This window comes from Sylvia atricapilla, chromosome Z (genome assembly GCF_009819655.1).
Source record: "Sylvia atricapilla isolate bSylAtr1 chromosome Z, bSylAtr1.pri, whole genome shotgun sequence".
NCBI classification, from domain to species: Eukaryota; Metazoa; Chordata; class Aves; order Passeriformes; family Sylviidae; genus Sylvia; species Sylvia atricapilla.
Genome location: NC_089174.1, coordinates 31,086,250 through 31,208,145, shown reverse-complemented (window position 1 = coordinate 31,208,145; position 121,896 = coordinate 31,086,250). Strand labels below are relative to the sequence as shown.

At 37.8% G+C, this 121,896-nt stretch overlaps 1 protein-coding gene across 1 annotated transcript; it reads right to left on the bottom strand.

Moving 5' to 3' along the window:
- Positions 1-18,404: 18,404 nt before the first annotated feature.
- Positions 18,405-61,053, bottom strand: RORB (RAR related orphan receptor B). The gene is made up of 10 exons (XM_066338498.1): positions 61,014-61,053; positions 51,460-51,545; positions 47,059-47,200; positions 43,650-44,051; positions 28,898-29,019; positions 27,498-27,630; positions 25,647-25,754; positions 24,433-24,543; positions 20,267-20,379; positions 18,405-19,775 (listed from the first exon to the last, which is right to left on the bottom strand). The coding sequence occupies exons 1-10, from the start codon at positions 61,051-61,053 to the stop codon at positions 19,620-19,622; spliced, it is 1,413 nt and encodes a 470-aa protein (XP_066194595.1). The 3' UTR covers positions 18,405-19,619.
- Positions 61,054-121,896: the final 60,843 nt, after the last annotated feature.

Genomic DNA, 121,896 nt, shown 5'->3' with positions numbered 1-121,896 from the left:
GGAGATAAAGTCCCAGTGGCCCATGTTAGAGGTTTGTTGGGAAAGACAGTATGGATCAACCCTGACTTGAGTACAGGCAAAACCATCCGTGGAGTTGTCTCTGCTCAAGGACCGGGTTGTACATGGTGGATAATGCAGAAAGATGGAACAATATGATGTGTACCTCAGGGAGATCTGAATGTGGGGTAGGATTGATATGTGCTGAATGTTACTACCATTGTCTGCGCGTTAGATCAGTTAGACATGAAACAGAAGGAAACGTATAAGTGTTGAAGGTCTGAGCAAGTAAGACGGATGGAAATGTGTAAGTGTCAAAGGTTTGAGTAAGTGAGATGAAAGTTTTTATTGTGTGTCCACGATATGGGATAAGGGGTGGAATGTTCTGGGTTGACGCTGTCCCCTATCCCATATCTTGGACTACATTGTTGTGTCTGGCAGCTGCCCCCCTCCCTCTTTGGTGGGGCCTCCTCTTTTGCTGCTTGCTCTCTGTCTCGGCTGCTCGCTTGGCGTGCTGCTGCTACTGCTGCTGCTGCTGCTGCTGCTGCTTCTCTCTCTCTCTGCTGCCTGCTCCTGCCTGCTGGTTTTTGCCACTTCTGTTTGTTTTTTCTTTCCTTCATTTTCTTTTCCCTTCCCCCTCACCGCTGCACACCTCCCCACCCCCCCCCACCCCCCCCTGGAGATTTTGGACTGGCTCTGGAATCTCCAGGGCCTGCGGAAGAAGCTCTGCGCCCTCCCCCACAGTAACTTGCCGTTTTCCTCGGTGTTGGGGAGTGTTTTTTTTCATTTGTCAATAAACCGGGTTTTCCACTTTTACTCCAAGGCATTTTCCTTCCCGAACCCAGGGCTGGGGGGTGGTGCAGGTTCGTTTTTAGGGGACTCCTTTTAGAGGTTCTTCCCTAATTTATTCCAAACCAGGACAATGAGGAAGAAGAAACAATAGACTGAGCTGATGCCAGCTTTCCAATTAAGAGATTGTAAAATCAGCTACTTTCAACAACCATATGTGTTAATAAAAAAAGGAAAACCATACACCCTCCTCTCCCTCCCTCAAAATAGCACCTGTATCCAAAACTCAAAACCAGGACAACCATAAAAGTACTTATAGATACTTAGATGTTTACTACCCAATTGAGGAAAAGAAGCAGAAGAAGAAGAAGAAGAAGAAGAAGCAGAAGAAGAAGAAGAAGAAGAAGAAGAAGAAGAAGAAGCAGAAGAAGAAGAAGAAGAAGAAGAAGAAGAAGAAGAAGAAGAAGAAGAAGAAGAAGAAGAAGCAGAAGAAGAAGAAGAAGAAGAAGAAGAAGAAGAAGAAGAAGAAGAAGAAGGCGGCAGCAAAGTGACCCTACCTGAACCCAAACCCTTCTTATCCTGTAAGTCTTCTGTTTCATACAGGGACCTGCTAAAGTAAGTCTTATGATGTGGTGACAAAATTTCTTTCAAAATTCTTTCTGTAATGCTTTAAGGAATCAAGTATTCGTATTTCCAGATTACTGCAGCAGTCTTCAAATGGGGCCAGAGAGATGTGGTTTTTTTGGAGCAGCTAAAGTTTATTGCTTGGCTAGTGAGCTCTGAAATATGATGTATAATACACAAAATAAATCCCCTTTAAAGAGTTTAAAGACCAGCTGGTAGGTGTGAAAAGTCGATTTTGTTTTCTTTTTCATAACTACATCTGTTACTAAAAGCATGCCTGAAGCTGAGGATTCAGACACAATAGTAAAGGCATGTTTAGATGCCCTGTGAAGACATGCCTGCAGTTTGAATCCAGCCTGAGGTCCCAGAAGAACTGAGAGATTTTGACAGCCTTCTTGATTTTGGTAGTACCCTCCAGAGCCTCTGACTGTCACAGCTTAGCATTTGCCTCTCAGTAGTTCTTGATGTTTGGAATTATTGCACCCCTTTCCTCTCCTTCTGTAGGGATCAGAAGTTCCCTACAGACTGCAAAGTGGCTTATGGAACTGCACGATGCCTGTTCTGAATATTATCAGTCTCTTCAATTTTCCAAGCTCAAGCTTATTTAAAAATGTTTCCTGTGAATGATGCTCTTCAAATCCATGTAATGATGAGAGAACTCTAGATGATCACTTCTTATGCATCATTTATTAGATACTGTATTCCACTTATTTGTCTATCTTGAATTTGCATTTCCATGCACTCTACTTCATTACCTCATGTGAAGTCCAAAAACACAGACATTAACTAGTTATTTCCAGCACTTTGCCCTCTTTTAAAATTATTAGGCAAAAGGAAAAATATGCTTCCATCTCTTGCTGTTCTAGGCCATGCTGAATTGGAACATCTCACGAAAGAGACTCTTTTTTGTTTATCTCAGTCCTGAATTCCAGTCCCCACCTATATGCTGAATCCAGGCGTCCTGGTTTAGGGCAATTTTGGGAGGAAACCTCCCAATGGGGTTCCTCTGGAGAGCAAAACCCAAACGGCCGCTTCCTCCAGCCGGTCTGGGGAAAAGAATTTCCTTAGAGAAAAGTGGAAAAAACTATTTATTTACAAACAAAATGCCCACAAGCATGAGAAAAAAAAAAAAAAAAAAAAAAGAAATGATAAAACCTCTCGCTGCTCCAAAGAGAGATGGCAAAACTGAGGAAGTCCTTGGCAGGAGTTAGCTCAGCTCTCTCAGTTCCTTATCAGTCCCAGTCCCTTTGGGGATGCCGAGGTCCAGGCCCCGGTGGGCCACGGGTACCAGATCCTGGTCCTCCTCTGGGTTTTCAGTCCAGAGCAGATTTAAACAATCCCGAGAAAAGATAAAAAAACAGTCCAGGAAGTTTTTTGCCTCAGCCAGCTAAACTAACTAAAAGAAAAAAAAAAACAACCACTCCCTGGCCACTGTCCGTGTATCAATGTATCGATGTATCGAACACACCATCCCAAGGAAGAAAGAGAGAAAATTGTGGAGGAGTGAACACTTTTCAAAACAAACTACACATGTGTTCTTTCCCTGCTCACCCTCAGAACCACTGTTAAAGGTACAGAACACAACATAGAGCACACACAGAACAGACAACTGGGGACACAGAGGCATCATAATGACCCCAGGAGACACCAGGTTAGTAAAAGTATTATGGCACTGAGCTCCCATGCTGACTCTATGATAGCATTTCTTTGAATTTCTCCATTATTTGAACAGCTCTGTTTACCAAACCTATTATCCTTCCCCCTTAGTTTTCAAGCTGAGAAAGCAAAAGCAACTTCTTTAATGGCTCACAGATTGATAATTAACAATTTACATGTCCCTTGTAAGGCTGGTAAGCAAAAGAACTGCTTTTGGACAGTGAAAATACTGGAGAGAAAAAAGTGGGAGTCAAGTTATGTGGTAAAGTTGTACTGCTTCATTAATCACAATCTATCTTTTATTGCATTGCTCAAAGCCATATCCATTCTGTTTCTTGGGAATGAGTTAGATTAAAATCAAGTGCTCTTAATGCATCTTTGACATCTGGCCTAGCAGCTGGCTACCACTAATATTGCTCTTCAGAAATGTCAGGAGCCACATTTACTGTGACCATTCTAGCCCTTCTGATTTAAGCTACTGTAGAGGGCAATGAATTACCTTAAAGGAGCTCCTCTGGAAAGTCCTAAGTTTTATGCTGGATCCCCTGCCAGCCTCACCACTTCATGAGTAGGAACAATCATACAATTGAACTGATTTGACTTCACTGCTCCTGGAGTTTCATTGCCTTTAACCTTGGGATGTAATGATGGTAATGTCATGCTAAGTGCCTCTCCTACCTGGGGCTGTCTGCTCAAGTAGGGCACCCATTCTTGAAAACTGCACTGATTTGCAGGGAGAGGGGAAATAGATTCATCATGATTAATACCACTGTGAATGCAACCTATTTTCTTGCTAGGCTTTTGAAGGTGGTAATCATCTAGACATATTTATTTCTTTATTAATTGTAAGCTTATGCCTAAAAAAGGCTAGGATTTCACACCTCCCCCCTAATAACATCAGCCTAAAGTCCCTACTCCCTCTTTTCTCCAGGCAGACTTGAATATGGAGTGCATTAAATTTGGAAGCAATTTTTCCCCTCTAATGAAGGTGCAGTGGGAGGACTTTTCTGTTCCTAGTAGTGAAAGGAAAAGAAATGAGAGCTGGTCAGTGGAACTGTTCATCACACAGCTGGGAGGACCAATTAGAGTTCCCAGCTTTCCAGATGCTATGTTGCCTACTTTATTTCCTAGCTGTTTTCCAGAGCCCTCTCATGTTATCGGCTTCTGACTCCCTGACTTGGAAAGAATCTAGGAAATATGATGAATTCAAAGCAGAATAGCAGTTGTAGAGTCTTTATAAGGACTTTATTATTCTCAGACTGAAGGCTTCTACCAGAGGTATCACCTTCCTCCACAGATGTGGTCTGAAGAGGCCAATTGTTTGGACCCACAGGAATCAGTTATTATGCCCTGGTTTTCAGCAGAACTATTGCTCATTGGCTCACTGGGGGACCTGCAAGGACATTACACACTCTAGGATGGGCCTCTCTCGACACAGAGCAACCTGGAAGCACTTCTTTCCCAGAAAATCTCAGTGTGACAGACAACGAGGGCCTTGTTTCATTTGTCAGCCCGTGAACCATAGGTTAAGATCCAGGTATTAAAATTACTAGAGAGATGTCTCTGCCTGAATGAAAGTGCAAATGAGACCATATGCCAAAGTCAACAGGATTTATATTTAGCAATAATTGAGTGGTAAGGGAAGGAGACATAGAAAGAAAAAGAGAGGGCAAGGGGGAGAGAAGCAGTGACAAAGTAAGTCACCACTCCGTGGATCCTGATGGTGTCAGTCTTGACCCTTTAGGGTTGGGGGAAGCCCAAGAAACACAGAGCCCACAAGGATTACTGTTTGTTCACAGTCAGGTGAAAAAGTCCAGGTACCTCCTGTGGGGCAGGGAGTTTTACATTAGATGATGTTAATACTTTGGATCATGGGACACTTCAAGAACGTTTGATGGTTTATGACATCTTCAAAGATGTGACAACTTCCTCTTGCATCAGCAAAGCTGAGTCAATTATGGCTCATTAGCAGGGACGAATACCTTCAGGCTACGTGTGAATACTGGAAAACCACAATTGGTCATAGAATAGAATGGATCAGTTCAATGTGGAGCACTCCTACCTCCACTGCTTTGCTGAATGCAGGATGAAACACACATTTTTACTATGAGGATAATGTGTCAGCAACCCGTTATGTTGCAATGTTGCTCTGTATCGAAAGGAACAGCAGCTCGGAGATCCCAGTTCAATATAGTACCGGAAACAAGAATCTCTTGGGAAACAGCCTTAAAAGATACTGGCAAAAGCTTTTAATGCCCCAAACTCAGCTAACAGAAACCAGTTCAAGTGGTTCAACTACATAAATTGTAAACAGAATCAGAGTTACTGTCTGTGCTTTGGAGGAGGCACTTGACAGGCACGTTTTGGTTCACATTGAGTAGTAAATAATGAATTGTATACAGTCATCAAATGACTGAAGGAGTTTAAACAGAACTTCTTTTATTTGTTTTCTGTGATATGTGCCAATTCCTTTCATAAAACCGTGACCATAGAATTTTGAATACTAGATCAAATACTAATTGCATTTTTAAAAATCTTTTGACTGTATACACTTTTACTAACTTCAGTCACAAATGCTCTCAGGAGCTTTTTGGCAGATAATGCCTTGCTTAGGGATCTTAAGGTTCAACACCTCTAAAAGTGCAAGGTACATTTCTCTTGCACTCACTGAATGTTGTCAAATTAAAAGAAAATTAACAAGTTTAGATCTCTTATTTCACACAAAGATTTCTAAATCTATTGATTTGGTTCACTAGTTGCGAAAGGCATGACACCTGTGCTTTGCCAGGGTTTGGAGAAGGTGTCAATGGTGCATGTTTTGGAACAGCTGGATATCCTTTAGCATGCAGCATTGAAGGTTAGGATTGGGGACTTTAAGTCCTGATTTGTGAACACCCACAGATTCTCAGCATACTGTTTCAGCAAAATCACAGGATTGCTGATTTTTCTCTCAATAATGTAAAGGTTGCCCAAGTCCTGTCTAAGCTGCACAGAAGTCACTCTAAGACACTGGAACAATCACTGTCCTCAGAGAGAAGAGTGGACTTCATTAATAATCCAGATGGAAGCAAGAGAAAGATGTAGTAAGTGCCAAGTCAACAGGTGTTTATGTGATAACATCTGAAAACCTTAAAATAAAGATGAAGTCAGTGTTTATTCCTCAAAGTTGACAAGAAATAGCCAAAAATATAGACAGATGTCAAATAATCTGTTTGCCTAGAAATGAGTAATTCATTATCAGAATCAGCACCCCTAAAATAGCGTTTAAACTTGGTGGTGTTGTCATTTTCTGGTAGGTCTCTCAATTATCTATAGAAAGGTATTTTGATTTAGGTTTTGGACATAAAATATAAATTTCTTAAGGCATCATTTCTCTGTACAACTTTTGCCTGCTAAAATGCTCTGTACTTGACAAAAGTGCACAGGTAGCTACATTCAGACAGCTATTTAAGCACATATCTTTGTTTTCATGGAGGAGGTAGTGATTTCTTTTTGTATGGTATGAGTTAAAAAGGCATACACATGCTAATACCACTGACTTTCCAGGATGCCATTTGATGACCTTCCATTTGATGTAGCAGTGCTCCTAAATGCATTGCTGAGAGAAAAATTGGGAGAGGTGTGGAAATTACAAGCCCAGTAAATGACTTAGTAGACTTAGTAAACTTAGTAAACTTCTAAGCCAACAGTAATTTTTTACTGGTAAGAGAGGAATACGAGCATATATTTGCTAAAACTTTATAGTGCTACATGTATGACATGCTGTCACAAAGCAGCCTGTGTCAGTTACTTAGTCATTTAGAGGAACTGCACAAAGCTGATCAACTAAAACTGCAATTTTAGTGATGCTGAATAACTGATAACTGAATGCATTTTGAATGCCAAAAACAAAACCACCAGGATAGAGGATGCAATTTTTAAAGCTCTCTGATAAGGCTCCTTATTAGTCTGAGGATTCAGCATTTGCTCAAATTCCGCTATTGATTAATTAGTGGAACTGAAAACATGTTGCATGACACTTTCACGACTGGCCTGAATCTACCGATCATGGAAGTGCTCTCTTAAGCTCCATAATGCAGTTACTGTTGAGAAGATTTTGAAGGTAAATCACAGCAATTATTTCTAAATTACTGATAGTGTAATCTGTTTACTTTTATGCACCCCAAATTCCAGGCATTCTTATGAAATATTGATGTTGCACAACTAAACTTTCTGTGGCCATCTGAACACCAGCACACAGCCACACTGGAGCTGCCATAGGTTATCCCAAATGTCCATGTACTGGGGAAAGCTATGAGAAGCAGGAAAAGGTCATGCAAGGCACCCACAAGCAGTGCAAACACGACCAATGCACCTCTCTGGCCAACCGAACTGATCCCTTACAGGCAGAATGTGCAGGTGAAGGACTTGCCAAGATCATAGCATATTTTTAATGCACATCTGTAGGGGGAGGTAATATTTTTATTAGACTGTCCACTATAATTTGAATAGAAGCCTTCTGGGATCAGTCCCTTCATTGGGACTCACTGGAGTTCTTATGCCTCCTACGCATTTCGCTTCTCTCATACAGGCAAATCATTAAAAGCACAATTAAACTCCTGCATGCATAGGAAGGTAAACAAACATTCTTCAGAAACGGAAGCATGGCGTTTAACACCAACATTACAGCTACACCTGCACCAGAACAAGTCAGAGTTTGTCCTCCCGAAGCAATCAATCCAAAGAACTTTTTCAAGATGTAGTGGGTACGAGGATGGGAAGTGAGATGAACAATAATGGAGTAAGAAGGAAGAGAGGCAGAAAAATTGTTTAGCCAAATTTTGATTTACTCAATACAAATGCTGGACTGTTTTTGGGATATTGATCACACTTCAGGAGACAATTTCTGTTACAAAGATGCTGCCTAAAGTGCATGGTAAGTTATGACTGAATACACCTGATACATCATGATCCAGAAGGCTACATTTGCATGAGTTTGTAAGTAATTGAACACCTGTAATTATGTAATTTTTCTGGGACTGACAACTATAATTATTTAATGTTGTTTTGTGTAATGCATTTCACCACTGTCTTTCTAGAAAGCCTGTATTTATCCACCTACCTCCAAGAACCTGCAATGTGAAAAATGTATGCAATAGTTCATTCTTGTAGGAGGTCTGTTGTGGGCCTGTACACATTGAAATATTTAACGGCACTTGGCCAGCACAATAATGTAGTAAGTTATGGCCTGTAAGACTTCCATGTAACTGTCTCTCAAAATAACATATGTAAATGCAGCACTGCATTTATTTCATATGGCTAGTAAACTCTTCAGCTTTAAAGTATCTGAAATACGAATGTTAATTCCCCATTACATTAGTCTGAATTTTTTTCAAATTGATTTGAAACCTCCAAATAAGCCTTAAGTATCTGGGACTTGAAAATCTAATCACGCTAAGCTGCACTTGCAGCATCTCATAACCCAAACTTGCTTACCTGTATTGTGATGCTGTCATGTGGAAAGGGGAGATTTACTCAAACCCTGTGTGTGATTATCTGTCAGTGCCCCAGGAAAGCCTCAGCCCTTGTGCCTGACCAGCCTCTCAGCATCCTGTTGTGGGCACCCTTCACTGAGCAGTTCAGAAGGTCAGAGGATGGTTCAGGGTCACTCCCCCTCCTGCATCTCCCCATCTCTGCCCACTGCTGACAAACATCTTACTCAGTGAGGGGTGGTTGTACCCTGGGAGCAGATATCTCAGGATGGCACCTGAGATAACTTCGGCATGGGGACCTGTGTCACAGATTTCACCCACAGCTGCTGATTCAAGAGCAGGACATCCCCCTCTCTTTCTCTGGGTTTTAAGCTGCTGGGAAGGTTATCAGCGGGAAAGGACACTGAGTTCCCTCTTCTCAAGGGTTTTGACAGACCCTGGCCGTGGGGTCTCCACTCCACCCTCCATTTAGACCCCATAGATTGTATTGTATTGGGTATGCTGCCCGCATTCCACCCAGAAATGGCAAGTATATTTTCCCTTGTAATTTCTGTACTGTTACCTTAATACTCAGTCATTTTCCCACAGATGTGAAAAGCATTTAAACATAGCTGGCTTTAAGTACGAGCACTGCATTAAGTCTGAGGTCAGTACTCTGATAAACATGTGCCTAATGGTTTGCAAAATGAGACCCTTTGATATTGTTGTTTTTAAATTTACTTCTGATTTAAATTTAGGGTCCTAAAAATTTCAAGTTAGTATCATTAAAAGATACTGCTTACAGCCTTGACATACAGCTAGACATACACAGACTTAAAAAATATTTGACATATTTACTATTTAAAATACAGTATCTTCTCTTAAAAAAGTGAGCTCCTGTTACACTACTGTGCAGTTTGCTACCACATAATTGTTTCTATGTTGTTTTGCTTTCCTATTAGCTGAAGCTTTCACTCAAATAAACAGAGAAATAAATTAGTAAGTATAGCAATTTCCATATTCAAAAGTCATAGCTGTAACTTAAAATGCAAAACAAAGCCAGTTATTATCAGTTGATGTTGTAACATGCTATATACCTAATAGTATTGGTTTTGAAAACCCCTGAAATTAAGTATAGGCACCTGATCATAGAATCTTAGAGTGGCTATGGCTGGAAGAGATCTGTGAGTTGGTCTAGTTAAAACTCCCCTGCTGTGGGTAGGGACACATGATGTTAAGGATTATTTTCTTTTTTGAAAATGTGCACACTGTACCTTTTCCTGACAGATACAGGTAATTTAAAGGGACAGAGAAAAAAAAAAAAAAAAAGCCCAAACCAAAACCCACAACAGAATTTATTTTCTTAGATTTTTTTTTTAATTTGCATTAAAGAAAGGAACTTCATCAACATTGATTGTCATTTACAGAAAACATTCAAAAATCATGTGTGCATTATTATGAATTACTAACAGTGTCTAACTAATAATTTAATAATTTACAGGTCGTAAAATAAGACAAAGATCTATTACATTCTAAAGTAATATAGAACCTTTTCATTTGACAAGGATGCTGGTCCTACGAGATTAATGATAAAAATCCCTCAATGGTCACTTTCTAAATGAATCAGGCTGTCTTTTTACTCACATACACATGAAAAGGTCAATTATATTAAACAAGGGAGAAAGTTCAGAAGAGAATTGCAGATGTAAAAATGCTGGATGAACTCCTGGCACTGCTGAAATCAGTGAAGGGTTTCCTGCTGGTTTCAATGGAGCCACATTTTTACCCACTATGCCATGATTCAGTTGCAGTTCTGCTTTTTGCTTCTACAAGCCAGTCAAGATACATCACAGTTATCACACAATTAAGCTTATTAAAAAGATAAAATCATTGTTGACTCTATGAGGCATTTGATTTTAGAAAAGAACTTTTATTTGTCTTTTAAAAGTGATTAATTTTGAATGTTACTCATTATTTTATTAGATTGTTTATTATCATACTTCTTGACAGGCAATGCAACTCTTGTATGTTACCAACAGTGGTAAACATGCTTACCAAATAAAAAACAACACACCCCTAAAATTCAAATTAAAATGATTTACAACAATATAACTACAGCCAAGCACCAAATAGCTCAGGGCTTGGATCCTGGGTCTTAACATCTCATTTCACTCTAACAAAATGAACTGGAAATAGGATAAAAACATTAGATATTTGAAAGTGGGAATTATATGAAAAATCATTTCTTCTCATAATCCTAAAAGCATTTTCAGGGATATTTCAAAAATATTAGAAAGCTTCATTTAAATCTAAATATCTATCTTAATTATGTTTTTATTTTTTATAAATTGGTAATCACAAAATACTAGCCATTTAAGTCACATTTGGATGCCCGAAAAGCATCTAAATACTTCGCTCATTATTTATGCTCCTGCCTGTATTACATTACAGCTGTTGATAAACTGGACATAGTTTCTTTTTTCCATTATGATCTTTAAAATGTGCATTTGGTGAAGATCAGTTATGGCTTCAGATTACTAATTAATTACTAACTAATGAGTGACCTGACCTCAAATCTGAATAAGAAATTAAAGGCATACAAAAATATTTTGCTCACTGGAAAGAGAGAAATGTTTCTATTAATATAAGTCATGTCAGAAGGATTCATAAAAGCCATATGCTATAAGGAAGCATTATTTGCTTAAACAACTTTTCTTCAGATCAGTCAAATGTAGTCTGCAGGAATTATTATAGTACTCACTGAACAGACTTGCTGGGATCATGTTCCACTGACAATCCCACATTTTTTTTCCCAATTACGAACAGAAGCATACACTAAATATCAACAGCTGGTCAAAAGGCTTTATCTATTACAATCAGTTTCCATAAAAACTGAAGAGTACATTACACTTACAGGAAGCAAGTACATAATTTGCTCTTTGATGTTTTTCCTCTTAAAAAAAAAAATTACAAAGTCTTATGTTTAAACAGAGACATAGAAAAAATCAGTGTATTCACTGTCCCAAGTTATTTACAGCAAAAATTACAGAGACAGCATACATAGTATTGGACCTTCCACAGGCATATATTAAAAGTAATTACATATGAAAAAATATTTTATTTGTCTTCTACATTTCTACAATACATACTCAGGTTTTTTTCTTCTTGTTTTGTTTGTTTAGTTTTTAAGTAACTTCTTTAGTGTTAATCAAATGAGGCAGAGAGTGCAGCGGTAAAATAAGGGATTTTGTTGCTATTATGATTCCTAAATTCTTCAAATTGTCCATTCATTACAACTGAAGTAATTAGTTTAACATGGGAATTATCTCATAGCGATTAGCATAAACCTCAAAATACCCAGTGTATTTGATTTAGCTGAGTGTTGCTAACAGCTTAGAGTTCAGTTGTGCTTTATTTGTTGCCACAAGTACAATCACAGAGCGGCTCCCCAAAGTGTACTAGAGGTCACATGGCAGTCACACAAGAGGCAAAGACTATCATGGCTAGTTCACTGGCTATGCTACTCAGTGGCTTTTTAAGTGCACGAATAAATCCCCATATACTGCATGAGAATGTGTCGTCCACACTCCGTAGGGTTAAATGATTATTAGCTTCTTTTACTAACAATGAAACACCGTTTTTGCCTGATTCTGACACTGAAGTGACACATTAAAAAACCCACAAATGTAGTGCATCTGAATCTGAATCCCCAAAGTCAACAGCCTAATGTAGTTACTTTGACTTATTAAGCTGCATGTCTAATCAAGACAAGTATAAGTGCTTTTCTTTTTTCTTTTTTTTTTTTATTATTTTTTTTTTAAATAAGCTGGTTTTATCCAAAACAGCTGTCAAGGTAGAGCATGTTTTTTCCTGTTCTTGGTGGTTAACCATCTGCTTCTGCTTGTGTTTCAATGCAGTTGCATTCCTGTTGCCCAAAGAAGGGGCCAACGTGTTCCTAATACTTAAAACTAGGAGCCATTTTTTAAATTCTCTCCAGACAGTCTTATATTGAACATACTTAACTACTGTCAATGTATAGTCATAAATAAGGACCTCAGCATTTTCTCGAAGCACAAAAAATTTCCTCAACAGCAATATCTTCATTTGTAAATTAGCAGCTATATCCAAAAAATCAAAAAAAAATGCAAAATTACTGTGATATCTACATTAGTTGAATTATTTCTTTATGTTATTGTACAGAAGACCACGTGCAAAGCGAACAATTTCTGCAAGTACAGTTACAAAGAAACACAATTACTTATTGCTGCTATATCCAATGCTGTTTTCTTTCACTTTCTCTATGTGCTGTGCTTGAATTGTGATGATGATGAAATTATGCAAATTATGTAGTACACCATGTTACTGAACTCACTGTGAGCAGTATTATCCTCGCTGCCTGCAGTAACATCCAGGAAAGACTTCTCCTTTCCCAGAGCATTTTGTTCATTGCCTTATCTCTCAACAGAAATGCAATACAAGGGTCATCTGGAAGATACAGGCTCCACTGGACATTCAGCCTGCCTTTTTAGGAGTTACTGATCTGTGAGCTACTCTGGAAGTTTCAGGCCTCCTCTGTCCACAGTGACCCTTATCTGTAGACAAGGCTTTTAGAGCTGCAAACAACTTCTGGGATGAGGTGTTGGGCTCATTGTCACACAGTCATGCAGGGACAACACGTGCAGGGACAATGCATGCAGGGAGGATACAGCTAAGTGAGAGTGAGAGAAGGAGCTTGCTTCTTGCTGCCATTTGGGTGGAGCCTCCATTGCAGGCTGCAAGTACAGATCAACTTTGAGAAAGAACGAAGATGAGTCATTTACCACTCCAAGCCTCATTCGCTAGGAACTAGGAGTAAAAGGAAAAGGAAAGAGATGCAAGGTCCTGTGACCATAAGATTAAACTTTTTAATGGGAAGCCATCAGGCTAACAAGAACTTCAGTCACTTGGACATCACTCCTAGCAACCTGAAGGATTAAAATAAAAATTACAATGGGACAATTGGCAAAGAATATGATGGTGAAAATCCCAACGCATAGGGATGCTGGTCTCTCTACCTCCTGAAATCGTCCATCAGTCTTCCAGATGGAGGGAGTGAAAAACCACACACACTCACTGTTTTAACAGGAGCAATGATCATATTCAGAGCTGAGGAAAACCTCTTGGTTGAAGACATGGAATTAACTAATGACTGGCAATATAATCCACTGCAATTTATCCTTCTGTGTGTGTTCTTGTAACGATAGAAAACCCATGGTGTAAAGCTAGAGATAAGCACATTTCAAAACTCTAGGTAAGTGGGAGTACTTTTCACTAGCACAGTATAAAATGGGGTAATGTTTTCTTCATGTGAGAAAGGGACTAATCATACCACAGAGAAGTATTGCTACAGAGTCGTGGGCTAGCTATGATTTTTTTAAGTGCATCCCTGAGAGAAAATAGTAGCTGTTAGCCACTTGCTCATGTCTACTTGTTCTTCACAGTCCTTCTCCATGTCCTATCTTGGTGCTCTTGTGATTGCTGACACACTATCACTTATTCCATGTCTTAACCTTTCCTCTTACATTGCCTGCAGCAAGTCTGAATATGAACTTACATTAATGGTGCATAAACTGACTACTTTGAAACTTTGTCAGTTGTCTAAATTCAGTAATTTATACAAAGCTTGCCTGCATTTTGTTCCCAAAAGGACCTAAACATCATGAGCGGATGGGTCAGCAGGACTCTGCTGACTGGGAAACAACAGGCAAAGTCTGACAGATCAAACTGAGGAAATGCTGACAGTGAATTCAGTTTATAGCAATGTTACTTCTAATCATTGGCTTGAAAGCCTTGTCTGGGTCATGTTCATTTGGGCACCTCAACCCATGCCCTTCAAAGCCTCTAACATTCTCTTCCATATTATCACTGTTATATTTATAGCGTTATTTTTAGTAATGAAACATCCCTGAGTGGCATAGAGTGCAACGTTTGCATCAAGCAGTGATTGTCATTTATGAAGCGTGAAGCTCAAAGAGTAAAGAGGAGGACAGGCCCTCCACTCCAGCACACTGTTCCTAATGGATGTCAGAGATAGCATTTAGTTTCTAGAGTGGAGGCAGAAGGTGCTGGGACAGGCTGGTAGGTATAAATACACTACTATTTACAGCCAGTGAAAAGCAAGCTGTTGTGTCTCAGGGTTCCATTTCATACATCCTTTGACATAATGAATTGGACAAAACCCAAAAATCTTCCATGTTTCAGTTTGCTCTTATGTGCTATATTCCTCAGATGTACAAAAGACAATGACTGAAAATAGGAACCACCTTCCAGGCTGGTTCTGCAGCTCTTCTGGAAACAGCACAATCAATGCAGAGCCTAGAGGAGGAGTGGGGGAGCCTGAAAATCTTTCCAATGATGTTTGAAGCACAGCTTCCAGAGGGGTGGAAAAGTCAACAGGGAAAGGAGCCATCAGCTGCAGATCTCTAACTAAGCTGCCTGACCAATTTGTGAGACTGCTGCAATCTTAGAGAATCTCTTTCAGCCTGATGGTGGGAGGCCAAGAGGCTAGCACACAGGAGCAGCTTTGCATCCTCTTTGTGTAGAAGTTGTTACATCAAAAATCCAGCAACGTATCCCAAGGGGAAACACAGCCCTGTGCAAGCTGCCACCATGAAACTGAACAAAGAAAATCGCATAACAAAGCCCATCTTCATGGGCAGGTCTGGCAGCTGCTCCATCTCAGAACCATAACGTGGCACAGGTATTGGAACAGAACTGGTGCCCAAGGTGCAACAGGAGAACAAAGTGACCCCTGTGAAACTGGGCTGAAATGCACAACACAGAGCATGAATTCAAAGCATTTATGAGAGTAACATCTGCCTTCTGCTCAACAAAGCTAAAGAGGGACCTTCTAATGCCAAGGGCCTCCAATCTTGCAGTCAGTTGAGTAACTTCTTTGCCGAAATGCCTCAATTTTTAGTGACTGGTTAGAGCCAAGTGTCTGACAACTTGCAGAATCAACTCCTTAATGCTGTCTATCAGAAACCAATCAAAACCCACATGTTGCTTGTGGGAACAAGTTTCCTTAACTAAGGTGCCTTCTACCACCATGTTTCTTTTCTAGTAATTTCCATTAGAAGGAAATATGAATCCATATTTAATTGGATTAATGGAATTAATCACTGAAATTAATTCTTTATAAGAAGAGCAAGCAAAAGTGGTATTTACAGCAAAGTCTTTGTGGTAGTATAATGAACGCTGTACATCTGCCTCCTCAATGCCAAGAGTAATTTAGCATAATATGGCTGAATTACTGGAGAGCAATGCTAGAAGTAGCAGATTCAACGCATGCTTTAAATATCCTTTTGTTACAGGTCCCAGGTTAATCAAACATTAAAAAATGTGTCTCATTTGAAAAGCTTGTCACTAGAAAAATCAACAAACTTGTCCAGTTACTACAGAAAGAAGATGTGACAAATTCTAGTTTTAGAGACTTACTTGAAAAGCTTCAGGTTATACCATGAACTTCTGAAAGCCAAAACAAACTAAAATGAGGAAGTAATATTGTGAATTATAAAGTTATTTATTAAAATTCATGCTATTTTATTTTTTAAAGTCCACGGATAACTTGAATATGTGAAATTCAGTATCAAGAATTTGAAATTTTGAGTGAAAATGACTATGTTGGCAAAACCAATCACAAAAACCCAGCCCATGGCATGTGATCATGTGATTATGTGTGCAATGAAGGGCAAAAGAGGTACTATACCTATATGGCCAAGCCCAAATAACAGAAAATGAAATGAAATCTAATTGCAGTTACCCCAGCACAGTCCCATAAATAAACAACGTTTGAAAATGAATCTTCATTTTTCCAAATAAACAACAATGCTATTTGCTCAAATCCTGTAATCATAGTTACAAAAATTTGCTTGGTAATATTTGAAATTCTTGGTAGAAGTTATTGCCCATCAATGACAACGAAGATCTTGTATGCCAGAGTATTAGAAGTTCTAGGACAAAAGCCTGAAGAATCCACTTTTATTTCTAAACTGTATATTTCTACCTTTGTGGTCTCTGAAAAGTCACTCAGCCTTTTTTCTTTAATTTCCACATCTTTAAAATGTGACTATAATCATTACTGATTGGAAAGGTCATGACATTGTAGTGATATAAGAATAGTGCTTTAAGGATTAAAGGCCCTGCAGATGATGATTAGTGTCTTTTTCACTGGTGACCTCCATTTAGTTATCTTGCCTGAGAAGTAATCCAAAAATCCCAAGGGGCAATTATCTTATTTGAGAAGAAAACAACATTTTCAAAATGTAACACACAATTGTGAAGGACTATTTATAAACATGACAAACCTCTTTATTAAGCAGCACTATGAACAGTAGTATTTACCACTTATTCTATATATCTATGGGTTGGCTAAATATATGCTTTTGATATACTGAAAACAAATTTATAAAATATTTCAAACAGTATGCTTGTGTTCTTGTGTTGAGAAATCAAGGAAAACATGAATCTCTTGCAATTAAAACTGAGCACTTCAGGAGTTCAATATGATTTGATTTTTTCCCCGATAAATCTACACAAATAGTACGTAGACATTAAGTTTTGATATACACATACTTGAAATCTGGGATACTTTTTGTGGATTTGCCATACAAGGGCTGCAAACAGGTAAATCACCTTATAAAGGAATGTAAGTCTTACAGTTAAGAGTGGTATAAAGAAGCATCAAGAGCATTGCTTTATTACGTTAATTGTAGACATTTTAAGGTAATCACTTAAGAGAAATGTGCTCTGAATTTGGAGTAAAAAAGGTAACTTTAGTAACTGCTGTTCTACAGGGTTAAGCAATTTTGATGAGTACGTCACATTTGCAACAAAATTGTCACAACTAAATTTGCCGGACAGATTTCTTTTTTTTTTTTTTTTTTTTTAAGTTGTAATGGACCTGCACAGAAACACTTATTAGTTGAGAGTTTTAACTACTCTTGTACCTGTTCTGGCTTTGCTAAAACAGAACAAATAAACCAATATTCTCTAGACTTGATTCTGCCACAAAATACATATGCAAACTTGCAAACTGACTGATGAAGGCAAGGGAGAGCTCCACAAAGTACTTGAAATAGCCTGTGAACTATATGCTCATGCAGAAAAGAGAAGCTTGAGAGCTGCAGAAGGCATTAAATTATCACTAAAACAGACTGATTTTCTTCTCACCCTAGGGCCCACTTGTGTCCCTGTGGGCTCCCTGTGACACTGCCCCTCCATGAGCCTGGCAAATGGGCAGGTCCTTTGTGCTTCCTCTTGCCTTGCCTCAGATTGCACTGGCTTCTGCGTGGTTTGAAATAAAGAAACACAACTGCTTGTGATCCTGCCTTCCCTTCCTTTCTTCTCTACTACCTGGTTATTCTTATTTCTGCTCTATGCCCTCTGCTGGCATCCCAGGAGGAGACTGTTCTGAAAAAGTTCACAATGGGTAAAAGTGGTGGTAAAGAGAGATGCAGCAGAAACTGAATCCCTCTTTCATAGCTAAATCATCTGAGTTTTGTACTACTGGCAGAATGCAGATACATTAATAATGACTGCTGATTAAACTTAATTAATCCACAAGATTAAGTCCATGGCAGAACTTCCACTCCCCTCTGTGTTTGCCTTTGGTTTTGCAAGCAAATGCATGTACAGTCAATCCAGAGACAGACAAAAAGAAAGATCCAATCCTTCGCTCCACTCCTGAAATGCATCTAAAATAAATCCTATATATGCATATATATATATACACACAGTTATATATATACACAGTTATATATATACAGATATATACATACATATATGCATGTATTTAAAACACATACAGATGTATGAGTGTAATGGAAACCATCATTCCCATCTAGATGATGACTGTCAGAAAGAGTGACAATTACACTGTCCTTTGTAACCATGAGCTTCATTTACTTTTGACTTTCCTCCTACTTCCTTCCTTTCCTTCCTCTTCAGAGATACAATTTAGGCTTGCTATGATTTTTTCACTGTGCTTACTACCTATTTTTCTAATGAGTTTAGCAAAAAACAAACCAAGACTTGAAGCTACTTTTCAAAGCAGTATATATGAGACAAAATCATGTGTGAAATCAGAGAAATCTACATATGGGATTGTCTACATTTTCCCCCCATGTTTCAGATACTTTACTGAGATCAGTTCCTTCTGTGTTCACTTTTATATAAGTTTTATCCCTGTAACAGTGAAAAAACAATTTTAAAAAGCCAATCCTATTTCTCTTTTCACTAAAACCATCCAGACAAGGCTTTTGCACCGTTGATACATTCCTGATGTTCGATTTACACACAGCACACATGCACTACATTACACACATCTCAGAAGTGATCCTGTCATTACACATTGGCAGCTGACAGTTTAACTCCGGCAAAGCAAATCTTGATTGCCCAAAGTAAATCTCATACATTACTTGGAGAGTAAGAGATACATGACAGCTGGGTTGAGCATCCTTTAAATGTAGGCATGTGATTTTAAGTTACAGCATGTATGCATATAATGCATACATACATATATACATACATACATATGTATATGTATATATATATGTGAGTGTGTCTTCCATATATGCACCATAATTTCCAAGACAGCTACAACTTTCCACATGCATTAAACTATCTAAAAACATAGAACTAGGCAGTCTAATAAGTGGAATTTTCTTAAATTATATTTGAACAATAAACAGCAAGAGTAATACTGCGAAGTACTGCTCTATTATCATGTATATCTACAATAAAATTCTAGGAACAGTTGCCTCCCAAAACATCCCCCAATAAAAGTAAAAAAAAAAAAAAGGTAACACCCAGTGTCCTATATTTGTATATTCATTGTCAGTTCAAAAATGAAAAAAAAAAGTAAACAAAAGAGAGAAAAGACATCCCCACTCAGAGTTGCATATTTACATTCTTCAAACTGTAGCGGTGAAAAATAATTCTATTAAGTGCAGGACATTCCTAGTGTTGCAGTAGTGACATTTTTAATAATTTCTTCATGAAAACATTTCTTTTTGTCTTACTAGTGATGCATTCCATGACTACGTGAAAATTCTATTATCCCCTTCACTTGCAGCCAGTGGTTGAGTCTGGATTGAAAAGCTCCTTGTATAATGGAGGAAACAGTGTGTTCACTATGTCTGGATGAGATTGCTTAAATACCTGTAGTTTCTCTCCGTGCAAGTTGCAAAGTGCAGTAATTGTTGGTATCTTGGCTATTAACTGTAAGACATTGAAACAAGAAAAAAAAAAAAAAAAAAAAGGAAGAAGATGGAAGCATATTTTACATAAATTACACTTTCCAAAATGAACTATATAAGCATCTTTCTGAGAAACTGAAAGCCATACTCCAAGTTCCATCAAAACCATCCAAAGGACTTGACATTGTTCTTACTATAAGAGCCTAAAAACATGTGACCCCAAAGTTTTAGTCAAAAGCCAAAAATGCATTTAACAAGGAACAGCCTCAGTGAGCACTCTTTTAAGGCAGTTGCATTCTTTATAGGGTATGAATTAAAATTATTGGTATATTGAACAAAAAAGGGAGTAAGAGGCAACAGGGACAAGAGTCAAACAAACCTGTCTTCTGTGCATGGCAATCACATGATGCATTTCTTTCAGCTTACATTAATGTGGCAATATATACAGAAATGGCTGTGGAAAGAGAGGAGTCATGCTTGTGGACTGCCTGATATTTTGTTTAAAGATCTTACCTTTGTCAGTGTCTCCTCGTCGAGGTGGTTCTTCTGAATAACATGTTGAAGTGCAAAGTAAATCTTTTCCTGAAGCTTCTGGACCTTCCTTGGCTCTATTAACCAGGCTCGATCTGGGAAAAAGGAAAACAAAAGTTAAAGAATGCACAGGTGTGGGGCATGTTCACAGTGCACACAGGGTACTGTGCTGGCAAGTATCCACAGGCACAGTGACTCTCACGAGGAAGGACTACATGGTAATTAAACACATGGTTTCAGAGGAGAAGTGTCTCAACTCATTAAAGGATCACCTGAGCACTTCAAATTAACACTTACAAAACAACCAGGAACACAGTGTTGTTTCTGCATCTCTTTGTTTTAAACAGGATGCTAGGCATAAAGATGGGAACAGAAATGAAACATGCCTCAGCATTTTATTATTCTCTGTTGGTACAGTTTTCTAATTTCATACTGGCTAGGTGATAAACATGTCATGTTATCTCAGTGTCTTAATACATAAATAATAAATTTTCTGATCAAAACAGTTCTTTGAAAATAAGAGAATATAATTATTCAAGCATTAATATATCTTATTATTTACTAGGCTAGCATTTTGAGACAAAATATATTCTAAATAAAAAACCCCTCCTTCCTTCAAAAGAATTTCTTCAATAATTTAAAGAATTTCAAAGTGCAAGTTCCTTATTATTTTAAAATGCTCTCTTTTTATGCAACACAAAATAGAAGATTATCTGGAAGAATAACAGCTACACAGTTGTTTTAAAACCTACATGGCTTTTACTGGACTCAAACCCCAGGTGCAGGAGGTTGTCCTTACAATCTATATTCTCACAACTCATAGATTCTGGAGACAAACACAGAAAGAGAAGTAACAGACCTCAAGACAATCCAAACCCACTAATGCAGAGTGCTTGCAGCACCACTGAACCTTCTGTTTTATCACACTGCAAACCGTGTTTTTCTCCCTCAATCCAGACCAATTCTTGGGTATAGATTTTAGCTTTCTATAGGAAATAGGAAAATTTCTTTTATCACAGGCATGAATCTTCATGTACAAATCGAGAAATTCAGCAAAAACTCCTTTCACTTTTCTTTCCCTCACACCCCATCACTAAAGTAAGCCACAGAAATTATTTAAGTTAACCACTTCAACGAGCATGTGTGGCACACAGGCTGGAACTGACAACATCTCATCACAGGAGTAGCACAATTCTGCCATTTGTCTGACTGTCTCTGGGGAGGGGTGTGTGAGAAGCGCTGACTTTCAAGTACTGTGAAAATAGACAAAAACCCACCTCAGCTACTTAACAGATGATCAGGAAAAGAAAACAGTATTTTTTAAATGTTAGAGAACTGTGGTCCTTGAAGGTAGGCCAATGGATCCTGTGTCATCAGTGGCCATAGAAACAGAATTAGCTGAGAACACATGCATTTTCTACACAATAAGCACACAGTAATGTTTAGACTTCACAGGTTAGGCACCAAATCTTATGCTATTGCAAAACCCGGCCTTTAAATAGTGTTAAATTAATGCCTATTGTGGCAGACTGGAGCTAGAAAGATTTATCACGGAGACCAATCCCTTAAGGTTTACCTTTCTGTCACAAGAATAAGCTTAAAAATAGACAGAGGTGGTTGAAGCACAGGTTCATCACCCACTTGTCAAGAAACATGCTGTATTTCACACCAGAGTTCTTAAATTCATGACAAGAGCTAGGTAAACCTTTTTAATGGAACCTTTTAAACCAAAGTGTTGTTTCTGGCACCTGAACATCATCTGTAAATTTGGCTGGAATTTCATAGGTAACTCTAGCTATACTAAGAAGTTAAGAAAAAGTCAATAGAACAGTGACCACCTTTAAAGGACATAAGAAGCAGTGACTCAATAGTGTACTTTTCCTCTTGGGTTTTGAACTTTTCCATCTCTGAAGAGGACACAGACCACTAGGCTAGAGAATAGTGTAGGAAAGAAGGTAAGAGAGAACTCAGAAACAAACAAGATCTGCTTTTGCTAAAAAAAAGAATATGGAAAGAAGGAACATAGCAAGTCAAAGTTTCAGGAGAGGGTCTGGCACAAGGGAGCAGCCATGTTCCTGTCTGATCACGTGCCTCTTTTGTATGTTTGCAGGCAGAGATGCTTCTGCAGCCTCTACTGGATTTGTACATTTCAGCCTTTGAAAGCACAAATCAAGCTAGAGAACCACCTTCAAGCAGTGTGGTTATGTTGATTATGTCCACCATGAAACGGAAAATCCAGCTTTGTGGTCTGAATTAGATGGAAAATGGATGCGACGCTGGCCTTTGCAACTTTTGCAAAACTACCGGTGAATGTTACTCATGAATGTTGTCAGGTCCCCTTACTCCCAGGGGACCACTCTGGTTTCTGTAAGCTGCCTAAACACTGAGATCAGGGCTGCAAGAATCACCTATCAGGTGGTGACTTCTGCAGAAAAGAAGCCTAAATATGAGTACTTCCTATACGGAACCTTTGTAAGCTTGTGTTAGTTGATGAAAGGACTGGTGTAGCAAACTCTGTGAAGCAGTGCTTTAAGTTTTTAAATTTGCTCCCATGATGAAATTTTATTGTGAAGGAACTAGAACATCAAGTGGAAGGAAGTATTTCATTCTCTATTCACTGTTACTGTTTTTTTAAGAAAATAAGTAGCATGTTTCAGTATCAGTTAATTCTAGACAGCTTTCTCTGTCTTCCTACTCTTACATGTCCAGCTGAAATAGGAGTTATTTAGACAACCCAAATTTACATTGCTTTTCAGATTGCTTTCAGGCCCATTCTGCTGCAGCCCACCACTTCCTTCTTGTTGTGTCTTAGGATTAGTTACATGTGCTCACAGACTACAGAAATAAGCAGTCTGCATGCACCAGACACCTTTGCTCCTTTTTAAATGTTTTTCCTTAGCTAAAGCAATAGGAGACACTGCATGTATCCTCCAGCTTGCAAACTGAAGGGACACATGCAGAACTGCAGAAATTAATCAAAATTTTGATTCCATCTAATTTTTCCAGCAGCTAGCACCCTCTGCCACCCACCTAGCTTTGGTCTTTTCCAAATGAGAGAGAAATGATGGGCAGAGACCCACTGGGACATTGCAACTCTGCAGTCCCAGAGAAAGTCAAGACATCTAGGTGAGATGAGGCGGCTCTCACCCCTGCACACAGCTGAGATACCTTTGAGTGTTTCAATATTTGGAGGGTTGTATGTGCAATATTTTGGCATAACCCCATGAAGAGTCACTGGCTCAACTACTTCAATTTTGAGCAGACGATGGCAAGAACTGCTCAAAGTAAAAAAACCATAAAGGAGTAGAGTCCTTTCAGTAGGTGTTAATGATGAGAATGAATGTGTTGACACCATCTGTGATAGTCTAACTCTGACTAACATAATCTTCAGCACAGATGTGCAAATGGACAAGGTGACCTAGAAGAAGTCTTCAGCAGAAGAAGTTGGAAAAATAATTCCTGGTGTGGCTTTTTTGTAAGGCGATTTAAGAGGTTACCCTGAGATGAAACTGTGTGTCTACATTCCCTAAGGTATATTTAAAAATCCCACACTAAACTGTGAGCTTGTGTACTAGATCTACCTTCTGAGACAACTTAATCACAACTCAATCCAAAGTCTCCTCTGTGGTCAGCCAGCCACCACTCTCTTAAATGCATGCTTGCCTGTGTAGAGTTATGATACATAAATACATGAAAAAGAGCATGCTGCACTTCTAACCACTACCTCTCACTTGGAACTAAGTTCAGACAAGACTGCACACCAATTTTTACTGCTTATGTTCTCATTCCCAAGAAAAAAGCCCTTCACAGTTATGGACTCTACAGCCTACTCAGGGTGGTGAGTTTTGTGGTCCCTGAAAAAGATAGGAGGAATAGGCACCTCCTGAATAACATGCTTCTCTTTAAGAGGTCTGGAGGAAGGCCAGCCTGCATTCCTTGTCACACAATCCTGCTCCCTGTCTGTTACACTTTGGATCTATTTCCAGTCTATGTAATTCCTGATGGTATATTTGGCTAATTCAGGTCATCTTCCACTGTTTAATATATTGCTTAACATTATTTGATGCAGCTTAAACAGCTATTTAAGTAGGTAGAATTAAACATGGATAAAGAGAGAAAAAACATTAGTGTTTGGAATGAAAAATTACCTGGTGATATCAGAACAGCAGATGAAAACAAGGCAATCTCCTCCTCAGTCAGTTGTAAGGAACATAAATTCTTTGCAAAGTCAAATGCTTCATTTACCAGATCATCAGAACCTGCAGACCAAAGAGGACAAAACCAATGCTAGAAATCAGCTCTTCAACCTGCAGGGATTGTTTTGGTGTCAAAAAAACTTGTTCCTGACTTTCTGTACTGCTAAAGCAAGTGCTTTCTGTTAACTATTAAAATTCCACGTAACCCAAAAATGGCACTAAAAAGTACACTGAAACGAAAAAATTACCAAGAATTAGGGTAAGTACAAAAATTGCACAGACATCTTAGAAGAGAATATTCTTTTCCCAATGTTGCAAGAATTAGTATTTCTAAACAGGTATTAAACCTAAGGCAGAAGAAGGATCAGCCCTAATAACTTACATATATGATTTTACTAATTAACAGTACAAATGTTTATGAAAATTTACAAAAGCATGATAAAGATAAAAAAAATCAACCAATACACATTTAAAAATGCTTTAAACTTATAAAGAAGTAGTATGTTTATGATACAGACTAAGAAGAAAGAAAAAAAGAAAAATATATACATTTGAAGGCAGTATCTCTCTTTGAGTTTGGTCCTGAATCAATTTCTGATAATATCAGTCTGATGGATGCACAAAACACAAATGTTTAACTATTAACATTTCAGGTAGCACTGAATACCATGTTGAGAAATGAGGTAATTTTTTCAGTACATGAGCCTGAATGAGGTTACTTAAAAATTTTAGGCAAAACAGTATTTTCAGCAAGTTGTACCTGTTCATTATTTTAGTCTCCTCATTGCTGGGGCTAAAAAAGGCCTTCTGCATGACACAGTTAGTGGGAGGGATTTGATATATCAAGGGGAATGTATAGTAAAGACAACAGTAAAGATAAACTGCTTGGCTCCTGACATAAACTCATGGTTCATCACAACTTCAGATGGCAAGAAATGTATGTGGAAAAAACCCTCTTGTTGCTTGTTGTTATTAGAGAAAAACACCTACCATTGCTAGCAGCTAATGAAGTCACCTTTTTTTTTTTCTCTTCCAAACTAGATATTTGGAGACTTGGCGATGCAGCATTTACTGGAGATTTACACTCTGGGTCACTGTTCTCATCAAGACAAATTTCTTGCTACGTGTCTCAATGTAATTAGTTGGAAAAAAGAAGAGCAACATACCCAAAGCTTTAAACATTTGCATCCCTCCATACTTTCCTTCAAACAGAACAGTATTGTTAAGTGGGTTGAAGGCACGGCACATTCTCACCAAAACCACTTCCAAGCAGCCTAGCGGACAGATAAAAAGAGCAAAGGTACCAGGTATTATTGCTTAACATCAGAGTACAGGAAATCTCAAGAAGATATTTACGAAGCCATCAGTCATTAAAAAATCAGAAGGGACAGGCATTCTTTGAAGACATGTAGATCATACATCTATGAATGAAAGAAAAAATATTTCTGTCTGCTTTGAGTAGAGAAAGGGGTCATTTCTGGTTCAGTCTAACCACCTTTTCTACAGGTTGACTTTTTCACCCTTTGCAGAAAAGTAGCAGCCTGGACAGAATCTGAACTTAGATCTTGGGCAAAAAAAATCAGTTTGAAATACTTTATTCTGAAAAATAGGCATTTATTGAAACTCTTTTTTAAGTTTTATTAAGCTTATTAAGCGCCTTGTTTTTTTTTTTTTTTTGTAACAAGCAGCTTCACTCAAGGCATATAAAAATCCCAGCTTTGCCAGTCAAATGAAGTTTTCTAGGGGTGCACTGGTATCTGCAGGATTTTCAGTATTAGCATGAGATTAAAAGAAATAGTTTTTGTGCTATAGCTCTCTTTTTCTAGGAGGTTGCCTGTGTGATACAGGGTGCATCTCTGTATCACTTTTCTTCGCAGCTGTGCCCATCATTAGAGCCCAGCCTCTCACCAAGACACAGTCATGGTGCTCCTAACACCAAGGTTGTGGGTTTGATTCCCCTATGGGCTACTCAAGAGCTGGACTCGATGATCCTTGCTGTATCCCTTCCACCTCAGAACAGTCTGTGATTCTGATTTGCCACTGAGTTTAGCTCAGCTGGTGGCAGTATGGTGCTAATAATACCAGGGTTGTGGGTTTGATCTCTGGGCCATTCACTGAAAGACTGGACTCAATGATCACTGTGGGTCCCTTCCAACTCAGAACAGCCTGTGATTTCTGTGTATGGAGTGCTAAATCACACAGGCTTTCAGCCTTAGTGAAGAGATCTCTCTTCAAATAGAAGCACTTCTTAAGTTTTAACAAGCTGCCTCACACAGCGTCCTACCTTTTACACATGGAGGGAGCAAGAAACTGATATGACAGGGTAAATGCAGTTAATTACCAGTTGAGGTTCTTGTGGTTCACTTAGGCCATTTTGTCCCCCTGGACTTGGCAGTGTTAGTGCACAGTCATGATAAATCTTGTCAGGATTCTTTTGGAGCACAGAAATTACTGAGTCCCTTGATAAGAAAGGAAAGCCTTTTCCCCCTTGCCCTTATCCACACACATGCAAACCTGGCATGCAGAGAGAGCCACAGTGGCTGGAGCACACTACCATAATCTCCTTTCATTTATTCTGAAACCAACTGGCACCAGCAGGAATTTTCCCTCCTGTGCATTCGCTGTAGAATATTTCTGTAGTCTCATTAAAAAGATTAAAGATGACCACAGAGGCAGGCCCCAGTGAGCCTGCTTTCATTTCACTAATGACAAGTGGGGATTTTACAGGGTGGCAGATGACTGATTTGACCAGCTCAATTTGCAGGCTCCTTCCACCACATGTCAGGTTGGAGACTGCAGTTTTTGCAATGGTTGTGTGTGTGTGTGTACTTAATAACCACAACTGACTGGAAAGAGAAAAGGGGACCATAAGGCAGTAACATCATTAATGTGGTGTTGTACTTAATGCAACAGACAGAAATTAGGGCTCCTCCAAAATTAAACTGATTCACAGGAAAAAGACAGGAGAGCACATTTCTAGGGTGCTGGGTGTTAAACTGGTCCCGGTGTTTACCCACCTGACTTAAGAAGGAGAATTTGGTCGTTTTGGCAGAGCTCCATGAAGCCTGTTATGCGCTTTGCAAACTCCACCACATACTGGATAGCATGGGTGATCTGAATGGCACACTGCTGCCACAGAGCTTCTCTCGTCTTTTGGGAAAACCCACATGGAAAAGCAAAGTGGAGAGCAAGCAAGGACATCAGTGCATTAAGTTCTTGCAGACAGCAGGACACCCCACACTCCATCTCCATACCCAGGCAGAGCTAGCAACATCTCTTTTTCTCTAGGTACCCAACACTTCACACAAGCCATTGCCCCACTCACCTGAACTCCGGCATTGCCTCATCAAAGGAGCAGAATGCACTGCCCAGTGTTAAAATGTGGTTCTAATGTTGGCTTTTGTGTGAGACAGACTAACAGCTGCACAAAAAATGTACACATTACACAGCACTCTTAGGCAAGAAGTGGCACAATGCTATTATTCAACAGAATATTTCTCTTAGTTTGAAATTTGAAATACATGATTGAAGTATCTGAACACAGATTAAATAGAAATTTTGACTTCCTGATAATAATTTCCCTTGCACACACATGTAAATGTAAATGGATGTTCCTGGTTTCACGGCACAGCTCTGCAAGCTGTGGTGTGTTGTAGTTCCTGCTAATAAGCAGGAAACATAGGCATAGCCCCTCGGATTTCAGAGAACAAACTGGAGTCTCTCCTGTGTCAACTAATGTGACAACTGAAGTCTGACTGAAGACTCATTGCTAATGAAGCCAGTGCAAGTGGCACAAAGGTTTCTGTTGACTGGACTACATCTGAAGGTGTAATTGAAAATAGACTGGCGCCAACTGGTGAAAATAAATAGACTGAACTTGAGAATCCCAGAAGCAGAACAAAAATGTAGTGTAATGAGATAATTTTTCCACCCAATACTGAACAGCTTCAATTTAAGGAGTATTTTCAGTTTGTTATCTACTGTCATATGTCACAGGTGCTTGTTATTCACAAGAAAGCAGACGTGTTTTCAAAATTATGAGGAAACAAGGTTATCTTGTCTTAGTTTCTTAAAATCCTTACAACAGAGGACCCAATCACACTCACATTGAAGTTAACCAAATTTGTGCATGAGGTTAAGATCTGTAATAGCAAGCACAGAAAACTGGATTCCATGACTATACCTAAGCTTTAACATTGGCAAACAGCTCAATATGCTGGAAAGCTGCTACTTCTTTTTATGAAGTCTCACTGTTTTGCTTTCAATAACCAGTTCCCCCCCTTTGCTTTCAGAAACCAGTTCAAAGATATTGAAAAGTGTATTTTGACCTATAGGAAACTCATCAGTGTATTCTTATCAAATAAATTACTCTGTAAACAATTTCAGGCAGAAGAAAATATATATTATAGGATTGTACCTTGCTCTGGTAAACCTTTATCTCTTCATATGTGTGGGTCTGCCACGCTAGCTGATGTAATTCCTCCATTGTATATTGACATGTCTCCAAATGAGATTTAATGATATTCTGTGCAATTCGATCTGTAAAAAGGAGAACAATATATAGCTTGCATGAAACAGTGAACAGTGATCTGCAACAACAAAAGTAAAAACATTAAAATAGTTGGAAAATGCACATTTAAGAAAATTAATCTTTTCAATGCTACCTTTCTCATTTGATTTGAATTCTGAAGTTGATTACTGCAAAATGTTTCAGTATTTAACCCAAACCCAAACAAACTATCTTGATAAACAGTGGATCTGCAGATGAAAATAACAATGATTTTTGTGAAACAATACAGTCTTCATTCTGAAAATGACTGAAGTGATTTCTCCAAAAGTGATTTCTCCAAATAAATTTTATTTGGTGACCCTGTTTGCCCAATTGCTTTTGTCTGCCCCAAACCTATGCAGTAACTGGTAGACTCTTCTAGCCTGGAGAAGGAACACTGCTGTTGATTATCACCCCAGCAGGGTACCTCTTCATGCTTTAGGCCACAACCTCTGCATGAAGGCAGTATCTCCCCTCCTGCTGTGTGTAGGTGTTTACTTTTACCCCTCACTGTCCATTTCTTTCTAGTTCTACCAAAAGAACTAATCTGCTGAACTCAGTGGTCAGCATGTTTCAGAGATGCCAGGTCTCTCAGAAATTGACTGACTGCTTGAGTTTGCCATGAACATTTGCATTACCTTGGCTTGATTCATAAAAGAAGAGGAAACAGGTCTCTGTTCTCAAGTTAGTTTTAAGCTGGATCATTTTCTGATTGAATTTGATGAGCAAGAACACGGAGACTGGTTTTGGCAAGGGGTGAAAGCTAAAACTAGTATCCTGGGGTTTAGAAGGAGAGACATAAATCTCACACACAGCACTAAGCTACCTTAAAGTTGTCCTGAAATTGCAGCCTTAGAAACTACTTCACAACATGGAATGCAGGATGCAAGCAGAAAAGAAAGCATTCAACGTTGCCCTGGAAACCCACTGAAACTATGTGCAAACTCTTAGACAAGTATTTTAAAGCAGACACTTGCCCTTAAAGCCACTTGAGTGGATTAAAAAAAATTCCCAAACCTTTCCAACATGAATTCATTAGCATTAGGAGTTGAAATGTTGTGACAAAACATGTTACAGAAAACTGATGATTTCCTGTTTTGCAACTTTGGGACCCGCACATCTAAGGAAGGTCATTGCTTCAGCCTGAAAACTTTGCTTAAGCCAAACAAAGGAACAAAGTTGAAGCCACAGAAGTGAACTGAACCACTTGCAGCAGAACGATCACTATGCAAAAAACACTTGTCAAAAAAGGGAAAAGGACATTGACAATGCATTAGCAAACCTGAGCACAGGAAGTAGAAAGAACTAGGCATACAATTGTCCACTTATTCAGATTATCAACATTTTGCACAGAGTGTAGAAAACTGGAATCTGGAGTTCCAGAATAAGTCTGCTTCTTTGGCCAAATACTGATTGAATATAGAAACATCAGCAAGAAGGGAAGCTGAAAAAAGAACATAGAAATATATGTTCCCTCTAAACAGTGCCAGTGGAGCGCTTTTTGAAGGACAGATGCCAGTGCTACTCTCATAGTTAAAAAAATGGGACTCAGTAGGAAGATAAAAAAGTTGCAGGTCTGTAGAGGAAAAATAAAATCTGCTTAATTGAATTTGTGCAGGTTTCCTTTTATAGGTCAACACTATCTTTAGGCTTCCTGATGGAAGAATTGACTCCGGCCTAAAGATAACTAAGAATCTATATCAATTCAGTGATCTAGCCACTGCTCTTTCATGGAAGGTTAGATGGAAGTTCTAACATTTGATGGCCAGGTGTTGCATTTTATAATAAAAATCCTGAAGATAAATGGGCTTCTCTCCTATGATTAATGTCTCAGATAATTTCATATTACTGAGTATACAGATTTCTAATCAAATAAAGTGACCTGATGTCAACAATCTGAAAACTAGACCTTTTGTTTTCACTGACTCCAAAATACGTTTCATTAGCAGTTCTACACTACTGCAAAGCTCCTCAGCTCCCCTCCTTTTCCTAGCATTTATGTATTTACATGAGGAATAAAGAGCTGAGAAACTCTCCAGGGCTTTCTAGGGATGGCATCCTGTGTTTTACCCCATGCATCTTTTCCTTATGTACTTATGCTTATGTTCAGCTGACATTAAAACCAATTTAGATCTGCAAAGGCCTGGGGCAATTGCAGCAAGTGGCAGCTCTGAATGCTGACATCCAAAGGAGAATCAGGTACAAGACAGACTTGAAACTCCTGTGCCACAGGCTAGGCAAGGCTGAGTGTGTGATGGGAAGGGTACACTGAGTCTCTGAGAAGGGAACTGCTCATTCAGCAGAGGAGACTGCTTGCTTATATTCTGTGCTGGAGCCCCTGGAAGGAGTTTTATGCAAATATAGCCTACAACTGGGTGGCAGAGCTGACAGCATGCAAAAAAGTAAAAGAAGTATACGCCTGTCCTGGCTTCTCAGATGGTCCAGCAACAGAAGATCCAACACAGGCAGAGCAAAGGACATACTCTTAAAAGGTTTCACAGACCATAGCCTTTTTTTTGTTTTCCTTGACATTTTCAGATTTTAGCACCTTTTTGCTAATGAAGTTGGAGTCAGTACACATCTTGGCAAACCCCAAGTAGAATGACAAGAAGACAACGACAAGAATGAATGACAAGAATTCCAAAGAGATGCCTAAACCACTGGCAACAATAGAAATGACATGTGATGTAAACCTGTCCTACTACAGGTACAGTCCTGTAGCCAAAGGACATGAATTTCTGTGAGACCTGGCAGCTCTGAAATACGCTGACCACCAAGTTCAACAGATTAGCTGTTTTAATAGAACTAGAAAGAAATTAATGATGGGGGAAGCAAGAGAACACCTACACACAACAGGAGGAGAGATACTGCCTTGATAAGAGGCCTAAAGCCTGTGGAGGTACCCTGTAGGGGTGATAATCTAATAGCTATATTCCTCTTCTTCTCCAGGCTAGAGAAGTCCACTACAATTACTTCACATATCAATTGATTTTGATTTTGAGCTGATTTTGCTTTCAAAAATCTTGGACCATAGATTTCAAGGATCCCCTGTCACTGAGTAACTGCACGTACACAACTAGAAATCCTGTTTGGATGGATTCCAAGGACTACAAAAGACAACTCTGCTCTTGTGACTTCAGTATGAACTTTGTCTCTACTTGAAATATTGTCAGCTCTCATTTTGCATTAAGTTACAGCAGGTTTGCTGCGCGAAAAGGAAAACAAAAGATATGATTCTGGCCATTTGGGTGTGAGAATCAAAATCCACAACATTTTATTTTCTAAGGACCAGCTGCTCCAACTATTGAGTGAAAATTAGCAATTCTAATGGAAAGTATTCCTGAGCCTGGATGACAGTACAGCACCAGCCTGCAGGAATTGTCAAGCTTATCTATCTGCCATAGTATGTAAACACAAATGTAGATTAGATTGCTTTACTCCTCCCCTTTTGCCTACGTACTGGGTTTATTACATTAGGGCTGGATCTCCTATCTTGATCACTTTATACACAAAAATCACAGCATATCCTGGCAGATTGACTCTGTCTGGGAAACATGGTCCACAGAAAATAATGTTCCCAGTATCCAAGCTCTAATGTACACTGGGATGTAGAAGCATTTGCATCAGGCAAGTTGATTCTAAATTTGGGGTTCTTTTAGTATTGGTATATTGAATTTTTTTCTTGAAAATCAGATACTTTTTCTACAAATGCTCTGCTTCACTTAAAAAAAATCTAGAAAGAAGTACTTGCTTCTAGGAAGATAAACCAGAAACAACATACTCATTCAAGGAAACTGTCAATAATTGTAACCAATGGTTTCAAAAACCAGAAATGCTCAAATAAAATACATCAAAATACACTTGCATTTCATTGCTGTCCTGCATGTCTCTGACTGGCTTTCTATAACAGCCCACTATCCTAGCTGTACAGACTCATCTATTCTTGGAGGACAAGGAAATCCAGATGATGTTTGTTGATGTGACTAGAGAGCAGAAACCTGAGAGGTCAGGCCTGTCCCCACTCTGTATGGCACAGGGTGTGCTGCCCCTCCTGTAGCAGGGCCTGCTGAGATTTTGAGAGGTGACAGACCAGTGGGTAGATAATTTAATCGGAATTTGCAATGCAGCAGTTAAAAAAATATAAAAGTTGAATGTGTAGCAGGAGATGTCCAGAAAAAGCTGAAAATTTTACATCAGGAAGCTGAAGAGGACCATGAGAAATCAATGCTGTCTTCAGGAAAAGAAAGTTTTTACATTTGTCCTACCTAAAACAGAAGATAGAACCAAGAGACTTGATTCTGTGAGGACTGCCCAGTGAAGTAAGTTATACAGCGAAGTTAGTGCAACAAACCTGGATCCCTGCAGATGCATCAAATTTCAATTGGCACACCCCCTCTGACCTTCCACCCCCAGCATCTGGGAGGGGAACGGGCATCATGTATGTACACGAGGGACCAGTGTGCTCAGTTTGACTGGTCATCAGCCACTGCCTTTGGGGGTGAACATGGGACTGGGTTGTGGCTTCTGCCTTTCCCTTAAGTTGTCTGTCTCCTTTGCCTGCTGACTAGTCACTTTTCCAAAACTTGTAGGAACTCAAGTGCTTGAGACTGCTGCTTCATTTCACTGGAGCTGGAGAGTAGCTAAAGAATCATTGCACAGCCCTGACAGAAGGACTGGAGAGAAAGACTTTAAAAGAAAGAGCCTATTTCATCAACAAAACATATCAAAGGCATATGTTGCAAGAGAAGAGCAACAGTTGCCTAAACAGCACAGTGGGACTACAGCTCACCACTTCCAGAATCACCCTTTGTGTTTCCAGTTTTGTTTGCTCTGGCAGGCACTTCTCCTCCCCATCCCCCTTCTTCTGTTTCTCCTACTGTACTTTCTTATTTTAGATTTCAAGAGTCGCCTCACAAAAGGCACTCTCCAAAGACTACAATTGCTCAAACATTTATTGCATCAGTGGAGTAGGAATTGCTTAAATACAAGTACATACAGAAAACCGAACATTGCAACTTAAGATAGAAATCAAAATTAACATACCACAGACCCACTGGGGTCTACCATCAGCTGATAAATCAGCTGATAAGTCCTGCCTTTTTCAGGCACTTCCTTGCAATATTCAGAGATCTCACTACAATAGTGAGGAAAAACTCCAACTTGAGGTCAAGTACAATGCTGGTGGGGATGGATGTAATTCACAGAGTGCACACAAAATTCACCAGCTGTGAATTTGGCCTGCTGAGTGGGAATTATCCACAGCAGCATTTGTTTCCTACAGGCTCCTTAGTTCTTTCATTTGTCTCTTTTTTCTCAAGAGAGACTCTGGTTTTTCTCAGCATTCCCCTCTTTTGCACAGGGAACTGAAAAACTTTGAAGTGTGCCTCCTAAAACACTGATAATCTTCTTCAATTAAAATGAATAATGAATCTTTAATTTGCCACTTACCCTTAGGATCCAGTTGGGTAGCTAAGAGCTTATCTCAGCTTACATCCTAAGTTGAGCTCTTGCAGGGATCCACTTTGAATTAATGCTGCAGTAACATCACAGCTTTGGCTGGCTGCTGTAAGCATACATAACAAAACTCCAGCCAGACATTCTAAATAAAATCTCTGTTCTAGGACCTAAAAGCTTGGCAAGACAGTATTGGATCAACACTTTTTTGTATGATAATTCAAGGGTATTATGACTACAAATTGAAAACTTTTGAAAACCAATTCATTGAGTTCATTTAATTGAGATTATTCTTAAATTCTTTAACAATGGTAGAGACAGTGACACAGCTAATAAACTAAAAACACCTCTGGTTGCCATACAACATGAATAGTAGGTGTAATTTTTTTTTTTTCCATGAACTGGATGAAAAGTCTGTTTGGTTGTTGTTTTGGGTTTTTTTGTTTGTTTGTTTGTGTTGTTGTTGTTTTGTTTTGTTTTTCTTTTTGTTTCAGAAGAACAGGAACATTTTTTCCTGAAAGTGGTTGCAAAATGCTCAATCCACTTTTTATCTGTCCTGTAGCATTCTCAATGCCATAAAGCAAAAAGTATTTCCCTCTAAAACACAAGGTAGTTTCATAACCTCTATTTCTTCAATATAGTAACACTACAATACTAATATACCAAAATACTAATGTACTTTGTACAACTACTAATGTGTGGCCTAGAAAGATAGTATGAAACATAAAAATACTCATATGAGACTAGAGGTGCTAGAATTTAGTTCAGGTAACTGTGTACTTAACATCACTAACAGAGTGCACAAAGAGTAAATGTTACATGTGTGAATCCTCTATTTCCTCTCTCTCCTTCAAAATAAATCAGTGCTTCATTTGCCTTTCTAAAAAATGCTAATGAATTAATAGAAATGACAATACAACGGAATGAAGTCCTTATCTTAAGACACCTAGAGAATGGACCCAGAATTGTTAGATCCTAGAGGATTTTTGCAACAGCTTAATGGTCTCTATTTAGTAATACTTCTCCTGGGACTCAGCCAATTTAGCAAAAATTAGAAAACATTTAACTAGCAGCAAAAGCACTAACCAAGGAAATAGCTGGAGTTCAAATGGACTCTAAAGACACCATATAACTACCACAAATTTATTGAGATGAGCTGTTTCTCAGCTTCTTCCAGCATAGGTTGCATAAATAAACCTTTATATTAAAATCAGACTGTTCTGAAACAAGAAAGTGGTATAATTTTTTACAATTAAGCATACATTGTTCTCTATGAAACCAAGAAATATATATGAAATAATAAGAATATTACTGGTTTAAAACCATGTTTGTGAGGGTTTGCCCTGTCATAGCCTGCAAAAAGCTGGTAGAGATTAACACATCTTTTAGCATTTGTGTCACTGCCACAGTGTTCAAATTAGCTTTCTATAAAGATTTTAAACAATCTATTGGCAGAAACATGCCAAAAAGTAATGACAAAACATTTCACAGTGGTTCTATTTTCCTGTAGTGTGGCAAATGAGTTGAATGAAAGCGGTGTTAGTTTTTAGTGTCAGAAAGTAGAATAACTTTGTTATCATAATCAATGACAGAATCTTCACTGATCAAAAGAAAAGCCATCCATGCAGTTAAAAAGGAACACAAAATAGGGCTCCATGCCTTAAATCTTGTATAAACTATTCCCATTTACATGTGACTTTCATTCCAAGATTACTGCACTATAAAATCTGTGTTCTGGTAATTAGTTTCAGCATCTGTCTGTGAGCCCTATGTCTTGTCACACTGAATTTTTCCACTATGCACATCTATGTTCCTCTCTCATGCATTTCACTTGAATTCTTTCTCATATATTTCACTCTTGCATAAAGGAATTGTTGCTGTTCTGTGAAATAAAATAGGAAAAGCTGAATGGACTGATGAAAAACATCATTACCTACAAAGCTGGAAACAGCATCACAAAATGCAAAAGAAGCAGAATTACCTTATTCTCAGGAATAAAGTGGAGTGTAGTGAAATGCATGAAGTGAGTGAAAAAAGCACACAGTGTGAAAAACTGGACTGTAGCCTTGGAAAGGCAAACTTAGGATGCTGCACGTGTACTGGGAAAGGAAAAAAATTCTAACCCCAAACTTCTGATGCCTTCCTTGTGCCTTAGGATTAAAGGAATGATCAACCAGTGCCATCCGGGATGACAAAGAAATATAGAAGGGACTCCAGGTTAAGCTCTCACAAAGTACAATTACCTTGTAATTTTTGGGGCTGACAGCCCAGAAACACCAGACAAAAACACTGATGGGAAGGTTGACACTAAGTCCATAAAGGGGTTACATAGATGAGGATGAAAGCAACTAATTACTAATTCAAACCATAACAATTTTGGCAGATAGCATGCCACTCCCATATACTACAGTGACTCCTAAAGCATCACTGCATTGACCTCTCCATTCTTATCTGCAGTTTGCCACTTCGTGGACTGTGTGTGAGTCACAACCCTGGAAGACAAAGTACTTTCTTCATACATCCCAGGCCCTCTGTGCTCTGGCAGCTGCTCCAGTCTTCTATTTTTTGGGGCATTACCTGTAGAAAGCAAAATTTCTTCTGCTATTGACACAGCTGCTCCAAAGCATGTGACAGCCAAAAGTCTATTCTTACAACTGGCAGCAACATCATGCCTCAGTACTTACCAAACCATTGGATTTACCCTGATTTTTATGTGTGATCTATAACCTGACAATATTCACAACAACACAATGTTATTCCAGAAAAGACTGCCATAATATATGGTAATATATGGGATATATGATATGGTACTTTACATATTTTGACTGCTACAAATGGTTGATTTCTAACTGCTTTCTTTGGGCTCTTGGTTGAATGAACATGTTTTGAAAAGTTTGGTCATGGAAGAAAACATTCTATCTTCAGAGAAAAGGAGTAATTTTATATATGTCAAAGGATAAAAAATTTTATCTCTTCAAAGAACTGTATTATGAAGCCTAAAAATGTAGCCTATAGATAAGTTTGTTTTTAATACCATTCTATGCGTATTTTTAGCTCATTTGTAAAACAAGCTGAAGTTCTAAGTGTTGCCACATGAACTGAAATGAGAACAGAATTGAAATACAAACTTATTCTCTCTGTCACCTTCAAACAGGTAACGATAGTAAGACACAGTGCCCTAATGGTGCATGTGTAAAATGCACGTTGCATATTTTAAATGCTCACTAGATGGCAACGTTGGTTCTCTTAAATACAGGGTGTAGACAGCAACCCTGTATAATTTTGACTGTCATGTTGCCAGAAGGAATATTAAACCACGGCCTAGAAAAAGAAGCAGAAAAACAACACATAGGACTACAAAAACATAATTTCTGTTTCACTGCGGGGTGGGTGGTGGCTTTGTAAAGGAAACGTTATTGTATATGCTATTGTCACCTTAGGTATGGGCTTTAATTAGCAAGCTCACTTAATTTTGAATCTGGTTTGGAGTGTCCCTTTAAATAGCATCTAATTGACCACCACATGTTCAGTAAGCTGTCTGTTAACACTTGATCTGGCACAGGGAACAAACCCTGGAGATAAAGAGAAAGGTGTTAAGGAATGAGAAATACTTATCACATTGGAGAAGTGCTTTTGCAAAGAGAAGTGCTTATCACATGGAGAAGCGCTTTCAAAAGCAGAGTAGAGTAGACTTCTTAAGTTATCAGTCTGATGCTGATATATATTTATATATTGCATATCCAGTATTAAGTCTTGTGGGCAACCATGAAGAGTACAGACACAGAGGAATAAACTAAATTCTGCTAAAGTTAATGAGAAAATTTCTGCTGGGAGGAGAAAGCGACTGGCTTTTAATTATATCTTCAGCAGAAGACTTCAGAATGTTTACAGGTGAAGATCTCCCTTGAAGGAGAGAGAGTGAAGTAACTCCTGCTTGTTGTACAATGTTGCAGCAATGGAAATTAAATAACTTTGCAGAATATAAAGTTGTTCACTGTGGTCTTGAGATGAATGTAGGAACCCAGCTCAATTATGACTAAATTACAAATGCACAGAATGTAATTTCTCATCACCAAGAGGACCTTTTTTTTACATACCTATCCTGGGTAAGTTTAAAAAAAAAAAAAAAAAAAAAAAAAAAAAAGGGTTACTATCATTTTCCAGTCTATGTGTCTCAGTCAAAAGAGCTGAGCCTTACAATATAAGGCAGGTGATGCCTCCTCCAATCCACATTAGGCATCTGTTCTAGGGAGTTACTGCCCATTCTAAGATATACATAGCAGGATAGGCTCAGAAAAACTGGGGAAAGGGAAGATCAAACCTAACCTCATCAACCTTGCTTTAATTTTGGTAGAAATGCAAGCTCTCCAAGCCATTGGGTACCTTAATACAGGCCTGATGTTGAAGAAATTTCATGTAAACATATGTAAACACTACTTCCATCTGTAATTATAGAGGCTGGGCCATGTGATATCCTGTACACCCTAGAGGTGTCTTACTGATTATCTACACATACACAGCTGCAGGGCACCCTTTAGTTGATGACTTGCAGTGAATGCTTAACTGATCTGTTTTCTCCACAACAGTGTTGGCTAATAATTTTACCTTGTCTTAAGAAATCATAGGCTGGCAATCTCAACTGCAGTTAAGGCAGGGAAGCCTTTCTATTAACTTTTACAGACCAAGATTGGAAGCACATAGTGAGGAAAATGCAATGTTCAGCTCAGTGGCAGACAATATTTTGCACATATATTTAAACGAGATAGTAGTTTAATTTCACCAAGTCTAAAAATAAGCTTTTAATGCCTCCTAATTTAAAACTACACTTGGGAGCAAGCACTGAGATCAGGAACTGAAGGAATTTTCACTTCCAGCTGACCTCTGTGATTTGCTGTGTGAGGAGAAAGCCATTATGCAAATGACCAAATTTTTGCTTTTGACATGGCAAGCAGACTTCACCCTATGGTTTGAGCTCCCACTTCATCATTTCTGCCTTCCCAGATGTGTAGATGGCACAGTGGAGAAACAGGATCATGCTGTAAAGTCCCTGGCAGCATGAGTCCTTGGGATATGGGTGTCTCCCATGCTGGCAGCATTACTGGCTGATGGAACACACCTGAATCATGCCACCCCTGGACACCAGGACAGCCAGTGACAGAACCGGCCTAACTCATCTGGCCACTGCACCTCACCTATTTTTTGTTCTGCCCACCCAAATCTATATCAAGTGTCCAAGAAGTTGCTTTGACTTAAGGACAAAAATACATCCCTTTAAAAAGAAGGGGTCTGGACTGGAAATGCACTTGATGCCAAGTTGAGGTTCTGTATATGTATTTACAAGCTTTGGAGTGATGTCTTTATGCTTTGAGGTTGTTTTTGTAACAGGAAGTGTAATATTGATGAGGGCAGTGCCTAACGGGGAGCCACCTGATTTTGTACAACTTCTCCCCATCATAAGCTCTGACAGTTACAGGAGAAATTTGTGACTGTATCTCAAAATTCTCTTTTGTTGTACTTAACCCTCTCTTCCATAGGAGGCATTGTCTCTCCTGCTTCTCGCAGAGATCAGATAATGTCCTGCTGTATCTTGGTCTTCTTAACTCATTTGAAGAAATATAATAATACTAAGTATGTGCAACAGAGCCCTATGTAACTTCAATATGTCAGCGTGTCTTTCTCCTACACCTATTTGCTAGGACAATATATAGACACCAGTATGCATGCAATACAAGATAAGCTATATTTTCCTTGCTGTTCCATTCTAATACTATGTGTCAAAACAGTTGCTGTGTAAAAAATTTTGCATTTCAAAACTGTTAAAAAAATTTTGCATTTCCACTACAAAGTCTTCTGTCGATGAATGTATGCTTGTGAAAAAGAACATTTTCACATTCAAATTAAAGCATAGAACTGTTAAAGATCAAAGTAGCTCTAACCATTTAGATTACTTTTTGGTGGAACTAGAAAATTAACATGTGAAGAAGAGCATGTAAATGATGTGTAAATTACATCACAGAGTATCTTGGAAAACATTATTTTTATAACTGAATCAAACTGACAGGGAAAGGAAGACTTATTACTTGAATTTTAGAGAGAACTTACACTGTTAGATCGCAAGCCAAATGTAAATACTAAAGTAATATATGCAATTGCAGCAAGTATTTTAGTCAGGTGCAGCAGGGACCATTATTAGGATTTGTTTTACAATCATTTAACATTTTCATAATAATCTGAAAGAGGTTTTCATAGCATGCTAATTAAGTTAAGAGACAATTCTAAACTGAAAGAAGTCACAAAGCATCAATGAAGACTGAGACATAATGTGACAGGATTGAAAAGATTAGAAAAATAAGGAAGAGAAAATGAGATTCAAACTTGGAAATGTACGGTCAATTGCACCTTAATAAAAAATGCTCTACTCAGGAGAGAAGTGAGTTTGAAACAAGGAAAGCGTTAACACCAAAGGAATAAGTGAATTAGATTTTGGCTGACACATAACGCAGAAACTGCATAGACCACTTTTATTCTGAGCGCTTGTGAAGAAGCCTGCTCCTTGGAGAGCTCACAGCAACTTCTAGGAACCCAAGGATGAAAGAAGTTCCCACACATTCATTCATGAGGAAAAAACATAAGATGGTTGTACTCAAGATCAGGCAAGTGGCAGTTGTGCTTATACACATCTGAAGAATATAAGGGCCAGAAAAAAGCTAAGAGTGGAAAATTCTATCTGGTAGAAAATGATCGGTGCAGAAAAGAACTGTCACATGTCTAGTGGTCCACTAGATCACTAGACATGTTGGTATAAAGAAACTGCTATCAGCCACAAAGATCAATGGAGTATAGCTTTTCTACTCCTATATATTCTGTATCATTTAATCTAACAGTTAAAAGTGGTTATGTCTATTTAGCATAAGTTGAGTTTATTCCTAAATGTCACTGGAGTGAGATGCAATTCTGCATTTCTGAAATTTAAGCACACTATAATATGAAATCAGTACATCCCAGGACTGCAAGAATCAGCTCTACAGATGTCCAACAATCCACTGCAGCATTAAGAGGCATTTTCTACTTCTTTTTGAACACTGAAAATATATTTTGCCTGTGCACTAATCCAAATATTTTATGGTGCATCTCTTCCAGTTGTGTCAGCTGATTTGTTCATACTACATTACCTCTCACTGTGACCCTTACCCCTCTGCTGTAGGTGCCACAAATGACAGATAGCAGTACTTGTGTAAAATTAAAGGAATTTAGGAGCCCTAGTTTCAATTTCAAAATGAAGAGAGGTAAATCCCAGAACCTCTGAATTTTGCTGTCAGAGACAGGCCACTTGCTATGCAGTGCTCCCTCTGCTCTGGGTTTTTTCCAGCTTTGTGTGCTTCAGAAGAGGATGAAGAACTTGGAAATGTGGGGTGAATTTAGGGCTGGATGGTTTAGAGCGAGGAGAGAAAAAAAAATGGGGGAAAAACTAAGAATGATGCATTACTCTTAAGTAAACTTGCAAGAGATAGAACTTAAATTGATTTAAGTTAAAACTTTGGTTCTCTGAAGTTAAAAGGTCCCATTGACTTCAGGATTCTATGGCCACTAAGAATGGCCATATTCTGTCTTTGCACTTGTTTCTATAACTGAGCACAAACCCAAATTCACGGACTATCAGAACTCCTGCATTTCTGGACCTCCTCTGAGTCTCTCTGGAAACAGCTCCCTTTGGAACTGGGTCTGTAGGGAAACAGCTTTTAAGGACTGTTTAAATTGTCTTTCAGCTGGTTTGCGGCAGTGTAATTCACTGTTACAGGACTGACGTATGCACAAGACACATGTGAGTAATATTCTTATGGCCATGAGAGCTGAGAGGGAAGTTGGAGCAAATGTTCATCTCTAATCCTACACTCTGGGACTACACTGTGGTGTAGTTTTACTGGATAGTGGTCTAGGCTAAATGCAATAATAAAACATGCCTTAATAAACAGAGTGACAAGAAGTTTAACTTTCCCCTGGACAATTTGCAACTAAAACAGACAATGTGTTATAGAGCCCCCTACACATGAGCATGCAAGGGCAGAAAACATGCTGTACATTTTAGCCACAACTTCATTTTTTAGCAGACAGTAACTACTATACATCCCCCTACGGCTATCTATATTGAGTGGAGGCCACATCTCCAGGGTCCTCAGTAGGTTTGAGCACGCACACACTCTTACAGATCTCAGTGCACATGCATGAGACAGCAAAGTTAGGCCAGAACTAAAGAGGTTTTTTTCATGATCTGAAATTAATTTGTTAGGAGTGCTCTTGAAGATTACTTTTTCACTTCTTCTTTCTTTTTAATTAAATTCCATTAACAAAGTGTTACTCTTTGATTGAGTTCTCAGCCACAACTGATTCAGCACATTTCACTTCTCCAGGTACCTAATTAGGATGTCAATCTTCATGTTATTTCTTTGTAACATAAGTGGTACTTCCAGTGGCTTTGGTGAAATACAACTAGAAACATTAGATGAACAGAAATCCTCCTTAGACAAAAATCATCTTTAGTCACTGCGCTTCTAACAGCCTCACCTGATAGAGGTCTCTGCCACTTGTCAAAGACAAAAGGAAGGGACAGGCTCTTCAAATCCTTCAGGCAGAGAAGCAGGATATCCACAGAAATACATTCAGAGTTTGTGCACTTCATGAATTTGGTGAGCTTGCTCTGGTATTGACATCCGTGCAGCCAAAGTATGAACTGGTACTTTTCCACAGTAAGTATTCTAGAATTAGCTGCTATGGGGATTCTGGGTGTTGACAAGAATATGGATGGTTGGCTCAAGAGATCATTTAACCCTGCCAGTAATGAGCTCATTTGAAACAAGCCCTTTCCTAATTATCACTTGGTTATGATTGATTCATCATCTGCTTTGATGCTCCTATTTAATAAACAGAAGCGAACTGCTGGGTTTAAGAACTGCATAATTTTTAGCAAAAACAGAGCTGCCTTAATATTATGTCAATTAGTTCCAGACTAATTTTCTTTCCTTTACTCTCTGTATGTGTGCACGCATGTGTGAATGTGTAACTATTGTGTACCTGTGTATGGAATGCCTGTACCATATTTTAATGAAGACAGTACTGGAGCTTAGCTTACATATACACATTGCACCAAAGAAATAAGAATTTTCCTTACCGATTTCACTCATGGATATCCCTGGAGCTAACTGCCCGTTGTTGAAAGAGCTATAGGTAAACAAGTTTGGTACAGAGGTGAGGTCATAGATAGGTTCCTGCTTTATCTGTTTGATTCCAGCCATGTCTAACCCCGACTGGTCTGGGGAGGGCTGGGCAGAATCCATGTTGTAATAGCCCTCAGACTTTGGCAGATCGATGACGTGCCCGTTTGAGTAGGTGCTGCCAGTTTCGTTGTTCAGATTGTTCAGGCCATTGCTGATGCTGCTGCTGTAAACCCTGGCGAGGGCTTCTGCCTCACCACTCTGCTGCTGCCGCTGCTCCTGCAGTCGCTGCTGGTGCTTCTGCACTTCAGCGTACAAGCTATCCCTCTGCTTCTTGGACATTCTTCCAAATTTCACAGCTGAAAAGCAAAGCACAGTGCAAACAAACACTGCCTTTAAACTTTTCTCGATTCCCCTCAACCCCACCACTCTTGATATTAACTTCCACAGGAATAATTTTTCTGTGGAAATAATCTTTTTCCATGGAAATCAGAAAGGACACAAAGCTCTACAGCACATATATTTCATAAAGAAAAAGATATTGTGTACTTGAATTTACCAGGTGACAATGACTCCTATCTGACAAGAGGGTCTCAGTCAAGCAGTTCACTTCCCACTCGGAATGTTAAAAAGACCATGCATCGTTTTATCTCTCTCTGTTAACTGAACAACATCCCTGAGCTGTATGAAATGTACAGTCTGTAAATTCATATCAATTTACTAACTTTCCACAAACCTTTACACAGTACATTAACAAGATTAGTATTCTGAGTGAAAACAAGTCCCAAAGCCTTGTTATCACATCCTTTAAATGGGGCATTAGCTACCTACTTGAAAAATAATCTCACAGGTTAGAACCTAGAAGAAAATAACAGATTTGAAGGTAAACAGCACGAATGAATGTCTTCTTTTCCACTGAGCAAAGTCTTAGGGATTTATTCAATCTCCATATTATCAATCTCCATGCACTCCTTCTGATGAAAAAGGGAGGAAAATATAAGAGGGCAAACCATTTCCCTCAGAAACAGGGTTCACTACACTGAGATTGAACTTTTCAAAAGTGACAGGCTGATTGCTGTGGAACTAGGAGCAAATTCACAGCCTGCATATACAGTGGATCACAGCTGATTATCATTCTCCACCCCTATCTCTGTATAAATTCTGGTCTTCTACTGGGCTAGATCTTGAGATCTTAGAGCAGAAGAAATTGTTGATTGTGCTCTAGAACAAATGAGAGATACATTCAGCAGAATTAATCAGAACAGGTAAGGGACATAGCTCCAGAAATACAGATTTCTATTATGAAATTATTATGAGGTGTATTTTCTATACTGTGTATTTCCAGTTCATCTGAAATTTAGATCAATTCAGAATCATATTTATTAGCATGGGACTCACCTTTAGCCCTCTAGAAGGAGTTTTAACCTATATGTGGATAAATGTGAAATTCTTCCATCAGGTAAAAGAACAGAAAAAGTAGAGCATGATATGAAAATACAGTGCTAGAACAACAAGGTGACAACTGCTTCGATTTATTTTCACTTTTTTTTTTTTTTTTTTTTTTTTTTTTTTTTTTTTTTTTTTTTTTTTTTTTTTTTTTTTTCCACCAAGAGGGTTTTTTTCTTACTGCTAACCTCAGTTTAGTTACAGCCCTGCACTCAGGCTACAAGCTACCACACACAAACTCAGCCTGCCCCTGGAATCAGTGCTGGATATGCTGGATATCCTTATATACAATGACTGTAGTTTAAATAATTTTGAATAATGCAACTGTGTATTTCTTTCAAATGTAGGGCCTCAGTAATAAAACCAAATATCCGCTATTTATCCTCATTATATATTCTTTAATTGGATTCTTCAGCTGCTGTCAATTAGCAACCTGCCTCTGCATGATAAAAATGAATTTATTACATGGCTGAGAGGTAAAAATCAAATTAAAAGTTTTCTGTCAAAAAATTCACACAGCCAATTTCAAATTTGCAAGAGCTCTTAATACTTTTAATGCTAACCAATCATAAAGACCTTTACATAAACTATGAGAGAACAAAGTGATGGTGCTGGAAGAATCACTCATTTTGTGTCTGCAGTGGTCTCTCAATAACTGGTTGGGAAGGCAGTCACATTAGAATGCCCCTGTGATGCCTTAAATCACTGGAAGATAGGACTTTCAGGAGGAAAGCATGTGCTGTAAAATTGCTTAAGCATCATGGAGAATTAGGAGCTAAGTTGTCAAGTAAACTGGATGCTAAGACTAAAAAGAATTCATGGATTAAAGGCCAGATTGCAAGTCTCCCAGACTGGTGAGACTGGTAAACAAGTAGTTTCTGTGAGACATAAGACACACTGAGGTAGAAGAAGAGCTATTATGGTCCAAATTTTAAACAAGTTTATAGTCTGTGGACTGTCTAAATAAATAGCTCTTTAAGTAACTTCTCCATTAAAAACTTAATTTCAAAATACAAGTGTTTTAAGAGAGAAAACTGCTTCCAGGAAAATGAAATTCATATGAATTGCTTTTAAAAATTAGAACATTTTCTCGGAATATTTTCTCACTATATAAAACATATTTTTGAGCTGGAAACCCCCTGCACGAAGAGTGGTGCCCATGGCATGTCAGCTGTGGACAACCTTGCCCAAACTTCCCACCCTCTGCAGTTTTGGTGTGATGCATGCTCTCAGCCTACTGATCTTGGCTGATCACACCACAGTTTGGAAGGTGGACCAGAGCTCTACAAGGATCCTGAGATGGCACAGACTGGGGAGCTTTCTTCTTCTGGCATAGGATCCATTTTCACTGCTAAATTAGGAAACGCTCTCCTATAGACTCAGAATAGGGACAAGAGGCAATGTGCAAGTAAAAAAAATGGTGTTACTACCAATGCAGAATATTTGGTCAAGTGCTCTGAATAAAACAAACAGAAACCCTTAATGCTATCAAGGTGTAAATTTGTGCAGGGTTGTGCCTCCTTACTACCAGACCTTTAGAGGTCTCAGGGAAATGGATGCTTTCACACACCATCAATGAATGTTAAGATAAATGCCGATGTTTAACGTAATGCTTAATATAAGCCCACCTTTCCAGAGGTGATCTTTTTGTGCTCTGTGCTTTTGATTAGAATAATATATTTCACTTCTGACTTTTTCTGTTCTAAACTAATACTGCTCTCCATTTTGTGATTTTCTCCACCCCTCTCCATGAAAATAGCCTTCTTTGTTAACCGGATGGCAAAGATCATTTCACAGTGCACACACCACAAAGCCTGGAGCTTCTCTATCTTCTTTCAGAAATCTGCAGGGAGTTTAAGTAAGTCAGCAGTGAAGAAAAGTTTCAAAGGTTATATGTGAAGCACAAGTTTGACTCCTTACCATCTCGAGACATTCCCAGGGCAAGACATTTCTGCAGTCGGCAGTGTTGGCAACGATTTCTGTTGGTTCTGTCAATTAAACAGTTTCTCTGTCTTGGACAGGAGTAGGATGCATTGTTCTGCTGACTCCTCCGAAAAAATCCCTTGGGGCAAGACAGCAGGAAAGTCCAAGTATTACCATGAACATATTTATGTGTGTCTGCATGAATGCAGACACATGCACACACAGAAACATGCAAACAACTACAGTAAAACCATTATTTAGTGCACTGCTACTTATGCTGTGGCTCTGCAGATATGGTAACATTGTATTAAAGAACATTTAATTATAATAAGGAGAATGTGTATTCTGCAAAGAATATAATTCTACTTTGTCAAGACCTTAATATTACAGAATGCATTTTTATTGTTCAGTAATGACCTTGTATCATCTAATACTTGCTCCTAATAGAGGAAAAATTTGTCAGCATCCGTAAAAGATGACTTCAAATTCCTCTTTTTGACATCTCTCCCTTTAATGAAGAGACTGGTAACTGTTACTGAGTACACAGAGCACAAGAAGCTGAAGTCCGCTGTTCACTTTAACTTGGCAAATGTTGATCTGATCTAGAGAGACAGATTCAGGAGTGAAGTAATTAAAATTCAGTCTTCACAAAAGCACTAGGATATAATGACTGTATCAAGTAAAGCCAACACACAAAGGAGAAAGCAACACCTTTAGATACTACCATGAGAATGTAATGGCATTTTCCACAGGCTGTTTGTCTAGAGATCTGAGGGCTAGAGGGAAAGTATATACACCTGAGTCTTATGAACTTCCAGCCACTATGAGGTGGTGCCAAGAGCGTCACCAAAAGGTACTGTCATGGTAGACACAAAGCAGCTGAGGTGGCAGGAGGAATGAAAGTAGGTAGTGAAGAGAAACAAAAAAAACCCCCTATACTATAATAAACAAACACACACAAAATAAATAAATAAAAAAATAAAATCAGGAGTATCTGCAAGTCCAGAGACAAAAAAGTGAAGTAGAGAAGTTCCCTAACCAGTCTGCCAACTTTAAATGCAAGCAGCTGCAGATTGTGATGGGAAAGCTGAAGGATAGCCTGGCCACTGCAGGAGGCTATGAGTAGTAAAGCAGCAGAAATATTATCACTGCAGTTACATCAGAAGTGACACCAAAGTGCTTATGCCTTTCTGGAGGGGCTTGCAAACACATTGGAATGAAGCCAAAAGGAACAGCTGACTTCATTTATCAGGAAAAAATAGTGTATCTCTGCATAGCTTAATGGATGTTAATACTGAGCAATGGACAAAGTTATAAAGTGACTATGCTGCAGGCCTCAATTCACTTGCTACAGCTTATGTATGAATTTCCACTCCAGGTCCTGGCGAGCTGAATGAGGGTGGTCTGGGGTGTCAGTGACAGGCATGCTATTCCACCAAGGACACTGGCAGTGCTAGTTCTTGAAGTCAAGCATAGAGCCCCACTTGAACTGGCTGGAGCTTGTTCTACCAGGGATTACAGTGTATCTAAAATATAAATTAAAATTTATGATTTATACTTTTCAGGAAATAGATGTCCTTCGGGAGAACTCTCAGAAAAATTCTGGTGGAAACTGAACTGATCTTAGTTGACTGAAACTTTCCTGATATGATAGAGGTGCCTTTAATTTAAGACTAAATGGATGGTAATTGGTTTGTGGTGAACTTTATAGCCAGTCTTAGTTTTGACTTGTGAAGCATTTTCTGATTTTAGTTTTAGATTTTAGCAGCCTCTATTTCAGAGAACAAATTAGTTCAGCAACATAAAAAACCACACACAACCATTTAGCATTGACAGCGCCTTCTCCTGCAGTATTTCATGTTCCCTTTAAGGTTGATCTCACCTCAGAGGAATTTGTTTCGTCTTTGCCCTCCTTAGGAAAAAAGGACCATATTATGTATCAGGGGTTACATATGAAAACTAATTTACAACAAGTAATTAATTATTCTGAGGAGAATTTGATGTTCTCATTCTCCCGCATAATATCTAAATGTTGTCTTATAATGTAGAGATAATACTTCCACTTTATTTTTATGGGATCTTATATAGATTTGGCTACATTATTTTACATCAGAATAATTCCATTTATTTGTGTGAAAGAAGATGCATTTCATTATTGAGGAACTAAAGAGTTAAAGAGAGATTTCCCAGTATTTCCAACATGGAACTCAAGTCTTTCTGAACCTTGAACTAATCACTTCACCCACCACCCACAGCCAGTCTGAGAAAGAAAACCACCGAATGAACTTCAGTTCAGTGGTAAGAACAGTGATAGAAAGTACTTTGCTTTGGGGTAGGCACAAGAAATGACAAAAGGCTTCTTAGTGAAGAAGGAGCCACAGAGATAGGTGTGATGCAAACTCATCTTCAGGTTTCACCCTTTCTGTAAGAATAGTGTCAGAGCTGCAAATTTACTCCAGCGGGTAAATTTGGGTCCAGCGGGTTCACTGCATATGCACATTCAGCATAAGGCAGGCATGCATACAAACCAAGAGCAATACTTCAGATGACCCTTAAGCACTTAGAATATGGATTTGCAGCAGCATAGCTAATGGAGGGACACTGAGTTAAAGGATTTTCTGTTTCTTTAACTCTGTAGCACTGCTACGGGCATTGTAATTCTTGGATGCTGTATCCTGAAATGCTGTGGCTGCCTAGTGCCTGGCTAAACATGTGTGCATGTTTGTGGAGTGATTCTACCCTCTTTCTTCCACACACGGCCTCCATTCTTAATCATTTCAGGTTTCCAACAAACTGAGGTAAAAAGAGCCAGAAATGACCAGTATGCAGGCTGAGTGAATAGCTATTTCAATGCTGGGCACTAAAATGGATAGCAGAGCTGCAACTGCCAGAAACAGTGCTTACCTTAACAGGGAGCTCTGACAGGCTGAGATGCCTCCCAGTGGAACTGATGTGAAAAACCGACACCTTTTTTTCACACAGGCTCACAAAACAGATTAGACTAATTGATCTGATACAGCAAAACTGGCGCAAGCCCAACAGGGTTAAAACTGTTTTAAGTGGAAGAGAATCTCTTTATCTCAATAAGCAGTCTACTCACAGAGCACAGTGGTATCATCTCCTCTTGAGGCACACACAAGGGCCAGCATTAACCCTAATTACTTCTATGGGAGATGATACCCCTAGACAGTCTGTGGCCTCTGAGTACTGAGAGAAGATGCTCTTTGCCTGTTTAACATAATTTTCTTCCGTAGCTTTTGTGCCAATTTTGAAGTATCACATCAATTAGTTTAATCCGTTTCATGTGATCATTGTAAGATGTTTATTTCTAGTTCAGTGCCACAGTTAGACAAAGAAACACTGCAAATTTTTCTGCTTACAATTGCTAATGCTCCTGAAAAAAACCCTGATCTTTACCAGTATATTAGTTCTCAATGTAGTGGCATTGAAATATTTCTTTTGCAAATGGATGCACCCAAATTTACAGCTGTTCTAATACTTTGTAAAGCATTAGGTACAAACCTGTGATTTCACTCTGCAAATAGGCACCTATTTTCAAATGTTCCAGTTTGTTTGTTTCCACATACAAGAAATCAGAGATGCTGCCTCTCCGTCTTTGCAATTTCTTATTTACAATTAAAACTGAAATGGCAACATGTAGTATGAAATTCTGGTTTGCCTTGAATAATGTAATTCCTTAGATAATAAAATCACAGACAATTTTCAAAATTGAAAATTGAAGCCTTTCTTCTCTTTGCTTGAGTCTGATTTGTGTTATTTAAACTAATGCTTGAGATAATATGTTGATATGTCTAAGTAGCAAGTCTATGCATCTTCCTTCTCTGCCTTTTTTTTTAACCTCCAATTCCCAGCAATTCCCCCAGCACTAAAGCCTATGAGGAAGAAGACAAAGGATCCTTTTACACTGCCCAAAATGTAAGGCATCCTTTCTTTTGGAGATTATAATTTGGTCTGCGGATTGTGCAAAAGGAGATAGAAAAGAACCAAACTCACACCTGTAAGCTCTTAAAAATGCTGATCAGAAGTAACATGCCAACTGTAATGCTACATGAGCTGTACAGGAAACAAGAAATCCAGCTCTTTCAAACCTGATTTAAGGTAGAAGAGGTGTGACTTACAGCTGCCAGGCTCTGTTGGTGTCAGCACTTACACTGCATCAGATGTAATTCATGTTTCAAACAAGAAGGTAGATTTAAAGACTATTTGATTAAATGGAAAGCAACTAGGAAAATTAGGCATGAAATGCATCTTTAGGCAGCAGTAGGCTTTACAGCCTTTGGCACCACTTGTTTGAAAGCTTGTAAGATTGTATCATTGTACACAGGTGCCTGAGGCTAATGCAAATGATGATGACTATGTTGTAGTAAATTCTCATACCTTGCAGCCTTCACATGTGATGACTCCATAGTGTATTCCAGAGGATTTATCACCACAAATTTTGCATGGTATCACTTCAATTTGTGCTGAAAAAGAAAATAAGAGAGATATTTTGGGTAGATAATTTTATTTAATTTTCTTTTTTTTCTCAAAAGGAGATCTTTAGAAATAGAGAGCAGATAACCAGTTGAACACCAGCAATAAAAAAATGCTTTGCATTGTATGTCTGTTTCTGAATGCTTTGGTTTGGCAAATATAAAATCTCCACGTTATGTAGTTTCTGCCACATCCCACAAAACTCTTCAACATCTTTAAATGTCTCACAACTAAAAGTTTTTTTCTCATATCCTTTCTTAAAGGTTTTTTTCTCTATTGGTTAATTTTATAATTATTATTGCTAATGTCAGTCATTAGCGGTCCTAAACAATAATCTGGATTGCCCTTTCCTACATACTTCAAATATTTGTGACTTTCCATTTTTCTGAGGTAGAAATACATAGTGTATTTTGATGCCCTTTTTAAAGCAGAGTAGAGACGATGAAGTTTTCACCTCCTTCAAATTACATTCAAGACATGAAGATACTGTCAAGAGATAGGCAGGTCTCTTCAAATTATTTATTTTAACAGATTTTTTTTGTTTTAACACTGGGTCATTGGCAGGCAAGGCCCACGGGTGGAGTTTAGGTAGCCAGTGGCTGTGTACAGGGAGAGTCAGGTACAGTCTGAAAAATGTGTAAATATGGATGTGATGGATGTGCTTTAGATCCTTTTATAAACATAGTGGTCATCTGATTCTGAGAAGGAAAACATACTTCATTATCTTCCTTTTTCTTTTCTTTTCTTTTTTCTTTTCTTTTCTTTTCTTTTCTTTTCTTTTCTTTTCTTTTCTTTTCTTTTCTTTTCTTTTCTTTTCTTTTCTTTTCTTTTTTATTTTATTTTTTTTCTTTTCTTTTCTTTTCTTTTCTTTTCTTTTATTTTCTTTTCTTTTCTTTTGTTTTTTTTATTTTCTTTTCTTTTCTTTTCTTTTCTTTTCTTTTCTTCTTTTTTCTTTTCTTTTTAACACAGCTGTTTGATTTTCTCAATTATTTTGAATCCTATGTGTTTCCTTTGATGATGCTGTAAGAGCATATACTTAGACACTTAAAGAAGAGCTGCGGCTTTATTTTAGTAAGATGAACAGAGAAGAAATGTTAAACTTAATTTTCTCTCCCTTTCATTTGCTCTTCTGTGTAGGATGCATGCCTCCCTACTATTCTCCTCCTACTTGGAAATAGCATCACATTTGGAAAGTACTCCTGGTGATGCCTTGGGAAGGCTGGAAGAGAGGTTAGGCAGAGCTAGGAGAATAAAGCAGATATTTATTAAAGGCCTTTAAGGGTACACCTTGGACAGTACAAGAGCCTGGCCAGGGCTACACAACCAAGGTGGACCCAAAATGGTGACAAAATTGGTCACGAGGTCTTACACTTATAAGTTCTGGTCTATTTGCATATTGGGTTTAATTGTCCAATTACAGCTTCAGATTATGAAGTCCCATGCTTCTTGTTTTTTCTCTTCAGTCCACTGTTGTTTATGCTTTTGGGCTTGAAAACTTTTAACAGTTGTCCTTGGTCTCCATCTGGGAAAGGATTTGTTTTGTCTACCTAGTTTATGAAGAGAGCTTACTGACACTTAATATAAGGCTCAGAACTACACCCCTAGGCAGCACAGAATCTGAAAAACATGAAAGCTAAAACTTAAGGCATCACTGGCAGTTGTTGTTTCTCCATGCCCAGGGCAGGAACAGCAGCAGTTCTCTGCAACTCAAGTCACCCACTAAATCCTTCAGTAGAATAGCCTTTTTAGTAGAGCTAGCCCAAGCACACGGATAGGTAACTGTCAGTACTTTAACAAGACACATTTAACTCTAAAATAGATTGCGACAGGGAAACAAGCTTATTGTCCAGATGCTAATCCTAAAAAGAGCATCCCATTTCAAACTCGTGGGCTGTTGAAAAGATTAAAAAAAAATGGAAAGGACCTATGCTTAAAACTGACTGAACATTGTAAGCTAAGCACTAAATATGCTTGCACAGTAGATACTGTGAAAATATAATCATATAGCCTGGATTATGCTCCATTTCTACTTATGATTATAATTTGTCTCTTTCAGCAGAAGCCAAGAGTTTCCTTCCTACCACTTCCTTCTTCCCACCACCTTGTAGTTAAACAACTAAAACTCTGTACTGTGTCCCAGCGAGCCACCACCACATTCCCACTGAAAGGTGCATTGCATACCCTACTTCCTTTATCCTATTTAGTGCAGACGCTTACGGGGTAAATTGCACATGGTGAACACCAGCAGGCCCTCTACTTTGAGAAGTCAATCAACTATTCCCTTGGGACATGCTGTCTCAAGGGACCCAGGCAAGAGGAACTTATATGGACAGCTGAAGAGACTTCAGCTCCCCACTGTGAGCTTGTTTTCCTAACATACTCTTTCTGATCTCGCAAAATTTTAGGCTTTGCTCAGGCAAGCAAACCAGTTTTAAAACTTCTCCTAATACATGTTGGAACCATGAGGGAACCCCTCAATAGGGAAGCACCTGCAGTTCTTTGGAAAATTTTCCAGGTTGATCCTGCTCAAGAATTCCTATGCCTTATGCCCACTGGGATAATAAAAAAACATAAGCCTCCAGGCACTGCTGTTTGTGGGGCTACTTTGAGTAACTGCTCACAGGTCTCTGCTTGAAAGTCATGTGGATGGAGAAAGTCTCTGCTCTGAGACCATGTGTTACTTTATGTTTCAAAGACATATGTCAATGTCAGAGGCAGGAACTACAATGAGAATGGAAAGAAATCTGCAGGAAAAGAAAAGACAGAGAGAAAAAAAACACAGCAAAAATACCAAGGTACTTTAAATGTGACTTGCATATACCATTTGTAACTCTGATAGGAACAGAGAGAAGAGAATTGATCCTGATTACATTTAGCACAGTGCTTTTTACTGTAAGCAAACAATAATTTCATGCATGAGCTTCAATTATAAGCTCTAAATTCATGGTATTTGTGGATCAAGTCACTAAATGCTAAGGCTTTGGGTTTCGATTAATATGTAGAAAATACTTTAGACTTGCAACTCTTCAGTTAATTCAAATCTTTATTCTAAAATAATCATTCTATAAATTAGTAAATTCAGGTTTGTCTAGGAAATTGCTACCATTTCTCATTAAGAGAACTCCAGAAAAGACATCTGTAGAACACAGAAGGCATTTCAGTAGGTTTAGACAAGTGTATCTTGCTACTGTCCTCCGGACTTTCGGACTTTTTTTTCATACAGCAGCAGAACAATTTCAGGATTCCTTATAGAAATCTTGATTGTACAGGCCAAATAAAAAAGAAACCACTGTATTCCCAGAAGGGTCTTGAGATACTGTAATGAACATACAGTGCACCATGTTTCTTTTGCAGATATAATCACAGGTCAAGAACTGCAGAATGTTCTGAGCTGAAAGAGACCCAGAAGAATCACCAAGTTCAACTCTTAAATGAGTGGCCTGCATGGGGATTGAACACAAAGCCTTGGTATTAATAGTTGACATAGGGTACTACACTTTTTGCACATTCTAGTTTCATTTGTCCACCTATTAGACCAACAAACAGTTCAGGGAGCTGTATGGCTGACTCTCCTCACAGCTATTATAAGCAACTTTTTAAAATAAACTTTCTTCTGAACTGCTTATAAATATAAAATGCATTGACCAAGTGCCACTTCCTAAATATTGAGGCAAAAATTGAAGGAATAAACAACAGTGGAGTTGCCATAATGATAACTTCCACCAGCACAGGAACAGAATTTATATTCTCTCAGTGTAGTAAATATAAGGTAGGAATTAGAGCAAAACTACTTAGCCCCACTTCAAAAGTCTTTCCACTTCTCATGCATTCTTACTCTTATACTATGACCAAGAAAAATGGCTCCTGCCTCTTTTCAAGCAAGCCTCAACCTGAGCCCACTTGTCCAAATTTGCAGTGAGCACATTGAGATATACCACTCAATAAAAGCCTGCAAAACCACTATCACCCTGACATCTAAGAAAACATTTGAAATAATTGGATATATGCTGCATAGTGATTGCCCCCTACCACCAGCTGGAGCATCTTTCCTCAGTATCATAAGGTCATGTCTCTGCAATAATAATCTCTTATTTCATACTTAAGTTGAAAGTTATTTAGGACAGGAAACTGCCTCCAATTTTATGGGACAGTCTACAAACTGTAATGCTACAATGGAAATTATTAATTCTACATAACTAGTAATTATAATCCACAGATGACAGGATAACCACCTGGAATCTAATTAATTCTCTCATGATAACAGAAAGTAATGTGGAATTTTATGAAGGAAGCAAATCCAAAATTGTCTCACATATTTGAAATGAACACTTACATATAAACAAATAGGTAATTTGAAACATGTTCAAACAAAGCATTTGCTCAAATGCACCCCAGGAAAAATTAAAAGTACACTGAGCTGCTTCTTTTTTTTTTTTTTTTCACCAATAGAACATTTACACATGGGCACAAAATTCATTTTTCTAAAGGCAGGAAAATAATCAAGTTTCAGAAGTTGTTAAATGGGTGAAATTAGGAATGAATCTGTAATGGGAGACAGTTAATTTTCTGAATTCCTTTGAAGAAAGGTAAGAGTCAACAATGCAGCTAATGTGTCTGACGTGTATTCGTGGGGACTGTCACTCACATGCATATGATGCCTAACAGAGAAAAACAAAACTCACATTTTACATAATTTTAGTTTAGTATCTGAAGAACTTCACTTGGGAAAGACAGGATTATAATCTCACAGACCTGTAGCTTTGATTTAAGAGGGAAAAGTATTTTCTCTAATTTGTAGATCCAGGAAGGGTTGCACTTGGAAGCATCAAGGCTAATCAGAGAACTGATAGTGAAAAAAACCAGTTGCTTCACCTTTCAAGAATTCCCATCACCCTTTTGTAGGAGTTCCTTGAAAATTGCTGCTAAATTGCCTTAATTCATTTTCATGTTTCTATTCCTAACTGATTTCAAATTAAGTACATTCACCATTTTTTATCTACTTGCGAACTCTGCCTTTTTTTATTCTGACCCCTGTGAGCAGCAAATGATTTTTTTCCTTGCATGTTACTGTCAGCAGAAGTTTCCATGGTAAGTTAGTCTGCCAACGAGATCTTGGCATTCCCTTTGCTATAGATGTTTGGAATAGATGTTCTCTAGCTTCTCAGCAAGACTTCAGGTACTTTGCATTTAATAATCTGAAAATATACAGCTGAGAATACTAATGTTTACAGCCTCTGTCATATCTCACTCAGTGAGACCTTCATAGTTAGTATGATCTTGGCAAGTTAATTAATTCCAGATAATGTTAATTAATGTCTGTAGATACATTAGCTGTCAATCACACACCAAATGAGCCATTAGAGTAAATCAATATGGTGCAATTCACCTAGAAAAGTAATTTTTTCATAAAATCTTAGCACTTTTTCACAGAGATACATTAAACTCTAGCCCCTGGATTTGTTACAGCAACGAAGACGCTGCGAAGCTGATGGCTCTCAAAAAGGTCAGTCTTACATCTCATGAGCAGAGATCTTAAGAGGCAGCAGTTCTTGTATATCTCAGTGTCTGACTGGGAACAGATATTATATGTCATCTGTACATGATATATAAAAACATGTAATGAGTATGAAGGCAAGCAATAGCCCTAGAATTGGGAGACTGAGAAATCTGATAGATCATTGCTCAAAATAGAAATGAGGTACATTTGTGCAAAAAAAGAAGGTTTTTCCCATAAATGCATACAATGGTCTTGTTCAATTTCTTTTACTGTCTCACACTCTTAGCTGAAGTTCTTTTAGTTTACATCCAATGTCACTTGGAAGGTTGTTTGGTAATAAGTTTTCTTTTTCCCCTTCCTCTTTCATGATTTTCCAGGGGGGGAAATGAACAAAAAAGCCTCCAAACCAACACCCAATCCAAACCAAACCAAAGCACGCTGAATTGTATACCAACTCTCCTTGTAGATCAACTCTGCCCTTTATTGCATGCCTATTCTAAGGACTATTGGAAAAGAGTATTTTAAAACCTGAAGTTTTTATGTAGTTACTCTGTGCACTCTCATTCTGCATTTAAAATCTATGTGAAAATGTCTGTGGAGTGATGAAAAGTTTTAAAATTACGTGCTAAATATTAGCCTTTTTTGCATATGAAGAAATATGCTTAAATCTGCAATGGAAATACATACTGTGGAAGATGTCTTCATAAGTTCCATGGCCATAGTAATGTTTACTGAACATTGTCAAATGGTTTGGAATAGATGAATATGAGTTCAAATGACTACAGCTCTTCCACCTGTGGCTAAAAATAATTTAAAGCTGTTCATATTATCTCATCTTTTATATGTTATTGTTCCACAATAATTCTGGAAAAAGTCTGGAAAGAATGATATGCACAAATTATTTGCCTTTATACTCACGGCATAACAACCTCAAGTGCTAATAAACACGGAAGTAAGAAAACAGTTTTGTTCAAACACTGTTTTTTTCCTAAGTGTAACTACACTGGATCTAGCACTATTGTTTAACAATTTATGAACACTAAAAAGTCGTTACACTTGTGATGGTCCACGGTTACAGATCAGATGATTTAATATCTTTTAATATCAGATGGATTTAATGTCTTTTAATAGAGCAACAGATATATTCTTCTTTAAAGAAATGCTTTAAGAGACACACAGGATACATTATTTTTAAAATAAACGCTTTTGGACCTCTAGCTTTTTATCATACCTTAGTATGATAGTAGCAAAGGACTTCAAGCCTAAAACAGGTTAAGGATAACTGCTCTAAGCTGAATTTCATTATGGTGCTCAACTAGAAAAGCTTCAAGATCTGGAAGGTTGGATGTTTCTCTGCGAAGCAAAAGTAGTTGTGGGCAAAAAAAGGGTAACAATTTTAAGAGCACTGATATAATGCTGGGAGATAACGATGTACTTTGGATCACAAGTATTATTTATTTTCTGCAAACCTGATCATTTCAATTAATTTAAATAATTTGTAGAATAACGGAAGACATGGATTTCCATTGGGTTATTACAAGAGAGCAGGGGTTATGCAATTTCCTGGACTCCAGAAAAAACACTGTACAGCTTTGTTGCAAAGAATGTCAGCCCAGCACTCTGTGAAACACTACGAGATTAGGAATCTGACAAAGGTACACAAATTGCTACCTAGAAGCTTGTTTGTTTCTTTAATTTGGACAAAACAGAGAGGCTGAAGTGCAAGACCAAGCACAAGTGTTCAGGGCTTTCCCAGATGTTTTGGAATGGTTCACAGGAAAGGAAGCCAGCAGAAGAGAAGCAGAACTGCCTGTATCCTCTGTTGGGCAGTGATGACTAACACAAAGTACAGTACACATTGTCCAGATCCCAAAAAACAGAACTTAGGTGCCTTGTCAGAAACTATGGCTCAAAATGTGATCCCTGAAAGTCTGTGCTCATAGAGGTCAGAAAGTGTCAAAGGATCAGTAAACTTTGATGGCTCATCTAGCGCTTTGTAAACGTGTACAGAAGCATTTTCATTGCCACTTGATGTGGACTTCTCTGTATTAATCTATGAACTCTTCTCCCTAGTAATTCAAATTCATGGAAATTATGTGTATAACTTCAAAGGATGGTACTACAGTAAGATAACTTATTACACAACAAAAACATGCTGCCAAACTGATGATTTGAGCTCCACATGTAAGTTAAATCAGAGTTACTTAACTAAATAATCCTGGACCCCCTAAAGAGCTCAAGAAACTTGCCCTTTTCATAGGGAAAGATTTAAGTATATAATATAGGCTGAATTATTACTGTACAGTTTCTGCTTCATAGACTCAAGCAATGTTTCTGCTGATACTGCACACTTTCCATAAAGAGATGATTATGCTAATCCCAAATATTATACTACCCAAGCTATCCTATATTTGACCTCATCAGATCCAATGTTCTGCAAATAATCTCTAGCAGCTTTAGCTAATGTTTATATAAGCTGGCCAGGATGACTGAGTAGCAGTGACCATGTTTTCCATGCAACACTCTTAAACAGTGAAAGTGCACCCAGTCAAAAAATAGCAGGCTATACAGAAAATACACTGCATATGCAAAGCTCTTTCCTATACGAATTACACTTAGTATTTACTCTGCCAAAGTGTTTGGAATAATTTTTGGATGTTTCACTTAAAATATTTTTGAATATGTCAGGCATTTAGCAGGACATGTTATTTTCCCTCCTTAGTTCTTACTCAGAAAGCTACTTAGAGTGTGCCAGGTACTTCTGACCTATTGTTTCCTGAAGACAACAATCCACAGCTGCATTCTTTTCGCTCTGAATAAATGGACTCATGAACTCCGCAAAGGAAGAGTTCAGATACCATGACAAGTATTTACAGTCCATTCTGCCTGTTGAAGCTGGCTGAAATGGTCATGCATCATGAAATGGAATGGTCAGGATCTTAAAGTTAATTATTTTTGTTAGGTATGCACAGATCTCTGCTGTACAGTTACAAAGCTGTGCAGCACAGAGAGAGATGCTGCAGGAACATGCTGTGAAGACCTGTTTACCAGGCTGTGGGATCACACACAACCTTCTTTGCTCACACCCAGCCAAGTGTTACTGCTTGCTGGAGTAGGATGGAAATGAACTTAAAACTTAATTAATCTTGTAGTAGAAGGAGGGTGTAGTGGTTATTCTCAGCTCTGTCCGCAGCAGCACCTTCGTCTCCAGCTCCCTGCTACTGGACTGCAGCTGCAGCTCACTGACAATATTTGCATCCCTCCTCTCCTCCCCCTTTTACCTGCTCAGATTCATTTGAATGTCCACAAATTCCGGTACTGTCAGGAACACACAAACCCAGAAGTTTATGCCATATAAAATCTTCAAGGGAAATAAGGACTGTTGCACTGTTAGGTTATAGCACTGCAGCAAAATGAGGGGCTACCTTTCATTTTCTAGGACCCTGTGTGGCTGCCACTTTCCTGAACCACTTCTCTTGCAACACCTTACTTTAGACACTGTGGAACACCCACAAGGCAAAATGATGAGAGACACAGGTACTAACAAACAAATAATAGTGATTTCAACCTGAAATGACTCTGGAATCATTCTGATGTTGCCTTCTTAAAACTTTCTGAATTTCATATTTCTTCATATTTTTGAATATCACTATAGATTTTCATCTTGCACATTTCTATTTAAATCTTTGTTCCATCTTTTGAAAAGCATTTAAATCAGCTGGAGATATTCTTGGATTTGCATCTGTTGGTGTTTGAAAAAATGTTGTACTTACCAGCTGTCTACTTACCAATTGATTCTGCCATCATTTAAAGACAGTAGGAAGAATTAATCTTAGTAAAACTCCAGGTACAGTTGTCTCAAGGGTAGACTTGTATACCATGTTTAATACTTCCTTCTTTATTTTTCATTGTAATGTCCCATATTGTTAAGGAAGCAAAGAATAAAAATATTTCAACTCACCAGTTGCATCAGGTCTTATTTTGGTTTGAATATCACACATTTTGTTGTAAATAAGTAAGATTTCCAAGAGTAGACAGTAGTCTTCCTACTAGCCTACTTCCTACTTCCTACTTCACAGTTACACCTGTGCTGTTGCAAAAGTGGAGCCTTAACAGACTGTATTAACAAGATTAAATGGAAGAAGTAATAAGGCACAGACTATTCCATTTCATCAAAGAAGGGAAGAAGACTGCTGGAGGCACTATGTAACAAAACAATATTTTCTTTTGATACTCTATTAATGTATGCATTTCCTATTTCAGTCCACTGATTTATTTTTTTTTCCCCTGGAAATTCTGAATAAATCTCAGCTTTCCTTTGTCATCAGTTTTTGTTTCAGATATATGTATAAGACAGGAGGATTAGAGTAGCAGATGTAGATGCCAAATTATTACAGATAAAATCTCCATGTTGTGAAAAGTCACCTACATCTTGTCCACTTTCAGCCAGAGCTAAAAAGTAAATTTTCTTCCAGTGTTTTTAGATGTCATGTGACACACCTGTCTGAATTGCCCCTGTTGAACATCCATGACAATAAAGGAATATTAACTGAATCCCAGCTGCCCTCAGGTTGTACAGAAAAGGGGAACTTAGGGGTAAGCTCTCAGTACGAATCTCTAACAGAGCTGCTCAGAGCCTGGAACTGCTATATTTTCTTCCCCTATAGGCTTCTATAATGGCTAGAATTGCATCCTGTTTCACAGGTTACATTTGGAAATGCAGTGGCTGTTGTGCACTAAATGTGGTGCAGCTGAACACAAAGAAAGATTTACACAGGCTTTCTGTCAAAAATAAAACAAAACAAAACAGCACATAAAAAGAGCACATTTCTACAAGACAGCTAATACATTACATGCATTACCTCCTACTAATTCACTTTTCCCTTCTGAGTCTTTGTGGATTTCCTGTGCTTTGAAAGAATTCCTATCACCTCCCTATAACATATTCCCAGGCTTTTTTGTGGCATTGTTACTTCACTTCCAGGTAACCTTTCCTTTTTAATCCATTTTCTCATGCCCTAACCTTTTGCATAAAGAAGTTGTTGGAATAAGGGACGATTCAGATTCTGTCTTGCTAAAACCCTGTTAACATTTCTGTCTTGCTAACCCTGCATATTAATTTCCTTGGAATCCATGCCAAAGATAAAATAGAGAGAATTTAACTTTCAAGATTGAGTTGGCCTGATACATACAGAAGACTATTATACATACTGCTGGGAAAAAAAGCAAAAATGTTCAGAATTGTCATTTCAGCCATCTTTGCTTTCAGTGCTTGCTTGGTTTAGATAGAACAGTTGAGGAATTTTCAAATAAAGAAACCAATGCAAGAGCAAATATTACAGGAGAGTTCTGAAGTTTATGAAAATAAGTAGAATTATTGGAGATTGGGGAAAGTACAGAAAACAAACAAATACATGAGCTGGGAATTGTCAGGCTGAAAAAACATTTTCCCAATAATACAGAAAACATTATTTGAAGGATAATAAGGATGAGTTAATTACTTGCAACAACTCATTTAAATTTGCATAAGCATTACACAGCTATTTTTTAAATGTCTGCTCCTAGAACCAGTCATATAGCCATATACATGTGTTGCTCTGGGTTGTAATCTTAAATACAGTCTCAAACTATTGGCCTGTGGCATTTTGATGAATAAACATTTCCTGGCATGGAAAAAAACAGTTCACTCTCTATTATTTCATTAATTGAAGCCCTTTGATGTTACGGAGCATAATTTTTCCTGACTGGGTAAATAATTGGTGTATAATTTTCCTTCTGTTGCAACAGTGTTTCATTCTGCTGAAGTACTTATTGCCTAAGAAGATCTTTAAGTCTCACTGTTTCATAAAATATTAGAGTTTCCCATTAGACACACCGCTTTCCTCTCAGATAAAAAACATGGATCAAAGAAATGGCCAAAAGAAATGAACAATATTTAAGTGGGCTTTTCCCCCTCTCTTCCCTCTATAATTTCTGTAACTGAAAATTAGTTCTGCATGAGTAAGAAAGAAATCAATAGACTGCTGCCAAATACTGCATATTCTTCTGATGCATGATTTAGTATCAAACAGGTACTGACCAATGACTCCAGACATACCAGCTTTCAAACCAAGAATGACCAGTAGCCTAATAAATCCCACTATATGTCCTGCTGGATATGCTCTGCCTCTATAGGGATTAGGTTGTAAGGACTTCAGGAGCATAATGAACTGCCTCAAACACTGTCAAAGAAAGAAGTTCTTGTCAGATAAGCCACCACAACAAGAACTTAAGCACAGATGGCAAACAGGGAGGCATTAACACCATACCTAAATGGAGGTGAAGGTTTGGAATCAGCACATTGGACAAATTTCACTGTGCAGACTGTAGGAAGGGTGCAGATGGCAACAACAGGAACATGCCAGGGCTAGTGAGGCAGATCTGGGTAACCCATCCAGACAAAAATTCCCACCATGGCAAACTGTGAGAAAGGAAACAGCTCCTTGCACACATGTCATTCCAAACTATGGGAACAGCATCTATGCCTCAAGGATAGTGGGGACCTGGACCTGGAAAACAGTGGTACCTCCAAAAGAACACCTCAGGATTCCCAGCACTGAGTGTGAGGAAAACAAGCAGGATGCCAGAAAAATCCATGTGGTTATATCTTCTGCTGAATCTCTCACTCTCTTAGTCTTATCCTCTTCCTCCTATTCCTAATTGTGTCTCTACATCACATTTGCAATTAAATAAAATCTGTAATATTGATTTTGATGCATGATCTTGTTTGCACCTTTATTCAGGCAGAGGCATCTCTTAACAACTGGATCCTAACACAGAGCAGGCAGAACTTGGATGCAGAAGTCCATGCAATACTTACCTTTTGAAAATGAGACCTGAGCTCCAGAAGAAAATGAAAGTATTTTTACTCTTACAGAAATATAATGATACAATGTAATTTTCAGTTCATATTTCTAGAAATGTACACCACTGACTCTCAGCTGAAAAAAACCCTATGTTGAAAAATAATTTCAAGAGCCAAACAAATACGAAATGAAAATCCCACTCATCTACAGAACAGGTTACAGCAAGCTCTGAAACCCATAAGCTCCCTTTTGACCACAAATCTGTCCTATGAGCCGGCCTAATAGCCTGAACGAAAAGACAATCTCAATAAAAGGCATCACCACGCACCTAGTGGTTTTTTTCACAAAGAAATTATAGAATCATAGAACAGTTTGGGTTCTTCAAAGGTTATCTAGTTCAAGCCCTCCTGCAATGAGCGTAGAAAAGTCATATTTGCACATTCATGACAAAAATATTGATTATGTTCAACAGGAAAGAGATTTCATTTTCTATATGATAAATAATTTTGAGTTAAGGGGTTATAGAGAAATGGGGTGCAGTTTAATTCTGTACCACCCACATCGTGGTGGGGGTATAGCTTCAGGAGGGAGCCAGGGCCAGCAGTGGCAGGGTTGCCATCTTTTCATGGGCTCAAGAGAGCAGGTATGCAAGTTTTGGGATCAGCTGGGCACAGCCAGACCCTCTGTGCCACTGGCAGTCATTCCTCTGAGCTGCATCTTTTCTGGTTTGGTGCTAAAAGACACAAAAGAAAGAGAGCAGCAGCAGTGTGGAGCAGCGCCCAGCTGCATAGGACCAGCAACTGCTAAGTGCTCCACTCCTGCTCCCACAGAGCCAGGTCCAGCAGAAGGGTCTCCTCACCTGCTTCAGAGCCCCCTCAGGTCCCACCAGGTTTTGTCTTATCGCTCTGCTTCCAGTGCTTTTGTGCTGGGGGAGGGAAGCTAAGCTGTGACTTTCCCTGGCAGTATACTTCCTTTGTTTTCCTGAAATCCATGTGGCCCAGAACAGGACCAGTAACCATTTTTGCCTTTGCCTGGAAAAACCATGTTGGATATTGTCTTTGGGAAGTGTTTTTGTTTGTTCAGTGATGAACATCCTTTTTTGTGCAAAACACTCCCTCTATTCTCTGCTCTCTTATTAATATTTTTGTGGTTATTGTGATTTTTCACTATAGCGTGACTCCAGTTTATAACCTTCCCTAGTGTTTCCTCTACTGTCAGAAGAGGGCGGGGGAGAGGGAGTAGCTAGAGTGGGTTTAATTTTCCTGCTGTTTTTAAACTACCACATTAAGAAAGGAAGGAATTTGACACCACTGAACACTTTGTAAAATAGCTTTATTCCTAAATGAGTTAATTCTCTCATCAGCCTAATTTGCTGAGCAGTTCATAGCATCTTATACCACCCACAGCTACAGAATGAACTACAGAAATGAGGAATGTAAACAATTTATCTCAGTAATTTAGAAAGAAAATAAAGTATAGAAATTTCTGCACCGAAATTGTATCAGAGTAAAAAAAAACTGCCACAAAACTAATAGCATTCTCCTGAAAGAAAAATATATTAAAATTCATAAACTGATTGGGTATTACTTTTTTTTTTTTTGTAAAAACTACAAATACTCAACAACATGGTCTGCTGAAGCCACCCTGTGCAATCCTATAGCCAGGGAGTCCTTCAGCCTCCTGTAGATAAAATCTGGTTTGGCTGATAGCTGAGGTAAAAATTATTTAGCTAAAGCAAAGAAAACCTGGCCATCACTTTAGAGATAATTAACGTGGAGAGCAGGATGGAAGTATAGTGGAATTCATTTACACCTAGCAACCTAACTCTTGTTAAGAGCAGACACAAGATGCACCCTGTATTGGTTCTGTCCAGATTGTTAATTTTTCCAATAGACAAGAGGGGCCATGGGTAGGACATGGAGGTTATTCTCTACCACCTCATGCTGTTGCTGGGTGAAGAAGAAAGGGAGACTTGTCTGGGAAGAAGGGGCTCCTTCTGGTTGAGTAAGTACAGCACACTGGCTCCCAGCTGGAGAATGCAAGTGGGAAACACTGTTTCCAAGCAATCACGTGTGGATCCTTTGCCTTTGTTATTAATATTGTTCTCATTGCTCTTTCCAGGAAATTGCTCTTATCCTTCTCTGCTCTGCACTGAGGCAGCCTCACCCTAAGTACTGTGTGGAGTTTTGGGCATTAAGCTGTTAGAGAGCATCTAAAAGAAGCGCCATGAGGATGGTGAAATGCCTTGAGGGGAAGCTGGATGAGGAGCAGCTGAGGTGCCTTGGTTTGTGCAGCCTGGAGGAGACTGAAGGGAGACCTCATTGCAGTCTTCAACACTCTTGTGAGAGGAAGTGGAGGTGCTGATCTCTTCACTCTTGTGGCCAATGAGAAGACTCAAGGAAACAGCACGAAGCTAAGTCAGAGGAGGTTCAGGTTAGATAAAAGGAAAAGAGTACAGTATTGAATGGGTATGTCATATTCCTTAGCATACACCAGACTCTGAGAAAGTTCAGAAAACTGCTAAAAATCATACTGAAAGCAAAGGGAGACCTTTGCACACTGGGACCTCCATTTAGCAAAGGCCACCTGGTTAGTTACCACTAGAGACTCCACCAATTGTGTTGAGCTGGCCCTGCCAATCAAAACCTTCACAGATTATAGAAGGGATAAAGTCCCCGTGTGGCCCACCTGACGAATGTGTCAGGGAAGACAGTTTGGATTACTCCTGCTTTAAACAAAGGTAAACCCATCTGTGGGACAGTTTTAGCTCAAGGACCTTGGTGCACTTGGTGTCTAATGCAGTTGGATGGGGAAACATGATGTGTACCTGAAGGGGATTTGATTTTTTGGTGAGAGTAGTCTGTAATGTTTCACTGTAGAACACTAGTAGCTGAATGACACTGGCACCGTGGGCCATTGCTGCCATGGACAGTGAGTCTGGACTGCTCCAGATACACTGGTCATGAGCTCGTGATGCAGCTTCCAACAGCCTGACAGCACACCAGCCCTCCTGCTCTGGAAGACATCTAGGACAGAGAATCCACAGTTATGGATTCAATAAACTCAAAGGATATCTTGGATGGACAGATATTGACTCTGGAAATTGTGCTTGTATATATCTCTCTATATATACGTATATAGCTGGAAAGCGTAGGATCAAGGCATGATATTGATGGTATAGGATAAGGGCTGGATAACATCTTAGTTACAGTCAGGACAGGGTTCATTACTTGCAGTAGCTAGGAGGCGCCATGGCTAGGAACCAAAAGTTATTCTTTCTATACCACCTCAAATCATTGCCAGGGCATGAGTAAGGAAGTTTCTTCTGGGGAGAATGTGCTCCTTCCAGTCAGGTAAATGGGATAGAGGGAGAGAACTCTGAGGCTGAGAGTGGTTGGGTAATGAGAAATCATGTGTCAGTTGTTTGCCCATCTTTTACATTTTATTGTTATTATTACTGCCATTACTGTTCCTTTTCTTATCACATTGCTGTTTCCAGTAAACTGTTCTTATGTCAGCCTGTGATCTCTACTTTTTGTGCCTTCAATTCTCCTCTCCATCCTGCAACAAGAGAGGGGGGGACAGTGAGTGGCACATGCAGACTCCCAGTGGGAGCACCAAATTGGAGAGTACCATTCCCAAACCATGCTGCACTCATAGACGGAACTTTTTCTTCTGCCATTCTTGGTAGTTTTACCAAAAAGTATCCACTTGTCTGGATAGCTGTCTGGGGAGTAAGAAAAGAAAAAAAGAAAAAAAGAAAAAAAAGACCAAAAACCCACCCAATAACAAAAACAAAACCAAAAAAACCACCAAAAAAAGTGTTTGTCTGTGCACAGGCAAACTACTGGTTCAGAACATCATTTGGTTATGGACTGATGCAGGGTTGCCAAAGTCAGTGAAGCTGTGCCAAATGATATCAATTATATTGACTGTGGGTCAGCTCCTCTTTTCGTTTATTCTGATGTCACAAAATAGTTGAAAAATAAAGTAGAAAGTTACAAAAAGGCTGTAAGTAATTGTATGATTCTCCTTCTGAAGGCTGCCTATGATATATCCCCTGGTCTTAACTGCCAGAACTGTAAAAATTGAGCAGCAGCTTCTCGATTGTTGTCCTGCACAGTCATGATGAAGGTGCTTCTGTTCATTTATTTTAGGAAGTAGGTATTGTCCTTGGGGAATGTGATCAGATGAACCTCGCTCTGTCTTTTGCTTCGCATATCCCTCAGCCATGCAAGCTCTGATCAACCTTGCAAGTGCCTTTTTGGATGTTGGCCTTCCTCCTTTGCAGATACAGAACAGAAAGAAAAGTCTTACTGTATCCTGAAATCCTTGTGATCTGTAAATCTAAGTTACTGCAGCCCTAGGGACACTCCAACAATGTGTTCAATCAAGTTCTATTCCACTTGCAAGCTAAAGATACAAAAATGGTGATGCTACTTTCTAGTTTAAAGAAAAATCAATAGAAACTTATTATCAAGAATGCTGGTGCCTTAATCACAGCTGCCATGTATGATAGAATAGGGATGGCATAATAAATATGTGACTCCCCCAATTGCAGCAAAAGGATCAGCACAAGAAATTGGTAAGCAGGCTTTTCTGTTAGCTCTTTTTTTATTCTATTTTATTTTTTTCTGGTGAAAAGTGGTCCCAGCAGACTGCTTGAAGGGGAGCCATGAATGAAAGAAAGCATGCTCTAGAGGTCTATTAGTCCACTGTGCAGTACATTTTAAGTTAAAAGACTTCAGAAATTATAAGAGAAGCCATACCTCTATGTACAGAATATAAGTATCTTTGGACAACCTTATAACATTGAGGTCAGGTTTCCTCTGTTGATATGAACTCTCTAGGTCTTTGAAAAACACTGAACAAGTGTTAAGAACTAGGGACCAGAGTATCATCCATGAAAAAAACTGGAAAAGAAATTACAGAGATGTACTAGTATCTTTGAACTGCCCTGGGAATGGTGAGCTAATAATAGGGTGGTCTAACAAAACTTGCAACATCTATGTGACTTGTGTTGACTGACTTTGTCTTGCACTTATTTATTGTTTTACCTCCCAAAGAGTGACTGACTGCTCTTGACTTTAAAAAGTCTCTTCCCTAAAAGGGACAACACATATCCCTGACACATGTAAAGAGAAATTCACAGCTAAATAAATTCAGGAGGAAATCAGGTATTTTAGACTCCTACAGTCCAGATGTTCACACATCAGCTAATCAGGCTACCAAACTGTTGCTGCAGGAAACTACTGACTTTCCAGAAAAACTGTTGCAGTTTTCATTATTTCAAACCTTGTGTGTCACACATTTTGTGTGTCACACATCGTGTGTGTCAGTATCTTGCTACTGGATGACAGTATTGGAGGAAATTGCTTGTAATGGGCTATTGCCTGGGAAACTATTGATTATTTCTGTAGGTCACTTTAGTTCTTCTAGTGGCCAATACGTTTTGCTCCAATCTTCACTGGTTGCCCAATTTATTGGTATTTTTACTACGATTTAAAAAGCTAATAAATTTTTAAATTGTGAGTCACCTTCTGAGAAGGAATACTTGGATACCTGCTTCCAAGTTGAAAATACTAATGTATATTACACACTTTCTGCTTGATGGTTTGAATATGAATGCCACAGTTAGGACATGCCGAAATACATTTATTTGCCTGCACAAGATAAACACCTACATCTGCCAAATTTTGAACATTAAGGGAAATTATTTTGATAACAGCTCTTTTCTTTTGTGTGTTGACAATAAGTTTCAGCTTTCTGCAGCAACAGAACCATTGTCTCCTGAGCACTTGGTCTGCCCTGTTAGGAAAAGCTGTACTTTATAAAGACTTACATCTCACAAGAGAAGCAGAGATAAATCTGAGGTGGCTTTTTTTTCTGTAAGCAAGAGTAAATGGTATTCTATAGTTTTTTATAAACCAGAAAAATTAGCAGCCTGACTGTTTTTCTAGAGTTACTTAAGTGATCTGTCAAAAAGAGTAGTGACTACACATTGAAAATAAAAGACAAACTAGAAGGATTTATACAAGTTAGGTAAGTAAATAAACTATATTAAATGGAAGCTTTTTCAAGAGTTTTCTAGTATCTAAATGTAAACCTTACTCATTTATACTTTATCCAAAGTATGAAATGAAATCCCTTGGTTTTATTCCTATAAACTGCTCTAACCACACTCTGCTTCCATAATGGGCTCCAATTTAAGCTCTAGACTCCCTTTAACCATAATGCTTTGTTGGAAACCTAAAAAAGTGGGACAATTTATATGTTAATTATGACAATCACTATGCATAATTCAGTATGAGATCTCTGTATTTCCACTTTACTGTAAGGAAACAATAAATTCTCTCTGAGACCTCTTAATTATATGCATTAGCAAATGGTATTTGATTGGCAGCAATTCTGCTTCTGAATTGTACTTGTATCATATCCCTTTAGTCTGCCAAACCCAAACACTGGAAATGGAGAGGCAAAATGACAATCACATCAGAAACATTTCAGTGAGTATCCTGAGCCTTATGAATTTGTGCTCCATCTAGCTGGGGCTGAGGACTTTGTGAGGACTTTGAGGACTTTGTGTCTTACGTAAAACTCAGGTAGTTTTCATCAGCAAGAACACTGCCTGCCATATTATAAGCTCAGTCACAAAGAAAGCATAACTGCTGGGTTTCTAATCATGAATCTCACACTCATTAATAATACACAACAGAACATCAAACCCTTCTAAAACAACAAGCCCAGAGCTTTGCTGTAGTACCTCTGCCAGCACTTCTGCTCTGGACTCGTGAAGTCGCTTACTGTGCTTTTGACAGAAAGAGTGTTTTAAGTCACTCTCCTAGTGACTACCACAGGCTTGTTTCCAAACACTGCGTGTGAATAATAGATGCCGAATAAAACAAATTTAAAAATACTGAAAAAAATTATTAACTAAAGCTCATCATTGCAGGCAGAAGACAGGTGAAAGAGTGAGCATGAGCCACTACTCAATGTACTCTGCTGTTATTTTAGTTATTGCGTTCAACAGATTCTCCAAGTGCATGACAAAGCTTGTGGCATTGTCCTTCAAAGTTGTCCATGAAGGCATGAAATAGAGAGAAACACCAGTCAGTATGACAGCTTTATTCAGACTGGTGACATGAAAAATCTATTCATCCACACTGAGATACATTAGGGTCAGAACAAAAAAAAACCCCTAAGAATAGAGAACCCTAAGAGTTTGGTACTCAGACACCTGTCTCTTGAGACACTTAAAGTGGGATTAGTAAACTCTTATGTGCTTAAATGTTTCTGCAGGGTATAGGCAGTCCAGTGATTTGCCATTGGGTCTGGGTTTGTGAACTGCTAACACTCAAATGCTGGAGAAGGAAAGACAGTATCTTAAGTGCCTTGGGCAAAATATCTAGGGATGTATTTAATTTTGAAAATTTGCCTAATTTCCTTCTCAACAGCAACTAACTAACAAAACTACTAGTGACAGAATATAGAGGAAATAGTGAATGAGCTAATTTTATACAATCATTAGAAACACCAAATGTAAGCATTTGCTTACAGTGATGTTTTTGCCCCTTTACCCGAAGTACCTGACTTTTTTTTTTCTGACAAAGCTTTAATGAACATAGCTGTAACTTCATTAAGGCTGAATGGAACAGTCATTCTAGGTGTATAAAACATACCAGGTGGGGTTTTGTTTGTTTTGTTATTGCTATAGGGCAAAGAATAACCTGTTTGTAAGCCCATACCTAGCAGCCTCTGGGATGTTGCCACTTCTGAGGCAAAGCACTGTGGCTTGCCAGGCCTGAAAAGCGACGCAGAACAAGAACTGCAAAATGTTCGAGCCGCACAGAACTTCAGGGACATTTAGGGAATTGGGCAAAAGTGTACTGGTGTACTAAGAGACACTTTCACAAGACATGGCGAGAGGCCTCAATAAGAGCCTCCCTTTCATCAACTGATAAAGCCTATCACTAGCTATGGAACAAAGGGAAGGAGTAATATCAAATGAATCACAAATACAGCTTCCTGCCATGCTAGTGAAATAATACATTCTTGTTAATAGCCTTTCATCCACACATTTTAAAAGAAATGAGAACAAGCTGTAAGAAGAGAAGAGACCACTAGGAGAACAGTGGTGTTACTGTAACTTTTTATCGCTGTCACACTACTCCCTCATTATGTTTGGTTTATTTTTCTGGCTTCCCCTTCCAGGAATTGCCAATGAATTGAGAGAAGTGAAATATAAACTTATCATCTACATCTTAGATTCAAGAAGCTCCGCAAAACAAGCAAAGCTAAGGACAAAATATAGTTGACTGGCAGTGTTAGTCATCTTCATAAATGTGTACAGCAAAAGGATTCTGATTCTAAGTTTCTTAGGCCATGAAATACAACCCTTTTTCACTGGTTTGTATCGACTGTTGTTGGAAACAATACAGGATATAACTTTCTAATGAGGTAGTCTAAGATGATGAAATCTAAGCCAGTTTTATATATATATATATATATATATATATGTATGTATTTTTTATTCTGATATGTATCCAGGCAAGATGTATCTACTGTGCTCAGACAGAGTACTTAATCTGCTTAAAAAGTTAAGTGAATGGCACTGCAGAACAATCATATTTATACTGTTACATAGGACAACACTGTCTGTTGCATTCTTAAAAATGGAAGAACAGTTGTGTTACAGATGCCAAAAATGGAACTGCTATTAAATATGTCTTAATCCCTTGCACAGGTGTCATGCATAATGTAATTCCTATGATTTTCTGCACCTTGAAAATGCAACCATTTCCCATAGATACACAAAGGAAAAAAATGACCCTAACTCGAATTACTGTGCAAGAGACCTTACTACTACAGCTCTTATTACTTAAGATGACATTGAATAACTATGGATAGCATTAGAGTTTTCAATTCAGGTGGTTTTACACTCAATTATTAACCAACCCTACCTCATGTTCCTTGGACACTAATTACTTCTGATCATGTGACTCAGAAAATCTGAGCAAAACTCTAATACTGGTCCCACTGAGAAGTACCCACCTAGGTAACAGAAGAAATGATAAGAGAGGGATATAGTGCAGACTATGTTAACATCTTACTCACTGTAGCTTTAGTTGTGAGAGCCAAGCAGGCAAAAGAAACAAAATTCTGCAGTATTTGGAGGTTTTCCTCATACTGTCTTAGCAAGCATTACTGAGCAAATCTGGCATCCAGACTAAAATGTTTTGCTTTGCAGAAAAATGCTGAAAAGAAATTAAAAATCTCATGGAGATTTTTTTTATCTGGTAAAAATCATATACATTAAAAAATGTAAGAAAAGCAATTCAAACAAGATGTTTTCAGTATGTCTACATGAAATATTTTGTAACAAATTTCTCTCTCCACATCATAGGTTTAAAGCTTTAATTGGCAGACAGTAAAGTCTGATGGGAAAATACCAGTCTTTTAAATACTTAGGAATGAAAAGCAGAATTGAGTTAGCACTGTGTAAGACGCAAGTACTTATACAATGCCAATCCTGTTTGACACAGTTCAGTCTTTAAACAACATGTCAGGAGAAAATACGAACCTCCTTTCTTCAAGTGACTCGTGCTCTTTTCCCAGAAAGTAGTCAGGGCTATTACATTTAACAGCAGGCTCTTTGCCTAAGGGTTTCTCACATGTGGATGATGCTAAAAGTGCAACTATATACAATTTCCTCTTCCTCTTGTCAAATCCGAATATCAGTAACTAGCTATGAGAGAACATGCCTTCACTGGGCAAATTTCAAAATTAGCTTTTCTGCAGAAAGAATTTCTATTATCTCTGAGAAAATGCCCCCACAAGGAGACATGAAAGACTGATTGAAGTCTCAACAATATGTACTATACAACAGTGTATTTTCATTGATATATTTACCATTCTGCTGAAATGCAACCAGACTGCTGAAAAGAAACAAAATAAGGAGTTTTAGACAGCCTGTGTCACAGCTCCTGACTGATATAATTTCCTAATTTCCCACATCTGCTGCTTTTGTAGCAGCACTTGTCCTTACAACATGCACACTGCTTCAGCTGGATGTCATCTAACAGACTCAACATCAGAGAAGGCATCTATAGAGGGGGCAAGACAGGAAGCCAGAACTTTCTCTACACCTATCTGTCAGGACATTGCAGTCAGGTGTGCATCAGACTCTTCCCCAGGCAGCCACTGAAAGGATGAGAGGACAAACTGCACTTGGGCTGGACATTTGGAGCAATTTCTTTATGCAAAGGATTGCTAAACGTTAGAACAGATTGCCCTGGGATTGAGTGGAGTCACCATCCATGGAAATGTTCAAGAAATGACTGTATGTGACACTTAGTGCCGTGGTCTAGTTGACAAGGTAGTGATCATTTAAAGGCTGGACTCAATGACCTCAGAGTTATTTCAAAAACTAAGTGGTTCTGCAGGTCAGTGTCAGATAACAGCTAATTTTTCTAAGGAAATGGTCATGTGATACTGTGAGGATTCCAGGAAATATTGCCTATTCATTTAACTTTGACTAGTTTGCACTTACTAACTTTTATCTTGTATCATTCCAGGTGTAAAAATTACCCAACAGCAAACACTCATCTCCATTCAGTGTAGGAAAGACAGATGATCCTGGTCCACAGTGGTACATTTACTTGAGCAAACTTGGAATATCTGTGAAGATATGGCATCCAAGTCCTTTGTGTAAGTAATGCACCTAAATATATTTTTGCTAGGATCACAGACACTGAACTCATAAAGCAATTACCTGACAACAGCTAATATGAGCATTATTATCTTTTGTTACAGGAACCACTCTTATTCCTAGCAAGGTACATGCATTTAAGTTGCAATATACTAGTATTTCAAAAGACAATAATCTTTGACCACTTAACTTTTCCAAAATGGGATGGATTACTAATTTCTTCCATTTAGTTTGATGGCAAATTTGAGTATTTTCTTCTGTCAGGATACCTATAGGCATCTGGAAAACAATATTTGGGGCTTCTTTTGCTTTTTTTACCCTCCTCTTCAGAAGGCAAATCAGCACTATTGCTTGGTGTTCAGTCTCCTTTCCCAAAAACTGGGTTAAGATGTCTCCCTGATAGCTTCCCAACAATTTAACTACCCATCTTATGCTCAAATCCTACTTGCTAACTTCTTTCCTGAGAGTATTCATGGATTTTTATACAGCCATCTTAATAACATAGTTCCTCTCTGCTTTCCAGTAGAAGATGCATGCATGAATTCTTTTTTTCAATATCCTCTTTCTTTGCTAGTGCCAGAATAAACAAACGGGAGACTATCTCCGTTAGCGTTGTTACTGCCACCTCTGGAGCCACGAGCAATATGCAGTTTAGGAAGTGGATGGCAGGTTCTTAGGAAGGGATCACCTGAGTGCCCACCCGCCGCTGTGACAATGACTCGTTCACCTGCCCCGTTCACACACCATCACTCACTGCACGCTATGGCACACGCTGGGATTTCCTCTCTGCTTTCTTCAAGTGTCTCAACAAGTTCTTTAGGTTGCAGTATTTATCTGTGCACAGCAAATAACCAGGCACTATCAGAGCCCAGATCTTGCCATGTGGAACTGACATGGAAAAAGTCCTTGGTAAATATTTTCAAACTAGAATTACCCGGCCACAGCCAGTGAGAAGAAAAACAACAGGCTGTTGGAAAATGTCAGAATTGCAAAATTATTAGCATCTACCTATAGTGCTTTAATAGTCAAAATGTTTTAAAGATGCTTGAATAAAACCTGCTGTAACAGATTTGCTTCAGAGTTCAAACACAATTTATTGTGAATCAAAACTGATAATGAAAATCACATAAAATGCAAAAAAGGCATAAATGTCACGTGTTGTGAAGATAATTTTCACCAATCACCTAAAAGAGAGTGTCTTGTTACATAGACTCAAATGAAGAGTTAACTAGGAATCTTGAAGCAGCAATCATGTTATATTTGATTATTATGTTTTTGTTTACTGTAAGTACCTAAAAGGATTTCTTGTCTAAAGCAAACACATTAATTATAGCTTTTCTTTGTAGAAACTTCAAAACAATGCAAACCAATCAACTGAACAACCCTTTTAGAGCAGAAATATGTTTATGCTGTATTTAAGTAGTAGTTACTGACATATTCAAGAAAAACATCCTGACTCATGAGTACCTGAAACTGTCATGTAATCACTCTAATTAAATTTTTTCAACTCTGTATGTGTCTGGAGTTTCTGAAGTGTGTTGATGTAATGTAAGACATGCCTGCTTCTTCTGATAAGGACATTTGGACTGTAGAAAAGCAAACATATTCCAGACAGGAGAGTATTGAGGTCTAAAGAGTTTGCAGTACATAATCAAAACTGGTACATAATTGTTTCCCTGCTACATAATCAAAACTGTATTATCAGCAGTACTAGCCTTTCATTACATGAACAAAATGTGATCTCTTCTACTCCAGGGCTCTTGTTTGCTAGGTGTTTGTTTACTATAAGAAACCTGTTCTGGAACCATAAACAATTATTCCCTTTTGGGACAAACTGCTTATGGATCTGAATGCAGAATCAGCAAGGAAATGGAGATGCTGACACCTCCTTTTGCCCAACAGATCAGTTAATGACTGTGGCAGACTAAGTATTTCTTGTTGCCCAAGGGATTTGAAGGCGCATCTCTTTCGTAAACTACTTAAAATGCCTCAGCAAAGTCTAAAATGGGATTTCTATCTCACTCAGAACTGAAGTGCATAAATTCTGGAGCTGAAAAAGCGTTCTTCTATTCCAGAACCTGGGAATTTTGCAGTATATGAGAGGTTTTACATGACCAAAAGCACCAGGTGCAGGAACAGTCATTTACTTGTATTTTCTGTAAGGAAATTACAGTTCAGAAGATGCAAATACGTCTAGTATGACAGACTGCCCTGGAGTGCAGAGTGCCTAAAGTCAGTCAGTGTGGGTACAGAGGAATCATGTGCCTGAGTCACTCCTACCTGCACTCCATACACTAAAAGAGAAGAAGTTGCAATCAGAGTTCAGACAATGCTTCAGTTTTGAACGTGTAGGGAAAACCTTTTTTTTTTTTTTTTTTTCTTTTGAAAAGGACAGTGCTAAGTTTGGCTATTCTGAGGTTAATAAAGAACCACCTCATTCAGAGATATTAGCAAATCAGTCCAAATTGTTACTGTTGTCCTTAAACAGGGAGTTAGAGAAAGCTAAAGAGATTCCAAGCTCTTTCTGATGTGAGTATTCAGAATGAAGTTAAGAGGGATAAGGGCCCTGGAGAGAAAAAAGGCAGTAGATGGTAGAGGAAGGACTAGTTTTTATTTTAGGGATGATGCTAATACACAAGAATAATGTGTAATAATTGGTGTTTCTTCTGAGAAAATACATCATTCAAACATACTTTTCTATTTAATCCTGGATTACATTGCTATTAATCTCCACGTGAAGCGATAGTTTCAGCTTTTTCTTTAACATGAACTCCATTAACAGAAGCTCCTGTGAACTTTCTGATTTACAAGTAAGCTTATCAGCTGCTATAGCTCTATGTGAGCTCTATCTCTCCTTTGCTGGCTGTGGCTCACTGGGACACTTAGCACAGCAAGTAGCAAGAACTGTGAGATATCCTTCTGCAGGATTAATGGGAAAATCTTATTTGTAGCTTTAAATCTGTAGCTTTAGCTGTAAATTTGTAGCTTTAAATGGTACATATGTGTACAGGTCCCAACCAGAAAGATAACTCCTTAGATCTGTTGCTGGTATTTTTATTTATTTTTACCCCAGAGGATGACTTCAGAAAGACAACAGATTTGTGAACTATAAATGAGCAGGAAACCAACAGAAATAGTGCAATGTTCCAAGCTGTATCCCACCCAATTGAATGTAGGAGAGTGGACTAGCTGTAGGATGTTGGGAGTATTTAGATTTAGTACTTTTTATATCCATTAAAAGGGTTTTATGAAACTGTAGAAAAGCCCTCAAACCCTGCATTAAAAATTCCCTCTTTCCTTTTTCATTGCAAGATGACTTTTGTTTTCATTTCTTCTAATTGTAGGTCCTGAAATTGCAGCACCTGGGAATCCAGCTGATTCTCTTTTATTCCACAAACAGTACCTTTATCTAGAAAAATAACCTTTATTTCTGGATCCAATGCCTTGTGGTTAGTGTTTGGCGACATAGAAAATGGCAACTCCTTACCGGAGTGGCTGTAACTATTTGCAATTTAATAATCAACCTGCTGAAACAAAAAAATAAGCAGAACATTGTTGACCCCCTCTCACTTGGTTTGTAACTTACAAGTCCAGCAAAAGTATAAAGGCTTAAAACATTTTGAATGAAACATTCTTTTTGGACTAAAGTTATATAAAATTTTGAATACATGAATTTCAGTCTCAAGTTTTCATTACAGAGGCTCCAATATAATGGTACTATAAACAAACAAAAAAATTACAATGAAGAATTTGTTACAAGAAAGAGAAATGAAAATTCAGAACACAAATAGATACCTCTAAAGACTGTAAGAAGTTTACCTAGCTTAATGCATTACCTAGATCTATGCTATTCTTTTTTTCTCTACAGTGAACCAAAGGTAAATTTTCTCTAGACTTAGCCTGCTGAGTATACCGATCATCTGTGTTAATTTTGATACAACTATAAAATAATTTGTAACACAATTTAGAAAAAGTGTTTTCTGTTTCAGGAGGAAGTGGATCTTTCTAAACACACTGTTTAGAAGTAGCAAATCCCAGGTTAATGTCTTTGTTTTCTTAAAATAAATCCTTCTCATAACATTGAAAAACACTGCTGAAAAGCACTGATGATTATTTTTATCACACAGTGGCTGATGTCAGTCCACCGGTGGGCTCTTTTTGCAGTTTTATTGTGTTGTCCCTTTACCTTGAGAAGGATTCAAGATTCAAGATAAGGATTAATTTCCTGAGTCACACATCAAGGCCAAGCTCCATTTGAGCAATACAACCCTGGTAGCAGTTTACACAGTGCCACTTCAGGCAATATGAATGATAGCTGGCATTAGCCAAGCAGATACCAATAATGTGCAAGGCTGGACACCTTGTGACAGGTAAGCTTTTCAGTACAGTTTCCTCTTCTCTGGTTTCTAAAGTTCTAGTTCTAGTGGGAGGTGCTGCTGCCCACGGCAGAGGGAGTTGGGACTAGTTGATCTTTAAGGTAATTTCCAACCCTTTACCATTCTATGATTCTATGATTCCCTAGGCAAAACAGGCCCAGCTGCTGCAGTCCTCATGGGAGAGACACTCTAGTCTTCTCATCATCTTTGCAGCCCTCTGCTGGACCCTGTCCAATAGCTCCTTGTCTCCTCATCTCCCTAGTTACTGAGGAGCCCAGAACTGGACTCTAGGTGTGCAGTAGTCCAGATATGGCCTCACTAGGGCTGAGGGGGAGGATCACCTCACTTGAGCTGCTGGCCACACTCCTCTCAATGCACCCCATGATACCACTGGCTCTCCTGGCTGCAGGCTACATGCTGCTGGTTCACAGTCAACTTGTCATCCAAGTCAAATTGTCATCCACCAGAACTCCTGGGTCTTTTTATGCAGAGCTGCTCCCTAATAGGTCAGCCTCCGATCTGTACTGGTTCTTGGGGTTATTGCTCCCCACGTGCAACACCTGCCCTTGTTTACCCTCACTTGCCCTTGTTTAGCTTATCAGGTTTCTCTCCAGGCAATTTCCCAGCCTATCGAGGTCCCTATCGCTCACTGAATGTGAGCACAGCCTTAAGGTGTATGAGCCACTTCTCCCAGGCTTGTATCCTCCAGCTCTATGCATTTTTCATCCACTGAGGAGACCCAAGTACAAAATTCACTGCTCCAAGACACAATGCTGGTTTCTGAGCATCCAAAAATTGTCTGGACCCATAAATGGATGAATGACATATGTTCACATCTGTAAGCAGTTTATCATCCTTGACATACACAGACGGCAAGTTTAAAGAGGGAATTAAACTAGTGTCCAATGTAGGTACTTACATAAATAAGCAACATTACACATAGAAAATTTCAGCCTCTGTTGTACCTTTACTCTGCATCAACAGGTATACCTTATGTCTCTCTGGACATCCTAAGCATAAAATTCTCAATTAGACAGAACATCAAGCTTACACACTGTAATTTTTGAGTACACAATTCATGAAAAAACACAAGCAATGAAGATGAAGCAAGTATTATATTGTTAGAAGGCTGTGGTGTCACATTAAAATAATGTACTTCTACTTGAATAATATATTTACTTTGCTAAAATTTATCAGCCCTGTATGATAGGATGAACTGAAATAACATACAACTTAAGGACTGTTTGCACAAGCTAACAACAAATAATAATTATATTTACAGGATAATCTTTCATCTCTATGTACCTGAAGAGTTATGTTTTTCTCCCACACATTTTGAAATAAGCACCTAGTACATTTGGACAATACCTCATGTTGTGCTTTTGAAGAAGTATTCTCCAATTTAATAAACCCACTAAAACCACATGCTACTCTCCTTCTCCCCTCCCATCCACCCTAAGTGCACCAGAGCAAGGAATAGGAGGCATAAAAAGGTAATGACTGTGGGTTGAGGTAAGAACAATTTACTGGAAACAGCAATGAGATAAGAAAACAAACAGTAGCAGCAACAATACCAATGACAGAGGGTACAAGAAAAGTGACTTTTCACAGGAATCCCCCTACCCAACACTAGACAATAATGGATGTCTCTCTGACATGTTCATTTGTCTGAAAGAAGCCCTTTCTATTTGGGAGACAGCCCCTTTCCCTGGCCCCTGGAAATATTTTCAGAATAACCTCCATGTCTGAGCTGTGCCCTCTCCTGCTTACTGCAAGAATTAATCCTGTCCTGGCCAGAACCAGGAGAACTTTTCATTGATATTATCAGGGGATGTGGCAAATCCATCACCCAACATAGTATACTATATGATGAATGTATGCATCCCATGCCAAGAAATAGCTATGACCCAGCTAATTCACTTTTTTCTTTAAGCAAAGAATTAAGTTGGGGAGCAGTGACCAAGACAAAAACAGGAGGAGCAGCACTGTGTAAATGTTTCAGCTGTTTTTCTCAGACAACAAAACAGAGCAAAGAGAAACACTAATAGCAATTAAAAAAAAAAAAAATTGTGCTGGGGTGGTTTGCTCAACACCAGGGTATTTAGATGGAGTGCAAATGAACAGCATTTTCACAAGGAATATATGTGCCCAATGTTTACCATGGCAACCTGGCATTGGACCAATATGGAAAACTGACCCTGAGGGAACAAGTCCACAGAGATGCTCTTCTGTTTTCTGAGACAGCATTGTGGACTGGGATTGGTGTTACACAAAGCTGGCAAGTTCAGGTTTTAGAAATATGCATGTATGGTTACCAATAAAATGTACCTAGCATGAATGTATTCCGTGATATCATGCAGAGTCATCTACTTGGTTCTGCATGGCTTATTTCAATCTCCAACCTTAAAGACAGATTTTACAAATAAACTATCTTCCCAAAGAATGGATGGCTATTGACAAAGCTTGATTTGCAGGGAATATGGATAAAATAATAGGTTGAATAAGATACCTCAACAGAAGCCACATGAGTACATGTATTTTATCTTTCCCCTTCAGGTATTAAAAAATAATCTTCTTTGCTTTGCCATTTTGTTGCAAAAACAGCAAAAGCAACAATGGTACTCTTCATGATAAAAACCAAAGCAAACGAAGCTAAAAATCCCACAGTATAGTTATACAGAGTAGTAATAGTAACTGCACAGATTCAAAAATATTCGTCAGCAGAACCTGACCCAAAGAGAAGTAGACTGATCTGAATGAGCAAAAGGAAAAAATGGTAATTAAAATCGCCACTGCATAGAATCAGCTTGTCAAGGAGGGCTTGAAAAGTTTGTGCTAATGGTGACCTGAAAATGGATCGCAGTTTATTGATTTTGTCTTAAGAAACGCGAAATATATTCTAAATTATATTAATTATACATATAAATTTTCATTTACCCTATAGCTAAACAAATGGGAAGAAAAGCCCCTGTGGTGGTATTTAGCCACACTACTTAGAAACTTCGAAAAAATTAGAATGGTCAACACAAATGAAAAGCAGAGGAAACATTTCAAATGTGTTTTTGAAGATTTTTTTCAAAGAAGCTCTTACAAGGCTTAATTGACAGTGGATGCTTCTCCTAGCATAAGCAGTCTATTGTAAGTTGCTTAGAAAAGCTATCTAAATCATCAAATAATAATTTAGTTTTCTGTGATTTTGTATCAAATCTTAATTTGAGTAAAATAGATACTTCATAAAGAAATAATTTTTGCAAAAAGAAGCTTAAGAGTTTTTAAGAATAACTGAGTAAATGAGGAAGAAATGCTACAAAATCCACAGCGGGGATAAATATGATGAAAAACAATCTAAAAAAAAATTATAAGGCCTAATCCACACAAAAATGAACTAAAAAGACCCACCATTTAAAAAACATAATACCCATGGTCTGTGAGATTTCAGTCCTAAGGAAATGGATTCTAACTACTGGAGACTTTCTTTGAGTGAAACAGAAGGGATCAAGAAAAGATTTGAGAGAAGGCTCAAACAATTTACCCTGGTAAACAATTTATTCTAGTTTGATATAATCTACAAATATATTTAGGTTGTTTATTCTGAAAGACTTCTGAGAAAAATGGGACCTTTGCAAAAATTGCAAGTTGCTATTAAAATGCTATTTAGGAACAAATGCAGCTATTTATATTCAATGCTATCTCAACAATAAAGTTCTGTCCCAGTTACTTCTTGAAGTGCTAGAGCAGAACATATTTCTGTAGCAAGCAGACAAAGATACGTATTTCAATACAGATATTGAAACGTGACATTATAGTACGTATGTATGACATGAGAATTATGTACTACCAGTGTCTGCTAAAATGGTTTCCCAGAGCAGTTGTGGATGCCCCATTGCTGGAATTGTTCAAAGCCAGGCACATTGAGACTCCTGGTCTGGTGGAAGGTGTCCCTGCCTGTGGTGCTGGGAGGTTGGAACTAGACGATCTTTAGGGTGCCTTCCAACCTAAAACACTTCATGATTCTATGAATTCACTTGAGACATAATGCAGTCATTGGTCACAGTAGGCATGGGTTTACAAGGAAAAGTCCTGCTCAACCAATCTAATTTCCTTTCAGCTTTAAAATTCAGAGTTGAAGCTGTGCTCTGATTTTATTGTTTAAATGTATTAAAAATGAATAAATATCTTTAGAAATATATAGCAAAGAAAAATCTAGTCCACTGCAACACCACATGAAAACACATTAATGGCCTGTGGTATTTTTTTATCCCAGTGCGAAACCAAAGGGGTGATGGAAGTCAAACACATGTCACAAGTGAGCGTGGCTGAACAACCTCATGCATATAATTTTTTTTTTCCAAATGTCACTACACCAGGGAGAGAAATATAGCAAATGTGAATAAAACGATGATGACAACGAAATGTATTCTTGACTAGCTTTATACTTTGACAGTTGTAGATAACCTTACAGGACTGCACTGATCAAATGTTCTCTGTTAAATGACAAAATACCATCTTCATTTGTGTTCAGTCTTTGATAATGTCTGTAGTTGCTGTAGTCACATTCAAGGTGATTTTTATGAGATCCTTTCAGACAGTACATTGATGCCATTCCCTACAATGTTTTAGGCAACCTTAAACACTAGTCAAGAATAAACACAAATCCTAGTCACATCAAGGCCTTTTAGAGAGTTATTTTCTTTTTCCTCTGCTCTGCATGGCATATCTGCCTACCGTATTTTTCTTTTATGAACTTGGCTCTCAGCTATGATTTTCATTCATGGATAAATATCATCCCCACACATTTTAAGTAACATTTTCCCCTTTATATTTTCTTCCAATGAAAATAATCATTGCTTCTTCACAGGATATAAAGATTTTCTCTATAACTACAGCATGAAACTGAAGCTAGTTTTTATTATTGTGTCAATGAAATTTTGCTTACAAATGACAGAGATCTTGTTTCCCCAGTGCAGTAACTGATTATTGCCTTCAGACTGGGAAGCAAAGGAGCAGTTCTGATTGTGCAAATACAAATGTTTACAAGAGGCTCACATTGTAGGTCACTGTTTTTAAGCAAGGCCCAATTTAAGAGACATGAGCTTCGTAAGAATAGCTAAAATAGCTTATTAAAGAATTTTAACTGACTGGCTTAGACTGCACAACAGTGGATACATGAATCACTCCAAGAGAAAATGCAACCACCTTTATTGTCTATTGTTTAGCTATTTCATGACAGGTGGGTGGAATGTGCGGAATTTGGTTCAGCGAAATGCTAACAGTGAACTGCCTTATCCTCCCTTCCACCCATAAACCTCTGCCACAACAAGAAGCAAACTGCATATACTCTACTCCTAAGCATGCCTGCCTTTGCTGCTGGGCAGGTCCTGCCACCATTAATCTTCTGTTCAAAACAAACATGAGCAGTATTCGATACACTTGCCAGTCTTCACATATAAAACTTCTAGAAGTTCAGCTTTTCTCAGCAAAAACTCACTAAAGATAGCATTGTGAAGCTCCATGTGCACTTTTTCTCACAATAATTACCATTCTAGATGCACTCAGCTTAAAGAAGTGAGTTTGTTTGTCACTTTTAGCTTCGTAAACACACACAGCCACAGTGTCCTAATGAGTCCTTTCTGCATTGTATACTGTCACCTGGTATTTTAAAAGCCTTTAAAAAAGGAGCTTTTAAAGCCCTGGTGACATCTTCTATTACACTCATATCATGTGTTCCACACTCTCCCTCATCTCATTGTGTCCAGCCCTTGGCATGAAATTCTCAATACTTAGATAGGTGACACACAGAGATCAAGAAACTGTCCTCCAGTTACTGTCATTAGCCACTCAGTACCTAGCACTCACATTTTTCTTGATAGCAACTGCAGGCTTGAACCTCAGTGAAGTTTTTAACAAAAGAATTTTAAGTATCAGCTGCAGAATGTGACACACTTTTTGCTCAGGCAGGTGAAATGCAGCTAGAACTATATAAGCAATTCTGCTCTTATCTCTGGGAAGAATTTTTTTTCTTTAAAAATCATAGCTGTAGCATTTGCTAACAAAATGCCCTGCAATTGAGCAGTAACAAAAATAAACTCTGGAATTCTGATTTTCAGCAACAGCAGTGACAACTAGAATAGCTTTTTCTACATCTCCTCAGTCTTCACTAGGTGGCTGCTTCTTTATCAGTTTGTTTCTAGGTCTACAATGAGCATAGACCTCATTAAAGCACACAGTGCATAGCAAAAGACTCCAGCTTGGTGGGCATAATCTGATTTCAGAAAAAAATACATCATAATGAGTACTTAAAATTTAAAAGATAAAATTTGGATTTTTCTTCATGCAGTGTTATGTCCTGTGGAGAATTTAAAAACCACAAGATGTTTGTAGACCCAGCTTTTTAAACACAGACCATTTTTTATTTACTTCCTTCTGAAACGAGGCCAAATCACATATCTAAAAAAAAAAAAAAAAGTTATCTTATGCCCATCACAGAAAAACAGCTAATTAAATGTTAAAAGCAGAAGTCATTCAACTAAATGGTAGAGTGCCAGCTGTACAACGACACATGCATTTTTATTTCTTGTAACCAGTTACCAGTATGGTAAGAGATTATTGTAGCACAAAATCTGCAAGCCGTGACAACTGATCATACACTTGTTGGTCAGCTGCTATCAGTTGTGTATTGAACCCCAATGATGCAGAAGCTACGCCCACTGATTCAAGTGTAGGATTTCCACTTGTGCCCATGTTCCATCCTTTACACAGGGTACATTCGTACATATAAAAGTGTAAACACACAGTGATCTGTCTGTATATCCCTGCGACCACAAATTCAATTCTAGCAACCAACTAATAGTGGTCAATAATCCAATGATTATTTCTTTGCATGGTTGTTACTTATGCTGTCATGCATGTAGAATGAATATGTAAAATGAAGTTAGGAGGTAGGCTTTATTCTTTAAACTTATATATTAAATATACTCTTACAGATTAATTACGTGTCTTTTAGTCAATTTCTGAGAAGTTTTTTATAAAAATATCATGAAAAGGAGGCCTGTTTCTATTAAATCATATATGAAAGCGTGGTGGAAAAAGGACCTTTATCTGCCTGACCTATGGACCCTCAGGTACACATTTCACTTTCTGAACAACAATTTCACATGTAACACAGATCATCACCTGTTTATTTTAGAAGTTCATTGAGGTACTATCAGGTAAAACAAACAAAATAAAATATCCAAACATTGAACCTACCTAATTTTGAACTGACATAGTGACTGAGCAGAACAATTTAATAATTTAATTGCTTTGATGGCTTCTCACATACAAATAACTGCATAAATAAAAGTTATCCAAAGAAGAAAAAGGTTTAAGAAAACAGTAGGAAAAAAGGATGATAATGATGTAGTATATTACAGATTCTTGGTGATGTTTCAATACATCCAATATTCTTTAACAGTAATTCTCACTCCTATTATTCAGTAAGAAAATTCAGACCCTGCATTTCATAAAGAACAGAGGTCCATACAGCTCACTTTTCAGTGAACAGTTCTCACATTTTCAGTGTCCTAAGGAAAAAGATTTAAGAACAACTCAGTGAGTAACACATTTAATTTTAAGAAGAGTTCACAACACTGAGGGCTTCCTGTATTCTGCAGAAAAAATATACCCAAATCCACTCTCTAAGACAGAGTGAACTCTGAGGATTCATAGTATTTGTACAATTAATATTTTATAGGTGATAAATTTTAATAACTCCCAGAGACATGATGGCATTGAACACTCATCAGAGGGTGGGCTCAGTCATGCCTACAGTAGTAGACAAATGGGGTCAAGCTGCCATTCCACATTTCATCACATTTGACTTCCTCAACTCCTATTCAGTTTTAATGCATCTCAGGATACTGCTTGACTTGCTTTTTTTTTTCTAGCTAAGGAAGAACACTTTGAATTTGAAAAGGCCAGTAAATATGAATTTGATAGTCATGTTCACCTAAACATCTCTTTCCTAACATGGGTCTCCTGTACAGAAAGGACAGGACACTCTACATTCATTCCTAGCTCTAGGAGCACTTCCAATCCCTTTTGGCAACTTTTCTAAGCATCCAGGAATCTGGTGTATTGGGTTTCCAAGATCCATAAGTGGTACTGGAGTCATGGTGGTCTTCCTTCCCAATGTCAACTAAACAAGTGGATGTAAAATCTGTAGAACGGGCAGCACCTAAAATCTATCTTGTCATTCCTGTATAGACTTTGAGTACAGAGTAACATCTGGAGTGTCTAGAGCACATGGCAAAGCTCAATAACCAAGAAATAAGGGCTAATCTTGTCCACCCCACAGACGTAGCACAACTGGCATGCAAGAGGGAGCCTAGAAGATCTGCTCTTGCATCTTTCCTCTAACAAGGAAACATCCTCTATTATCCAGTCATAATTTACCCACCTATTTTTATTACACCTCAGCAGACTCCTTCAGCTTCAACTGCCTGGAGAGAGTCTCCTGCCCTGTCTTTCCTCCAGACCCTGTGCTATATTGATATTCAGGCGTGCAGTCTCAGTGGGAAGTATCCCCTTCCCATTTGCAGTCCTGTGCGGATTCAACCACAAAAAAGCAAAATTCAGGTGCCTGCCATCAGCAGTACTAATAAAATAAATCTATTGACCAATGAATTTTAAATATTTCCACAGCTTCCCACTCACAGTGCTCACACACCAAAGCCTTTACTAAGAGATGCAGCCTTTCTTCCACAGAAAAGTAGGTCAGGTAGTTAACAGAAAGAGATTAACATCTGAAAATACTTAACAGTGAAGTGAAGAAGTTAAAACTCCATTTTGGAATATGGGCCGAGTCTGAATTAGTGATTTTCCTCAGGGACTGGTCATAATAAAGAAAAACTTCAAAAGTGTTTTCACTTTAGCAAGAAACTATACTCTCTCATACAGTCCGTCAATTCTACCTCACTATGAACAAACCTGTTACTTTGAATTTGTTTCAAAGTAGGTGTCTACTTATTACTAGAATTTTAGGGAAAGAGAAGCAAAGCAGATAATGAAAAAGGATCACAAGGATGGCCTATATATAACCCCAGTTCCACTTTAGTTCTGGGTAAGGAAAGAAAAATTGCTTTATTACTGGTATTCACACTGCTGCCCACCTAAGATCAGGTTAACTACTACTACAAACTTAAACCTTCAGTGTAAGAGGATTTAACAGTGAGAAAAATACTGTCTAATTCTCATAGCTCTATAAATTACTCCAATGTGCTTAAGGAGGAGGTTTCCATCTCTTAACCATGGGTATGCTTGGAATTACATTAATTGCTCCACCTTCTTTCTGCCTTCTCTCACATTGTTACAGCTTTAGACTCAAAGTCTTTCTACTGCAATTAAAATTTTCTGCAGGGCCATCTACTTTGTACATACCTGTCACTATTCTAGACAGAGTGGATAAAAAAGGCTCATATTTTATGATTTAATTAAATTATTCTCTGGACCTTTCAGCTCCATTGGGGTAGTGATGTAGCTAGATCTGGAAAGGGAAAGCCAAAACATGGAATGCTTTGCCACTTAAATGGTTACATTATTTTAACTGTTCATTATCAAATAGATGTATTTTACTCCTTCAGGAATACCATGGGACTTGTTGCAGCCCTTTCACAGATGGAAGGCTCCACCAAACACAGAGCATAATCCCAGGTTATGATGCACCTTTCCACAAAACCTGAAGTAATCGCTGCATGAAAACAAAATGCAGAACTTGGGCTCCAATGCAGTATGTTCAAGGATGGCCGGATTTTTCTTGTTCTCAAGAAAATTGTTCTCAATATAGCAATTCCACATACCATAAACAATTCTCTCAGTGGAACAGACGGATCATCTTAACTTTGAAAAACTGTTGCAACAGGAAGGAAAATACTCCCTTCTACTCCAAAACGATTCATTTTTCCATCCTGTAGAAGGTATAGGAAACAAATACATGTTGCAACTTAAAAATAATTAGAAAAATTGTGAGGACAATAAAAAATGGATATTTTCAATTAAAAAATTAAATAATATTTAAACCTCCTCTAGCTCTTACACTGCACTTTCAGAGACAAATTTTGATGGCCATATAAATTGAGTTAAATTTCTTTGTTCTGGATTTAATTACTTCTAGCTTACCAGCATAATCAGGATCAGAGGCTGATGAAGTGGGCCTCCCAGAGGCAACCATGAACACAAAACACCAGAGAAGGAATCAAATCTCTGCAGGACCAGTCTCCTCTTACACTAGTCACCATCAATGGAAAGTGCAGAATATCATCTGATTCACTGATGAAGCAAATTACTGTATTTTCCAAGTGTATTTGAATCACATTGACACAACTCATGGGCTGACAGTGCTATCATTCATGCTACAAAATGTGCACACAAGAAGGTTCAAGCTACTTGAAGACAGGAAACAGCAAAAACAATTTGCCCCTCTGGTATGCATGCATTATGATACAGCTGTGAATACAGGACCCAATCAATTACTGTTCTCCACAGAACTCTACCTCTCATAGTACATGGGGTAAGTGGTGTTCATTGAAAAAGACATGAATCAATAGCTTGTTTTCTGCTAGTTGTTCAATGTCTGGCCTGGAGTCTTATTTACTACACATACTACACAATACTCCTCTATAAAGAAAATCCTTAATTTTTTCAATAGCCTTTTTTTTTTTTTTTTTAATATCCACTGGTATTCTAATATTTATATTTTTATAGTATACTAACTAGGTAAACATATGTCTATTTTAGAAAGCAGCATCTGAGGAATAGGGAGACTCAAGCAAATGAAGTAAACTTCTGAAGAAGTTACCATAATTAGATGATTTACCTTCTAAGATGCTGACTTGATGCAGGTGTTTATGAAAACAATTTTTACGAAACCTAAAGCATGTGTTAATTTCAAGATATTTGCCATTTCCTGACCATCAAAAGCTACAGAAAAGCTTACTCCCAGAGAAGAATGACACTCAGCTACAACAAAAGGAGTTAATGTTTCAAGTCTCTCAGGGGTCTCAGGCAGGCAACACCAACTGCTGACCAAAAATTCTAAGCAACTAGACACGTACTAGCCATAAGGCAGTTGTCTCTACAGCAGTTGCCAACTGCACGTTCCTGGGATGTGCAACACCCACCAGCTCAGCACGAGGGGCAGTGCCCCTAGGTCTGGGGGGCTGCAGTAACCACTGCCCCATGTGAAACTCTGCTCAGCACTTTGTCATCTGCTGCTGCAGTTTCCACTGCTTGGTATGCTGCAGGGTGGTTTCAAGAGCACTTGAGGACAAAAAAGCACGTATTTTCTCTCCTGTCACCCTCATTCCAGTAATACACAACACATTTGTTCAGGGATTCATTAGCAAAGCGCTCTTTAACATGAATTTAGAGGAAAAAAAAATCCAGCAGTGGTTCCTTGAGCAATTGCTCCATTAAAATTGGGAGTAGCTAGTCTGCAGGCATGAGATTGCAAAATGCTTTGTCCTTTCTACTTTGCAAAGCATTATAACTCATTAACAAGCCCTTGCTAATTGAATTTGATTTAGTGTCAACACTGTCACAATCTCACAGAAGCACACCACTAAAATTTCAATCCTGCTTGCTGTGATCATTAAGTCCCATTGTCAAACAGAAGCACTGCCTTTGTGGTGAAGGTTGTCAGATCAGAATGACAGAGGCTCTGCATTTCAGTTGTGACGTGAAATACATAAAAAGTGACAAAGCTACCACCTAAAATGTAAGATTAATAGAGAAATTCATTAGTTTAAATTACATGAATAAATGCTGCTGTTGGCTGCTTCTTCCATTTCTGATCTCAGCTATCCAAAACACAAAACCCTGTAGACCAACAGAGATTTGAAAGAGTAAGTGTGCTAGGAAAATGACTGGATTTTTTTCCATATAAATCTCCTTTCAAATAAACAGAACAAAAATATGGAAGGAAAAGGTAGATTCAAAGTACATCACTGATAACTACAGATTTTTTAATATACTGAGCTTGCTGGTAGATTTAGGCTAGGTTTTTTTGGGTTGTTTCTTTGTTGTGTTTTTTTGTTTTTTTTTTTTTTTCTCTTTGTCCAAATCAAATAGAGGCAGCAAAAAATTGTTTCAAATACTCTATCTAGGGGCTTTTGGTAAACAATAATACCGTTACTACTAATAAAATGAAACAAATAAAACCTAAATCCTAAGAACAAATATTGTTTAGATTCTGACCCTAAATGAAACCTGAAGGAAAACATTCAAAGTCTGAAGGTCTTTTCAGAGTTGTAAAGACTCATTCATGGGACTGACCATCCAAGCTTTTCACTTTAGCCCATCACTGGCCTAAGGAAACACACTCTTACTTTTTAAGACTAGTGAGTATTTAATCACTCAATAAGGCAGAGTTTCTTCTCTCTCCAGAGGGAGAAGCTCATGAACCTCTGGAGTTCATGATACTCCATCACATCTTTTTATTTTACATGCAGGCACAAATCTATCCCTCACCAATGTGTGTGCTTGGGGCTTCTCTACCTCAGCAGCAGTGTCATTAAATGTCTATCTCAAAGATCACAGGAAAGTGACATAAATTCTGAAATACTAGAAAATAATGAACCTGTACTCTTGCAGTTGGTGGACATCTGCCTTATTTGCACCAGGCAATACTGTGAATCCACTTGATTTGCCTCTGGAATCTCATATGAAAACTAAAAAAACCCCAAACAAACAAAATAAACAATAAAAAATCCAAAATAAACAAATTAAAAAAAACAATCAAAAGTCTCCCCAAACCCACAGTGGAAATACTGAGATCCGATGGTTTACCTCTTTATATCGATCCTGCTCTGTCATTTTCCAAGGCAAAGCTCCTGCGTTACAGAAATTCAGTCATTATATCCTCAATTATAGACTATAAAATTTGTATTACAGAATTTCACCCCATTTTTTTCCTGTTACGGCCATTTCTGTTTTCCCTGTAGTAGACCCCAAACATTCTCCAGATTAATAATGCTTCTCACTTTTGCTGTGTCAGCACAACCCTAATAATCATTCCATAGTCATTAATGGGAATATTCAATAACATTAGCACAGAAGCTGATGCCTGAGGAACTGCCCCAGAAAAATTATTTTATTCAGTCCATTACCATATGTCCCTGTCAGCAATAGATCACTTTGTCTTACATGGAATCTCAAAGCCCTGAGATGAAATAAACCCAAGTTCATATTCTAGAGTAATCCAACTTGTCCACTGATAACTGCCTGTTTATTCTTTACTTGTGCTTTGAATGACACTCATAAAACACTTAAAATTAACCTTAAAAATCCAAAATTATTTCAGGGAAACATTTCTCTCACAAGAACACACTCTCTGGAGTTATGAGAGCTTTCTGTGAAGAGGTGGAGGCAAACCAGGTCTCCCCACAGACATACTCTGCCACACCCAGACATGCAACTTGGCCTTGAACTGAGCACTTGTGGGGCTCTAACTTATCTCTATTCTGTGCAGCCTGGACACAGCCTAAATGTCTCCACTATGAAAAGATAGCTGACTGATTTTTGAAAGTTTCTTTTCTAACATCACTGTTCACTGGTGTCACACACTGAATAATTTTCAGTTGTGTAGAACTTCCTCTGGCAAGTTACAGCCTCACTTTTTCAAAAGCTTTGGTCCTCAGAAAAGTGCAGTAAAATATTGAGCAATATTTTGATATTCAGAGGACAGTCCATTAAAAAACTGCATTACGTAAGTGTGTCTGAAAATACTAACTGCTGGTTCAACATAGTATATATACGTACTTCATCTTACAAAAAAATAAAGCAAAAACACCTGCATGCTCTTCTCTCTTGCAACTCAAAATCTTTGGGGTTAGCTAATTTTTTTCCATTTGTTGCTGCTAAAATGCTACTGTTTCTTTTGTTGTTGTTGGTTTTTTTTGGTGTTTTTTTTTTTTTTTTTTTTTTTTTTTTTTTGGTTTTTTTTGGGGGTTTTTTTGGTTTTTTTTTTAATGCAGAACTTCCCACATCTTAGGAACTTAATAGTCTTCTTCTTCTTCAGTCTAAAACACATATTCTGATGATCCTGAAGTCTGTCCTTTCCAGACAGACAGTGAGTACAATAACTTCTCTGTTGGAAAGTTCTTAGTCTCATTTACCAGATTCCAAATTTCTTTCTTCCCCGCTGGGCTGGAAATGATTCAGCTTTGATAAGAGGCAATATTGTGCTTCTTACAGACTGCTTTCACTCAGGGTGGCCATTTCCCTCCTCTTTTCAATAATTCTGTGGATCCTTATTCCATGTTTATGAGAACATCCTTCCCTATCAGGGTTTTCATGACAAATTGCTGTCACTTCTCCAGAACTAGCTTGTAGACATCTACCAACCAGCCCTTTCTGTGCTCCTCTTTCCCTTTGACCCACCTCGAGTCCATAAAAGCGTGCTCTTACTATCCAAGGTCAGAACAATGTGATTGATAACTTGCTACCTTTTGTCCCTATCCTACCTTGTGCACAGAGAGACTCAAGATGCTTCTGAATTTTGTCTCTTTTCCACAGCCAAATCTCTGGTGGGAGAACTCAGAAACCTGTTTTAAGCATTTGCTCCCCAAACTGCGTGTGGGCTGCTGCCTCACTTCATTCTTGCCACTGTCTAGACTATTCTGTGAAAAAAATCTAGTTGTTATGTAAAAGAAACAGACCAGACGTCTCAGTAGCCTAGTATCTATTTTTAAACTGTGCAACTTTGTGTCATTCCAGTTAGCAACAACTACATGAAGTATAAAAAGATGTCCGTTTTTAAGCTGCTGAAATCCAACCACTTACATAAGACATGACTAATTACCAATGGGAAACCAAACTTCCACAGTACAATTTTGCTGTTTTAAGTTCTGCACCATTCTCCCCATCATCTGTCCAGAGGATCTAACTGCCAATTGCCTGACTGGCAATGCAGGGATACAAAGACTTGAGTTAAGATGCACAAAGCAATCAGAAAAAAAGGCTGCTGCTGGTCCTTATTTTGGTTTAATGTTTCCTGATGTTTCCAAGACTTTTACACCTAATGATTGAATTATCTTTACACTGGGGGATTACAACTGCTGGCATGGCACTACAGTTTACACGTAGAAAATACTTTCCATTACATTTACAGATAAAAAAAAAAAAGTACACAGCCTAGATTTTTTTTTTCACTAGAAATTGCTTTCAAAGAACTGTGAGGAGAAATAAACATCCTTTTCTTCTGTTTTTCCTAAACATGCCTACCCTGATATTTTCTAAAGGGCCAGAAAGGATCACAGAAGATTCTAAACTGAAAGGGGCCCACAAGGATCACGTCCAACTCTTAAGTGAATGGCTCATATGGGGATGAAACCCACAGCCCTGATGTTACAAGCACCATGCTCTAACTGGCTGAGCTACGTTCTCCCTATTTTCAGATGGAAGATGATGAAAACACCATAATGGTGTATTTAATGTACCTCTCCCTGATCTGAAAAGGTTTTGCATTAAATGTTTACTGCCACAAAACCTTTCTTGTAAGTAAAGAAGATCAGGTATTTACACATACATTTTAGTTATTGTCTCAGTAAGACCTTGGTATTTCAACATGACAAAATCTCAAGACAAAGTCAGGAGAGCAGTAAGTCACAACGGTATTATGTATTATGTCCTTAACACCAAAATGGATGTTTCCAAGATAACTTCTATAAAGCTGTATGTCATGTCAGTAAATAAAGCAGCAATTCTTAACAAAGATCAGACCTGAAATCTTTAGGTCACAGTATTAATGTTCAAGAAATGTGTTAATGAACCATACTGTATGGTCTAAGTATCATACAAAACAACGAAGATGCATTTTTGCCTTCAAGTCTAAGGATCAGATAGCACCATAGAAAACACTTATGTGTAGAGCTACCAAATAGTGCAGAAGAGAACTGCAATATGAAGTTCCCCATGGTTGCCTCTCAAGCTACATACTTTTAAGTGATGTGTTAATTTTTCAAACTCTGCATGTCAACAATTTTGGCACTGCCATGGGGAACTTCATATTAAAAATATTCCTGAAACTGTTTATATGGTGAGCTGTTCACAACATGGCTCTTAGGTAACTACTTCAGCTCAGCATGACAAATTCTTTAGTACAGCTGGAAGCTGTGGAATTCAACTTGCAAAGCTTGAGGAAAGTGGAAAGAGCCTGGAATGACAGACAGATTTACAGGAATACCTGCTTAGATTCAAAAAATCCCCAAAAATGCAAAAAACCACCATGCGGCTTTATATTTCTTGATCTGGCAAGCATCATATAAATATATCTGTTCTAAAGTGGGGAACAGACACCCAACTCCATGTACAGAATCTTGAAACGCCAACTGAACTGAAAACTCAAGTCACAGAAGAAGAGGATCTCAATTACACCTGGCCAGGTATCTGGCTTCAGCTACTGCAGTCCACTGACTGCAAAGGATTGCTCAAAGTTGTTTTACATGTGGTGGGAAGGTTTCTTCTACCCTGTGGAAATTTTGGGCATTTCACAACCCTTCTCATTCTGTAATAGGAAATCACCTCACAGAATCATCTGAGCTGGACTCACAGAGAACATCAAGTCAGTGAATGACCCACGCAGGGATCCAACCTGCAACCTTGGTGTTAATCAGCACCATGCTCCCAAAAACTGAACTAACCTCTGTGGCTTCCATTCAAAGTCTTTTTAGATGCAGTCTATAGAAAAAATGTCAGATATACCAGTTTTAGAATAGTTCAGGACTTGGATAAATCACTTACATGAATGTAATAAGATTTAATTCTCTGTCCTTCCTCTTGCAAGAAAAGATAAAATCTGGTTTTTCATAATGAAGATGATCTCCTCACTACTCATCCATAGCCTATTCTGTCCCACTTAGGGCTATGTTACTCTGAATTAATATTGAAATATTTCTCCAGTAAAGAGTAACTACTTTACACTAGAACTCCATTTGTCTAGTTTACCCTCAAACACTGTTTGCCACAGGAGAAGGTTTTGCTAGTTCCCTCTTTTTGTCCTCATGGCTCTTGTTCTGATCAAAGTATTTTCTCCTTTTAAATATGGCATTCCTGTTCCCATAGACGATTTTGATTTTGAATATTAAACATTTTCAGACTAAAAAAAAAAAAAAAAAAAAAAAGTAAAAAAAGCACAGGATATGTGTCATCAAGTCAAAAATTTGTGAATTTCAACCCAACCAAAATCAATCGCTTTTCAAAATTTTAGCTGTCAAACTTAGTTCACCAATATTGACACTGGTGCAGAAAAAGTAATTTCAATACTATCCATCTCACTGAAACACCATCTCATTTCATAGTGTCATGCCCCAGATTTGCTTATGAAATATGACAAAACTGAGGACCTACAGGTACATTAAACTAATTTAGAGGAACATAAGGCAAAGGTTCTTTACTCTCTCAGATTTTAAAGTATTTTTTCTGCTTGGTTTTAATATCACTTCAATAATGATACCTAATAGTACTACAACTAGATTTGCCCACAGAGACAGTTTCGGCTCCCAATTTAGAGTTTATCAGCACAGTTCCTAGTCACTGTCTGGAGGTTCTGTCTGACCCCACAAGTTACTAAGAGATTTATACTGTAGAAAATGCAGTTTACAGTTTTCCATTTGTTCTAATTTCCTGCTTTAAAACTAAGCTCTCTGAATGACCAAAATGCTTTTGTGGTGGGTCCCAGCTTAATTCCAGCATGACACTATCCCTCTATCCATGGGCAGTCTCAGAGTTTGGAGACAGGCCCAGGCATATCCAGTTTCTTAATTAACAATATATCAGAGTTACTTCAGAAAACTCTGATTTCTTTAGGCTATAGTGTCTCTGTTAATTGTCTAATAAATTATCATGTACCATAAGCTGTAAGAAAAATGTGGATCATTCACATTTTCTATCTTACAACTATGACAACACAAAAATCCACTTCGTGCTTCTCCTGAACTTACAAGCCGGAAAAACTCTATGGCAAACCCTTAAAAAATAAATTAACTAGAAGACAGGGAAATCGGGGTCTAATTAGCAACTTACAATGGTAAGGTTCAGTCAGAATTATTTTTTCACAGATTGGGTGTCAAGTAGAATAGAATGAGCTCATTTTAATGTACTCACGAATTTATTACAGCAGCTGGATGAAACTATCAGCTGTATGATGAATCACTGAATCACTATCAGCTGTATGGTGTCACGGGCATTTACACAATCCTACATGTGGGATTTACAAAACAGCATGTAAAAATAATCTGGATATAATTCCTTTATTTACAATCTAATTCACTGGGAATAGGTTAGGTCCAGTTATAACAAGATTGGGCTTGGTCCAAAGTTTGTGTCTTCACATATACAGAGGCATTGTATTTGTTGATTCCTGTTGACTTTTCATGGCGGGAGATGATTTTTAGGGTTTTTTGTTGTTGTTTTGCAGTCTTTCTAACCTGAAGATGTGAGATGCTCTTTCCATTATACTTTAGTGCCCAGAAATGGCCAAGATGCTTGCAGCTACTGTAACACAAAGCATATGCCATCCACTGAATCTACCCAATGGGAAGACTGTCTCCATCCAAGAAATAATACTAGTATCTGTGTACTAGCCAAAAAAACCTTGGCTGCTCTAAGACTACAGTTCAGTGTGATTATTGATTTGCTGATTCTACCTCATATCATTAATTTATTAATCTGTCTGGATGTGACTTGAAACTAATTAAACTAACTTAAAACTTATTTTCCACAATTATTCTTGAAGAAGGCTAAAACCATGGAAGGAGAGGTCATCTATTATTACTGAATAGCTTCATAAATGTCCACTTGACACGGTTTTCCACAGCAGCTTAAACACTTCATACTGATACAGAAGCATGCTGGAGCCAACTAGTTCCATCAGTGGAAGTTACTGGACTTGCTAGTAATTCAAATGCTCATAAAACATTAACAAACATACACAAATTTACATATCTGGTCAAAACTGAATAAATAGTTAAGGACTGGCTAAATGTATCTAAATATAGGCCAAATAACCCACAACAGCATATGAGAAAGCAAAAAAATTACTTAGGATGCCTGGAGATCAAGCTTAGATCCACAATAAGTAGCGTTTGCAGAACTGGGTTCCCTATCCCACTCTAGTGACAGTGTGAGACTAATTAATAATTCTCAAATGACAAGCACACTATTGGCAGGAAATAGCAGGAACCTTTTTAAAGACTTGTGCTTGCATTGCAATATGAAAAGACTATGGTAATTTAAGAAAAAAAGACTTATATTAATTAGATAATACAAAGCTATGTGTTTACATTAGGTAAGAGGTGTGTATGCAGCTGTGTATACTCTTACATGTGGATTCTTCTCTGCTCAGTTGCAACAGATATGAATCAGTGCCATGGGTGAGGAGTGAGTGGTGGTCTTGGCCTTCTCAGGAAGACACTGTACTGCTTGTAAGCATTCCCTACATGTGGAGTACCTTCCAATACTTGCCTGTGACAGGGAGGCCTGCCACCACCCAGCTGTGCCTACCCCACATGTGCCTGACCTGCAAAATCCATTCAAGTAAAACTCCACACTTCAGATTCGTACTTGTAGTACATTAATATTATACTGATTTTAATGGAGCTACTATCACCTCAGCTGAGATCTTAGCCAAGTTTGCTTCTATGACCTTACATTTGAGAATTACAACATTAAAAACATAATTTGTACTTTTTTTTAACTGGTATAGAAGGTATTACCAAAATCTTGTGTAATTTGTTAGATTAGTTACTTGTGAGTTCCACATTTATTTTGGATTATTTATGAATACAATACACTTTTACAGCATACCAGATGTACAAGGATAGTTTCTTAAAATGTCTCTGACAACCACCTCACCTTCCCTTTACATTATCTGTAAAGCACCTTCACAGGGTTCAGAATACAACAGTGACAGCTTGCATGTAGAGAGCAACATTTGCTTTTTTCCTGAATTTTTCAGTTGTGAATATACAATGCTGAGATTAATGAATTTCATTGTTTGAATCCACAGCACGAACTCCAGAACACTGGAGGTTTAGGAATGCTTGCATTATATTTATTTTTCTTGGTGACTTGAAGAAGTATTTTGTATTTAAAAAATCCCAGAACGTTAAACAGCACAACATTTCTAATTTGCCTTTTCTTGGTTTTGTTATAAATTATGAACAGAAGATTGAAAGCTACACATTACTTATTATGAGAAGAAATCTGTTATGTTCTAATTGGATCTTCTGGGCAGAACAAGTGATAGTTGTGTTTATAGATACATTCATTTTGTCATTTTTCTGTATCATTAGATAAAATAAGAAATATTATCATCATCATAATCACACTGACTTTAATTTCTGTAAAATTAATGTAAATTAATGTTGTAGTCACACACAGAAATGAAGCAGAATTTATCTGATTAATTAATTTCTCAAAAAATGCTATCTGTGCTGAATCGTATTCAGTTTTGCATTCTACCATGTCATACATATTCAGTATCATAACTGCAGACAGAATTTTGATATGTGTTTCTAGGGACAGAGATGGGAGGATAATGGAGTCTTATTAACATTTATCAAAGGATTAGCATTTTTTTTCTAAAGAAACATCATAAATGGTTTTCTAACTCAGCACATATGGTGCAGTTACAGATGTTTTAATAGCCAAAATGAGACTCTCTAGTTTAAAAACTTCTGAAAGCCTTTTACTAGCAGACACCTATCAGATATCCCCTACAGCAGATCAGCCAAAATCTGCTTTCAGCTCCTCACGCACAAAATACGGTCCTGCTGTACAAGAAATGCCAACAACCTGCAGCTCCCTCACTTTCAGGATATTTTAACAGTCAGCTGAAATGTTAGATGACCTGGTCAAAATGGGGGAGTGGAAAAAACCAAAAACAAACCCAAAGAGAAATCCAGACAATCAAACACATCAGATTGAAGTGGGAGGGAGAACTGTTGACTGTTACTAATCTGGCAATCTTAACCATAATAACAGACTTTTATAAAAGCAACAAGCATGCCATTAGGGATTTGAGGGCAGTTGTACAACACATCTTTTTAATTTTTGCATTCTATGAACTGCAAAAATTGTTCCTGCATTTAAAAAAAAATAAAAATTTGTAGATCTGCTAGGAGTTCAGAGTCTGTTATCAAATGCAACACTGCCTCTGAATATCTTCTATTCTCACATCATGAAGTTATATAAATTTCTGCATTCCTGTAAGCAAGAGTGAGCTGGGCATTATATAAAATTGTGTGCAGGATTTTATGCAGTGTGTATGATTTTAGCAGTAACTTTCAAATTTAAGATCTTTAAATGACTTGATTTAGTTGAAACTAGGGACCTGAAATACCAGATATTTCCTGAGGCTTGCTCCCAGACAAAATTTTGTGGGGGAAAAAAAAGTTTTTGCATTTTGTAGTTCTCCAGAATCCACAGAAGAATCAAGATCCAGCTTTGAAATTCCATTGTATTTTTGACTGCCCTTCTTTTTGGTGTCGGCATAGTTTTTTTTTTCCTTGATGATCATAAAATCTGAAACTATTTAACAATACAGCTAAGTACAGAAGTGTGTAAGTGTAGCTTAAATTATCTATTAAAGCACTCCTTTAAAATATCATTCCTAACCTTCTCACTGTTTTAATTAAATTCAGCAAATTTTAAACAGCCCTAACATTTCTAGGATTATACCTTTTGATCCCAATTATATGACAACTATTTAATTACATAATTACCAAAAAAAGTAGTTGAAATTATAGACGCACAGGAATCTTTAGAAATTTAAAACATTTAAGATGATTAGAAACAAGGTGGTGGGCAGCAGGTAAATTCAAGGCCAAGTACTACTTTTAAAGGAATAAAAGAAGGAAAGGGAAAATAAAAGCATTTCAGTTTAAAAATAACCTAAGAATTTAGAAGTGTTGTGAACTTTTTTTGTGTTCGTGTGTGGTTTTTTTCTTACTTCAAAACAAATTCTTATTTTTCTGCCTATTACAGTAGGTAATTTTGCAGTGATTCTAATTTAATGTACAGACCAGCTAACCCTGAACATTATTACTGTGCCATCAGGAAATAGCTAAATAAAGTAGATACCCTGGCTTTTTCTGTATTAATGTACATATGCACACACACACACAGAGGAATATGTGTTGGCGTCCAGTCTTTAACCAGTGATTTATACTGCAAAGTATAAACTGGTAAGAAATTTCAGTTTCTGTAGGAAAACCTGAAACATTCAAATTTAGGTCAAGGCATTATTTATGCTACTGTCTAGCAGGCCTTATTTAATATGACATACCTATTAAAATTATGCAACCTTTTTTTTTCTTGCTCCCACCTTTTAGGGTATCATCATATTCAGTACTGAAATGCATACATCTCATTCCTTTGTGGTGCTTTCTGTCCATTGAATAATTTCTACTGCTTGATGGAGACATCATCTAGTCACAAAAAGATGAACATTAAGTTCCCTGAGTGAAAACAACTCACCCTAAAGCTTGCAAATTATAATTAAATACTTAAACTCTTACTTAGACATGCATTTTTAAGGTTAAACTTAGAAACCCCCAAACATTTAGTGTCAATGTGAGTTAACAGTAGTAACAAAAATATCCAGTATAAAATACAGTTAGGCATTGTAATACATTTTTTCTGTAAAAAAATTATACAATCATCCCAGTATGAGTGTAATTCCTATCTTTGCATGGAGCCTACATAAATAACAAGATGAGTAGGCAGGGAAGAGCTGAATGTTTTTTATAAATTCCAGCACTGTAGAGGGATATTCTGAAATTAACTTAACTTCAGATGATTATATAAAGAAATGAACCCTAAAATGTGGTAAGAATTTCAATGTTCCCCAAATGCTGCATTATAATGTGCAATTTCATTTAAGCTTGTGCAAATGTTATTCACCAATCTACAAAACAGCACGTTTTAACTCAACTATTGAGCAAACAACACTAATTTAAATAATCCCGTAATTTTTCTGTTTTCACAGTCTCTCATCCACTACCTACAGTTTTCCCACCATATTTCCTTTATATTTATTTGTAAAAGAAAAAAAAAAAAAAAAAAAAACAACCACCCCCCCCCCCCCGCCTTGCATATAAACATGTTATTATATGCAAAATACATTCCCCTTCATTTTCACATCTCCAAAGAATAACTAATAAACAACCAAGAGAAAACTCTTCATTCATTGTTTTTCCATAACATTCATTTGCATTTTCTGCTTATTGGAGTATTGTGTTTAGAGAATGAATGGGTTTGTCTCAGTCCCTATGCCTTCTCTGAATATGCTTTTAGCCACCCAAAAGCTTTTTTTCTTTTTCTTTTCACTGTGCAAATGAACCAAAATTTCTTTTATTAATATTTCTAATTAAATCCATATTCAGCCTATTTGAGTGAAAATGAGAGCTTTGCTGGACTGCATGTTTATTCTAGTTGTCTGCAGAATAATTGATTGACCTGTGCATACTATGAATCAATAGCAACATCAGTGGTTTCTTAGCCATTTATATATACAACTTATGTACAGTTAGGAGTAGAAAATGTTCCACTGGCCAGCTAAGCCTTATCAGTCTGCAGAGATCAGGAAACCTACCCTGTGCTTCCAGGGAGATTTTGGCATTAAGAATGATAAAGACCTTGGCAAGATGTTCTCTAACTATCTATATGAAGATCCTTGATGGCTCAGAAATACAGTGTAGAATTGGTTAACTCCATGGTTTTAAGCCTTCCAAAACACTTTCCTCAGAAATCTAGGTTAAAATGATATATAGGCAGAAGATAGATGACACTTAGTAGCAATACAATACATTATTTCAGTGGAGTCTAGCTAAATCTTGGACAATACAAATACAATAACTGACAGGACTTTCAGGCTTAAACATATATTTTTAAGTGTATAAGCTGTGTATTCAGCACTGTTGGTTTGATTTATGCCTTCTACAGAAACTTCTGGTAGGCTTATAGATGCTAATTCCTTCTTTCTTTCTGATACAGAGAAGCTGACATGTCAAATCCACATTCAGAAGCAGCTAAACATGGCACTATTTGCCCTTGTTTATCGTAATTAAAAAAAAAATAAAAAAAGTAGTCCAAGCCCTGGTTCAATTTTGTAGTACTATGGACAATAAAATCTTTCACGAATTAAAAAGCACAGTTACTGAACAAAATACTGCCTTCTTGACCACAAAGTGTTTCATAGTTATGCCTCCAGTTATTAGCTCCAGACCTGTAATTTTGTAAGCAACATCTGCTCAGTATTTTTGTAGTAATCATGAAATAGATATAAATTTTCAACAGTTTCTATTTCTTTATGGTTTTTGTTTGTTTGTACGGGGTGTTGTGTTTTGTTTAGTATAGGAGTTTTACCTTCTCTCTGCACTCTCCCTGGACTAGTTCAGCTCCTCCTGAAACAGCTCCTGAACATGAGTCCTTTTACAGCTGAATAAAACCTGGTGAATCACAAGGGACAAAGGTCTCTATCGCAGTGTATGTAAAAAGAAAACAGTCAGTCATATGCTATATTCAGCAGCATCAGTGAATAGAATATAGCATACTGCCTTTTTGACAGGCTGAAAGAAATCACACACCAGCTCTGATTTCAGACTTGCACAGGAGGCAGACCATGCTCTATCTTCAGCACACCCGGAAATCAAACAGTCAAAGAAATGAGGAAAAGGGGAACTAGGAAAGAAAGGAAGGCTCAACCTGATTTTGTTGTAGACCTACATAATATTCCTAACTTCAACTTTTCTCAATTCATCTGTTCCTCAGAGCACTAGATGGCATTTTTTTTACTTTTAACATGGTAACATAATGAGAAACTGCAAGCAAGATTTTGTTTAACACCATTTAACCCAAACTGTCTGGGGAAAATGTTATCCAATCTCTTGTTGCTTGGATCATCAGAACAGGCAGGTTAGTTTTTCAGCTATGTTCTGTTTCTTCTGGAACTATCTGCTTTAATTCATTCTTTAACAAAAAGGGAACTTATCTACAAGTTTTAATCAGATAAGGATTCTGTGAAAGGAACAGTGGCCTGACATTTATTTCTTAAAGATATTTGAACACGATTCTCAAAGAAATTAAATCTCAGGCAGCAGCATGTTTTGTCCTCACATTTACTAAGGATTTCTGGAGAGGAAGGATACAAAATTACGCCACCTAGTGAAATTGTGACTACTACCCCGTGCATTCAAGAAAAAGAAGACGAACAGCACCAAAAAATTTAAAATGTTCAGACGCATACAGGACATGACAAAACAACAACAAAAAATCATATAGAATATAGTCTGACTCATATAGTCTTATCTGCTACAAGCATGATCAGTGAGCTTGATGGAGAGAATGTATGGACTATTCTTAAAAATACATATGATTTCCCAAAGAAATGTTAAGTTTTACAATTTTGCATGAATTTCTCTCATATAAATGGCTTCTAGGTTGAAGCTGGTAACTGATATACTACTGTGCTATCAAAGCAGCACATGGCCAAAATGGCAGTTGGAGGTCTTAAATTACCTCCAAAAATGGTGACATTTAAAAAGTTAATGGCAACTTTTTAGTAGTTTGAGTTGATCGTGTTTACTCCAGGCATGACCACATTTTATGTATCTAGAACAAGAATTAGCTTTGGTTGTTAATAGAAGTGTTAACAGGCCCAAATAAAATTATAGTATTTGTTTGAATGTGTTTCTACTGAAGTTAAATTCACTCTAAATCCCAGTTTCAAAAATACCTAGACTTTGGCAAATGATTTGGGAAGCTGAGTACAGATTTTTGACTACGACATCATGCAAAATCCTTATTCTCTCATGTCACTAGAACAATTCATGACCTTTTGATGCACAACTGGATGCATGGACTGTCTTCATTACAGGCACTTACTGGTGCAGAAGGAACATTTTTAAAGACATAGCTATACACCTGCAAATGACACTGTACTCACATCTTTTCACAGTACATAATTTCCTCTGATTGCATCCAAGCCTCCTTCCCTGTGCCTGCATTAGACATGACAATAAAAAGGACTTCATCTTTTCAAGCCACATTTCACTGGTTGAATTACAGCAAATTGTTTAAAAATAAGTTATGCAGGCAGCAACTAAACTGCATTACACTTAGGAAAGTAGGATATGTCATGCAGCATCAGAGAAGAGTCCAACATGCTTGATATCCTCCTTCCTTACAGTACAGTCCTAATTCTTTAGGGCAATGTAAAAGCATCCAGAACTTCACAAATCTCAGCCTTAGTTACCAAGCTGGCAGAACCACAGAATCATTCAAGCCAGAAGGGAGCTCTGGAGTTATCTTGTCTGACCTCCTGCTTTAAAAGCAAATTGAACAATGCCTTCCTGACTCACAGTTGATAAAAGCACACAGAACTTTTCTGACAGCTTCCTGTAATGCATATGTATGAGCTATCAATATTTCTGGACATAAAATGGCCCACTATCAAACAGCACTATCTTTGTATGGGTTTAGGCTGACCTCTCCTTTCATATATGAATAATGGACAATTTATCTCCATCAGCATACCCCAGCTCCTAACAAGATATAATGTACTTAAAGGCTTCTACAGATCAGTTCACTTGTTGGGTATAACAACGTGAATTTTATTATTTCATCTTGGAAAGCATTTCAGCTCAACATGATTCCCTGAAGCTGTGGTCCTGTTACTTTTTCCCCCATTATTGTTACTTATCTGAAAGACAGAAAGAAGCCAAAGAGAGGTCCTATCTCATTATAGGTCATCAAAACTTAATTTAACAGGTGCATGACTACAGAAGAATAAAGACAGAAGACCTGATTCCCTTGTACCTTACGCTAGTATAAACTGATTTCCTTAATGCAGAAAAAGAAATTTGGGATAATTTCCTAATTCATGTTTTTAGGAGCACATATATAAATCATATTTTCAGTTGCATCCACTTACAAATCCACTTCCATCTGTGGTTTCAGTGGAATTAGTATGAAATTAGAAAGAAGAATGTAGCACCTTGACTTCCCCTCCCCTTCCCTAATACAAACATAAAGCATTTCTAAGCACACTAGTAACTTGATTTCTTTTTCTTTTACTTAGGGATTTATATTACCAACTATTCATTGACTTACTCAAATGAAAGGGAACTGAAGATACTCTCCTAAGTAAAGCTTTCCGTGCCCTGAAAATGCTTAACAAGAAATAGATACTACAGCAAGGGATCAAGGACAAGAGGCGTTTCACACTGAATGGAAAAAGAAATCTTTTATAAACAGTTTATAGTCTGCCTAGCACATATCCAATGACTGTCTGATTGTGTACCTGCTATTACAGTGAGTAGTCACTAGTTTCAACTAAATCTTTGTAGAATGTTCTCACAGATTTGCACAATGACTTACAAGATCACTGGCAACAGGAACACTGCCTCTTTCCCCCCAAATTTCACGCTCTTCAAGACTCAGAACTTGGCGCAGGGATCTCCCTGAGAAGCTTGTTTTTTTGGACAGCTCTGGAGCAACTACTCAAGTTTTAGATCCTGACCAGAACACTACTGTGGACTCCAGCATTTGCTCTCATACCTTGCTTTCTTTGGCACAGCTGATGCAGGATGCCAGGCAGAACTGCAGGTCTTCCTCCCTGAACACTGGGAACACTGGTTGGATGGCTGTGAGTCACAAACACAGTGCACAGTAAATAATCCATTTGCCACTGAGATCTTGGAAGTGCTGAAGCAACTCTTGCGTTTCTCAGTCTCTGTACTGCCTTCAGTGCAACAGAGAGTACTGTGACAGCACTTTCCCTCTCCCTAAAGTAAAGAATAGATGTGGAAGTTGCAAAGTTAAGTACAAGAAGCTGCAAAAATCCCAGTGAATCAAAAAGCCCATAGTGTGAAATGCAGGAACCTAAAATACCTTACAGTATCCTTCAGCAGTTAAAGGTGAAACAGTTAAAGAAGGGGTTTAACCACTTGAACACCTGAAAATAAGAACACTTGGGATACATGCTTACCTTTTGAAACTAAGGAGTAACCGGAAGAAAAATTATCGCATGGATTTACCTCCATCTTCCGGAAGAAAACACTTCCAAACTAAGAAAATACAATTTTGTTTACCTTACTATTGTGATATGAAAGAACAAGATGTACTTTTGACTCAGCTTTATGATTCTGAATGTTGCTTTTGCTGTATTGTATCTACTTTGCCCCATAAAATGTGAAAAGAGCAGGCATGTAGGTATCTACCAACCAAAGCTACACAGTATCAATACATAACTGCTTTTTCGGGTCTTTCATTATAGCATGCCTGTAGAAACGGCAAGTAAAACTGATCTTGGACAGGGAAGCTTGCTGAGGAGCAGGTAGTTAAGATTCAAATGGAGTTCCTGAGAACCTGCTATGCAGGTCCTCAAGAGATCATGCTTATTCAATTAAATAAGTGTTTATGAAAAATGGCTTCACTGTGAACTACACCAAAAATATCATGGTACCTTTGAAAGGAAAAACATTAGGAAAGTCATTAGGAGCCTCTCCATTCTCTCACACGCTGCCTCACGTTTTCTGAAAGCACTGGCATGCAATGAACATCCATCCCTAGGCCTCAAAAGATGGTTTCTTTGCCTTATGAAGAAATATTTGAAGTCCTGTAGCTTTTTTTTCACTTCGGATGCATTTTATTCCTCCACCTCAAAGCAGGTCATCCTCATGAACTGAGGAGAACAGGACAGATAATTCTGTACATATCCACATATCATGTAACATTTCTGGAGGCTGGAACTTGCTTATTTACTTGTAACTGCTACTCTCACTAGTGGCTGAATTGCATGTCCCTGAGGTTCTTCAAGTCCTGTAAAACATAACTGACCAATGCCTTACCACCTCAACTAAAACAAAAATTTTAAAAGTTATGTATTAAAACTATTATGGAGGGAAGATAAATTGTAGACTGCTTTCATTCTGGAAACTCTATGGTTTAAATTTGACTGCCTTCAGAGTTATCCCTTATGATCTGCCTCTTGGAACCGCTGGCATGTGGACATTTTGAACATGGCCATATCACTTCAGAACTTACAGTGCTGTAAGAGCGTATTATTTTCTCACAACAGGAAGATCAGCAATAATTCCTGAGTTTATATCCTATTTCATATCAATTAAAAAGATTATTTAATTTCTACCAAGACTCCAGAATTAGGTATATACCAAAGTATGTAGATGAACTAAGTATTTCCATCTATTATGTTCACTAAAATTATTAAATCTTTGAGGCATTACCCTCTCTTGAAGAAAGTAAGCCATTGCAAGTGGATGTTCTCCTTGCTTCAGTAGTAACCCAGACCATCATTACAATCAATGCCATTTCAGGCCTAGTAAACCAGGGATCCAGAACAATACACCCTGCATAATTACAACATTGGATGGCTTCAAAGTTGCTACTTGAACCTGAATTTTCTAATATCAAAGGTTTGCCTGGCTTCTACACCAGTCTCACTGACCAAGACGGTGATGTGTTCTTTTATGAGTAGAACACTGCACAGGCTGCTAGAGCAGATAGAGTTGCTTCATGCCCAACTTGGAGTCTGTGATCTCCACCAACAATGAAACAGCATTTTCAGACAGTGGATGATGCTGTAGTAAAATAGCTAAGCCCAGAAAATTGTATACAAAGTGTAAAAATATAAAAAAAAACTTCAGATAAGCCCATCAAGTGTAGTTTCAAGACAGCTCCAGATAAGTGGGTAGTCTATAAGTTCATAGCCAACAGCCTTCAGCTGCTCCAAACCTACTACTACTTTATTTTAATTTAAATAAAGTTTTAAATTAAAAGTTTAAGGCTAGGACCAAGTAGTGATCCATAAAAAATCAGAATAACATTCAGGTACAGTGAGCAGAGAAAGTCTGAGACCATGGTATGAAATGCTCTGTCATTACTACTCTTAACTTGATAGTCCCATGCTGCAATGACACGCACAGATCTCCATTAGATTCACATCACATGACAGAAAACAGAACAAGTCTAACAGGGAAGTTTAAGTTTTATAATCTTATTTATCATTTTATGTTTTGATACATCTCCTCTCAGATTTCTGAACTGACAACTGATTTATTTTAACTAACATTTTCAGAAGGGACCATAAGCCTGACACAACTAATTTTCAGTATTTTCAATAGTCTCATGTTAGTAAGCACATTTCATTTGTGACCCACAGCTTTTGTCAAGAATAAAAATACTTAAAATTTCACTTAATTCTTATTTATTTTAACTAAAGTTTTACAAATTTCAACTGCATATCCCTATTTCTATGGTTACTAATGGCTTCATTCAACATCAAAACATACAAAATTTGTATGTTCTTCAACAGCTCTTTGAAATGTCTTGTTTCAGAGGGTCTGGTCAACTGTCTCTAAATGACAGCCACTGCCCTTAACTGGGATGGGGTTTCTGCCATGTCCAAACATTTTAATAATTCAAATTCTACAGACAACCAATATAACCTCTAAAGCTACTTTAAAAATGTCTCTTACCCATGTCACTAACTTCTAATTAAACTGTGTATTTCCAAGTCAAAGGTGATAGTACATATACCTATACTACTCTTCTCATGACTATCATTTCACACATCTAAGTCTTTATTTCAATACTGTGGTTTTTAGATTTATATATTAAAACTAACATGGTAAGAAAGAATTTCTTTTTTAAACAGTCCTGAGCTGAGAGAACAAAAATATTTTACAGAAAAATAAATAAACATTACAGAGAATTTATATGGAAAGGTTTCCTTTCATTACTTCCTTATTTAGCTTCTATCTACTGGGAGATATAGAAGTATATGATGTCTTCTTCAGAAAAAAATGTTTTGGGGGTCAGGTAAAAAGCACTGGAATGGAAAAGGCTGCTCCTTTCATGTAAAAAACCAGACTGTTTTACCTTGTACTCTGGGCTTCCAAATTGCCAAGCTTGTGATGTGCTGTCACAACTTATGCATGACTGACTGGTTACAGAGCTTGCTGATCTATATGGAGAGGTGAGAATTTGTCACTGTGCATAAGCAGAGAGATCAGTCAGATACAGTGATAGATCTGTTCTCTGTCTAGCTTTGTATGCTGCTATATTACAGTGGCTCAGTGGCTGCCAAATCAAATTCTGAGCCTAGTTATGTGGTTGTAAAAACAGAAAAAAGAGATAGGGATGTCCTGACACAAAGACTTTCTGTAGAAAAAAACTCTTAGAACTTCTGTAGTGCTGTGCTCTATCCTCTAGGGCAGCCACAGTGATCCTGGAGTTATTGCATAATCACCTCCTGCCCTTGCAGTTCACTCACTACATAGCCCAGCACAACACAATGTTGAAGCAGGTATCTACCTCTCCTGGGGCTGTCAGCAATGAAAATATTTTGTACAACTAAACGTGTCACTACCAAAACACACAAAACAGTAGTGTAACACTGTAAAAGAGAACCTGGAGATGGAGAGCCTTCATGCTGTGTTTGAAGTAGTGAACAGTGGTCTACTTGATTTTTTTAAGGCTTGCCTTAAAACTGTGGAGCCATTGCTGCAAAAAAAGCAAGCCCTGGGTGGGCTACTCAGACAAAGCTGAGTCTAGAAGCCCTACTGTGAGTGGGGCTCCTGTCTAGAAGCACATGCTAATGGGGCGTTCAACCTGCAATCACATGCTTGGATTATACTGACTTTTTAAGTGCAAGTATTGCCATATTCCATTACTCAGTGAACTGAGATAGTATATGCCTACCCCAGCAGAGAGTTCAGGTAGCAGTGAGAAGGAAAGAAGATCAGTTTCTGCTCAAATCTGACTCCTCAGGCAGGACCTCATGTGACCTGCAAGAAGAGCCCTTCTTGTCCTTCCAAATCTACCCTACCCTGAGGAGACGCTGTGATGGCTCTGCTAAGGATGAGGGTTACAGCTTACAGAAAACCATATGCAGCATCCACTCAAAACTCCAAAAAACCCCAAAAAACCCCAAAAAACAAACAGACAAAAAACCAAACCAAAACAACAACAAACAAACAAACAACACAAAAAAACCCCCACTCCACACAGGAGTGGAAAAAGGGATAACAGTATGAAGAGGGATATGCTGGGTGCCTGTATATGTAATGCTCTAATCCTCGCCTGCATCCTCTTATCTGTTCTCTCTTTTGCAACTGGTCCTGTGGCTCTCTCCATGCAATCTTTCCAACACATTATGCTTTGTCAGAACTCTTGACCACAGGCCAATTAGACCTAAAAGCTGAAAAGTAAATTAAAATACTTCAACAACAACAACAAATCCACTAAAAGAAAAAAAAAAAAAAACAAAAAACAACAACCCATCTCAAAATCACAATTACCTTGAAGCTAGAGATATATTTCAATAGAATTGTTGTGGCAGTAAAATTCATAAAGTGAGGTGAAAGGCATATGAGATTTACAGAAGTCTTTCCCAGACCTTCCCTGTGCTTCTTCCATAAGACACACCTGAGGCCACTGGCCTAATGTAGGTCAGTGTCTGACCCTCTTCAGGGCTTTTAGACAATGTTGCCTATGTCTTTCTGTGCAATTTGGCTGCTGGTCTCCTATTTGTGGTGGTGCTTTATAGCCTCAATTATTATTTTTTAAGCTAAAACTAAAGGAATATCTTTAGAAAGGTAGTATCCACTCTATCTGTGTATTTAATCATACTGCATAAAGCCTTTTTTTTTTTGCTGATGGACAGAACACTCCATTCAGAACACCATGTTCCTTACCACTCATCAAAGGAACAGCAGTAGAATGTATTTTACCCTTTTTCACACTATGTAACATTAGCTATACTAGTTTTCATTTCTACAGATTAATGTACCTTGTATGTAGCAGTTTGCAATGATGAGACAAAGAAACACTGTTCCTCAATGATATTTCCAGACTTGACTCTGACTTGTAGCTTGATCTTGGGCAAGACATTTACCACATCATCCATGTGGACAACTGTGCCAGGACTCCAAGAGCAAATTTAGCACAGCTGGGATGCTTCCCACTGCCTGAATGTCCCAGATAGTGTTCAGAGGAGAGACCTTGTGGCAAACACAGAGCACAACCTCGGCCATGGGTTTGCCAGATGGTTTGTACGCTGCTGGGGGACCATGAAATGGGCCATTCACACTATGGTATAGCCGAAAAACAACTGAACTATCTGTTGCCACAGAGTGACATAACCACCACCTTCACACTTGAAGCACAACAGTGTTACAGATATTGTACTGCTCGCAGGTGGCTTTTTATTTGGGGTTCCACTGAAAGTAAAGAGAACACCGGTTTGTAATAAAATTAGCACAACCCTTGAAACAAACAATAATCAGGGTTCTTCTAGTCCTCCAACAAATCCTGTAAGAAAAAATATTGCCCATTTTCAGTTTCCCTGAAAGCAGCAGCAGCACCAACAAACAGTAAACTTGTGAACAGTTATTGTTATGTGTTGTGCTGCTCCTTACAGAAATGTTTTTTTGTCACTGGTGTCTATTTAATTATGCCTGTTATGCTGGGTTTTAAAGTTTAGTAAATACTTTACAAATCCACCCCGGTTATAGAGAGGCTTGTTCTTTGTGAAAGCTCAAATGACTGGATTCATCAAGGGCAAACCCCACACACAGTGCAGGCCTAATCTTTCTGCGTACTGCAGTATGATAAAAACCAATGTGGCAGGAAGTGAATACATCAAGGAGACTGAGTTACCCTGTTGGTGCTGTTACAGTACATTCTTGCCTTTCTTTCATACAGAACTGAACACTGTGCTGTAAAATAGCTGACACAGAAACTTACTCTTCCTGAAGGTTACAACTGACATGCAGTGCCACATTTAACCAGAGCTTATCGAGTCAATACACAAGAATAGGTTCAGCAGAAGGATTTGTGTATAAATACATGTATGCACCCTAAGGGAACATGATGCAGTTTTCCACAAACACTGTGCATGTATCATCACACAACTTAAAAAAAACCCCACCATCATCAAATCTACAGTATTTTTAATTAATGAAAAGCTTCCATTATTGTGGTTTTGATATAACAGAATGAATCACTAATTCAAACAGAGAGAAGGGTGAGGGAACGAGATATGACTGTATAAACACATGCACGTTTCTGTACATACACACATATTTGAACATGTATTATATATCTCATTTATAACTGTATACATATAGATAGATTAATACACACAGAAAGATAATTTCTAGTATGGTGGCAAATTTTCTCTGAATCTGTAATTTACCAGTGATTAGATGTTAGCAATAGAGAATACCAGATGTTAGCAACAGAGAATATTCCCACTTCACTTTTAGCATTTGCACAAATTAACACCTGTAGATGCATTATGATCTACTTCATTTTATGTGGGTTTTTTGTTGTTGTTGTTTTAAATTTGTTTTTTATTTGTTTGTTTGTTTTGTTTTTTTTGGTTTTGGGTTTTTTTGTTTTTGTCAAGAGTTGACAAAGAATTGGGAGAGCTGCGTAAAGAGAAGTAGCCTTGACAGAATGCGCAGCCTGGAATCTGGTTTCAGCACATTAGATCAGTTTTTCAGCTACAGAAAGAACATGTCAGCTTGGCTAAGAAAGATCACAGGGATTTCTTTATGCAGTGCTAGCTTTAGAAAAGTTTGAGAGTTACCAAAAAATCTCTAAACTCATGAACTCAACATGAGCTGAGCCAGTATTCTCAAGGTAGCATATTTCAACAGAAACTTTACACAAGTGGCTCACGTCATCCATGTGACCTACAGACTGAGTCTCAAGGACGGTGTGCATGAGAGGACTGGAAGATCCTCAGACCACTGTAAAAAACTGCTGCTTTTCAAGGTCAAATGGTCTAATGACTTTTGATGTGAGAAGTCTGTAATTTGTAACAGTTCCTCTTTCCATAGAAATAGCAGAGAGATGTAGATAATCAGGCTATTCCGTAAAATATAAAACTTGTTTAAAAAAGACCCAAACTAAACACAGAAAAGAACGCTATATTTCAAAATAATTCACAAAATGCACACTTGGACAGATTTCCCTTCAAAATGCTGGCAGGATTGGCACCTAACTATAAGCAGGTTTATACTACTATATACTACTACACTGAAATATTATATTGAAATGTATTATTACACTGAAAGTTTTATATATATATACACACATATATATACATATACACACTCTAGGTATATATACCTATGTATTTATTCATATACCTGAATAAATAGGGTGCTTGGCCTAATTTCCAAATGACCCAGTATCTTCCACTGAAAATGTCTATTTAGATTAAATAAAAGAGTATCTGACAGTAGAGACATTTGGGACTGACCTTACAGTTGTTTTCTTTGAAGATTAGTAAACCAATCTGCGTTCAAGAAGTACACTATATTTCACACCTATATTTTATATTTGATATACTATATATCGTGAGAAAGAAACCTCCTAAAACCCAAGGCAGGTACTGAAAGCAACTAGTGCAACCACTAGGCAGTTCAGTTTGATTAGTTGTCATCAGCTTGGTAAAATAATTAGAAAAAATGACAGTGTGCTGCTTGTCAGTTTACAGCTTTAAAGAGGTGTTAGCTCATACTGATAGACAGAACTGCTCTTTCCCAGTACAGCAAACAGAAGAGTACACTATAGCAAACCCATAAATATTAATATGTATCATCAGGTTTACCACTTAGGAGTGTCACCTCGTGATTAATGGGCTGAGAGCCTGTGAGATGTAAAGCAAAGCTGAGCTGAACAAGATGTGCTTGCAGGCTGAAATATAGTTCTTATTGCACATTTCAGCACATAGGCAAATTAAAAAACAGTAAAAAAAATTAACTATTAATCATCATATACAGAATGATTAACTGTTTTGTACTAGCATATGCAGGAAGACGACTGTTCCATTTCAGACAGTTCACTACAAAAAAATTTTCATGCATCATGCACAGGCTAAATTCTTACTTGTTCTGTGCAGATACTAAAGTTGCACTGATATTTTTGGAAAAAGCCAGTATTTGCCAAATTTTCCAAAAGGCAGACTCCTCTTTCCTTACTGACTGCCCCTTCAACTGCACTAGGAGGTTTGATCAGTTTGATCATATATGCACTTATAAAATCTCATGTTTACATGCACAGGCAGACTCAAACATGGTGACACATCCAAATTTCAGGAGATTTCTGGAACTTTCTGAAGTCCTGAATGTATGCCATCGGATGAAGAGCTACTTTATATAGTATGCTCTATGTAAGACACCCTTTATGAGTCAGACTTCTCACAATACAGCCACTGTGTGTACTAGGAACTTGCAGAGGGTTCAGCTTCATGTCTGTTTCATGTAAGGTTTATCTGTTTAAATGGTGGGATCTTAGGGCCTTGATGGACTATTATGTGAGGTATTGAGATTACTGACTTCATCACCGACTTCAGAAAGTTTCTAATGCCATGTAAAATAAACAAATTGCTGCAATGCTGTAGCATCTTTTTAATATGGATGTGTTTGTTAGTGGAAATTTTAATTCTCTGTTCCTTTTTTTTAAAAAAAGTACATGACTTGATATCTAACTTTTGTCTACTATTAAGCTTCCTATAAAATAAGACTCACAATGTATTTCTGCAGTCCCTTCCATCTTATTTTCTGAAAACAAAGGTTTAAAACCCTCTAAAGAAGGACAATGTGGAAAAATGAAATAATGATGCCAAAGGACCCAACTGGAAAAATTTGTTCTTTTTACTTATTCCATGCCATCCACACTGGCCATTATAAAAAAAAAAAAAAAAAAAAAAAAAAAAAAAAAAAAAAAAAAAAAGCAACCAAACAAACCAGCTCCACAAAATAATACATAATTCAGTATTAGCTAGTAACAGCCATATGACATTCACAAAAGCTGATGTGCTACGTGAAACAATCCAATTATTTACAACAATATTTTGAATCATGTTATCAACCAAAACTTCTTTCCTAATACATCCTCATATCTATTAAGAACTGGAAAATTCCTCTACTTCATATAAGGCTGTGAGAAATATGAAGAAATGTACCCAAAACCTTTCTCATAGATTTTGCCCAAGGAATATTTCAGCCTCTGGCTGTCACACAACCTCGATCCTACCAGAAGAAAAAAGACTGCAACAGCAAATTTGTTTTAAAACAGGGTTGAAAATATTACTGCTATAAGCTTCTGCGGTACTTCCGTGATACTGTTCTGCCATGTGGAAGTCTGATTTAGAAGCAAACATTGATTTCTGTAGTTCATGATACACACCATGCATCTGTGTTTGTGCATGAAGAAGATGGAGAGCTAGGATCTGGATCTACACACCCAGACACTAAAATTCAATGGCTCGTCCTCCTCCACAAAGAAGTGACAGATCTATGTAGCTACACATGCCTACACATTCTGTCAGGCATGCATCAAGAACCTAGAGTCCATGCAACAGCTGGGAAATACTTCACTATCAGCAGTCGGAAACAAGAGGATACTCGTATTTAGGAATGAGTGTCCACACAATCTGTTAAATGAGAAACAGCCAATGTTTGGTTTACCTTCAACACAACCAGTAAGGAAGTTTATGATTTTCCTTTTAATATGGTAAAAACTTATTTCATATTTGTGTATCGGCAAATCTCTTCTTGCTTCTCCGGGCCACCTCAACAGGTGCTATTGATGATCACTGGGGTGAATCAGGCATCTTGCCTTTTTGACCAAGTTACTCAGGGCTCCTCTGCAGCCAGACCCTTTGTTAGTGCTAGAAGCACTATTGTGATACAAAAGACATTGTGTGAATAATTCACTTAAAATGCAACCTGAAAAGTTGCAGGAACTTTGGTTATGTCTGTAAATGCAAGCACGGACCTCAGAGACAACTCCTAGGTTACCATGTCAAAACAGATCTATTCTACCTAGATCTCCCAAGTTTTCTTTAGCTCCATGAATCAATAATTCTTAATTCCTTACAAATATATTTTCTTGTATCAATGAAATACTATCAGTCTGGCAAAGGCAAGAATTTTGTTTGTATTTGCGAGACAATTATAGGGCTTATTTAAGCCCCTCATATAGCATTACTATCATGAGTAATTTTGAGAAACAAGTTTTCAGATTTCTTAATCTTTCTTCTCTCCCTCTAGCACTTATTTTGGTTTTGTTCTGGGGTTTTTTCCTCCTTCAGCAACTTCCATCTTTCGGATTAATTTTAACATGAACAGTTTCTTATTAATTCTCCTCCCTACTATTTTGAATTCTATCCTGCCTGGAGTAGTCTTGCTGTCAAAATACTGACAAGCTGCCAAAATACATCTTTCAGATGTCTCCCCTCCCTACTGCAGCATCATCCTGGCTTCCCTGCACTCAAAGTCTACTTGTATGGGAACATCAAACTACGTGAATCTGGACCACAGAATTAAGCACCAAGAGCTATATTTTTAGTCATTTAGTTATTCAGTCACAAAATGTGCATTATAATGACAAAAACAGTATGGTCTTATTGACTAATAATGTCAGAGGTAATTATACAGCATTATTTTAATTATTCTATGTTTTCCCTGTAGGAAGAGTAAGGAAGCAATGATAATACAGAAACAACTCAGATAAGTTATCTAATTGCAAATTGTTAGGTCTTTGAGCATGGCCAGTATTAAAATATTGTCACACATCATAACATTACAATAGTGCATTGAGTACTACAAATATTAAATATTGCAATACTCACTTTGGAAAATGGCCATGTTCTGCATTTTAAGGTAACTTTTTAATGTGGATATATTAACTTTTCATCCTAGCATTACATATGTAGACCCCACAAATTCACGGCCGAATATAATCCTTACTGTGATTCTTTTAATATTCATGGCACATAGTCTATGCACATAATAGAGACTGTATTCTACACTACATTTTTCAGGTCACTGATAATACTTTTGAAGGGTTAAATACAACACTTAACAGAGGATAGAGAAACTCAAACTGTCCTTTAGTATTGACCAACACAAGTTCAGCTGCAGAGCAATAGAATTAAATTCTACAAGATAAAATGAACCTCAGTAAACTGAAGAATAGAGTCATCTGAAAACAGGAATGGCTGAGAAATAACGAGCATACTCCCAGTGTAAAAACTCCCTTAAGAAAGATGAGAATCAAAATTTAGTGGGGAACATCTAAATAGAAAGCCTTTCTAAATGTTGAGTTTAGGGTTCTGATTTTGATTTTTTCTCCCCGCCCCCCCCCCCCCCCCTTAGTTTCTCAGCAAAATTCATCTGACAATCAATGCCTCAGGGACTCAACACAACTCAAGAGCAGTCTTCAGATGCAGGAGAAGACACATGGCTATCTGGCTGACACTTAATTTTTCCCTTCTGCCATGGGCGTGGAGTCGAAGAGGAGAAAGTCTAGCCCTATATGTCACCTGAGGGGACCAGTAAGGCAAAGGTGTTACATGACACCCCACACCCCATAGGGTTTCAGGCACACAGCTGGCAGAACTGGACATCATGTAGGTTAAAAGTCTTTTGTACAAAAATAAGCTACCCAAGGCATACCAAGATACCTTTCTGCATCAAATGTAATGCCTGCCTTATCTCAAGATAAGGAAGTTGAGGATCTGGGATAGTAAGTTAAGAACGGATGTCTCCAGCCCTGTTCTAGGTGGGATATCTGGACACCCGGCAGTCTGCATCTAACCTATTTGTAAAAGGCTTTTTTTGTGTCTTCATTTGCCCCTGCACACTCTAAATAAATCAAAAGTATTTGTGGGCTTTCATTTGGGTTTTTTTTCTGTTCTTTGTTTGTTTTTCTCTCATAACTGACAGATTTCCTGATATTTGAAATATAATGCCTGGAGTAAAGTTTAATAACTGTTGCGAGAGAGCTCTTCTTTTATTCAATGGGGAGAAAATCTTCAATTTTTAATAACAATCTCATTTAGATAATAAAGCTATCAGAAAAGAATGCTCTTGGGAATATGCAAGTGTCAGAAATTACTTACAAACCAGCAAAAACAACACACAGTCACAACGCTCTGAAAACAGAGTACTGGCAATCAGAACCCTCCAACATAGAAGACATATTTCTAAATTATTTTTCACGAGGTTTAACTACCACCCACAGCAGTGGCTTTGTAACCTGTGAGGCTAAAAGCTGCACAGATAAATTCATGGAAATTCCCACTGAAGCTTGGAAACTGTCTTTTTTTTTTTTTTTTCCCCAAAAAATTAGGCATCTGTATGGACCAGGAAGTTTTCTAAACACAAATATGCATAAAGCAGCACAGTGGGTGCTTATGTCCTTTGGGAATCCTGTGGGCACACCTCTATGGAAATTAGAAGCCCACACTCCAATCACTTAGAGTAAGAATATATAGCAACACAGATGGCTCTGCAAAATTCCCACTAAATTGTCAATGACTGGAATAGGTTTTTGGGCACTAAGTAATCTCTACCAGCAAAACAAACAAGATTTGAAGCAGCTTCATTTCCTACTACTGCCCTCAAGTTCTCCAGAACAGTATTTTGGAAGTGCTTACAACGAGCGCGGAACAAAGTCTGTGCATCAAGGTAAGAAAAGAGCCATTTTATTTTATATGCTTATTTATTCATTTATTTATTTTATTTCTGTTATAAAACCAGCAACCCAGAAATCACTGCTGATGCCAGAAATGGTCTGATAAGACCTCTTGATCATAACTGAAAAATTAAGTAAACAACTGTTCAGTTAAGCATAAGGCTACTAGTCCAGAATTAAATTTAGGGGGTCTAATATTGAAAGAGGCAAGCAAGCTCATATACCACAGAGCAGTAGCAGGTCACAGAAACAACTCCTCATGATGACTATGCACCACTATGGTACAAGACTGGGACATTGCATGTACTGGATTATTTTTTTCTTTTCTTTGTGTATTATCTGCCTCTATGCAGCTTTATGAGAGAGTTTTATATAGATACAATATTAGCAAACACCTAGAAATATTTTCAGAAATTACTTTGGGGGAAAAAAAAAGACATATATAAGATATATAATACATCTAAGTTTCTTTCTGTACCTTTCACACTCACTTTCCAAAAATATTTTAGGAAAAAGCCCCTACTAACTTGCATAAAAACCCTGATTTTAAAGATATATGGAAGAATGTTAAGGAATTTAGAATTTATGAATACTTAAACAAGGATGCCACTTGTTAGAATAAACTTAATTAGTTAAAAAATACAGCAGATTTTTGAAAGAGAATGAGACCAACTGGAATTTTAAGTATCGAATACTGGGAAAAAACACCTAATGCACACTCTAGAGATTCAGATTATTTATGGAGTAAATTCAGTAACTAAACATGAATAACTGAAGGAAACTGCAGTCCCATTTTGTGTAATGCAGCAATTTATTTTGGTTTTCTGTTCATTATTTTTTGATGATGATTATTTTTCATTATTTTTATCATGATGATTTTTCTGTAATTAAAACATACTGAACTGTCATTTAAGTTACATATTTTTTTAAAAAAATTACAAAATTACAAAAGAGAAATCCATTGCTTGTTTAACATTCATAGTTACTGAATATTAAAAACTGCATTTCCTGCCTTAGCTTTAGAATCTGTCTAGTTTAGAGTCTGTCAAGGCTCACATTGTCTCCAATCTAAGAGACAACATTAAGTAAGCCTTGACAGACTCTAAACTCTCATCTTAACTACGTCACATATTATACATACTATGCGCATTCATAGAACTTGGAAACCTATTTTTTCAAATTTCAACCAAGTTTCTGACTTGGGACAAGTAAATTTATGAGTTATTTCTAGTATTGCAGTTGAAATGGAAAAGGGAGAATTCCAGCTTCCTCATGGCATGAAAAATAGTGTCCCTGCTGGAAAGCTAATGTAAATGATTTGACATAAAGAAAAATAGTATTAGGTCAGAATGAGAGGCAACTAAGAGAATAATCTTCCCATATTCCCACACCCTGAGCTGAACAATTTGACCTCTTTGCACCACAGTGTCTAAAGCTTTATACTGGCACGACAAAGTCACTGCAATGGGAACTCCTATGTACAAGGAAAGGATACAGTGTAGAAAACACATATATACATATGAACTACCAGCCTGAACCTATTCCTCCATAGGAGAGTTTCTGAAGTCAAATGAGACACATAAGAAACATAAAAGGTACCTGGGTAGCTCTCTTGATGATGGTAACAATTATCACAATGCAGATTTTCCTTTGCCAGAGTAAATACTCTAAAGCTATAAGCCAAAACCCACAGAATGAAAATTCTGAAAATTCCCAAAGACCTTGAGACCAATTAAGGAAAGCAATGAGGAACTGAATGTCTGTGCAACTGAACTTCGAAGTTTTAATGTTAAAACTCTAATAATTACAATTATACACACTTTTGGTTGAAATGAAAATAACATTAAAAAACTCCACTGATGTACTGTGGTGAAAATGCAAACATTTTGATAGATTCATGGTTCTCTTTCAAAATATTAATGGCCTGCAAAAAGGTCCTACTCTGTACTGCACTGAAGGCAAAAAGAGTAAATGAGCCAAAAATGCAGGGAAAGACTCCAGAGCCTTCTTATATCTAATGAGGCAAATGTTTGAGACATGATTCTGGGAAAAATCCCAACAGGTTATTTAGAGGAGTACACTAACATCAAGTAAAGGCAATCAGATATCAGATGACTTCATTGTGTGGTTTGTTTCAGAGATATTACAACTTTTTAATTTGGCAAATTCGTATTGCCGCCTGCCTATTTCAGTAGGAACCTTCTTTCCTTCCCACAACTTTTCCTCTTCTTTTTGTATTCTCTCCTAATTTGTATCAGTGTGGGGTAACATGGTGTGGGGGAAAAGTGGTGACTGCATTCAATTTCAGTCTTAAGTTAGAATGCCCCTCCTATCTAGTAAAAGAGACTTCAAAAATCTTGA

Coding starts and splice junctions, on each gene's coding strand:
- RORB (XM_066338498.1), bottom strand. CDS start 61,053: ATGTGTGATATTCAAACCAAAATAAGACCTGATGCAACTG. Junction 47,201..51,459: donor TCACATGTGAAGGCTGCAAG/GTATGAGAATTT, acceptor TCTTGCCCCAAG/GGATTTTTTCGGAGGAGTCA. Junction 20,380..24,432: donor TGCTGTTCTGATATCACCAG/GTAATTTTTCAT, acceptor CCTTTTTCCCAG/ATCGAGCCTGGTTAATAGAG.